The sequence below is a fragment of the Dasypus novemcinctus genome, chromosome 3 (assembly GCF_030445035.2).
Source record: "Dasypus novemcinctus isolate mDasNov1 chromosome 3, mDasNov1.1.hap2, whole genome shotgun sequence".
In the NCBI taxonomy this organism is placed as follows: domain Eukaryota; kingdom Metazoa; phylum Chordata; class Mammalia; order Cingulata; family Dasypodidae; genus Dasypus; species Dasypus novemcinctus.
In genome coordinates, this window is record NC_080675.1 from 75,477,543 (window position 1) to 75,621,721 (window position 144,179).

The 144,179-nt window shown below is 37.0% G+C and overlaps 2 protein-coding genes across 6 annotated transcripts; one reads left to right on the plus strand and one right to left on the minus strand.

Annotated features, from left to right (window-relative positions):
• Nucleotides 1–474: 474 nt before the first annotated feature.
• On the minus strand, nucleotides 475–20,098 carry GEMIN2 (gem nuclear organelle associated protein 2). 5 transcript variants are annotated; one of them, XM_058293533.1, is made up of 10 exons: nucleotides 19,890–20,073; nucleotides 19,424–19,508; nucleotides 14,861–14,950; nucleotides 14,531–14,590; nucleotides 12,353–12,466; nucleotides 12,111–12,155; nucleotides 10,953–11,021; nucleotides 4,043–4,153; nucleotides 3,761–3,819; nucleotides 475–1,163 (listed from the first exon to the last, which is right to left on the minus strand). In XM_058293533.1, the coding sequence occupies exons 1-10, from the start codon at nucleotides 20,024–20,026 to the stop codon at nucleotides 1,124–1,126; spliced, it is 810 nt and encodes a 269-aa protein (XP_058149516.1). In that variant the 5' UTR covers nucleotides 20,027–20,073; the 3' UTR covers nucleotides 475–1,123. The 5 variants fall into 5 exon arrangements, with proteins under 5 accessions (XP_058149516.1, XP_058149517.1, XP_058149518.1 ...); XM_058293534.1 differs by having other exon boundaries at nucleotides 475–1,952; nucleotides 19,890–20,070; XM_058293535.2 differs by lacking the exon at nucleotides 12,111–12,155 and having other exon boundaries at nucleotides 19,890–20,098.
• Nucleotides 20,099–22,477: 2,379 nt separating this feature from the next.
• On the plus strand, nucleotides 22,478–112,868 carry SEC23A (SEC23 homolog A, COPII coat complex component). Its single transcript, XM_058293538.2, is given in 21 exon segments — nucleotides 22,478–22,541; nucleotides 45,141–45,377; nucleotides 46,773–46,830; nucleotides 47,039–47,125; nucleotides 48,069–48,305; nucleotides 51,590–51,669; nucleotides 52,588–52,732; nucleotides 62,641–62,799; nucleotides 63,870–63,985; nucleotides 71,758–71,881; nucleotides 73,609–73,689; nucleotides 80,457–80,546; nucleotides 81,993–82,099; nucleotides 84,570–84,723; nucleotides 91,427–91,504; nucleotides 94,169–94,330; nucleotides 97,165–97,251; nucleotides 99,230–99,385; nucleotides 102,936–103,001; nucleotides 112,645–112,705; nucleotides 112,708–112,868. Coding segments are annotated over 20 exon segments (2,304 nt in total). The 5' UTR covers nucleotides 22,478–22,541; nucleotides 45,141–45,156; the 3' UTR covers nucleotides 112,743–112,868.
• Nucleotides 112,869–144,179: the final 31,311 nt, after the last annotated feature.

Here is a 144,179-nt window from a genome sequence, read left to right on the forward strand (position 1 = left end):
GTGACTCTCCTTGCCGGGCGCACTCCTTGTGCATGCGGGGGCACCCCTGTGTAGCACGGCACTCCTTGTGTGTGGCAGCACTGCACGTGGGCCAGCTCACCGCATAGGTCAGGAGGCCCTTGGGATTGAACCCTGGACCCTCCATATGGTAGATGGACACTCTATCAGTTGAGCCACGTCTGCTTCCCTCTAAAGTTCTTTATACAGATTTACTACACAAGAAACAAAACAAATTTCTAATTTCTTTAACCTTAGTTTGAGTTTTCAAAAGAATCCTAAATGATAAGAGTTTTGTAATTAGTAATCCTATTCTTGAGAATTTCTGAAACTAAGAAAAAGTTTGAAAAAGGAGAAAGTCGTATGATGATATGCATGGTAGCATTTTTTCGTCTATTAGATTAACACTGAAAACAAATTAGAGATCTGAAATTAGGGCAATTTTAAAGTAAATTATAGTTAAAAACCAACTTAGACTGCCTTTTAAAAATGAATTTTATAAAGATGTAGTAACAGAAAAAATTCAAACATAAAATTACATCTGCTCCAATTATAATTTGTGACAAAGCTATTGGTTATTCCCAATCCCCTTTCTCACCTCCCATAAAAAGGCTGGAAAGGTTTTTATAACTTAATTTTGTTGATTTTAGATTATGAACATATATGCCATTTAATCTATGTTATATTAATAATAGCACTAAGGGCATTTATCCATTGTTTTTTGTTTTGCTTAAGAGTCAAACAAAATTTTAGTAACCAAAACAAATTTTCAGTCAAATTTTAAATGCATAAATATAATGAAACAGTACCAACAATCTACTGTAAAACTTCATCATACAGTTACTGTGCAGACTTCACCAATAAATGGCACTCAGTTTGTTCTAAAAGCATGTAGTTGCAGAAAGCTGTTCAAAGTGATAAAAACTTGGATTTTTCATAGATATTTCAGACATTCGAAATGATACACTGCAACTTCTGAATATCAAATTGAGCTGCACAGGTTAAGATGAGGGACTTCACATAGTGTTGAAGATATGAGGAACTCTGTGCTTGAATTGGCATTGCATTTCCTCGTCTGAGGCTGTCTTTATCACAAATATCTTCTATTCTTGGGAGAAGAGCTACATCAAGATGGATCGTCAGCTAAATCACGCTGGTCAAAATACCTATTAAAAAATTTAGTGTATGCTAAAAATAACTGTAGCACTATTTGTAATAGCAAAAGACCACAAACAAACTAAACGTCCATTAATTAGGGGACTGGTTGTATAAACTATAGTATAGCTAAACAATGTAAAACTATATAGTTATAAAAAGGAATGAAGGAGATAGCCACACTGCTACAGTAAGGTTTTCAGGATTTATGAAGTGAAAAAGAAAGGTTCAGAATAGTAAGTTTGGTATATTACCTTCTATGAGTGTGTGTAGGAATAAAATTCATACTTATATTAAAAAAAAAAAATGGGAGCAGATGTAGCTCAGTGGTTAAGCACCTGCTTCCCCCATATGAAGTTCCAGGTTCAATGCCCAGTGGCTCCTAAAAAAAAACCACAGGGAGAGGGAAGAAGGAATGTGATACGGGGGCATTTTCGGGACTTGGAGTTGTCCTAAATGATACTGCAGGGACAGATGCTGGACATTATATATCCTGCCATAACCCACTCAAGTACCAGGGGAGAGTGTAAACTACAGTGTAAACTATAATCCATGCAGTGCAGCAGTGCTCCAAAATGTATTCACCAAATGCAATGAATGTGACACAATGATGAAAGAAGTTGTTGTGGGAGGAGTGGCGGGATGGGATGTGGGGAATATGGGAACCTCTTCTATTTTTTAATGTAACATTTCTGTAATCTATGTATCTTCAAAAAAAAAACAATAAAAAATTTAAAAAATTAAAAATAAAAAACAACAACAATGAATAGGAGAAAAAACAAAAATAACAAAACGGTTACCTATAAGAGAAGGGAGAAAAGAGGGTAGGGATAATAAGCGAAAATACTACAAATGTACTGAATTATGATTTTGACTTTGAAACAATGGAAATATTTTATACAATCATAAAATGAGATTAAATAAAAAAGAAAAGTAGTAACCGAACTCCACCAAATGAATTTTAACATATATCAAGTTGGTGGCTAACCACACAAAAGACAATTATTTCAAGTGGTTTTAAAACATTGTGTTTTGACTATATGTCCCTAGTGAGATATATCTTAGAGACACAAAGAACTACAGAGAATTCTTAAACAAATTTCAATAATTTTACTCTAAGTAACATTATTATTCTAAACAATTATGTGCCTATTGTAGGATAAACCAATAACTATGGTAATATTAGAAACCAGAATTTTTAGCATAGCAGAAATGTAACATGTAATATTATATTAGGCAATCTTAGAATTGAAATAAAATTTGAACTCATCATTTTATTTCTTTCTTTCTAAAAGAAATATAGAAATTTCCCAGCTCTGTTGACTGAAAAGGCCTAATAGCAATGACTAACCTAATAATATTTAGGCCCCCTAGTATCCAAATTGTGGTCTCTAAATACTGTTTCCTACTTTAAAAAGAGAACCAGCATTCCTAGGACAAAAGGCTGATTCCAGATCTGGAACTGGGAATGCCCAAGATTCAACTGAATTATCTTAGCAAATCTGAAAGTAAGGAAACTATACACGATCACTGGGGTTGTGTCAAAAGGATATAGGAGGGGGAAAGCGGATGTGGCTCAAGCAGTTGGGTGCCTGCCTACCACATGGGAGGTCCCAGTTAGGTTCCTCGTGCCTCCTAAAGAAGACATAGACAACAAAGAAGGAAAATAGCGAGCTGACATGACAAGATGATACAACGAGATATCGCAATGAGGAAACACCATGAGAGACATAACAAGCAGGGAGCAGAGGTGTTTTAAGTGATTGGGCCCCTGCCTCCCACATGGGAGGCCCTGGGTTTGGTACCTGGTGCCTCTGAAATAAGAAGACAAGCAGACATAGCACACAATGAACAGAGAGCAGACAGTGCAAACAAGGGTGGGGGAGGGGGGAATAAAAAATAAATCTTAGAAAAGGACATAGGAGGGCAGTGGATGTGGCTTAAGGGGTTGAGAGCCTGCTTCCCACATGGGAGGTCCCAGGTTTGGTTCCTGGTATCACCTAGAAAAAATAAACAGCAGGCAAAACAAATTAAAAAAAAAAAATACAGGAGAACCAATGTGGCTTGGTGGTTGAACACCAGCTTCCCACAAATGAGGTCTTGGGTTCAATCCCTGGCACTCGGTACCTCCAAAAAAAAAGACAAGATCCCACCTGAAGGGCTCCCACCAGCCAAAGATGGGACAATTTGACCATCCAAAAGGAAATACAAATAAAAATAATTTAATTGTATTTTTAAAATGCAATTATTTATATTAACTGAAAATTCCCAGTGCTAGTTAAGAGATAGGCATGTTCATCTTTTGTGGAAACCAGAACAGTATGAGCTTTCTGGAAAGCAAACTGGCAATAAGTATCTCAGTTTTAAAAGAACATAATCTTTGACTAATTTCTGGGTATTTACTCTTAAGAAACAAACAGCTATATGTATAATGCAGCATTATTTACAAAGAAAAACTAGAAACAAAAGGCAATTCATTAAATAATGTGATACATTCAGTATTGTTGCTTAAACCTCAATTTCATGAACTGTAAAATAGAAACAATGCTATCTACCACCAATGATAACACTACCATAAAGTAAGATGCCAAGAATTAGTTAACTGTACCTGCTAACCAAACAGATTAACAGATTTAAAGCAGGAACTCTCTCATCATCTTTGCTGTCCTAAAAAAAAAAAAAGATTTAAATTTAGTGCCCCTCCAAATATTTTCTAAAGAAATTTCCATTTAAGATGCAAAAACATAAACAACTTATTAGATGTCATGTGGCCAAATTCAATCCCAACTAATAAAACATTCTAAGTATTTTCCTATTTCATTGGAATCTTCATTACCACCATAAAAAATGAGTTGGTGATTTCAGCTGGAAATAAAAAATTGCAACTTACCACTAAGAGTCTCACTTCAGAGCACCTTCTTGCAAGCTGACGGATCAGGGAATGAGCCTCAGGTAATAAAGGTTTTTCAAGACAAGCCAACAAAGCATAAAGCCATCTTCCCTAAATATAATTAAAATAAGTAATAAATAGGCAAGCACTGGACCATAAACTTAACTGTATTTTTTTAAAAATTATTCAGTGTTGTTCCTGGTTATCTGAAATGAATAAATTCATAGAACATTTAACTGTATTATGTTTGAATAAAGACAACAAAGGGTCATCTGGATAGCCAAGTGATATATCTTACTTTTTGAATTTTTTAACTATAAAAACAGAACACTGGATACTTCAAAATATTCCTCAAATCCCAAAGAGTTCATTTCAGACTGTTTTGCTAGCATTGAGCTCCTACTTCAGAAGTAGGAAACTATATTAAGATTTGTATAAATCCTTGCAAAAGTAAAGATACATTTTTTCTTTGCTTTCTACAGATATACAAATTATTATTTCATAAATTTGTCCTCTGGGTCCCTACACAAGGACTATACTCTAGATGAAATGATATTTTGAAATGAAATGATATACTCGGAAAGCTCATGGCATGCTGAATTTATAACTCCCTTTTTAAAAAGTGGGTTTTTCTTTTTAATTACAAAAATAAATCTATAATCCCATCATGCAGATAAAATTTCCAACATTAAAAATGTTTGTCTTGGGAAGCGGATTTGGCCCAACAGATAAGGTGCCTGCCTACCACATAAGAGGTCCAGGGTTCAAACCCAAGGCTTCCTGACCCATACGGTGAGCTGGCCCAAGCACAGTGCTGATGGTGTGGAAGGAGTGCCATGCCACACAGGGGTGTCCCCTGCATAGGGGAACCCCATGCGCAAGGACTGCGCCCTGTAAGGAGAGCTGCCCAGCGCATAAAAAGTGCAGCCTGTCCAGGAATGGCACGGCACACACGGGGAGCTGACGCAGCAAGATGATGCAACAAAAAGAGACATGGATTCTGGGTGCCGCTGACAAGAATATTAGCCACAGAAGAACATGCAGTGAATGGTCACGAGAGCAGACAACTGGGGGGCAGGGGAAGGGGAGAGAAATAAATAAAAAATACATCTTAAAAAAAAAAGTTTCTTTTTCTTATGCGTCAAATGTTTTCGATAAAGTTTTTGTCACTGTAATAACTTTTTAGTTGTCTATATTACTTGCAAGCCACATAATGAACATTATCCCACTTTGTTAAATGGAATTAACAAGGGAATGTTATTAAATAGTCTCAACATGACACACACAAATACTTTTATCAAGCATTTATACTTTTCTGTCATTGCTGGTTTTTCTTCCTTCTAAACTCTATGAGATTATGATAGCTACTGTACCCCACCACCCCAGAACCTAGCCTAGAGCCTAGAACCAAACAGAAGCTTAATTATTTGTACAATGAATACAAAAACATGATTTTAAAATGAATCAATGTTTCATTGTAGACACTTAACCAATCTTTTATTGTTGAACACTATGTTTAATTTTTTGCCATTATATAGTATGATAAACATCCTTGAACATACATTTTAGAGCATCTCTGATTTCTTAAACTGAATTCCTATAAATGAAATAGTAGATGTCAAAGGGTATATTCATTCATTAAGGTTTCTGAGATGTAATCACCAGATCATACCCTAGGAAAGTTATATCAATTAGATTTTCATCAGCAGTGTATAAGACTGAGTTTATTCTTTTTTTTAAAAAAAGATTTATTTTTATTTATTTAATTCCCCTCCCCTCCCCCGGTTGTCTGTTTTCTGTGTCCTTTTGCTGCGTCTTGTTTCTTTGTCCGCTTCTGTTGTTGTCAGTGGCATGGGAAGTGTGGGCAGCGCCATTCCTTGGCAGGCTGCTCCCTCCTTCGCGCTGGGCGGCTCTCCTCACGGGCGCACTCCTTGTGCATGGGGCTCCCCCACGCGGGGGACACCCCTGTGTGGCACAGCACTCCTTGCGCGCATCGGCACTGCGCATGGCCAGCTCCACACGGGTCAAGGAGGCCCGGGGCTTGAACCACGGACCTCCCATGTGGTAGACGGACGCCCTAACCACTGGGCCAAAGTCCGTTTCCCAAGATTGAGTTTATTCTGAGTAACTAATCCTCATTTCTTCTGGGGCAGTTTAAGAATATTAGAACAAATAAATTTTAAATAACAATTTATGCAGCACACTGTTTCTTAGTGTGCAACTCCAAGTCAATAATGAGTCTTTTAAAAATTTTTTTTTTAAAGATTTTCTTTCTTTCTTTCCCCATCCCCCCCCCAGTTGTCTGCGTCCATTCGCTGCGTGTTCTTCTGTGACCGCTTCTATCCTTATCAGCGGCACCAGGAATCTGTGTCTCTTTTTGTTGTGTCATCTTGTTGTGTCAGCTCTCCCGTGTGTGCCGCACCATTCCTGGGCAGGCTGCATTTTCTTTCGCGCTGGGTGGCTCTCCTCATGGGGCGCACTCCTTGCATGTGGGGCTCCCCTACGCGGGGGACACCCCTGCGTGGCAGGGCACTCTTTGTGTGCATCAGCACTGCGCATGGGCCAGCTCCACAAGGGTCAAGGAGGCCCAGGGTTTGAACCGCAGACCTCCCATGTGGTAGGCGGACGCCCTAACCACTGGGCCAAGTCTGCTTCCCCAGTCGTTTTTAAAAACAGACTCATTTTCAGGTATAGATTTACTATGTAATGACAACATTCAGGTATCCAAATGTCCTCTACACTTAGACATTGCTCAAAACCTGTACCGATTGTCTATTCAGAAAAGTTCCTTCTATCAGATTCAGTTAGCACACTTTGACAATACTAAAGATAAAAGTAAAATCCAGGCCCAAATAACTGAAAGCCTTCCTTAATAGCGTCACACTTGGATGATAAAATAAGGCTGTATTTTAAAAAAATATATTAATCTCTAATAAAAAAAAAAAACACGCCCCTTTTGACTTTCACTAGATTATGATAAGCACTATAACATAGGTTTTTACTTTGCATAGTCAAATTCCCAGGACTAGAGTTCTGATTAATAATATGATTACTTAGAGGAACTCAATACCATTTGATTTCAGGGACATATTACTCAAAATAAGACTTGAAAGATTAATATAAAAATTAAGGAAGTCAGTGGTTAGAGGTTCAGAAACACTTTAATGGCTCCTCTGGCAAATACAACTATACTTTTTGGTAATACGTCTTCATTAAATAACAGGGAAAGCCAAACATTACCCTTTTGCGTGGATAATCTTTGGAAGTTAAAAAAAAACATTAAAAAAAAAGATGATAAGGAAATCAGGTCAGACAATATTGATAAAATGCTATTGTGAGACACAAATAACTGATATAAAATGTTATACTCAGTATCTAGATTTCAGTGAAGAAGTAGCCTAAGAATATGGATAGTTATTTAAGGTATAGCTCATATACTACTGCATGGGGAAGATATTGTTTCATCAATATGGAAAGAAATGTAAATTAGATTTCTATTAAATTTTATAGTAAATTTACTATAATATTACATTTACACTAAAGAGTCACTAAATTTAAAAAATACATACAAATTATAAAATAATGTTAGAATCAACCATTTGGAATTGCTGATAATCAAACATTTTTAGTCTACACAAATGAATTTCATATAATCCGCCTTAATGTGGGATTGCAGAGAAGAGAAATAAATTTAAGTATCCACTGCTGATAGCTTTATAAACTTGTTCATTTCCTCTGGAAAGCAATCTGGCAAACTTAACAAAAGCTCATAAAACCTTGACTTGATAATTCTAATCTAGAAATAGTCTGAGAAAATAATAATAAAAAAAGAATTTGTTGTGTTTTTAATTTAGTGCAATAGCAAAATATAGGAAAGAACCCAAATGGTCAATAATGAGAGATTCAAAGTAAACTAAGAGACATTAAGACAATGCCAATTAAGTGAATTACATTATCATATATATGAGAGAAATATGGACTAAAAAAACCAGAATGTATGTATTGATTGCAACTATGTAAGACATTACGACCACTGAAAGAATCAGAAGTAGTAGTTTTAAATACGATTGATTCTCCCCCCTATAAGAATATGGTAGATAGCAGAGATTTAAAAAAAAAAAAGAAAATATAAAGTTCTGAAATGAAAGTTTAGTGATAAAAAGATACAGTCATTTTACTTTTAGAGACTTATCTAGGCAATGTAGCTGAACGGTAGGCTAGGAAACATACTGTACTGCAATGTTGGTTATTTGCCTTTCCTAGGAGACTAATAAACTTCTGGCAGACAAAGATTATACTTTTGTTATGCAGTAGCTAATACATAGAATGTACTCAATTAATGTTTGCTAAATGAGTGCACAGTACTCAGGAGTCTTGACAGGGAGCTTGGACCCTCAGACACACACTTGCAAATACTGTCAATTTTGTAAAATATTTGTTTCTAAAAATTAAGTCTATCTCTAAGGATGATAAAATTTCTTAAAATCAAATTACGGGGATTAAGAAAATAATTCATTTATATACTGCCCACCAAATTCACCCAATTTTGAAAATGAAAAAGAGCTGTGAATATAAAGTAATAAAATAGAAGGGCACTGTGCAGTTTTTAAAAGTACAGATTCTAGAACCAGATTGCCTGGCCTTGAATCTTAGTTCTGCCAGTTACTAGTTGTACGACCTTGAGCAAGTTACTTAACCTCTCTGTGCTTCAGTTTCTTTTATCTGTAAAATGGAGATAATAGTTCTTTAGGTTGTTGGGAGGATTCTATGAGTATTGTATATAAAGTTCTTAGAACAATGCTTGGCACATAGTGCTTGCTATTTCTGTTATTTCTCTTTTTTAAGATGGTACTGGGGACTGAACCTTGGACCTTGTACATGTAAAGCAGGCACTAACCCACTAAGTCACACCTGCTCTGCATTTCTCGTATTCTTGGGTGAACTGGATTACTAAGATTTCAAACTTTCTTTAAGCCAGTGCTATGTAAATTGGGGTCTACAAACTGACTGTCAGTTTGTGACATGTTACTAGTCTGCAATGAGATGATAAGCCTGCATTAGGATATAAATCAACTCTTCTGTTCAGGTGACATTTTTTTCCCAAAGCAAGATTTCCTTAATGAAGGAAGTAATACATTGATTTACATTCTGGTGTAAGATCTTTATTTCATTGCAAACCAATATAGTTCTGATTATAAGTATGTTTATTTATAAATATATACAAATACATATGTGGGAGGAAGGGTGCCCGGCTTGCCACAGTAGCAAACAGTGCGGCAAGAGGTGATACCGCCTCTGCCCACTGGGCCTAGATAAGGTGACTACGCCTGACTAGGCCTTTGCTGCTAGCGGCTGGCCGGCGCTGCCCTCCCCCTTTCTATCTCCCGCCTAGCCCAACATCCGGCCAGCTCTCGCTCCCCCTTTCCCCTCCCCTATTCCAAACCTCTCAGCCAGCCCTCGCTATCTTTTCTGCCAGTCCCGCCCATGTTGCCGGCGTACAGTCTGCCCTCTTCCCCGGTGACTGCTTACCTCGGGGCTGTCCATCAGCTTCAGCCTGTCCACTACTGCCCCGTAGCTAGCCCTCCCTATATCTTACTCCTCCCTCTACCCAACCCTATATAACCAAGTGTACTTCCGTAATAAAGCAGACCTGTTCTTGCGCTCAAGCGGTCTCCGTGGTTTTTCCCCAACCGCGCGTCCCCCACGCCTGGAGAACCGGTGCTCCCTCTTGGGGCACCCCCCGCCGGTGGTTTGGCAGGAGCAAGCCGCCCCGACTATTGGGCCTGAGCGAGGACGAGACCCTCACGCTCAGCTACATACATATATATATACATGTTTATATACAAATAGTGTAGAATCATAGCTCATGTTTAAGGAAGTATATATAGTTTTGCCTGCATCATAAAAATAAAAAGATGTAATACTTTCACACCTATTAGATGGGCTGCTCTTAAAAAGTAGGAAAATTGTAAAAGTTGGAGAGGATGTGGAGAGATAGGAAAGCCTATTACTGTTGGTGGGAATGTAGACTGGCACAGCCACTGTGGAGGACTGTTGGCAGTTCCTAAGGAAGTTGAATATAGACTTGCCATGGGACCAAGCAATACCATTGCTAGGTATATACCCAGACGAACTGAGAGCAGTGACATGAACAGTTATCTACACACTGATGTTCATAGTAGCGTTAGCCAAAAGCTGGAAACAACCCAGGTGCCCATCAACTGATGAATGGATAAACAAATTATTGAGTATATACACAATGGAATATTATGCAGCTGTAAGAAGAAATGAAGTTGTGAAATATGTGACAACATGGATAAACCTGGAGGACATTATGCTGCATGAAGCAAGCCAGACACAAATACTTAATGACTGCCCTATTATGAACTAAATATATTATTGAAATATAAATATGGGTATATTTGCATATATGATCATTTTTCTTTAAAGCTGAACAAATACTCCATTTATATAAAATGTAAATATAAATCAATGTATAAAGATGAAAGTAGATTAGTGGTTATGTACATCTGAGTGAGGAATGCTAAGGGGTGTGGAGTCTTTCTTTTTGGGGTAATGAATTTGTTCTCACATTTCTGAAATGATGAATGTACAACACTGTGATTATATTAAAAGCCATTAATTATACATGTTGGATAGAATAGCCAGAAACAACAGCTATGTATAGTGGGGAAAGCACAGAGAGATTGAGAGGTGAGGAATTTTCTTGTTTGTTTGCTTATTATTATTCTTGAAATAATGAAAATGCTCTAATAATGATTGAAGTGATGAATGCACAACCATGTGATGATAGCAAGTACCACTGATTGTACACCCTGAATGAACTGTATGTTTATTAATATGTATCAATAAAATTAATTTGTTAAAAAAAAAAAAGATGTAATACTACCAATTCTGGAGTAAAGTCTCTTTCTCCAAACCAATTACTCAGGTATTCCAAGACACTAGTTACTGTTGCCTGAAAAAAAAAGGGGATGGGGGAAGAAATGTATTAAAAATAAAATGGTGACAAGTTCAACATGAGCTTAAGTTAGAAAGGAAACTCTGATATTTCAAAGGCCACCTTCTTTAGACTTCCAGAGAAATCTGTGGCTCTAGTTAGTAGTTTGATTAGATAGAGGCTTTTCTGACAAATATCTTTATATACTCTCAAGTATCAACTAATGTCTTAATTTAAATCCTAGGATTTAGTCTGTAAGAATAAGCAACTTATTCTCCATGTGCTCTTTTAAAAAATCTGAAAATTAGCTATGGAAGGATCTACTTCAAAGCTATAATGATAAAATTAATTAAACTCTTGAGAATATTCTCTAGCTATTTAAATATAGTTAGATGTTTATAAAAATCACAATGATAGAATCTGGTATAATTGCTAAAGTGTTTTAATGCAAATGACCAAGTGAGAGAAACTGCAGCCAGTATATAATTTTCAAGAGTATGACCCTTTAAAAAAGAAAAAATTTCTCTTCCAAGGGTACTTAAGATGATATGAAGACAAAACAAATTTTTATTTGCTCTGAAAATGGATAACAGAGTTCCCACTCCCAAAACAATGAAGAATCAAAGTTCAAATTTCTCCTCTTTTCATACAAAAAACAGTGTATTTTATTCTTAATAGAATGTGTAGGATATCTAGAATTAGAAATGGCAACCTAACCTTAGTTATGTAATTCAAACCCTGGAATGTAAGGTTTACAAGTGAAATGTGAACAATTGAATAGTTTAGCACCTTCAACAAGAGCATAAGCCTGGGACTTAAGATCGATCTGGGATTAAATCCCAGTACCAACATTTTACTTGCTGAAAAACCTCCTACAAGTTACTGAACCAATTTTGTTTGCTCCTCTAAAAAAAAAAATAGATGATAATAAATCCTCATATAGGGTTGTAGAGAGGATTAAATGAGAACCATTAAAAAGTTTAGCACAAGGTCTTATAAACTTTTAAGTATTCAGTAAATGTATTCAAATACTTTCACTTAGGAACCCCCTTTTAAAAAAATCACACACTAAAGAATATGTGTATCCTATCATTAGATGGATTTTACCTGATTCATTCTGCTAACAATACTAAGCAAGGGAGGAAAACCAATCTGAAAGAAAAAGTGACAATACAATTTACTAAATGGTATTAAAAGCAGTTTCATTTTTTTCAAACTGGTGACTTTCTCACCATTAAAAAAAAGACCACGTGTGACAGCAGCCCAGGCCATAGTTTGCTGACCCCAAACTAAATAATACCCAAAATTAGACCTCCCCTCCTCTTTTTTTTTACCCAGCTATCACCTACCTGTACATAATCTATTCCTGGATTTTCATTTGTAGCTGGTCCAGGAGCCCCTTCAGCACATAATCTTTCACCCAGACAAAATTTTTTCCAGCCTTCTTCATCCTCAGATTTTGGCTGAAAGAAAAAAAAATTTATTTCAATGTATATATTTTTATATTGAACAGCGGAAACATTTCTACTGCCTCAACATATAGACATGTTGCTTAGGTGGTCACATCATATGTGGTACATCCTTGGTTTTGAGGGGCACTGACAAACGAGGATGTGTCCAAAAGAGGGTGATGATGAACATTGGTATGGGGGAAAACATGCACTAAGAATGCTTACAAAAAGGAAGGTTGTTTATCCCATGGAAGGAGACATGATTATATGCTCCACCTACTTGAAGAACTGATTCATGAAATCAGGAATAGATTTATTCTACATTGCCAGATGGAAAAAGTAGAATTAGTAGGAGAAACATTCAGCTTACTATAGACACTGTAACAAATTTTATTTATACAAATCACCACCTTGCACATTACTCTGTATATGTGTAGACCATGGCCCTTCCCCACCCCATAAGAATAAATAACTTTCATTAGATTCTTAGGATGACTGTGAGGCCCCTAAAAGGTTAAAAGCCATTTTCCTAGAATGACGTGTCCACCTTTTCCCATTACTTTATTAGTTCAGAGACTGTTTCAATTTCATTTAGCACTGAATTTTCATCCATTTATACCAATTATTGAATACGGTAGATAATTAATAAACAACTGGATTAATCAATAAGTAAATGTTTATATTTACATAGTTGCCAGAGTGGGCTTTTACATTTTTTTCACTGATTTTTATTTACATAATGTTTTAGGTTTCATGGTGATAAACATTTTTAATCACCACATAAGATTCCATTGTTTTAATGGACCAGAATTTATTAAATCAATTACGTTAGGTCATTTCCATTTTTCAAAAACTCTGTCAGGGAGCAGGTGTAGCTCACTGGTTGAGGCCCTTCTTCCCATGTACAAGGTCCCTGGTTCAATCCCCGGTGCCTTCTTAAAAAACAAAAACACAACAAAAAAACTCTATCAAGTTATATTATTCATATAGCATCTTTTAGAATTAGTGAGCATGTATCAAAAGTCCCAAACAGAATAAAAAAATAAATCACCTACCTACCTACCCACCCTTCGCTCCATCCCCCATTCTAATCTTATTAATAAGGCCCCACTGCATAGTGAAAGGAACATATACTTTAGAGTTAGACAAATTTGGCTTTGAATCCCAGCTATACCTCTTACTAGCTGTTTGATATTAGGTAGTTTCCTTTACACTTTCCCTAGAACAGGTTCCAGTAGTTACACAGAAGCATATAGGCATGTCAAATATTGAATTTCCCAGTTTTCAGTGATAACTGGTTGCCTCAGGAAGACTGAGCAAGCAGTCTCCTCCATTTATCCCAATATGTCACCAAGTAAGAGCATGTTAGGTAGCACTACCTATAAACTCCCCTGGAATTGGATAAAACTGATATACTGATAAAAAAGATGCTTTTCTTTTTCTCAGAGGCTAAATAGCTTTCATTAAATTTTTATAAGGAATGAGACCCCTAAAGATGAAAAACTATTGCCTTGGAACAAGTGTCTACTTCCCCCCGGTTGTTTAATTAGTAGTCCAGATAGATATAACATATCTACTAAAGAGCTTAAAATTACACCTAATCTGATAAAATCTGAGAAAGACCCCTTTTCAGTATGGATGACAAGCTCTCTTAAGTTGTGACAGGAACCAGGAAGCAGAGATGATAGCCTGTAAGCATGAGGATTTGCCTCATGGCACCATTCCCTCATCAGAAAATCCAATAAACCTTTATTGAATCTGTACATACTAAAAATTTATTTCCTTTAAAAAAAGAAAAAAGAAAGAAAAAGTCTACAAGAGCCTTTAAAAACTTGTAGAGGCCTAACAAATATTTATGCAAGTCTCCCAAAATCTGCAGATTATGAGTCAGAAAATAACTTGCTTTACTAATTCTATATTTTTCAATCTACTCATTTAATAGAATTGTTACTATTAATGATACATAGAAGAGAATGAAAGTATTATGGTCTAAGTAAGTGAATCTTTAAATATTGGAAGTACAGATTATTTCAAATAGGAATTCACTGAACACCTTAACTGAAAAAACTTACATACCATGGTCACATTACTATCCAACTGTTGTGATTTCCAGTGACTTCTATGTTTGTTCATACTCTAAAGGAAGAAAAGTTTGACAGCGATCTTTAGGGAATGGATAGCTGAAAAAGAAATCAAGTTCTGCACAAAATGCTAACAACCTTAAAACTTGGAAAATATATTTCAAGCTGTATTATGGCTAAGGATTACACCAATAATTTGAAAACTGGTTCATAAATATTATCTTTCTACTTCAGAATCATGAATCCTATTTTACCAAGTACTGTCTAAGAACTGAAATAAATCTTAGGGAGAGATTTAATTTGAGTAAGATTAAACTACACTCACCTGTCGAACAGTTGAAAACTGTGCTACTTGTTGCTGTTGCCATTGTAGTGTTGGGGAATATCCCTCAGGAGCAGGCTGGCATCCTGAAAGCTAGAAATCAGTTCGGAAATGTTCTATAATCAATATTCAGTGTTATAATTAGGATCTCGTGTCTCTGTTAAATAAAAGTAGAACTAAGGCAAAGAGTAAATAATAAATAATTAAGACTACACAAGTATCTCTTTTGTCTTGGCTGCCAACATGCCATCCAGATAAAGACCCAGAAACTCCAGGGTCATGTGAGCCACGGCCACGGCCATATCGGCAAGCACTGGAAGCATCCAGGAGGCTGGGATGAGGCTGGGATAATGCTGGTGGCATGCATCACCACATGATTAACTTTAAAAAATATCACCCAGGTTACTTCAGGAAGAGTGGTATGAGGCATTATCACCTGAAAACTAACCAGAGCATCTGTGCAACTGTAAACCTTGATAAAATGTGGACTTTGGTCAGTGAGCAGACATGGGTAAATGCTGCCAAAACCAAGATGGAGCTGCTCCCATCACTGATGTGGTGCAATCGGGCTACTATAAAATTCTGGGGAAGGCAAAGCTCTAAAAGCAGCCTGTCATCGTGAAGGCCAAGTTCTTCAGCAGAAGAGCTGAGGAGAATATTACGGGTGTGGGAGGAACCTGTGTCCTGGTAGCTTGAAGCCTTATGGAGGGAGGTTCATTAACTGCTAACATGCTTTTCCCCTGTGGCCTGAGTGTAGCCCCTTTGGCCCCCTACATCCCTAACTGAGCAGCAAATGCTGAGCATGGCCTGCATGAGAAACCCACCAAAACTGGGTTGTAGGACTAAGAATGTAGAGGTCTTGGTCAGTTGGCAAACTTGAATCTTATTTTCATCCATGAGAATAATCTGTTGATAAAACAATTGTTTGCATTGTTTACAGTGGGTGGGACAACATAAGACTCAGTTTCAATGGGTCATGTCTACAGAGGGACAGAGTGATAGGGTTGAGGCAGTTCTAAAGGGCTAAATTCCTAATCCTAAAGGTTTCTTCCTGTGTCCCTTATTTTGGACCAAACCATTTTAGTTTTAAACAGAATCTACAATTAATAGTTTTTACTTCTAATAAAAAATGTATTTACTGGAGAAAATTGGGAAATCCTGAAGGCCAGAAATGAGTCAGGTTTCCTAGGGTTTGTATCTTTTCCTGTTGAAACTAGATCATGATAATGATCAATGCTTGTAAGCAGGTAAGGCCCTCAGAGACCTCAGTGTAAACTATAATCTGGTATGGCTTTTACAGTTCTGGAATTTTAAGACTGTTGACCCAAAGTAAAACTTACAGTCTAAAACCTTGAAAGACTACATAAGAAAGATAAAGTACTGCAGATGCAGAAAAGTAGAAAGTAGGCCATCTCACTTTATTATAAATGGCTGAGTTAAAATTGTTAGGAAAAGATAGTAACATAGTCACTTCGATAAGAGCAATGTGCAATGGTTTATAGTTGAAATATAAGAAAGCTAAATGACATAAGCCCTTGATATTTTTTCTTTATAATAGCAAAATCCCAAATAAAGAATTCTAGTATGGGTTAAAATCTACTCAAACACCTTAAGAAACCCTACTTTAAAATATCTATTTCTGTTTTCTAAAACAGAACACAGTTCACAATTGATCATACATTTCCTTGAAATACAACTTAGCATAGTCACTTTTAAAAGACAATTATATAAAACATCATCTTCCACCAACTAAAAACCTCTGAAAAGGAATTATATGAAACATTATAGTGCCTGAATTACAGTTTCCTGATTTTACAGATCAGATAAAGAAATTACAACATAAAAGGAAAAGGAATTTACCAAAATTTAAAATTGCTGCTCTCCTTGGTTCTTAGGCTAAATACGAATCTCCAGGAAGCAGATTTGGCCCACCAGATAGGGTGTCTGCCTACCATATGGGAGGTCCAAGGTTCAAACCCAGGGCCTCCTGACCGGTGTGATGAGCTGGCCCACGTGCAGTGCTGATGCACGCAAGGAGTGCCATCCCATGCAGGGGTGTCCCCCGAGTAGGGGAGCCCCATGTGCAAGGACTGCGCCCCATAAAGAGAGCCACCCAGTGCGAAAAAGTGCAGCCTGCCCCAGAGTGGCGCCGCACACAAGGAGAGCTGATGAAGCAAGATGACGCAACAAAACGAGACACAGATTCCTGGTGCTGCCGACAAGAATACAAGCAGGCACAGAAGAACACACAGCAAATGGACACAGAGAGCAGACAACTGGGGATGGTGGATGGGGAAGGGGAAATAAATAAATAATACATCTGGGGATAAAAAAAAACCAATCTCCTCCAAGAGACCTTCTATGACTTTATCTAAAGTAGTTCTTTTTTTTTTTGAGGTACCAGGGCTGGGGATTAAACTGGGACCTCCCATGTGGGAAGCAGGCCCTCAACTGCTTGAGCCACATCCACTCCCCTAAAGTAGTTCTTACTGTTACTTATTGCTGACTATGTTTTCTTCATAGCAGTAGTCACAATATGTAAATATTTAGTTTGCTTGTTTACTCTCTGTCTTCCTCTACAAGATAAAGGACCTTTCCTTTCTTTTCCTCTGTTGTATTCAATTGCCTGGCACAATATAGATACTTAAAAGTTAGATGAAGAAACGAATGAAAATGACCACAGCAGGCAAACAGCTAGAAAAACTATATGATATTTGGGTTTCTGTTTTTAAGAAACTAAACCCAGTTAAATTTAGAACATGCAATTACACAGCTCAGAGCATGTATACTACACTGAACAGGATTAAATACCACTGTGATAACAGTTATGAAATATAACTAGAAAAACATTCCTTAAAAAAAGTGTGGCTATCGATTGTGTTCAAAGCAGCCGCTGAACCGCCTCTAGCTCCCAAGCTCCAGCCAAAGGAGAAGTGGGTACAAAAGGGAGTCTACAGCATAGCCTGTACAAAGGAGTCTGCCTGGCAAATTGACCTGCAGCAAAGCACAGAGGAAGCAACTGGCTACAAAACCCGATGGCAAGAGTCTGTCCTCTCTAATGGAGGGGTGAAAGGGTGAAGACGCCTCATCGTCTGTGTACTGTGTACTGTGTACTGGTACTGTGGCACTCCTTGAAATAAGATATTATCAGGAATTAGAAATGATCAGAAGTCCATTGAACTTCTGATTCACAAACTTCCCTTCCAGTGTCTGATGCTAGAAGTTGCTCAGGACTTCTAAACAGGTCTGGCAAGTGAGGCATATCTGTTTGGCCTTTTTGAAGACACCAAACCTGTGTGCTGTCTATGCCAAATGTGTAAAAACTATGTGAAGACATTCAGCTAACACTCGCATAGGTGAAGAATGTGCTTAAGAATCGACTATGGGGAAATGGACTTGGCCCAGTGGTTAGGGTGTCCGTCTACCACATGTGAGGTCCGTGGTTCAAACCCCGGGCCTCCTTGACCCGTGTGGAGCTGGCCCATGCGCAGTGCTGATGCACGCAAGGAGTGCCCTGCCACGCAGGGGTGTCCCCCGTAGGGGAGCCCCACGCGCAAGGAGTGCGCCCGTAAGGAGAGCCGCCCAGCACGAAAGAAAGTGCAGCCTGCCCAAGAATGGCGCCGCCCACACTTCCCGTGCTGCTGATGACAACAGAAGCAGACAAAGAAACAAGACGCAGCAAACAGACACAGAGAACAGACAACCGGCAGGGGAGGGGGGGAATTAAAGAAATAAATAAATCTTAAAAAAAAAAAAAGAACCCACTATGATGGGAAACATTTCATTTCCCCTCCCCAATTTTTGAATTATTATTTTTCTTTTCTTCCTGTTACTGGTCATTCTGAACATTAGATATTTTTTCTTCCCATGGAATCAAAAGATATGTTTTCCATGGGATCAAAACGTGCCTAAGTATATGATTATGAATGGAAAAATTGAGGACAGAAACTAGTTCCTGGCAGTTTTCCATTTTCATTTGTGTGTGAATTTCTAACATAAATGTGGGGACAGAAAGCATTAATGCGGGTGAAAATGTTTAAACAGTCAACTTTACAACACCTGTTAAATTTTTCTGGACAATGCCAGCATTTTAATTTTTTTAAAGCAAGCAAATTTCTTGATAATTAAATGATGTTTGCAGCATTTTTATCATACAGTTGATTTCCTCCATTCACTATTCTTTTCTGAGTTGTCCCACAAGCAAGTACATGTTTTTAATGTTGTCTATCTTCTACACTGTTCCTGTAAGTTTGTTATTAAAATACATTAAATTACAAAAAGTAAAAAATGGAAAAAGAAAAAGTAATGTGGCATAAGTAATCTATTTAAGCACTCCTTCCGGATTGGAAAATGAGCACGTTTCCACAAATACCAAGGATAGTGAAAGCTTCTTTGGAGGCAGTAATTGCCAACTTATCCTTCAAGAAAAAAGTACAAGTAAACGTCTAATTTCTATTGGAAATAGTCAAATCTTACCAACACCATAACCGACACTGTCTGATACAACACGAAGTCTTGAATTTTTAATTTGTGGTAAAATAACTCCAGACAATTAATAAAACTCACAGAAACATTCACAGTTTGCCTCCTTTTCAACTTCTTTGGATCAATCTGAGCTACCACAACATCTGGACATAAGGCTGCTTCGATCCTACAAATAAATAATAAATGCAAGAAATTTAATTACTGTGCTTTACTCATGTGTATTTACGCAAGCGATCCTTTTCTAGAGTTCATTTTGAAATGAGAAAAAATTTTCAGAAATCCAACAGCAGTATTAAAACAACCTATTTCTGAAATTACTCGGATTGAAAACAAGGAACTCTAACAGCACACATCTTAGACGTGGGCAACCAAACCCATCCAAGTTAAGACGTAGTCCATGGTGCTTGATCAGACCCAAGCTCCCGTAAAAGCAGGGGAAGGAACACTAGCGAGGCTTTATCACAAATAGGAGTCGAGCAGGGCACCCAGCGCTGTACCCGGGGCAGAGCGGACGACCAGCCCACCCACACAGAACTAAATCACTCACTGGACGCGCCTCAAGTATTCCTGAGGCGTCCGCGGGAGTTCTGAGGGATCGAAACCTTCTGTCACGTCGCAGGGCTCCACTGGCAAGAGCCGGGGCATCAGTTCTTCTACTGCAGACTCCATCGGTACCCACGCCATTGCTTCCAGGTCGGGCAGAACCGCCCAGCGCACGCGCCCAGCCTAGGTCACCGCGCAGGCGCAGAAGTAAGTGCGTTTTGTGCAGCGCTGCGCAAGAGGCAGGATCTGGAGGGACCTAAATGCGCATGAGCAAGCTTCGTGCTTCCCTCAAAGTTAAGGCTTTGGGTTCTCTCTAAAGGTGAAGGGTGTGTGGCTATTCTCTCTTCTAAGTGTATGGTAAAGACTGAGTTATTAATCTTTATGCATCCTAGTAGTGAGTGAGGGATCCTTAATTATTTTTTGAATTAATGAGCACTATTACTGTAAGTATCATTTATTGAACTCCAAGTTCGTAAACACGTTACTTAAATTTCCTCTCAATTTTTATTACAACTCTGAAATAGGTGGTGTTTTTCCGGTTTTGTAGGGGAGGAAATGCAATAGGAGGGGTTAATTACTACAGCTGTGATTTTCTCCCGAAGGGGAAGATTTATCCAATGCCAAAAGAATGAAAAATTAGTTTCCCAGAGGAATTTCTTGTGTTTTGTCACTTCAAAGATTACTTTATATTGAGCTGAATAGGATGGCTACCCTATTCCCTAGGTATACCCTAGGGAACAGGGTAGCCATCACTTTCTTTTCTTTTTTTCTTTTTTATAGAAAAATTTGCTTAAATACAAAAGGCAAATGTTTAGAAAATAGGTAGATAAATAAAATATATAACAAGTGTGGCAAAATGCTAATAGTTGGTAAATTTGGGTATCTGGATGGGGGGAAGGTTGGAGTTCTATGTGTTATTTTTGCAAATTTCCTGTAAGTTTGAAGTTATTTCAAAATAAAAAGTTAAAAAAAAATACAGGGAAGAGGATGTGGCTCAAGCAGCTGGGCACTTGCTTACTACATGGGAGGTCCTGGGTTTGGTTTCTGGTGCCTCCTAAAGAAGACCAAGCAAAGACTGAGAGGTAATGCCATGCTATTGGAACGTACTGGCACAGCCAGCTGATGCAATGAGATGATGCAACAAAAACACACAATGAGGAAATAGAATGAGAGACACAGCAAGCAGGGAGCGGAGGCTCAAGTGATTTGGGTCCTTCTTACCCACATGGGAGTTCCTGGGTTCAGTTTGAAGTGTCTCCTAAAAAGAAAGATGACCAGCATACAACAAACAGACACAGAGAGCAAACATTGAGTGCAGATAACGAGGGGGGGTGGAGAAATAAATAAAATAAATCTTAAAAAAACAACACACAAACCATGGAAAAAGCTAATGCCAATGCCCAGAAATTACCATTATAATGTTAGATCAATCTTGTGAGGTAAGTGCTAGTATTATCTCCATTTTACTGCTGAGAAGGCGAAATGCATTAAATAACCAGCTCAGCGTAACACAGCCAGCAAATTGCAAGAAACAATGGAGGTATTATAACTAATTATTTTTTAAAAATATCTGAGTGACTACAATTGACCTTTATTTTCTAAAGCCTGTGTTTATTTTTAAGGCGTATTTAAAAAGCACTACTTTTAGTTGGCAAGCAATTGATTTTTAATCCAGGATATTACTTTTCTAATTGAAGATAAAGTAAAGGCAGTCCTTACTTTAAAAGCTAAGGAATTAGTGTTTAGGAACAGTAATTAAACAGTTTGGCGAACTTGGAAAGAAACTGCCTAGCTCCAATCAAACTAGATAATTACTTACTTTAAAAATTTCCACTGATTTTTGGGAGAAGCATAAACTGAAAGAGAAGAAATATGGGAAATTACCACCCCACCCTTGTCCACCACAACATTTGGTAATAAGAACAAATTTGAAAAAGTGAGGCAGTGACTTCATTTCTGGATTGTCTTACTTTCATGCAAGTAATTTTTTTTTGAAACTGAATTATTCCTATCACCTCCCCCCATTTTTCTGGAGAAAAGAACAGGTGACCTAACTGACCAACACCACAATGGAACAATACGTAACGCTGGACTCCATGTGCTAAATATGTGGCAGAAGTACATATGGATCAAGGAAGAAAGGAGAGGAATAACAGAATGGAACTGCTTTAGACCAGCGATATCGACCAGACTCAGACTCTGAATAAAGTTCCAGTTGAGAGCTTTATTAGCTGTGCGGCGACTGCCTCATCCTAGGCAGAGGAGAGAGCAGCCCCGGGTTGTGGGGAAAGTTTGCTTATATAGGCCTTTAGGTTCAGGGCGGGGGGCAATAGCTCAGCAAGCAAGCACGTACAGAAGCAGATGTTTGCAGTTAATTAAGTGCTGGGGATTCTATCAGGGGAAACAAGCGGTTGGGGAGTTCTTGTTATTTACAAGGGTCTGGGTCAGGTAGGTCTTTTGGCAGGGGCTGACGAGACTTTCTACAGGAGGAGGCTTTGAGATAAGGTTTTACAGTCAAGCAAGCTTGTTACAGAAGCGAGATATATGCGGTTAGGGGGCTATGGAATTTTCCTCTCTGGTGGAGGTTGTCACAGGCTCCTACTTCTCTACAGAACAAAGGTTATCCTGGAAAATACATTATTTTCTCAAAGAAAAGGTAAGTCATAAAGTAGAAAAGTGATTCTGAAATACTTCTGAAATTTTATTTACACAGGAAGAAATTCATTCAGAAGAGAGGAAAGTAAATTAAGTAAAAATGTTTAAAGGTTGCTTTCTGCTACTCCAGATCTAATCTGATTTAAAACAATTTGTAATGAGCTTTGGAAGAGATTTTCAATATTATTATAAATTTGAAATTGCACTAAGTGTTTTTGAATGTTTCAGTTGGGACAACCAAGAATAAGCTATATTTAGTTGATGAATTTGCTCTGAAAACAAAGAGCTTAATTTCTAGAAAACGGTGACAACCAATTTAACCTCTTTCCAGTAAGAGTTATGCTTAAGGTACTGACCATTTCTGGTGCCCTATTTTCAAAGATTTCCAATCAGTTTTCAGTGTACAATAGAGATTTTTGTGTTTTAGTGTTTCTCATATTGGAAATTGACCATGGAAGTTACATGAGGGTTTTGAGAACAGAATACCTAAGGGCTGTTTATTAATGATGGTGGTATCTGTTAAGTTACATAGAGCTAAATGCCAGGTTGACCCTGTGTTTTTTTTCCCGTTAAGCAGTTCAGTTATTCTCAAATTTTAGAATGTATAAGAATCATCTGGAAAAATTGTTTGAAATACATGCTCCTGGGTCCCATAATTCTCTCCTACAGAGTGTCTGATTCTGTAGGGTATGGGACTCAGAATTTTACATTGTAGGGAGCATTCCAGATAAGAAACATAGCTCAGCTGATCCATTTTATCCTTTTCTTCCCTTTTTAAGATCTACTACAATAGAATTTCTTCTTTCTTTCTTTTTAAAAATTCTTTTTTCCATGGCCACTATCTAAAACTTCACTTGCTTCTTTGTTTCATTAAATTTAATTAATTCAGTCATCCAGTGAAGATTTTTTTGCACTCAACACTGTGATAGGCTTTGGGAGTTACAGTGCTGAGCTAACACAGGCATGGCTTCTTGCATGACACAGTCTAGGGGACATAATCAAACTTTCGTATAAATAAATGTTAAATGTTAAGTATGATAAATAATAAGGAACAAGGGAGAGAAAGCCTTTCAGATACAGGAAAGAGTTTGTTCAAGGCTTGTTGCTGGAGGAGTTGGTCATGTTGGAGAAATTAGAAGGAAATCCGAAATGTCGGGAGTAGATAGTGCAGGTCAGGATTAGGAGAAAGCTAGCTATACAGTTAATGTTTATGGAACGTTCTGTTATTGTGTGCGAGGGGGCTGTCAGTGCTCTCCAACTTACCACCACCTGGAACATTCCTATGGTTGCCTGTTGGGGAACTGTGGAAGGTCTCAGTAAAAAGGATTAGAACAGACCTCTATATTATAGGATTTGTGTATTGTTAGATGACTCTGTGAAAAGTGAGGCTTTGCTCTGATTGGACGATGTTAGAAAAGGGTATAATTCTATGACTGGGTATCTTGATAATGCTTATCTAGAAGTTAGAAGGAAAAAGGGAGGCTAATGCTATATAATTGGTAAAGAAGTGGCAGTCACTCATATTAGGCCAGGTAGGGGCATATTTGGTCATATTTGTGGTTTGGTCAGTGTTCTTGTTTTTGGCTGAGTTTAGACATGATTGCTTTTGTCTTGATACTTTAGTCTTAGAGTGGTCTTATCTGATGTTGGTTTATTGTGAAATGGCTTATGTTCAACAGAACATAACAGAACAGCCTGGCCTCTTTGATAAACCAAGCCAATTTCCGGCTCTCAGGGGCTGCTCTTCGCTTTCTTAGAGCTAAATGTTTTACGTAGGTTATTTCATTTAATCTTCACAATATTAGTTTATCCTAAGTGGTAGGTACTATTGTTACCTTCATTTTCCCATTAAAAGAAAACAAAACAAAACCGGCTCCGAAGATTACGTGACATGCCCAGATCACACAACTAGGGTATGATGGAGTTGAGATTCTATTCTGGGTGGTCAGACTTTGGAGCCATTGCTCTAAATCACTATGCTTCTCAAGATAGAGCCAGCAAAAATAAATTATAAAAACAAAACAAAAAAATTAGGGAAGGTTCCTGTGAGCCCTTATGACTCACTGGTCATAAATTAGAGAGAAGCAAGGAGAGTAGATGCTGAGAGAAAAGGTTTGCTTCCTAGTTTTAGTACAGACCCTCTGGGCACAAGTAATTGCCTCAACTCTGTATCTGTGTAAGCATGCTGACCTCAGGTGCAGGGGACTAGAGCCAGAAAGAAGATGAGAACTCTGACATGATGTTAGAAAATCAAGGCATGTTCCAATTTAATTATAGAAAGCAAAACAATAAAAACTTTATTCCTCACATAAAGCAAAAATACAAATCTAGCTCATTCCTTTTAAAATAGGATTTCCCCCCTTAGTGGCTTTTAATAATCACATTCTTTATAAATCAAATAAACTTTAGATAAAAGGAATAAAAAATATCAGTGGATAACCATGTTTTTTGTTTTTGTTTTTTTATTAAAATTATTTATTTTTAAAAATTACATTAAAAAAATACGAGGTCCCAAACAACCCCACCGCCCCCACCCCCCACTCCCCCCACAGCAACACTCTCTCCCATCATCGTGAGACATCCATTGCACCCAGTAAGTACATCTCTGAACATCACTGCACCCCGTAGTCAATGGTCCGCATCATAGCCCACACTCTCCCACGTTCCATCCAGTGGGCCCTGGGGGGATCTACAATGTCCTGTAATTGTCCGTGAAGCACCACCCAGTACAACTCCACGTCCCGAAAACGCCTCCACATCTCATCTCTTCCTCCCATTCCCCAAACCCAGCAGCCACCATGGCTACCCTTCCCACACCCATTCCACATTTTCTCTGTGGACATTGGATTGGGATAACCATGTTTTGATTCTTTGTACTACTGCTGATTGCTTAAGAGCAGATCAAAGAATTTTCATTTGTCTGGTTTAATTAAATGAACCCAGTAATAATTCTGGGATTGGCCAGAGTGCCAGAATGAAGAAGTATTTGGAGTATTCTACTTTTGAAACCCTCTGTGGAATGGAAACATTGCACTTTGAACAGGAGCTAGACATTTTAATGTTCAGACTTGTCAGCATTATAAAGAGAAAAAGTCATGAAAAGAAAACTCAGGCATGTAGGTCTTAAATGGGTGTCAGCTGTCTTACCTTGGCTATTTCACTTAATTTCCTTTGTACCCATATTCATTTGTCATGTGCAGGGATGGGCTCAGTGATCACTAAGGTCTATTTTAGTTTAGAATTTTATAATTCTCATGTGTGATTTATTAATTAGCCCTATTTATCATTGTTATATATAATATGATTTTAGTCATTGCATATGCAGACCAGACCACATAAATATTATCCTAGGTATGTAGACTTGACATATTATTGATGCTGAAAGTTCAGAATTAGAATAATCTGAGTATTGCTTTCCCCCCCTTTTTAGAGAAGTTGTGGGCTTACAGAACAATCATGCATAAAATACAGGATTCCCATATACCATCCCACTATCAAAACCTTGCATTGGTCTGGAACATTTGTTACAATTGATAATAGCACATTTTTATAATTAAAGTCCATGATTTAACTATGGGTTCATTGTTTGTGTAGTATAGTTCCATGGATTAAAAAAAAATTTTTTTTAGGAGGCGTTGGGGATTGAACCCGGTACCTTGTATATCAGAAGCAGGCACTCAACCAACTGAGCTACACCCACTCCCCCATGGATTTTTTAAAAAATATTTTATTCTGTTACCAAATATAACATTTCCCCTTGAATCATATTCAGATATATTTATTTCAGTACTTTTCATTGCATTCACAATGTTGTGCTACCATTGCCACCATCCATTACCAAAACATTTTCATCATTCCAGATAGGAACCTTGTACTTTTTTTTTTTTAGGAGGTACTGGGGGTTGAACCCAGGACCTCGTGCATGGGAAGCAGGCACTCAACTGCTGAGCTACATCCACTCCCTAATGAGAGTTGGGTTTTTTTGTTTGTTTTATTTTTATGAGGTCTCAGAGAGTGAATCCTGGACCTCGTACATGGGAAGTAGGTGCTCAACCACTTGAGCTACATCCACTCCCCAACCCTGTACATTTTAAGCCTTAACTTCCCATTCCCTAAACCCACCCTGACCACTGGTAATCTACATTCTAGATTGCAACACATGAGTTTGCTTATTCTGATTATTTCAAAACAGTGTGATCATATATTATTTGTCCTTTTATGTCTGGCTTATTTCACTTAATATGATGTCTTCAAGGTTTGTCCATGTTGTTGCATGTATCAGGACTTCATTCCTTTCAATGACTGAATAATATTCCATTGTATGTATCTACTACATTTTATTTATCCATTTATTGATTGATGGACACTTGGGTTGTTTCCATATTTTGGCAATTGTGAGTAATGCCACTATGAACATTGGTGTACAAATATGTGTTTGAGTTCCTTGATTCTTTTGGGTATATATCTAATAGTGGGGTTGCTAGATCATATGGTAGTTCTACACTTAGCTTTCTGAGGAACCACCAAACCGTCTTCCATAGCAGCTGCACCATTTTACATTGTCACAAGCAATGAATGGATGTTCCTATTTCTTCACGTACTCTGCAACTGTTTTTTCTTTTAAATAGCAGCCATTCTAATGGGTATGAAAAGGTACTTCATTGTGGTTTTGATTTGCATTTCTCTGATGGCTAATGATGTTGAGCATTTTTTCATGTGCTTTCTGGTGATTTGTATATCTTCTTTGGAGAAATGTCTGTTCAAGTCTCTTGCCCATTTTTAAATTGAGTTGTTTGTCTTTTTTGTTAAGTTTGAAAGTTTTAGTTTTTTTGGATATTAATCCTTTATCAGCTATATGGTTTCCAAATATTTTCTCCTATTGTGGAGGCTATTATTTTACTTTCATGATAAAGTCCTTTGAGGAGCAAAGGTCTTTAATTTTAATGAGGTCCCCTTTATCTACTTTTTCTTTTGTTGCTTGTACTTTAAGTGTAAAGTCTAAGAAACCATTGCCTAACACGAAGTCCTGAAGATGTTTTCCTATGTTTTCTTCTAGGAGTTTGATAAGTCTGGCTTATATTAAGATGCATTTTGAGTTCATTTTTTTAGATGGTGTGAGGGCCCTCCTTTTTTTTTTTTTGCAAATGGGTATCCAGTTTTCCTAGCACCAATTGTTGAGGAGACTTTTCTTTCCCAATTGAGTTGTCTTTGCCACCTTGTCAAAAATCAGTTGGCCATTGGCCATAAATATGAGGTTGATTTCTGAGCTCTCAGTTCTATTCCATTGGTTTATATGCCTATCTTTGTGCCAGTACTATCCTTTTTTTTTTTAAATTACTGTGGCTTTGTAATAAATTTTAAGATCAGGAAATGTGAGTTCTTCAAATTCATTCTTCTTTTTGAAGATGGCTTTAGCTATTTGGGACTCCTTACCTTTGTGGCAGTTTGATATTATTTATGAATTCCAAAAAGAGATATAGATTATGTTTAGAAACTGGTGTCTTCCTCAGAGTGTGATACCCATTGATTATATTATTTAAAGGTTTTGAGTTTACTTGATTATGTTAGGATTAGGGCTTTGATTTAACCATGTCATTTGGGCATGGTCAGGGTTGAGTCCCTGCCCCGTTGGTGGGCTATATAAATGGATACTCAGTCAAGGAGAACACAAGACACAGAAGAGGAGAAAACTGAATTTTGATGCTGAAGCCCTGGGGTTTCAGTTTACAGTTGACCTTGTGAAGAGAACAGAGCAGCTGAACCTGGAAAGAAATTGACTCTATGCCAGCCTACACTGAGATTGGAAGAAGCTGGGACCATGGAGCCTTAAGAGGAAGGAGGAAGGCTGAACCCTTGCAGACATCACCCACCATCTTGCTTCGACATGTTGTGAATGACTTTGGGTGAAGAAGTACCTCTTATGGGGTACCTTGAGTTAGACTTTTTAGGGCCTTGTAACGGTGAGCTTTTACCCCAAATAAATACCCTTTATAAAAGCCAGCAGATTTCTGGTACTTTTCATCAGCACCCTTTTGGCTAATATACCCTTCCATATGAATTTTATGATTGGCTTTTCCATTTCTGCAAAGAAGGTTGTTGGAATTTTTATTGGGATTGCACTGAATCTATAAATTGGTTTGGGTAGGATTGACATCTTAACAATATTTAGTCTTCCAATCCATGAACCCATAATATCCTTTTATTTATTTAGATCTTTTAAAATATTTCTTTTAGCAGTTTTTTATAAGTTTCTGTGTATAAATCCTTCACATCCTTCATTAGATTTGTTCTTAGATTTGATTCCTTTAGTTGCTATGGTGGAATGGAATTTTTTTCTTAATTTATTTTCCCCATTTGTTCATTGCTTGTGTATAGAACCACTGCTGATATTTGGGTGTTGACCTTGTACTCTACCACTTTGCTGAATTCATTTATTAGCTTTAGGAGTTTTGTTGTACATTTTTCATGATTTTCTATATACAGGATCATATCACCTGCAAATAGGGAAAGTTTTACTTCTTCCTTTATAATTCTGATGCCTTTTATTTCTTTTTCTTGCCTAATTGCTCTTACAAGAACTTTTCGTACAATGTCGAAAACAGTGGTAACAGTGGGCATCCTTGTATTGTACCTGATCTTAGAAGTCAAGTTTTCAGTCTTTCACCATTAAATAGGATGTTAGCTGTGGGTTTTTCATATATGCCATTTATTGTGTTGAGGAAGTTTCCTTTTATTAGTGTTATAAGTGTTTTTATCTGAGTATTGCCTTTTCTAGTGAGTTCTCCAAAAATAGTTGGCCAGTGCCTTACAATGTCACCACTGAACAAATGGAGGAGAATCCGTGTTAGAAAAATCTTCAAGTGCTTCATTTGTGTTGGAAAGCAGAGTAAACCAAAAAAGGAAAAGTAGAGGTGAAAGCTCCATCTGGTGGTGACCATATAAAATTCTGAGACATTTACATTATCTAAGTTCGTCTGTCTGTATAGTACTGGCATCTCCAGTTTAGAAACATCTGTGAGTTCAGAAATAGGAAGGAAAATACTGGCTCTTACTTCTTAATGGGTATTTAAGATTATTAATGGCAGAAGACTAGGTCTTCCACAGGGTTTTTGTGTTTATTTTTTTTTTTAAGATTTATTTACTCACTCCCCCCACCCTCCGTTGTCTGCTTTTTGTGTCCATTCACTGTGTGTTCTTCTATGTCTGTTTGTATTCTCATTAGGTGGCTCCAGGAGCTGATCCTGGAACCTTCTGGAGTGGGAGAGAGGCGATCATTCTCTTGTGCCTCCTGAGCAACCTGATCTGCTGCATCTCTTATTGTCTCGCCTCTGTGTTTCTTTTTGTTGCGTCACCTTGCTGTACCAGCTCTCCACGTGGGCCAGCACTCCTGCACAGGATAGCTCTCCTGCATGGGGCAGTACTCTGCATAGACCAGCACTCTGCGTGGGCCAGCTTGCCACACGGGCCAGTGTGCCTTCACCAGGAGGCCCTGGGCATCGAACCCTGGACCTCCTATATGGTATTCAGGAGTCCAATTGCTTGAGCCACATCTGCTTCTGCCATAGCATTTTTAGAATGCATGCTCCCAGATCATCCTGGCAAATAATTTCTAAGATCAGATATCTTTGGGAAATGTACTTAATCCCATACTTAAATCCCACCATTCACAATTATATTAAAACCTCTGAACAGTTGAGACCTATTTCACATCATTTAACTTGTGTTTTCCAACTTTATTTAACTATAGAACCTTTTCCTCTCTTTTTAAAATAGCTGGCATTTTGAGAAATGCCAGTTTGTGGAAGAAATGATTTTAGGGGTGTTTGCTTTTTAAAAAGCTTTTTATGGGGGTTTTGTGTCAGATTTTATATTTTTATAATCAATCCCTTAATACATAATAATGATGGTAATAATAATACTAAAATAATTCTTTATAACTGTTCACATGTTCTTGCTCATTCTTGAATATTTGGTGAACACTCACTTTGTGCCAGGACTTGTATAAGGTGTTGTAACTGAAAGCCAACAATTATAATGAGTGGCATGTTGGTAAATGTTTAACTGCAAACATCATTCATATTCACAGATTGATCTCAAACGCGTTCATCCAGGGAGGTCTATAAATTTAATTAGAGAACTAGAGAAAATTTTTTTTTGAAGATTCTCCCCTTTCCCCCAAGTCCTAGTCTGACTTTCCTTTCTCAGGAGCTCAAGAAATTTTCATTCTCTCTTTACCTTTTCTCAGATCAAAACCTCTTGGTAGACCAGAAAAAATAGTTTTCACCATTTTCCATCTATGTCCAATGGACTAATTTTTCTTTTTTGTTTATTTATTTATTTTTGTGAAGGATTATTTATATCCTGGGAAAGTCTGTCTATCACTTTCCACACAAGATATTCAAGTATGTCTAACTTTAGAATTCATTTCATTTTTCAAGCCAAAGAATTCTATTTTTTTACCTCTTATTTTTCTGATGGAAATATATTGAGATTTATTTTCTGTGCATCTCAAAGTTAAGTTTCGTTTCCACTTTACTGTGACACACAGCCTGAAATCACTGTTCAAATTCTCAGAGACCAGAAGGCTAATAAACATAGTGAGGGCCAAGCACCTCAGCAGGATCCTGAGAATCACCCTGTCGATTTTCCTCTTCATCCAGAGGAAAAGAGGATGGGAAAAACTGGCTGTCTTGAAGAAATAGAAGACACTGAGGCAGGTAGCAAAACAGATGTTTAAATGGTTAATGTCAGAAGAAGTCAATAATTTTCATTTATACCAGTAGTATAGCTATCTGGATACAACATTACCTCTTCTTTTTAATACTTTCATACACCTTTTTATTCCCAAAATCTTTATAATATACTAAAAATTTCAAAACAGAATAGCCAAACACTTCCTGACATCGTCATAAGAAATTTGATCTATTTAGATATAAGCATTCTAAAGTTGGATGAATCTCATTTACCCAACAATCTATCAGGGTCTTTAGATTGCCTGTAAAGTGTAAGCTTGCTATTTTTTATGTATTTGAATTGTCTTCTTTAAGCTCATTTGATTCTTGAACCCATATAGCCTCTAATTCCTACAGGATTAGAAATAAGAGATTGGGGTCCAGATATTATTCACTAGAAACTGAATAATATTAAACAGTCAAATTATTGCAAGTAGGTTAAAGATGGAAGTTTCAGACAGTCCCTAAAATCATATTAAAAACAAAAAGCTGTAAACTCAGCCTTTTACTTATGTCAGAAGATCATTTCTGACTCCTCACATTTGCCTCAGATTATGTCTACACAGACAGTAAAGTAGAAAAACCAAAATACCATCTACACTATTTGGGATAAACAAATAGTCTTTTCATTTGAAATCTCCAGATAATTGAAAGAAAAAAATTGTTTGGACTATTTGCTACTTTCCCCTCTACTTTTTTAATTTTAATTTTTATTTCCCCTCCTCCCTTGTAGCTTGCTTTCTGTCTGCTCTCTGTGTCCATTCACTGCACACTCTTCTGTGTTTTTTTTTTTTTTGCTTGTCTCCCTTTTTGTGTGTGTGTGTGTCGCCTTGCTGAGTCAGTGCTCTGCGGTACCTGTGGACCAGGTGGTGTTCTGCGGCATCTGCAGACTGGGCAGCTCTCCGCAGCATGCGGGCAAGCCTGCCTTCACAAGGAGGCCCCAGGGTGCGAACCCAGGGCTTCCCATTTGGTAGACAGGAGCCCAACTAATTGAGCCATAGCTGCTTCCCCTTTACTTTTATTTATTTATTTTTTAAAGATTTATTTATCCCCCCTACCTCGTTGTTTGCACTCACTGTTCGTTTGTGTGCACTCTGTGTGTCTGCTTATCTTCTTTTTAGGAGGCACTCAGAACTGAACCCGGGACCTCCCATGTGGAAGGGAGGCAGCCAATCTCTTGACCCACATTCCTTCCCTGCCTGTTGCATCTCTCGTTCTGTCTCCTTGTTGCATCTCCTCATTGTGTCATCTTGTGTCATCTTGTTGTGTCAGCTCACCATACTAGCCTGTCGTGCCAGCCTTCTGTGTCAGCCCACTGTGTCAGCTTGTCTTGCTTGTTTTCTTTAGGAGATACTGGAAAACCAAACCCAGGACCTCCCAGTTTGGGAGACAGGCACCTAACTGCCTGAGCCATATCTATGGCCCCTTTACTTTGATTTTGTAGGTAAAATGATAAATTTTTGCAACCAGTGAGCTTTCAGATGAGTGGTGCTCAACTTGGGCTTCACTGGACAGTTGGAAACTGTTGTCTTGCTTTTAGTTTAGTTAATTTGCAAATGAATCAAGATATTCTGGTATAGCCCCAATCCTCCTAAAACACATTAAATGTCAATTATGACAAGTATCACCACACTCAGTCATGCTAGATGATGGAACTATGTCGGAGGTGGTGAGGATGAAAGCTTGTCATAACTCCTTCTAGAAGGTTTCCTTTTCCCACTTAGCTAAAATGAGTATCAGGTCCTGATGGATAAGGTCAGCCTCTTAAGCCCAGGGACTCCATGTGCTCATACTCTTTCTCAGGGAGCTGTTCCATGGGTCCTGTCATTGGAGAGGACCAAGTATCCATCCCATGTTCTGGGGAGATGTGGCAAACACAGCAAGCCAAAATAATGTGATTGGACTTCTCCGATGAGTACTGCAGTGACCCCTTGGATTCAACTAGGCAGTGGAATTGGGAGTAGAGGGTTTGGAAAGTCTTTTCAGTCATGCTGTGAGTGGCAGAATGGGCCATTTTCTAGTGATTTTCAGCTGGAGTTTCAGAAACGTTAAGCGGGGTCACAAACCAGGTGCAGAGAAAGAAGGAACTGTCACCAAGCAGCTAGATATCTGTGCATCACAGCTTAAAATGACTACTGAGAGAAGACTGCACTAGCACTAGTCCTGTAGGCTGCCTGGCTAGTTTGTCTCCACAGTCTTTAGTGCTTCTCTGAGGTCACATACCATCAGGCACTTTAATGAATGCAGACTTTGGCGGTTCACGTAGGAGAGGTCTCAAGCATTTGGTGCCTTGATTGTCACATGGATGCTTTCAACCATCCCTATCACTCCTTCATCCCTGCCAACCCATTAGCTAGAAAGTAAAAGAACTGTGAGACTTTTTCCTCGAACGCTTTGGTGACACTGGCAACATAATGACTCATAGAGGCCTGACTGATTCCAATAGCATCTCCCATCTGAGTCTGGAAGGAACCTGAGGTAGAGAAGACCAATGCTGCAAGGATCTGTGTCTTTGAGCTAACAGCCTTTGATCATTGGGTAGGTCTGAAGAGATTTGCCTGCAAGAGCTCCACCAAGTAATAAATGAACTGTCAAGGAAACCCATTAATGTACATCAAGGGTACATCAATCACATCATCCAGCTTAAAGCAGTCCAATGTCTGATGACCTTAGCCATATAGCAGGAGATCACAGTCAAGTTCTGTTACTGGTATAGCCATAGCCATGGTAAAGGTGAATATTGTCTCCTTTTCCTTCTGCTACTTTTTCTGAACTCTCCCCAGTGAAGTTGTTGGTGCAGGAAGGTATTTAAAGAAGTGGCAGAATTCAAGAGGTAATTATCATTTAAATGGTTCTGGCATTTATTATCTGTCTTTCTGCAGCTGACAGATTCTAGACTCTTGTTTTTTTTGGAGGTATTGTGGATTGAACTCAGGACCTCCTACATGGAAAGAGGGCACTCAACCACTTGAGCCACATCTACTCCCCTGGACTCTTTTTTTTTCAAAAAATAAGATTTATTTATTTAATTTATTTTTCTTTATTTATCCACTCCCTCTTCCAGATGGTTCTCTTTTCTGTCTGCTTATTGTTTGCTCACCTTATCCAGGAGATACTGGAATTGAACCTGGGACCTCCCATGTGGTAGATGGGTGCTCAACTGGTTGAGCCACATCCGCTTCCCCGTGGACCCTTTTTTTTAAAAAACTTTATTTTGTACATTTAGTAATTGAAAATATAAATAATTAAAAAAAAAACAAAAAAGAAAACAGTTGAATAAAAGCATACATTTCTTAATTAAATGTATTGAACTCCTATAAATTTTTTTTGAATCATACAATATATTACATAATATATTTGGTTCATAGTAATGCAATCATACAGTATTTTTCCTTTTGTGTCTGGCTTGCTTCGCTCAACATAATGTCCTCCAGGTTCATCCATGTTGTCATATGCTTTATAATTTCATTTCTTATTACAGCTGCATAATATTCCATTGTGTGAAGAAACCACAGTTTGTTTATTCATTCATCTATTGATGGATACCTGGGTTGTTGCCAACTTTTGGCAATCATGAATAATATTGCTGTGAACATTGGTGTGCAGATGTCCCTGGACTCTTTTTAATGTTTATATTTTTAAGTCATTTTACAAATAATTTACACAAATAAGAATAAAGGAATACTCAATAAAGAGTAAAGGGATAGTGGAAAACAACTTTATTAGAAATTTTAATTAAAATTTAAACATAGAAAATCCTAATTTTTATTCTATATTTTCCTTTGTTTTGAAGATATAATACCTGAAGTGGGCAGTGTCCTCTGAATGCAACTAGGTGCTCATTCCCCTGTATTGCATGAACCTGGAACATATTCATTTGGTAAACAGTGATTCTAGATTTCAAGTCCATCACTCCTAGGTCCTCATTTATTGTTATTTCTAATTCTTGCATCATCAAATGCATCATCAAATGCAGGCTTGAAGAACTTTTTGTAACTTATAATTTTTTGAAGAGAGGATGGTCTTTGCTTCCTAATTGCAAAACATTTGCATTTTTAGTTTTATCAACCTAATGCATTTTTAATTTCTAGATCATCTATTTCCTTCCAATCATCTTTGTATACACAATTCTATCAGCATTTGTCCACTTAAGAATCATATCAAGTAAATTTAGGCATACAAACACCATAAAAGATCAAAGAATTCTGTAATATATGCTTTTAGCAAAATAATATCTTCCAGCAACTTGTTGCAAAATATTGTAATAAGATTCTTCTTGTTGAATGAATAACTGGATGAGAATATCATATTTTCTTTCTTACCTTAGAAATGTACTGTTCACGTATTGATGTGTGAATTTGAGAAATTCATCTAGGATATGGTCACCTGAAGACTAAAACTCTGAGATTTATCTTATATGAAAAATTTTACCATCATCATTAGAGTCTAGAGTGCTGCTTTCTGTCTCTGCATTCATCTTTTCAATTCTGAATTCTCAACTATACTTAATGCATGTTAAAAGGGTACTACAAAAATTTTGAAAGATGCTGCAATACTTTGGGCATTGCAAAAAGGAGAAGGTGATGTAATAGTGACATATTTCACTATTGTGTGATCTTATGCATTATTTTCCCATTTCTTTCTTTAGTCTTTTTTCAAGAATCATTTGGAATAATTGATGGGTAATGATAAGATACTCCATGGATTATGAAATAACAAAATGTTTCAAGTTATTGGAAAAATAAGATCACTAAGATCCTGTTGTATGAAAGAAATCTCCTTCTGGAAGAATATAAGGTTTACCCTATTGTGGAGAAGAAAAGAATTTATTCTCAATCTTGTAAGAAGGGGTGCACAACCAGAAAACATGGTTGGCGCCCCAAACAAAGAAAAATGACATAATTTATACCCCTAAGCCCAGCATGCAAGCCCTTCTTCTGTTTCTCCATAGATTGAATACTTCAGAGGTTACAGCCTATCCAAGAAACTTCCCATGCAAGTTTCCCAGTTTTTTATTAACTGATCCCCCATCACATTCCAACTGTTTTAGCTTTTACCTGCTCCTTTTGCCAAATAAAGTATGGAATTTAGTGCTGAATTGGTATTGACTTTGCTCTTTCTTGTGCATCCTTTTTACTGGCTATACGCCTGGTTTAAGCTGATTTCTTTTGTTCCTGCTTAACCCAGGAGTGGGAGACTGAGGCAGTAGGCTGCCAGGTTACATTAATTAATATTTTCTTTCTTTATGTGAAAACTAAACTTATCTCCATTTCTTATAGATCCCATAATGTATACCAGATTTACAAAGGTTGCAAGTAGAATGAGTTTGTCTGTTTTTTTCAAATTTTTCTGTTCTTTGGAAATCCTCTAAGAAAGCATAAAAGTCATGAAATATCAATCCTTACAAAAAGTTAGAACTGTTGCAAAAAGAAACTAACAAAACTAAAATTGGGTCCAGTAGATCCTGATAGTATATTTGGTGATTAAATTCTTAAATGCATTCACTTTAAAGTACATAAATACAGATAAAATGCCATTTGTTACCACTTCTGTATTAGTCACGATTCTCTAGGGAAACAGGATTGACAGGAAATATCTGTAAATAGTATGAGACTTATAAAATTTTCTCACATGACCCTGGGGATGCACAAGTCCAAATTCTGCAGGCACCCTGCAAACCAGGGACTCTGATAAAGCTCCCAGATTAGTTTCCAGGAGAACTTGACTGTCTGAGGTAGAGATGGAAATTCTCTCTGTATGCTGAAATCACTTTCCCTAGCAAGGCATTCATAAATATTTCATTGTGATAGGGAACAAAAGCCTTTGTTCAGCTGAAAACAAAGGGATAATGACTTTTTAGACTTCATTGAACTGGATGGTAGGATGCTAAAGTGCCTTACTGGAGATCTCAAAATGAATGAAATTACTAACGTTGCTATACCTACTTTATTATTCACAGAATTCCAGGATCCCCATGTATCCTCTCATCTGCATCTATTTACCCTACTTATTCTCAATCTTGTTTCTCCTTTGTGTATGTCTCTATTCCATCTTTATGCTGTTGCCCACTGCCGTTTGTTTACTTGCTATGCTTTTAGTCATGAATCTTTGTTAAGGTAGTACCTTGAGCCTACCTTATTTGCAGGCCTATGCTGAATTTTGGCTTTGGACTCTCGTTTACTCTTCTGGGATGTATTAAAATCTCATAAGGGGCGGCCGACTTGGCCCAGTGGTTAGGGCATCCGTCTACCACATGGGAGGTCCGTGGTTCAAATTCCAGGCCCCCTTGACCCGTGTGGAGCTGGCCCGTGCGCAGTGCTGATGCGCACAAGGAGTGCCGTGTTTTGTAGGGGTGCTGTGCTTTGTAGGGGTGTCCCCCGCGTAGGGGTGGCCCCCCGCATAGGGGAGCCCCATGCGCAAGGAGTGTTCCCCGTAAGGAGAACAGCCCAGCACAAAAGAAAGTGCAGCCTGCCCGGGAATGGTGCCGCATACACGGAGAGCTGTCATAGCAAAATGACGCAACAAAAAGAAACACAGATTCCTGTGCGGGGGACAACAGAAGCTGACAAAGAAGACGCAGCAAATAGATACAGAGAACAGACCCCCGGGGTGGGGTGGGGTAAGGGGAGAGAAATAAATAAATCTTAAAAAAAAATCTCATAAGGGGAGCAGGTGTAGCTCAGTGGTTGAGCGCCTGTTTCCCATACTAGGTCCCAGGTTCAACCCCCATACTTCTGCCTCACCCCACCCCCCAATGTCACAACCAAAATCATCCTCTTCACCTTCCAAAATAACTTTATTATACACATTGTATGTTTGGTGCCTTCCTTACTTCTCAAGAATGTAACCTTTGAAAAGTAAGGATTTGATCTTTTTACTTATTTTGTAAAATGCTTACAGGGCTAAACTTTGCAGGATTTTAGGTGTTGCCGTATCTGGAATTGATTCCTGGAGCAACCCCTTCGTGAAAGTGAGGTTGCCTGGGATCACCAATCTCAATTGTTATTCCAGTTGATAGCTGTTTCATTTTGCACAGGAAGCAGCAAATGCATTACGATTAATACCAAAATTGTATTGTTTATGAGGTTGGGGGGAGCTAGAGATGGAATGGCAGAGACAAGATAGGAGGAAAGATGTAGATGAACTGACTAGGAATGCATAAATATTGTCAACTTTTTGAGGCTAGTGATTTTGGCCTATTTTGCTTGTATCACACCTCCAGCATCTCAACTATGCCTGGCACATAGTTAAGTGTTCAGTAAATATTTGTTGTTCTAGGTAAAAATATTTCTCATTGTGGTGGTGTTTTTTTTTCCGGAGAGAGATGTAGTCTGTGGTTCTCCTAATCAACTAAGACCCCGGGGAAGAGGATGCGCTAGAGGACACCTCCACTTTCGGCAAGCTGAGCAGTCTGAATGGCAAGAACAGAACGGTTCCTCACTCTTACTTGCGGCCCATAAGGAGCGGGCTTCTCCGGGCATCCCAAAGAGAGGAAGGTCGCTTCCCCGGCGCCGCCCCAGGGCCCGCTGCATCTCCTCCCGGATCCTGGGAGGGACCCCCTTGAGTCCCAGTTCGAGTTGTTCCGGCCGTTCAAGTTGTTCCGCCCCTCTGGCGCAGTCCTGGCCCCTCTTCCTCCCCTAGTCCGCTCGGGTCCCCTTCAGTCTCCACCCCCCTCGGCCCTTCAGCTATCCCAGTGCCTGGGCCCTCACGCTGCCTCTTCCCCCTCCTCTAGGCCCCGCCCAGCCCGTCTCCCTCCGCCACCCTCCGGTGGCCCGCCAGTCCCGCGCCTCCTCTGCTCTGCCCCTCCCTCGCCCCTTCGCCGTCCTCGCCGCCCCTCTCCGCCCTTCATGTCCCGCCCTCTTCCCTTGACGTGGCCGCGGCGGCACCAGCCATGTTGGCCGGGAGGAGGTCTGCGCGGAGGCCAGGGGTGGGGCGGTGCCTGCGGTAATTTTCTTGCCACGGCTGCTCCAGCTCGGCGGAAGGGACTTATTTTTGTAAGGCGGCGGCTGCGGCAGGCACGGATCTAGTAAGGTGGCAGTGAGGTAAGGCTGGACCTGAGGATCGCGGGGTTGCGGGAGCTTAGCGGAAAGGTAGGGAATGGGGCGGGGTGTGGGCTGAGCGGCGGCAGCTGGCGGGCGGACCTGGGTCTTGCCTTGGGAGGGGCGGGGGGCCGCAGCTCTGCGCTGTTGGTGATCTCGGAGCAGATGAGGTTTGCGGGGGCTGCGGCCTGACTCGGCCCGGGAGCGTTGAACCATGAACCTGACAACTTGCCACTCTGCTTCATTCTCTCGGGCCCTTGGGGCATTGGCCCCCACACCCAGCACCCCTGGATCAGGTGCTTAAGACGAGTGTCGGGTGAAAAACGGCGATTAGGGCAAATACCCTGCACCCACACCTCCTCCTCCCGGGCTACCCCGCCTTTCCCACTCTAACGCTTCTGGACACTTGGACTTCTTGTTTCCTTCCTTACCTGATCTGAAGTGCTGTAGACTTTGACCTGAGGTGACTTCGTCACCAGGAGTTTGGCCTTGGGAGTTAAACGGGAGAAGGAGAAGAGTGCCAGGTAGAGTTAACGCCTCAAACCTTGGTTGCAAGTTGAGTTCATATTTCAGGATGGACCAATCCTATCCAGTTGGGCTTCGATTCTACAGTAGCCTCTGCAGTATCGTTTTCCCATTTTGGTGGGAAAGATGTTAAAGTCAAAAGAAATCCACATGTCGTCACTGGAATGGGGCTGTTTAATTCACCTTTTCACATGAAGTTCCCCAACATTTAACCCCCCATCCCTGCCCCCACTCCGCAAAACCATGGATAACTAGCCAAATTAACTTGGTTGAAAAAATAGTTCTAGATTTAAATGTAGACTAAAATGTAGTGATGTTTTTCTTCTCTACCTTCCCCAGTAGTCTGCTTAACACCATTCCATAAGTTCAACCATTTTTAATTGACTTACAGAATTTTAGAGTTAGAACTTTTCTAGTCCAAACTCCTCATCTTACAGATGAAGAAACTGAGGCTCAAGAATGGTTTTGGAATTTGTCCAAGATCATAAAGTCTAGTCAGCTAAAGCAGTGGAAGATGTTTCATTGAGAATTTTTAAAACTGAAAAACAGGAAAGGCACATTTGCCTAGTAACAAATACATCTAATTAAAAGGATTTCAAATTTTACTTGCGTTGTAGAACCATAGGACTAATTTTCAATTAGGTTGAAAGGGTGAGCGCTTGATATACTACATTGAAGTGGCAAATACTGCCCTTTATATTCTACCAGGAGAAAATATTTAAAATAACTCCTTCTGATTGTAAATTGTGCTGAAAATGGATGTATATTTAGAATGGTCTTTTATGTTTTTAAAAAAAGAAAAAAAATTCATGCCATTTAGGATCTCAACAGCTTTATTGAGTAGTTCATGAATCCTGTAGCATTCCATTCAGAAAGGAGAAAGGAGTTCCACCAGGAGCATGGAAAGGAGACACATCTGAAGCAGGAAGGGAGGCAAGTGAAGGAATGACCTGATTGGCTCCTGGTGTGTTTCCATTTTACTTAGCGGAAGGGTTTTACAAAGTGCAGAGCAGGTGATTGCTTAGGAATGTGGAAGTTAGTTGGCAAAGATCAGGTTGTATTTAAATTTGGTCTTTTGGTGGAGACACCCAGGTCCTAGGTCAAGGCACATGGCTCTGGAGTTAAGTGCCTTCTCAGTGGGCCCTACTTTGGAATTTGTGCTCCTGAGTGTGAAGGAGTTGGACTCAACTGTGTCCTCTATGCATGCTTCATCTGTTACTTTTACTGAACCTGTGGTTGGTGCTGGGGTTAGTGTATGCTCAGGAGACCTGAATCTCTGGACTGTCTATGTGTCAGTTGGGCCCTGAGCCTCAGCAGAGTTGCAGCACCTACTGTCTGGTTTGTTGGACTCACCCAGGTCAGCTAACAGGGAGGTGATGATGATTAACCACCCTACCATCGAACCGAGAGAGTCTACAGCTGCTAGCAGGAGAATTCCATCCATGAACCTTGTGGGGTCTAAACACCCCCCCTCAGTTTTTAGAGGTGGAGTGGACATCTCCATCCCACGGTTCTCAGGATGTAGGAATAAAACATGGATTAGGGTAGACTTACTGGTATTCTACTATAGAATTATTGTGACTCTAGCAATGGAAGAAATTATATCATTGGTGTGGAGACAGTGGCCCTGGGAGTTGCTGAAGACAGGGAGAGGGAGAAAGAGTTATTGTATTGGGGCATTTTCTGGACTTGGAGTTGTCCTCACTAATATTATAGGGACAGATGCAGGATATTATATATCCCGTCATAATGCACTGAATGGACTGGGAGAGAGTGTAAACTACAACATAAACTATAATGCATGCTGTGTAGCAGTGCTCCAAAATGTTCTCATCAAATGCAATGAATGTACACACTAATGAAAGAAGTTGTCAATGTGGGAGGATTAGGGGAGTGTAGGAAGTGGGGTGTATGGGAACCTCTTATATTTTTTAATGTAACATTTTGTGCGATCTATGTATCTTTAAAAAAAAGATAATAAAAACTGGAAAAAAAAGTAAGGAATTGGCAAAGGAAAAAAAATTGTTTTTTTGGGTGAGTTGGGCATTACAGGTAATAGAAACTTGTCATGGAGTTTAGCTCAGTTGCCTCCATGTTCGGCCTGCTAGATTTTATTTATCATTTTCTACTCCTTTTTATTTTTCTAAGAATTACTATAATGTTAAGCCTATATCATGAAGTACATGAATAATATTTACTTGGATTTATACCTTTATGCAAATATATGTTAATATTGGGGAAGAGAGTGCTTGTTACAAAATGCTTTATTATGAGAAGCTAGTTTGTGAAAGGGCTTTATTTCAGATATGCCATTGTTGGACAGGAGACCAAGCCTGGCAAATTTTGTACAAGAGTTAAGTGATTTTAAAATTGAATAGTTCCTGTCTTGGAAAGGTGGTCAGAGAGGTGTGTGCATGGCGATGTAATTGGATCAATGAATAAGAAACAGGTGGGACTTTTAAAAATCCTGTGGAAAAGTGAAAATATAAAACATAAAAAATATAAAACATAAAATTAGAGCAGCATGGTTGAGAAGACAAAGAGGGGGCAAGGAGGGGAATAGTGCTCAAATATCACTCAGGTTATATTTAGTATGTCTTAAAAAGTAAGGATGGGGAGTTACAGTCCAGCTTGTTAACCAGTTATAAAGCCTGAAACCTGGCCATAACCTGTATGTAAATATTTTCTCGCTAAGTCTCATGCTGCCTTTTCCAAGTACTTTCCCTGAGATAATTAAACCCTGATTGTCCCAAGGGAGCAGTTCTCAGGACCACTTTGGACTCTTAAACATCTTTGAGGACCCAGGGAGCTTATGTTTAAGTGAGTTATATTAGAAATTTGCCATATTAGAAATTAAAACTGAGATTTTTAAAAAATATTTACTAATTTGTTAAAAACATGAATTTATTGTTTTTTTTAAAAAAATATTTGTCTATCCTTCTACACCTTCATTGTTTATACTTGCTGTGTCTGTTTGTCTTCTTTGTTTCGAACACAGGACCTCTGATGTGGGAGGGAGGTGCCTAATTGTTTAAGCCACCTCTGTTCCCTTATTTGTTGTGTCTCTTGTTATGTTTTTCTTCTTGTGTCTCTCCTTGTGTCATCTTGTCGTGCCACCTCGCCGTCCTGCTTGTTCTCTTTAGGAGGTACCGGGAACCTCTGCGCCCTGCTTTGTTGTGTCTCTCATTGTGTTTTTCTTCTTGTGTCTCTTGTTGCGTCATCTTATTATGTCAACTTGCTGTGCCTGCCCATCACACCAGCTCACTGTCTTCTTTAGGAGGCACTGGGAACTGAACCATGGACCTCCCATGTGGTAAGCGGGAGCCCAGTCACTTGAACCACATCCGCTTCCCAAATATATTGTTTTAAAAGAGATGCATTTTAAATTATAGATGGAATTACAGAAAATAATAAACAGAAACTTCATTTGCTTTATATTCTGTGGACGTAATGGGAGGGATGACAGTACTAGAATTTATATTCATTTCTGTAGCATGGACTGAATTTCTCTTCCAAAGTATGTTGTTTCTCCTCTTAATTGCCTCCTGGGTTAGATCCGAGGTTGGCATTTTCTAACTCCTCTCTGACTATTCTAAACCCTTGTTTTATCATTATTTCTCAATAGCCACTTCTTGAAAGCTCATACCATCCTCCTCAAAGTTGTCTCCTATTTTATCTTCAGGATAGGGTTTTCTTAAAAAGTTTAGTCCTATATTTGGTTCTTTTTTCATTCTTTATCAGCTTTTTGAAAACCTGTTATCTCTTTTGATTAGTGTAAATTCTCTTGTTTCGAAGATTATAGTATGATAGGAAGAAATATTGTTTTTTCCTTTAATTTTTATCATTTCTTTTAAAGATGAGAAAGTCCTTCTTAGCTACCTGAGATTCTTAGATTTGCTAAGCTTCACTTTTTATAATTTATATCAAAATATATTTTCAAATTTTTTCTAAAATTATTTTTGTATCTTGTCCCCTTTATATTTTATTCTCAGTCCCTCGACATAACATCAACCGCAACATCTATATAGGTCCTTTTGGCACCCTAGCTTCATAATTCTTTAGTTCTCTTAACTTGATGTTCTTCATCTCTCTGCTTTCAGTTACAAATCTTTTGGCCAGCCACATGACACTTGAAACTCCTTCAAGACCTTTAAATTCTGCAATTTCCTTCCATGCCTTGCAGTTTAAGTGCATGAGATAGCACTGTTGACTAGGAAGGAAAGCTGACATCCCATTCAGGTAGTTAGAGAGAAATAAGATAATTGTTTTAGTACTGGTTCCTTCTCACAACAATATCCTCCTCCCCCAGTAGTGAACTTAAATTATTACACTGAAATGATAGATCTCAAATTAGAGTTTAAAATGCTCTCATAAATTGGAATGTTATAAATATTGTGAATTAAGTTTCTGTAAGAGGTTGATTTGCAAGTCATAGGAAATACCATTTATCTAGCATCTTATTTATTGTGTCACAATTATCGTGTCTTTTGGATAACAAAATAATTATTTCTTAACCAGAAGTACCCAGCATTAGGAAAAATCTTTTTGTTACGTACCATTAAACATTCTCTTCTGGAAATTTTTGTGGAAACTTGGCATTTTCTGGATAGAAAACCATATGGGTTCCAGATTTTTTAAAAAAATTATTTTTATGTCAATGTTGCATGTTACTCAGTTGACACAAGACAAGAACTACAATAACAGTAAATCTGTTTTAGTCAGCAGTTACGCTCTCCCCTATTTTTGTTCATTTCTCAATCTTACGGGATTTGGAAAGATGTCCACTTTGACTACTTCAGGTTGAGAAGGGACGTTGACGTTGATATTATGAGGAAGAGAAATGGAATTGTTTTGTTTGCAGTTGAGGCTCATCCCTGGGAGTTATGTCCCACATTGGGGGAAAGTAGAATTTTGCATTTTTGATAAGTTGTTTATTAGAATGATATAACTCATAAGGCTGACTTGGAAAACGTAGGCTCTAGATTTTTCTCCTGTTTTTCCTTTTGTTTCCTATAGGTCCTTAAGAAAAAACAGCATTTACTTTTTTTTTACCATAGTTTTCAGGAGTGAATAGCAAGGATAAAATATCTCTTACTTGGCTTAACAGATACTGAGTTCTTAAGAGTTTTAATTATTAATTCATTAATATTGTTAGGGTTATTGTTGCTAATTTTTTCTGAGATAAATATTTATTTTTGGTTAGGATTTTTAATGGCTTAATATTGCTGGAAGTGGGAAAGTTTACTTATTTTGAATCTTAAGAGACTCCTGGATTTTTTGTTAATATCTTTTATTTAATTGCAGAAATAAAACGTCTACAATGACAACCTATTTGGAATTCATCCAACAAAATGAAGAACGAGATGGAGTCCGATTTAGTTGGAATGTTTGGCCATCAAGTAGACTAGAAGCTACAAGAATGGTTGTTCCAGTGGCAGCCCTATTTACACCACTAAAGGAGCGACCTGATTTGCCTCCTATTCAATATGAACCTGTTCTGTGTAGTAGGACAACTTGCCGTGCAGTTTTGAACCCTTTATGGTAACTAAAACTGTGGAAAAACTCATGTGGCAATATGAGCTAAAATATGTAATTTCTTTGCTTGTTTATATAAAAATACTTTTGTTGTTGTTTAGGTTATTTTTCCAAATTAGGAAAGTCAGAGAAACCTGAAGAGCTGTAAACTTTAGGAGCTTTCTAGTTGTAGTGAGTTGATAATGAATATAAGGGAGCCAAATGTAAAAATGCTACTATAAAAATCACTAGATCCAACCAGTATTCTTTGGTGCTGGCTGTGTAGCAACCTAGCTTACGTCATTAGAAAAGCCAAAATGGAGTTCCCTGGGAATTTGGAAAATGTTGATTTCTTGTTGCTTAAGCCCAAATCTCAGCAATCATCTTTTATTCCTCTTCCTGTTGCCTCTCCCTGCATCTGATCCACTGGCAAATCTCATCATTTCCACTGGTAGAATATTATGGATTTTGTCTCCTTCACTCAATCTTTGCTACTATCACCCTACTTCAAGAGATCATTTTTGTTTTCCTCCTAATTGGTCTCCCATTCTTGTCTTTTAGCAGTCCATTCACCCAGTAGCTAGAGTTTTAGACTAGAAATCAGATTATTAAGGTCCTCTAGTAGCATTGTATTATACCTGGAATGAAAAATCCAAGACCCTTATCAAGAGCTATAAAGCCTGAGATGATGTAGCATCTGTCTGTATTTCAGTCTTCATCTTGAGTCATCCACTTATTTGTTCTTTTCTATGTTATACCTTAAGCATATTACCTCTTTCTGATCCTTGAACATACTAAACTTAGGCATTCTGCCTTGATTGCTCTTCCCGCAGATTTTTCTGTGACTGGATCCTGCTTTCATTCAGGTCATACTTCAAATATCTAAGGAGGCATTCTTTTAAAGTAGTCCTTCCAAACACATTATCATGTCCTGCTGTGTTTTCTTTAATCTTTATTATCACTATCTAAAATTATCTTGTGTATTTTATTCACTTAATTGTCTATTGTCTGTCTTTCCCTTCTAGAATGGTAGCTCTTTGAGAGCAGACACCTTTTTTGTTTTGTTCACTGCTGTATCTAGAATAACGTTTGGTACACATTAGGCAATTGAATAAATATCTTTTTGAAATGAATGATCGGAGTGCAGATGTTACTAAAGGAAAATAATAGAAATATCTTAGTTTTATTGTTGATATTTGCTATATAGTAAAAGTTATAGTATATTCACCATTTGGGTAAACTTGTATGTACTGAAAGTATGAGTTAAATATTGGCAACATTTAAAAATAATGACTTTTAAAGATTACATTGACTGACAGTTTGTATTCATATTTTAGAAAAATTAATTTTATTGAACAGTATTCTTATAAATATTGTTGAATTGAAACATGAACTAATACATTTTTACTTTTCTTAAAACAGTCAAGTAGATTATCGAGCAAAACTCTGGGCTTGCAATTTTTGTTATCAAAGGAATCAGGTAAGAAAACCCCCATTTAAGCTGTTAATACTATCATACTATTTGATCACACAGAAAAGTGTATACTTAAAAATAAAATGATTTAATAAAATTACCTATTTTTAAAATAATTAAATGATCAGCAAATGATTCTTTTCAGTTTAAAATTTCATTACACTTTCTGACAATTAATTTGCTACAAATTTTTGTGTTTGTTTTTTCTATCTAGTTTCCACCTACTTATGCTGGTATATCTGAACTGAATCAACCTGCTGAACTTTTACCTCAGTTTTCTAGCATTGAATATGTAGTTCTGGTAAGAATATGAGAGCAAATCTTTAAATTTTTAAAATTTTAAATATCTAGTAGTATACTTCACAAAAAAGTAATTGTTAAATTGAGATGACTTAAAAGCTATCATCCTTGATTCTCACTTTGAATTGTTTGAGCATTTCAAACGTAATAACTGTCAAGATCAATTTGAACAAGATAATTTCTCTTTTATACCTATATATGGGTGACCAGATGGATACTGGGCATGGTGTGATGATCTGTTATACTGTGTAGATCAATTAAGTATTAATCTTGCTTGTGGTTGGAAGGTGAGTTCACAGATACTTAGTTAATATGGAACCTATTGATGTATCTCAAATCTAGTTAAATCATTTTAGCATTGGTCCTTGTTAGGAACATCATTTTTCTTCCCTTTCTGAACACCGTCACGTAGGTGTCTATATATTTTAGGGGAGAAAGTGAAAAGATATTTTGATAGCTTTTATGAAAATTATGGTTCTCTTGAGCCAGTCAATTATTTGTCCAGCATGACAAGTTTCTAGTTCTGAAAATTTGAGTTTAGATAATTATTTTATAAAAATTACCTCACTTTATTTTTAAGCTACGTATTTGCAATTTTAGTATTTTAAAAGTAGAAAATCCTTGTTATAAGAAATGAAAGCTTATGGATTTAAATAAAATGGTAGATGACAAATCTCTCCATAACTATAAATAATATTTTAAAACCTGATTTTTCATTTAATGATGATATGTCTTAGATATCTTTCCATGACAGGGTATATAACCTAAAAACATTTCTGAAATGGCTATATTTGGATTTCATTATATGGGTGTACTGTAAATTATTTTATTAGTTCTCTATTGTCTATCCTCTTATATTGTGCAGAAGTGTTACTACCTTTAAAACAACAAAACAAAAACAAAAGCTTATATTTTCTTATTTTTACACTTACTTTTTTAAAAAGCGTGGTCCTCAGATGCCTTTGATATTCCTCTATGTGGTTGATACTTGCATGGATGATGAAGATTTACAAGCTCTCAAAGAGTCTATGCAGATGTCATTAAGTCTTTTACCACCTACAGCTTTGGTTGGACTTATTACTTTTGGGAGAATGGTGCAGGTTCATGAGCTTGGATGTGAGGGCATTTCAAAAAGCTATGTCTTCAGAGGAACAAAAGATCTGTCTGCCAAACAACTGCAGGTAAATAACAAAAAGCAGTTCATCTCTCTGTCAGCATCACTCTACATATGTTATCATCAGTTTTCTTATATTTTCCTTAAATAGTTATCATATAGATGGAAAACCCTTCACTTAAAATGGGGTCTTTATGATTTAGAATGAAATTGAAGGAATTTTACTAACAATTTGAAGGACTTATAGAAAAGGGATGCTGAAGGCTGAGAAAAAGCAGCCACAGAATTATGGCTTTTGTTTCTTGCCATCTCACTTAAGGACTTAACACTTTTATTGTTTGCCAATGGGAGATATTTTGAGGATTTGGGATTTATTAATATATGAACCTATGGATATATATATTTTTCATAAGCTGGGACAATATTTTTATCATTGGGACAAATCATACTTTATTTTTGTAGGCAAGTGAGTTATGTGTAGGGTACTGGAGTCATCTGGGGAGATTTTTAAAAATCTTTGGTCTGCCAAGAGATTTTGATAGACTGTGAGAGAGAACATGAGTGAATGTATGTTTGTACTGGGAGGTGGTAGAAGGGTAGGATTGTTATGTAATTATTTTGAAAAATCTTTGAGTGATTCTCAAAGATTTAGCATCTCCGTTATCCTAGGAGATGCGAGATAAGTTTGCCATGGAATAGACATTATCAGACTTTCAGGGCATTGGGTGTTCAAAATGAAAAAGAAAAGAAGAGGAGATCTTGAGGATGACTCTAATTTGAAGCTTAGAGACTGAGAGTGGTGCTACAGTTAAATGAGATAGAACATAATAGAGGAATTTGCAGACTTGGATAGAGAGGGTATGAATTCAATTTTATAAAATTTAAGGTGCTTTTGGGTTATCTAGGAGGAGATAACTGGTAGATGATTAGAGTTAACAGTTCTAGCTTAGAGGTTTAGCAATTATTGGTATATAGGCATGACTTGATATTCTGAGATTGAATGAGATTTTTCAGAAGGAAGAGAAGACCAAGGATAGACTTTGCTTTACACATATTGTGTGAGGCATTTGAGAAAGAATCTGGAGACTGCCAGAGAATGAGACAGAAAACTAGATGGAAAGAGAGAACAGAGTGGCCAAGAGAGAAGAAATTTAAAGAAGATGGTGGTGTTAACACAGTGAACTTTTGAAGAGTGAAGGAGAGTTGAGCCTTTGAATCTACTATTATACTTGACTAATTGGTCTAGAGAAGGAAAAGTCATCAGGTTTAGAAGTATTTTAATGGAGATACAGGGCAGATTGTACATTTGAACAGTGAGTAAGATTTGAAGAAGTAGAGAAAATTAGTCTGTTCTTTGATGAAATTTGTTGTTGAAGATGAGGAGGTATGAGATAGTGGGGGAATTTGAGAAAGAGTACAAAGTTAAAAAGGTTTACTTTCAGAGGAGGTAGATGAGTGTGCTTCTACACACTAAAGAGAGAGAGTGAAAGTAAGATGAGTGAGGTTTCAGAAGACATAGTAGGGAATTCCTTCAGGAGCATAGGAAGCAAAGTACATTGGAGAGAAGTAGTATAGATTTCCTTGAGACAGGAGAGAAGGTGAGCAAGTTTTAACCTTTCTGTGCCTTTGGTTTTTCATCTGTAAAACAGGGATAATGATAGTGTGTACCTTACAAGGTGGTCAAGAGAATTAAATCAATTGTGTATATAAGTGTTTGCTATTATTAGTGTCATTATTAAATTAACTATTTAAAGTAGTTTAATGTTAGTTCTGATTGTAGAGTACTTTTTATTTAAGTTGTGTACTGCATATGTAATGCATAAGGCATCTTTCTTTTTGTAGTAGGCAAATTAAGTGTATGCCAACAGACTAAATTTTGTTCCATTAAGAAGTTTTTATCTTTCTTCTCTAGCCATCTGGTTGGAAAGAGTCCTAGGTTTTAAATCTTAGACTCTTCTAGTTGTGTGTTCTTGGATTGATCTCTTTGCTTGTTTTTTCATCCTTCATGCAAAGGGATAACTAGTATCTATTTTGCAAGGTTATCATTGGTACGAAATGAAGTAATGTGAGAATACTCAGTATAGCGTAAACCCTTACAGGACTTTGTAGCAAAACCTGAATTAAAATCTTGCTTTGCCACTTACTAGTTGTATAACCATAGGCAAGTTACTTAGACTTTATGAGTGTTAATTTTCATTTATATAGCAGGTATAAAAATTCTTCTTTATTGTTTCTTTGTGGTTTGTTTTTTTTTGGGGGGAGGGACTGGGGCCAGAGATTGAACCTGGGCCCTTGTTAAGTGGGAACCTGGTGCTCAACCACTGAGCCACATTGACTCCCCTGGGTTGATTTTTTTCGTTTGTTTGCTTGTTGTCTGTTTTTTTGTTTGTTTTTTAGGAGGCACCAGGAACCAAATCCAGGACCTCCCATGTGGGAAGCAGGCGCTCAACTGTTTGAGCCACATGCGCTCCCTCATTATTGTTTTGTGAGGAAATAAGGCATATAAAGAGTTCAGTACAAAATCTGGCATATATTAAGTCCTCTGTAAAGGTTGCTGTTCCTACTAGTAGTATAAGTAACACCACACTATGAATTCATTAAATTTTTTCTTGGCAAATTGTTAGACTTTCTGGTTTTCTGTTATATACTTTTATTCTCTTATATCACTGAGCATTTCTAGGTTCAAGTAAACTTCAGTAAAATAACATTTTTATGAGTCTATAGAGGAATTCTGTACATATCTGAAATTCAAAGCAAACCTGTCAGTTCAGTTAGGTATTACATCAGAAAATTAAGAGGTATATACATATGAGTATGGGGATCCCTAGCAATCCCCTTTTATATAATTCCACATACTTATCCTTTATAACATTTATCACAATTGCGATTTTACACTTATCTGGTGATTTGATTAATTCCTGTCCATTTCATTAAGATTTTAATTTCCAGGAGAGCAGGGATGATATTTTTTTCATCACTGTATGCCTGGCAAATAGCAGGTGCTTAAGAAATAGTTGCTGAAAGGGACAAATGAATATGAGTTAAGAAGGTTCAAGTTACATAATAACTAATTTTGACTGTTGTTTAGAAATAAGGCATTTCTGAGCTAGTATCCCTCCTCTTAGTTCACATAATACTTTGCACTTTGCTCTCTCATCATGACTATTTCATTATGTTACTATTATGGTTTACTTGACGGTCTCCCTCACTAGACTGTTTGCTTTCTCATGAAAGAGACCTTTTTTTAATGTGTGTTCCTAATGCTTAACACAGCACTTTGCACATGGTAAACAGTTAATAAAGCTTTGTAGAAGTAATTACATGGATTTCACACAAAGAATCTCTTTACAGGAAATGCTGGGACTTTCTAAAGTACCAGTTACTCAAGCAACACGTGGTCCTCAGGTACAGCAGCCACCTCCTTCCAATAGGTAATAATGAAATAGTATTAATAATTGGTAATCAAATAATTATTAAATTATTTGATAATTAAATAATTATTACCTCATTAACAAGTAATTAAATTTCCAATAGGAAATAAATTCTTATTGCAATAAGAATTTTGCAGTTCATGCAGCTATTTTAAGCAGACATTCAGCAATAACATATTGTTAAAATAACTTGAATGTAGACATTCAGCAATGACATTGTTAAAATATTTTTAGGAATATATATAGATTGCATTAGTATCACTTTAAAAGGCGTGAAGCAGAAATATATCACTGAAATGGTTGATTTCTCATATTACAATATGAGGAATTACTTTATATTCTGATATGTTCCTGATTTTCTACTTTTAACTTCAGAAAAACTTAATTTTTGTGGCTTGAGGGCAGCCAAGCAAAAAATGGTCTTCAAAAACTTTTCATCTTTTCTTCTTAGCCTCAGAGGTAGCTTTTCCTCTTAGACCTCCTAAATAGCGGTGGTATTACTAAAACTGTTACTGTATCTTCTCATAATTATTTCTAGTAACTTCAAAACTTAGTAGATTATTAAATGCAAGATTAAGTCCTGAAGTAATATTTGGTTTGTGTGTTTTGCTTATAGCAGTTGTTCTCAAAATATGGATCCTGGATCAGTAGCAAAGCATCATTTCAACTTGTTTGAAATGCATATTCTTGGGCCCTACCTCAGACCTACTGAAACAAAACTTGTGGAGAGGGAGCCCAGCAATCTGTTTTTAAACAAGCCCCTCCAACAGATTCTGATGCACACACACGTTTGGAAACCATTGGTCAACAAGTGTATTCAAAGTATTTTTCTTTATTTTCAAGGAGGTGAATAATTTGTTTCTGAAACCCTCATCCAGAAACATTTATAAATAGCTTTTATTTAATTTTCTTTTGCAGATTCTTACAGCCAGTACAGAAAATAGACATGAATCTCACAGATCTTTTGGGAGAACTTCAGCGAGACCCTTGGCCTGTACCTCAGGGGAAGAGACCTCTGCGTTCTTCTGGGGTGGCACTTTCCATTGCTGTAGGACTACTTGAGGTAGTGGAGATGTCTGTTTTTGGGACTGTAAATGTATGCATGCATGTGTATGTGCAGAATATGTACAAGATAATGTTGCATGAAAAAAATCAGATCATAAAACAGTGAATATGTGATTTCATTTACGTAAAGTTATCTACAGTATCCTGTTGTGCATAGCGAGGATTCTGGAGGGATATTTACCTAATCCTTATTAACAGTGGTGAGATTTGGGGAATTTTCTTTTTAAGTAGAATTGGAATTTTTGCATTATACATATCTTTATAATTAGATAGAAAAGAAAGTTTAAAAATAGTTGTTAAAAAATTTGTAACAGTATTAAACTTACAGAAAAGTTGAAAGTACTGTGCAAAGAACATTTTTTTTCCCTGAACTATTTGAGATTTAGTTACCAGTGTGATATTCTTCTGTTTCTTACCAACCAGGACATTCTCCTACATAGTCACAATAAAGCTATTAAAATCAGAGTCTTAACACTATAGATTATTGCTGTTAAATACTCCATTCAAGTTTTGCCATTTGTCTCAATAATATCTTTTACTAAAAGGATTTAGTTCAGAGTTCTGCATTAACATTCCCTGGTTACCTCTGTTTAGTCTTCTATCTGAAACAATTCCTCAGTCTTGCTTGACTTTCATAGAAAACCTTGCAAAGATTCAGGTCAGTTATTTTGTAGACTGCCCCTCAATTTGGGTTTGTCTGATGTATCCTCGTGATTAGATTCAGGTCTTAATCGCTAACAGGAATATCACAAGTAATACTGTTCCTCTTATTCTATCTGGTGGCATGTGATTTTCATTTGTCTCATTACTGATAATTTCCATTCTGATCACTTTATTAAGGTTGTGTTTGTCCGTGTTTCCATTGTAATGTTACTCTTCCCTCTGTGTAGTTTATAAGTAAGCATCATATGGTGAGGGTCTGTGAAACTATGTGAATATCCCATTTTTTCTCAGACTTTCAATTTATTCATATATTAATTGGTTCACTATGGACTCATGATTTCCTGCTTTATCCAGTGAGTATCATCTACTACTATCATTATTTTTTTTCTTTTAGCTTTTTACTTTGACATAATTCCAAACTTAATGACAAAAATATAAGAATGGTTTAAAGAATTCCCTTATAACTTTCACCCACCTTCCTCAAATGCTTAAATATTAACTTTTTAAAAATTTATTTTATCCTTTTCTCTGTCTCTCTCTCTGTGTATACAGTGATATATATAAATATATATAAACACATACATATAAATCTTTTTTTTCTTTTTTTTGAGGTACCAGGGCCAGGAATTAAACCTCGGATCTAGTATGCGGGAAGCCAGTGCTCATCACTGAGCCACATTAGCTCCCCTGAGTTGATTTTTTAGTTTGTTTGCTTGTTTGTTTTTAGGTGGCATCAGGGACTGAACCTTGGGACCTTGCATGTAGGAAGCAGGTGCTCAACTGCTTGAGCCACATCTGCTCCCCACACATAAATCTTTCTTTAAATATTATTATTTATTTATTTATTCCCCCTCTCCTGCTGTTTGTGCTTACTGTCTGCTCTCTGTGCCCATTTGCTTTGTGCTTGTCTTCTCTTTACGAAGCATCAGGAACTGAATCTGGGACCTCCCATGTGGTAGAGAGGTACTCAGTTGCTTGAACTACCTCAGCTCCCTGCTTAGTTGTGTCTCTCATTGTCTTTCTTCTTTGTATCTCCATGTTGCGTCATCTTCTTGCATCAGCTCTCCGTACCTGCCCATCATGCCGGCTCACTGTCTTGCTTCATCTTCTCCAAGAGGCACCAGGAACTGAACCCAGGACCTCCCATGTGGTAGGCCACATCTGCCTCCTTGTAAATCTTTAAAAGCCATTTGAAAGTCAGTTACATTGTGTCTTTTTTTTTTTTTTTAAAGATTTATTTATTCTCCTTCCCCAATGTTGTGTGCTCACCCTGTGCTTTCTGTGTCCATCCACTTTAGGTAGCACTGGGAACTGATCATGGAACCTTCCAGAATGGGAGAGAGACACTCAATATCTTGCGCTGCCTCAGCTCCCTGTTCTGCTGTGTCTCTTATTATCTTTTCTCTGTGTCTCTATTTATTGCATCATCTTGCTGTGCCAGCTTTTCTGCATGGGCCAGCACTCCGTGTGGGCCAGCTCTCCACTCAGGCTAGCTCACCTTTACCAGGAGGCCCCAGGAATCAAACCCTGGACCTCCTATATGGTAGATGGGAGCTTGAGCTGCATTTGATTCCCTAAACATTATGTCTTTACTTTTAAATACTTCAGTGTGCATTTCTGAAAAACAAGAACATTGTTTTGCGGGAAGCGGATTTGGCTCAGTGTGTAAAGCTTCCACCTACCACATGCAAGGTCCAAGGTTCAAACACAGGGCCTCCTGACCTATGTGGTGAAATTGGCCCACGCGCAGTGCTGATGCGTGCAAAGAGTGCCCTGCCATACAGGGGTGTCCCCGCGTAGGGGAGCCCCATGTACAAGGAGTGCGCCCCATAAAGAGAGCTGCCCTGTGCGAAAAAAGTGCAGCCTGCCTAGGAATGGGGCTGCACACACGGAGAGTTGACGCAGCAAGATGACACAACAAAGAAAGACAGATTGCTGGTGCTGCTGACAAGAATACAAGTGAATACAGAAGAACACATAGCGAATGGACACAGAAAGCAGACAACTGGGGGGTGAGGGGAGAGAAATAAATTAAAAAAATAAATCTTTAAAAAAAAAAAGAACATTGTCTTGCATGAATGCAGAAGTTAAAATCAGTTAAAATTGATGTAATACTATTTTCTAATCTGCAGACTTTATTCCAGTTTAACCAATCACCCCAATAATATCCTTTTTTTTTTTTTTTTTTTTAATTTTTTTATTTTTATTGACTTTGTAATAATATTACATTAAAAATATATATGTGAGGTCCCATTCAACCCCACCCCCCCACCCCCCCCTCTCCCCCCCCCCCAACAACACTCGTTCCCATCATCATGACACATCCATTGGATTTGGTAAGTACATCTTTGGGCACCTCTGCACCTCATATACATTGGTTCACATCATGGCCCATACTCTCCTCTATTCCATCATGTAGGCCCTGTGAGGATTTACAATGTCCGGTGATTACCTCTGAAGCACCATCCAGGGCAGCTCCATGTCCCGAAGACGCCTTATAGTAAAAGAAAATCCCAGATTATGCATTACATTCGGTTGTCATGTCTCTTTAGTATCCTTTAATCTTGAATAGTTCCTCAGTCTGTTTCATGACTTCGATATTTTTAAAAGTACAGACTAGTTATTTTGTAGACTGATTTTTAATTTGGTTTTGTCTCAGTTTCCTCATGAGTAGGCTTCAGTATTTTGACAGGAATATTACAGAATCAATATTGTTTTCTACTTAATGCAGCATATCAGGAGGACTATGAAGTCTTTGATTTCTTTTGATGTTAGCTTTGATCACTTGGTTAAGGAATTTTTGCTAGGTTTCTCCACTGTAAAGTTACAGTTTGTCTCTTTGCAATAAATATGTATGAGGAGAAACTTTAATGGTAGGTAAATATCCTGTGTATATCTCAGATTTTCACCCACCAAGTTTAGTATCCATTGATGATTCTTCCCTCAATCAGTTCTTACTATAATGGCTGCCAAATAGTGACTTTCTAATTCCATCATTTCTTTACCTTTATTTGTTGGTTTTGTACTTGAGGAAGAACATTCCTTTCTCCACTAGAACATATGTATATGTATTTGTGTGTGTGTATATTCTTGGATTCTTATTGTATACAATGGGTTATAATCATTTGCTGTCATTATTTGTATTGATGCTCAGATTGTCTTGGATTTGGCTAGCGGGAACCCCTTCAAGTTGACTCTTAGGTACTTTACAATCTGTCCTCTTCATTCCTTGAATACCACCTTACTTTCTGGTACAAGTTGTTCACACTTCATCTTAAACTTTCCCTATCCTAGACCGGAAATCAGCCATTTAGAAGCCATGTTTCCTCTTAGCAGAGAATAGCACTTAGAGATCAAGATCTCGGTGCTTGGTTGGGTGTATTGTTACTGGGATGTAATTGCTTCTAGGTCCTAGTGGATAGAGCTAAGAAATAAATGTATGTGCCTATTTATATGTATTTTTTATACATATACACATATGTAAGGGTATGTGTGCATATATACACATATATCTATATATGCCTGCATTCATCTGTATCTCTATTTAAAACCTCAAAACACGCTAGAGATTACAAATGAAGAGTTCTTTCAGTTATATTCAATTCCAATTCAACACCACAGGATTTAGTCTATCCTTCCCACTTTCCATATTTGTAACTCCCTTCTCTGACAGTGAGAAACTGGCTCCATTATTCAAAATACGTTTACTTATTTGCGTAGTCCTAGATACACACAAAATAGTTTCAAAATTTTTTGTTCACTTCTCTGAAAAAGAAATATTAGAGTTAGGGCATAGTATTTGTTTAAAGTGCTGAGGATTCAACAGACTCTAGCACCTACAATCTGATTTATTGGACTTACCACACTCAGCTAAGATGGAGGTGAAGAAGGACAACCACCACACCATGGAGCCTAGAGTGATTACAACTGAAAATGGGAGGATTGCATCCAGCATCCAGGTGGAATCTGAGCCTCCTCTTGACATAAAGGTGCAATGGAAACAACCAATCCAGTGTCCACATAGAAGAGGTGGCATTGGATTGGGAAAAGTGGACATAATGGACAAAGGGTATGGGGAAAGGCAGGAAGAGATGAGAGGTGGAGGCGTCTTCGGGACATGGAGCTGCCCTGGATGGTGCTTCAGAGGTAATCACCGGACATTGTAAATCCTCACAGGGCCTACATGATGGAATAGAGGAGAGTATGGGCCATGATGTGAACCAATGTATATGAGGTGCAGAGGTGCCCAAAGATGTACTTACCAAATCCAATGGATGTGTCATGATGATGGGAACGAGTGTTGTTGGGGGGGGGGGGAGAGGGGGGGTGGGGGGGTGGGGTTGAATGGGACCTCACATATATATTTTTAATGTAATATTATTACAAAGTCAATAAAAAATAAAAAAATTAAAAAAAAAAAAATATGCTAAAAAAAAAAAAAAAAATAAAGTGCTGAGGATATACAGTACAAGCACTGTGTTTAAAAGTTAACTGGGTGGGGTGTGGGGTGAGGAGTGGGGTGTATGGGAACCTCATGTTTTTTAATGTAACTTTTGTGTGATCTATTAACTTTAAAAAATAATTAAAAAATAAAATAAAATTTAAAAAAAAGTTAACTGGATTAGTTATTTTCCCTCTGTTAGTGTGGTTGTGCTATTTATTTGCTGTAGGTTCAGTTTGTTTCTTAATCTCTTCTTTGTTTTATATGTGTATGTGTATGTATATGTAGTGAAACACTAATGTAATTTCAAATCAGAGTTGAACAAAAAGATAAACTCAGAGAAGTAGCATTCCCACCCAGCCCCTGGAGGCAACCAATCTCTGGTTTATCCTTACTATAATTCAGTTTATGCAAATGAATGGATATATGACTATTTTCTTATTTTTCCCTTCTTTCTTCATGAAAGTAGTATATTGTAAATACTATGATGGACTTTGCTTTTTTCTCTTAAGATTATATCCTAGAAATTACTAAACATTATTTCATAGAGATCTTTCTTAATCCTTTATGACTGTACGGTATTCTGTTGTGTGAATATACCACAGTTTTTTAAACCCCTCTCCTATCATGGGCATATAGGTTATCTTCAATATTTAGCTGTTATAAATAGCACTGCAGTGAATAATGTTGAGCATATTTCCATATTGGTAGAGATGTATATAAGGAATAAATACCTAGAAGTGAGATTGCATCAGTCTTTTTGTTGAGTTTTCCCAGTCATCTCTTGATGAAATTCATGTTTTAGTAAATTTCTTAAGGGCTTTGAATAATTTCTTGAGCTTTAAGAAGTATGATACCAGTATAATTCTCTTACCCTTGTAAATGATTTGAACATTTTTCCTGGAGGCCTTGCGGAAATTTTCTTTATCTTTACAATTTAGTAGTGTTAGTAAGATATGTCTTGGATATGATTATTTCTGTGGTATCTGGTGGGCTCTTTACATATATATATATATATGTTTTTTTTTTTCCCTAACATTTTTTGGATTGTACTTTTAAGTATTAGTTTTGTTTCATTACTTTAACTTCTTTTTAAAAAAATCCATTTATAATAAATTGGCTCTTCTCTGCTTGTCTTTTTTTTCTTTTTTAGAAAGTGTTGGGGATTGAACCTAGGACCCCATACATGGGAAGCTCGCACTCAACCACTTGAGCTATATCTGCTCCCCTGTACTTGTCTTTTATTTCACTCACTTTCTCTCTGACTCTTTTTAATTCCTTATTCATTTTCATTCTCTCGGTTATTTTCTTGCTTTTCTTCAATGCCTTTTAAGTTCTCATTTGAATCTGGTAGTTGTTTTAGGCTTGCTGCTGGTTTCTCTGTTTTCCCCCAACTCCCCTTGCTGTATGTAAAGGTTTGATGATATAGCTCACTGGGATTTAGTGTTTATTTTTTCACTTATTGGGAATGTGGAGTTTGGATGATCTTTGAGTTCTAGTTTTATGAAGGTATGTGTTTTGTATACTTTTATTTATTGTTCTTGTTCTTCATTAATGTTTTGGCTTTATGTAAGTCTACCATTACATTAGCTACCCAAAAGGGTAATTTTATTTGTTTATTAAAGTAGTTTAAGAAAATTATAGGGAAGGGGATATGGCTCAACTGATAGAGCGTCTGCCTACTATATGGAAGGTTCAGGGTTCAATACCCAGGGCCTTCTGGCCCATGTGGTGAGTTGGCCCAAGTGCAGTGCTGCCATGCAAGGAGTGCTGTGCCACGCAGGGGTGTCCCCTGCGTAGAGGAGCCCCATGTGCAAGGGGTGTGCCCCATAATGAGAGCTTCCCCACGCAAAAAAGCACAGCCTACCCAGGAGTGGCACTGCACACACAGAGAGCTGATGCAGCAAAATGATTCAACAAAAAGAGACAAAGATTCCTGGTGCCACCTGACAATGCAAGCGGACACAGAAAAAAACAGTGAATGGACACAGCACACATCTTTAAAAGGAAACAACAAAAACTCATTATAAAAAAAAAGGAAGAAAAATTATAGAAGTAAAAACATTCAAACAGTATACAAGGATATATAAAAATACAAAGGAAAATTTAGTTTTTCCTTGTTCTTCCCAAGATTTGTTAATGATAATTTTTTTATCATCAAAGTTTTGTTATTTACATTTTGTTCTAAAACTATAAACTTGAAAAATTCACTCAATTCACAAGTAACTGCTTGTGAAAATTGCAAATCAAATTCTAATATGATTATATAAATAGTTATTATTCATTGTGGAACAATATGGAGTGATTATACACATAGAGAAGGAGGTGTAATCCTTTCATAGTTTGGCACTTGATGGATAATCTTTCATGTAAAAAAGTCCTAGGATACCTTTTACTTTTCCCTCTAGATTCCTTTATTTCCTTTGGATTGCGTTTAGTTGTCCTTTGGTTTCTTGCCAATTTTCCAAGTTCTTCCGAATACAAAAATGTTTTTTATTTTGCCTTCTCACTTGATTGATAATTTGAGTGGGTATGAAATTCTGAGTTCAAAGTAATCTTCACTTGAATCTTTGACCCATTCCTCCCCAGTATCTTAACATACAATTTGTTAATGATAATTATAGTTCGATTTAGTCTCATTTTTGTTCCTTTTAGAAAGCTTATTTTTCCCACTGGGCATTTTAAGAATGTTTTCTAATTTTGGAATCTGAAATTTCATTAGGCTATGTTTAGGCTTAATTCTTTTTCTTTTAATTGTTCTTTTTTTTATGGAACTGTTCTTTCTGAAGATTCCTGTCATTATTTAGCCTAAGGTTTTTTTTTTGTTTGTTTGTTTTTTTAAAGATTTATTTATTTATTTATTTAATTCCCCCTCCCCTCCCCCGGTTGTCTGTTCTTGGTGTCTATTTGCTGCGTCTTGTTTCTTTGTCCGCTTCTGTTGTTGTCAGCGGCACGGGAAGTGTGGGCGGCGCCATTCCTGGGCAGGCTGCTCTTTCCTTTCACGCTGGGCGGCTTTCCTCACGGGCGCACTCCTTGCGCGTGGGGCGCCCCTACGCGGGGGACGCCCTTGCGTGGCACGGCACTCCTTGTGCGCATCAGCGCTGCGCATGGCCAGCTCCACGCGGGTCAAGGAAGCCCGGGGTTTGAACCGCGGACCTCCCATATGGTAGACGGATGCCCTAACCACTGGGCCAAAGTCCGTTTCCCGTAGCTTAAGGTTTTATATGTGTATTTGATTCTGTACTCATTAGATTTATGATTGGACCTCCATGTATCTTTATTCTATTTTTTCCTTGTTATTTTCCTTTTTGTTTTTTTGCTTTTAGCCTATATTTCTGGGAGATTTCCTCACCTTTATTTTTCATGTCTTTAACTTGGTGTACAGCCATGCCTTTCATCTCATTCATTGATTCATTGAGGCTTTTTAGTTTTGCAGTGATAATTTTAATTCCAGAAACTCTTGAGAATTCATGTTTGATTTTTTTTTTATTTGTGGTCTTTCCTTTTTTTTTTTTAACACTTTTTTTTTGTGAAGTTAATAGATCACAAAGAATGTTACATTAAGAAACGTAAGAGGTTCCCATTTAACCCACTCCCCATCCCCCACCCCCATCATTTTTGTAAATTGTATTTTTTTGAAGATATATACATCTCAAAAAATGTTACATTAAAAAACATAAAAGGTTCCTGTATACACCCACCTAACCAGCCCACTCCTCCCACACCAACAACCTCCCCCATCGTTGTGGCATACTCATTGTACTCGGTGAACACATTTTGGAGCACTGCTGCACCACATGGATAGTAGTTTACCCTGTAGTTCACACACTCCCCCAGTACATTCAGTGGGTTATGGCAGGATATATAAAGTCCAGCACCTGACCCTGCAATATCATTTAGAAAACTCAAAGTCCCAAAAATGCCCCCACATCATATCTCTTCTTCCCTCTCCCTGCCCTCAGCAACTACTGTGGCCACTTTCTCCACCTTAATGCTACAATTTCTTCTATTACTTGTTACAGTAGTTTATATTAGAATATCAATAAGTCCATTGTAATCCACATTTTATTCCTCCATTCTGTGGACATGTTTATTTTGATATCCACTGTAACATGCTCTGTTCTGCAACTCTCAGCCCCCAATGTTCATACTAAGAATTCTCTCCAGGCAGATGGCCCATTTTCTACAGAGGGCAGTTCTTAGGAATTGCTGATAGCAAAGTTGTTTTGTCAGTCCAATCCAGTCTGTTTTTGGACTTCTCAAAATTTCTGATCTGTTGAAAGCAGTCTTTCTTGTTTTTTTATTGTTGGTTTTTGGTTATTTATTTTTTTTAACACTACCTTTTCTATCATTTCACTGGGATCTTAGGAGAAAGGTAAAGTAGACTGGAATACTCTGTCCATCACCTTGAGCCAGAAGTATCAGTCATGCCTATGTTTTAAATGTAGGAAACAAAAACAAAACAATAAAAGATATCCTTTTTTTTGGGCTTCCTGTCTCTCCTTTCCCAATCTGGAACTAGTTAAGCTGAAGAAGAAATGTCCTGGTTTATAAGGATCAGTTTTATAGATTATTTTAAAATTAGCAATGTGCTATTTAGAATAGAATTTCAAAAGAAAGGTATTGATTTTATTTCCATTTTTATATTTCATTTTAAGCATTTGATTATTTTAATTTCTTGGGAAATATGTGCATTTATGCATTCCTATTTTCTAGAAAGACTATATCAAAATTCATTGTCAGAAATGTATATCCGTATACTTTGCTTTAATATGTTTTTGATGATTACTTTTTTCCCATAGTGTACTTTTCCCAATACTGGTGCTCGTATAATGATGTTTATTGGTGGTCCAGCGACTCAGGGGCCTGGAATGGTGGTTGGAGATGAACTGAAGATACCTATAAGGTCGTGGCATGACATTGAAAAAGACAATGCCAAATACGTTAAAAAGGGAACTAAGGTAATTTTATTTTATTTTTTAAAAGTCTTTTTGATTTAATAGAAAATAAGTATACATTTAATGGGAGAGGAAGAATATACATATTTTTTTGATAGGAATATGGTAGGAATGAAGTCTGGTAGTATAGCTGCTATTCAAATTTGGAGAAATGGTCTCTTCTTTTTCCTTGATAACTGAAATTAGACTCTTTCTTGCTTTAAACTTTTAAAAAACTTAATAGAAGGTACCAATAGGCATATCCTTGAAGATTACGTCTCAGGAGGTTTTTTAATTTCTATTTCCAAGAGTCTGTTCTTAACATTTCCTCTGTATGTGTTGTTCAGGCTGGAATAGTCTATTAGTTTCTCTTGAGTTGTTTTCTGTTCATGGAACTTCACTTTTATTTGTTTTTTTTTTGGTGCAAATATATTTCACTAATTTTGATTCTTTACTCTTGTATTGATTCTACTTGCTAATGTCTCTGTTAAATTTTTAAACATTCTCTAGGGCTCACAGTTTTAACTTAGTTGTGCTGTATCATCTCATATTTCTTTTTGGTAGTCATTAATAATTATTTAAAGTAATTAAAAACATAATTTCTATCATAATTTTTTTCTTTTCTTTTGAACATGAAATTGTTCTTGGTTAGATGTTTGAAAATTTTAGATTTGCTTATCTTACTGCTTTTGTTTTTGTCTTCATATTTTCAGAAGTTTTTTTATTTGGGTATAGGTTTAATTAGAAAAAGGGGTTCTGTGTTATTCTACCATGTTTATGAAGAGCAGAATGCTCAATATGCTTTTCTTCAAGTTTAGCTTAATTTACAGATTTATCTATAAAAAGTGGCTTATAAAGAAAAGAATGTGAAAATATCAGACGTAAAGAAGTTGTAGGATCATTTTCTGAGATAGAGGTGTTTTTGTATTTTTATTTTTTATGAGATATGAAGAATTAAATAACAAATCATATTTAAATTAAGATGAATTGTTTTTTTCAGTCTTAGATATTTTGGTATGTTAATAGAGAAAGATTTATAGGATAATTAAGTTTGTGCATTATACTTTGATTTAATTAAAAAAATTTTTTTGTAGCATTTTGAAGCATTGGCTAATCGAGCTGCTACTACTGGTCATGTTATTGATATCTATGCATGTGCATTAGATCAGACAGGTCTCCTGGAGATGAAATGCTGTCCCAATCTTACTGGGTATGTATTGAGATTTTTACAGTTGTAAACCATAGAGCAAGAATAATGGCATGTTAGGGAAAAAAATTAAGGCATTATCCTACTATGTCAGGGCAATAGCTGTTACCAGTTTTTTTTTTTTTGTTTTTGTTTTGTTTTTAAATTTTTTAAAAAACTTTTTATTTTGAAATACTTTTAAACTACAGGACAGTTACAAAAATAATACAGGTCCCATACAGAGAACTACAACAAATCCTCATACTACAAGATACCCAGATCCACCAATTTTAATATTTTGCCACATTTGCTATATTATTCTATTTATCTGTCCTTTAGTCTGCAGTCATTTACCTAGTTCAAGAATTATAACACTGATGTATCACTTAGAGTCTATATTCCACTTTTTTTCCTATGACCCAAAAATGACCTTTTGGGTCTTCTCGCCTCCCTTATTAAATTCTAGTCCAGGATCACATATTGCATTTGTAATTGTCTCTTTATTGTTCTTTCTTTCTTTTTAAATTCTAGTGAAAATATACAACATAAACTTTACCATCTCAACCACTTCCAAGCACATCATCCAGTGGGATCACTCATATTTATACTATTGTGGTACCCTCACCACCTTGCATTACCAAAATTTTTCCATCTCCCCAAACAAAACCCTATACCCACAATGCATTATCTCCCCATAATCCCTGTCCCCATTCCCACTCCCACCCCTATCCTTTGCTATCTGTGTTTTGATTTCTATCTCTATGAATTTGCATATTTTCCCATGTTTTCTTTTATGGGGTTTAAATTTAATAACCTAGATCAATAACACTCTTGCTTAAATACTGATTTAATTTCAATAATATATACAGACCTTTCCTTTACTCCTTCATCCCCCCACCTTTATACAGTTTTTGTAACAAACTGCATGTTTATACATTATGAGTCCAAAACAACTGTTTCATCATTACATTTTGTGTATTTGCCTTTAGATCCTGTAGAAAGTAAAAAGTAGAGTTACAAAGCAGGCTAGGTGTCTGTGATCTTTAGGGCTTTGTGTTACATGTCCTCTTCTTTTTCTTCTGGGTTTCAATGATTTTCGGCTTCTAGCTTCTTATGCCTTCTCTTTTCGTGTCCAATTTCTTTTACTTATGAGTTCTACAGCCATATTGGATTAATGCTTGCTGTGATTCAGTTTGGGTATACCTGAACTAATAACATCTTCAAAGGTCCTATTTACAAATGGGTTTACACCCAAGGACCAGGGGTTGAGACCTGAACATGTCTTTTGTGGGGGACATGATTCAGTCCCCAACATAGGGGTAATACTGACCTTATGAGTTGGGAAGTGTTCCTTCTGATTGCCAGTAACTATTTTTGAGATAATTTAATTAGCCTTTAAAAACTTAATTAGCTATATTAGCTCACTTCTCAGGTTTACTTATCTAGTAAATTCTTATTGAACACCTACTATATAATAAACTGTTCAAGGTACTGGGGATATAGTAGTAAATCAAAACGTGAAAATATCTGATCTCATGGAGCTTATGTTCCAGTGCAGCACTATTCATTATAATTTTCTATTGGACATATTCTGTGTCTGCACTGTTCTCTTGAAATGTAATGAGTGTGACCGTGAAACTGAATTCTTAATCACTTAATAATTCTTTATTATGATAACATATATACAATACAAAGGTTCTCATTTTAACCGCTATCTTGTGTACATTTCTATGAAATTAATTATTCTCTACATATTGTGCTACCAAAACCACTGTCTTATTACCAAAAGTTTTGAGTAACCAAACAGAAACTCTGGGCCCTTCAGCAATAAATCTCTATTCACAACTGGCCCCCAAACCCTGGTAACCTATAATTCATTCTCTGTCTCTGTGCCTTTGCTTATTCTGAGTGTTTCATGTAAGTGAAATCATACATTATTTGTCATTTTGTGTCTGGCATATTTCACTCAACTTGATGTCTTCAAGGTTCCTCCATGTTTAACATGTATCAGAAATTCATTCCTTTTTATGGCTAAATAATATTCTATTTTATGTATATTCCACATTTTGTTTACTCATCCTTCTGCTGAAGGATACTTTTGTTGCTATTTGGAAAACACTGGTATGAATACTGGTCAGAAAGCAAGACCTGCCCACTGGAAGCATGGGCAGGATCCACATTGAGCTGGGGAGGGATGGGGAAAGGTCCATAAATATGTCACGAGGTTTTCCTGCCATTTTTAAGTAACTTTTTTCTTGATTTGGTATTTCCCTGTTACTGCAACCCTTTAACTGTTTTACAGAGCTCTAAGAAAGTTGTTCTGCCAGTTTCTTCTGTTTTTTCTGTGTTGTTGTGGGTGGATGGAATGTGGCAGTTTCTTCCTCCATCATTTTGTTGACATCACTATTATTTTACTTAAAGTATTACTTACTTAAATTTACCCAATTCACTTTTTCTAGGTTTACTTAATTTTAATCAAACTAACTTTGTTATTAGCACATGCTGAAAAGTACAGTTCTAGTGAGAGGAAATGAGAGAACAGGTAAAGTAGATAGTATGTTAGTTGGTGATCAGTGTTTGGAAGAAAAATAAGTCAGGAAAGAAGGATAGGGGTGTGCAGTACTAAAGAGAGTGAATGGGAAAGGCCTGATTGAAGAGGATGTATTAGTGAAGGGTTAGGAAGTGAGAGAGTGAATCAGGTTCATATATACATAAGTATAAAGGTAGAGTGTCCTAAGCGGAGGGCCTAGCAAGTACGAAGTTAAGAACATTCCTGGGATGTTTAAAGAATACCAGGGAGGCCAAAGTAGGTGGAGTGGAGTGAGTAAGGAAGGTGAAGTGGAGTGAGTAAGGAAGGTGGAGTTGAGTAAGGAAGGTAGAATACGAGGGTCTTTTTACTATTATAAGGGATTTGGATCTTATTTTGAGATCAGACGTCATTGGAGAGTTTTCAACAGAGGTATGCTGTGATCTCACTTAATATTTTAAAAGGATAACTGACTTCATTTGTCTTCACAAGAGTGTAGTGATGCAAGAATTCCAAGTGGTGGCAGCATAAGTGATGGGAATTGATTGGAGTTTGGATATATTTAGAAGGTAGAGCTGGTAGGATTTGTGGATAGGTTTGATCTGGGTTGTGAGAAAACTGAAGAGAGTCTATTAGAAGGATTGAGTTGTACTTTATTGAAATGGAGACAACTGGGAGGAGGTGTATTTGGGGAGAAGATCAGGAATTCACTTCTGAACACCTTAGGTTTTAGATGCCAGTTATTCATCCATAAGGATATGTTGAGTAGGCAGTTGGATATTAATCCAGAATGAGGGATTGGTTTGGGCTGGAGATACAGATGTGCGAATTGTCAGTGTATTGATGGAATTTTTAAAAAGAAATAAAAATGAATAATATCATTAAGGGAGTGAATGTAGAAAGGAAGAGAAGAAGTTTAAGGACTGAGCCATTGCCACTAATATCCTTGAGGAAATGAGGAAAGACAATAAAGGACACTGAGAACTGGTTCGTGAGGTGTGAAAACTACTGGAAGCCCAATGAAGAAAATGTTTTGAGATGAGGGTATGTGACCAACTGTGTCAAATAATACAAAAATATCAAAAAGATAAGGAGTAAAGATTAACAGGATTTAACACTGTGAAGGTCATAGGTGCCCTTACTAAGAGCAGTGAAAGTTGACTTAGAGTGAATTAGAAAAAGAACAGGAAGAGGGACATCTGATAAAGATCAGAACATCTTAAACTTTAACATGTACAAATCATTTGGGTATCTTGTTAAAATAAAAAGTCTAATTTAGTATGTATAGAGTGGAACTTGAAATTCTGATTTTCAAAAAAGGCTCCCTGGTAATGCTAATGTTGTTGGATCAAGGATCATACTTTGAATAAAGGTATAGACAGCTCTTCCATAGACTGTTGTAAAAAGGAGTGGAGAAATTAGGGTAGTATAAGTTGTCACTAATCTAGAAATGTATTGCCATATTTAGTGATATTTAGTGACATGGTTGTGTAAGTAGAGAATCTGAAAGAATCTAAAGACTATTAGAATTAATATGGATTGTTAGCAGGGCTTCTGGATCAAGGTCATTGTTCAAAATTCAGTTATGTATACCAGCAACAAATAAATAAAAAACCAAAATTCTGTAAGGATATGCTCTATATGATAGTATTAGATAGCATACATCAAAACATGAACAGTCTCAAAGATAAAATGACTCTTAGTTATACCTCATTAGCTTTATTCTTTTGTTTATTTTAACTCTTGATTATATCTTTTTAAAAAATATTAAAAATATAAGTAAATATGTATGTATTATTTATATGCCTTTCTGTGTATTTCCCTAAACTTTTTACATAAACAACAGAATACTCCACACATCTTCCTTAACCTTGCTTTTTTCACTTATATCGTGGAAATTGCTCTATACCAGTATATTTTTCCATTAAGTCAATATACCATATTTTATCCACCATGTCTTTAATAGGTGGTCATTTGGATTGTTTCCAGTCTTTTGTTATCACAAATGTGTAGTGCTACGGTGGCTAGTCTTGTGCATAAAACTTTGTGCTTTTTGGTTTTGTTTTGCTAGAGAATCTTTGGGATAGATTCCTAGTAGTGGAGTGGCTGGGTTAAAGAGAAAATACATATGCAATTTTGTTAGATATTGTCAAGTTCCCCTATGTTGCACCATTTCGTGTTCCCGCTGGCAATGTGTGAGAGTGCCTGCTTTCTTGCAGCCTCACCAACAGACTCTATTGTCAAACTATGATTTTTGCTGCTTTAATAGATGAAAAATGGTATCTTAGAAGTTTAAATTTGCAATTTAATGCTTTTTAAATCTTTTTATAAAATTAAAAAGTAGGTACATGCTTACTGAAAAAAATTTAAACAATACATAAGTGCCTAAAGTGAAAATGCTCCCTCAGTGACCCTCCGTTGTCATTCACTGAGTGTAATACTATTAAGTTTGCTGTGAAACACAGACAAACACAATATATTTATATGTATATACATATCCACTCTTATATTTATTTTAAAAGGATAATATTATATATACTGTTTTTTTCCTTTGCCATTTTTTTTTTACCTTTGCCTAATTTCTTTAGCTATTGGATGAAGATTAAATGAATGGAGAACATGCTCTGACATCTTGAAGTGATTTAATAAAAGTTAGCTATTATATTACAAGATTTCTATAAGTAAAAGTATCTATTAATAAACAAGTGCCACACTTTAAAAATATTGTAATATTATAATTAGTTTTATAATACTTTAATAGTGGAATCAGTTGTTTGTAGTTAAAATGTAGGAACTTTTAAATATCTTGTATGGCTAATCATTCCTCATGATATAACCCTCCAAACTCTCCATCCCCACCAATTTTCTTAAGCATTACTTGTTTATTTTTCCATAGGAACTTTAGAATTATCTTGCCTTTTAAAAAGTTAATATTCATATATTTCAATGTAATCATGTAAAATAGATAGCATTATTATCTTTATATGGAGGTTTCTTTTTTTTAATGGCTGCATAGTACTGATTCTGTGGTAGGGAGATGTCAAAATTTGTTTTCTCATTATTGATTTGCCTCCAGTATTCCTAGGTGTGTAACCCTGGCCAAATTGACTGATTCTGTCTGCCTTAATTCTTATTTTTTAAAGTAGTTGTAGTTATACTATGTGTGTTTTTTTTCCCTTAATTTAATGGCTGAGTTATTACATGAGATTTATTTATTATATCTGTTATTAGAAAAGATTTAATAGGGAAACTGATGTGGCTCAACCAGTTGGCTCCTGTTTACCATATAAGGGGTCCAGGGTTCAAGGCCCAGGGTCTCCTGGTGAGGGCCATCTGGCCCACGAGGAGTGCTGGCCAATGCAGGAATGCTGCCCTGTGCAGGAGTGCCGCCCTGCGTGGGAATGCCGCCCAGCCCTGGAAAGCTGCCCCATGCAGGAATGCTGGCTGATGCAGAGAGCTGGTGCAGCAAGATGACGCAACAAGAGACACAGAGGAGAGAAAATAAGAAGATGTAGCAGAACAGGGAGTTGAGGTGGCGCAAGACAGTACGTCTCTCCCGCTCTGGAAGGTCCCAGGATTGGTTCCTGGAGCCACCTAATGAGAATGCAAGCAGACACAGATGAACACACAGTGAATGGACACAGAGAATGGGGAACAGGAGAAATAAATAAAATATTAAAAAAAAAAGTTTTAATAAATATTAAACACATCGAAAATGCTTAATAAATGCTAGCAGTGTTATTTTTAATTTTCTAAATTAGTTTATCGTTGACTCCACATAACTGAAAATGGATCTGTGTTACCTGAGAGTAGTCTCATCCTTCATTTAATCAATAGTTCATTTATGCATTGAATATATATTTCATGTCTACTATAGGCCAGGCACTGTGTGTTAGGTGCTGGCATTTCTCTTGCATCCCTGTCAATTTGTCATTTTATTCCCAGTCTACTGGGCCTAAAACTCCCTGCATCGTACAGAAGAGCCTTTAGACTTTAAACTGTGAACTCATTAAAAAAATATATTTTTTCTTTTCTCGCATAAACATATATCTGTTAATTTCCATGTTTATAATAGATTGGTTTTGTCATGCCTCCAAACCAGTGTTTCTCAATTATTTTCATTATCATAGTCTTAAGGAGCTATTTTTAGACATTCTTTTTCCTAATTTCCCTACCATGATGTTTTAATACCACAGATACACTGTATGTTTGTTTATGTATTGTTTATCTGTGCTTTAATGTGTGTGTATATATATATATTTTACAGATTTATTTATTCCTCCCCCCCGCCTCCCCCCACCCCCCTTTGTTGTTTGCACTCACTGTCTGTTCACTGTGTGCTTGTCTTCTTTTTAGGAGGCACTGGGAATTGAGCCCAGGACCTCCCATGTGGGAAGGAGGTGCCAGTGACTTGAGCCACTTCTGCTTCCTTTAATGTATATTGTATATATACATTATGTATATATACTTGTCCTGCTTTTTATATTAAAGAGTAAGATTGCTTTTTGCCTTCAAGAACTATTTTTTGCCCACTTGGGGATGATATCCCCATTGAGAATGCATGCTATAAATTGTTGGGTATCTTTACCAGTTTGGGGAGTTGGGGGGTAGTGGTGGGAGCAGCACATTTATTGCCGTATAACCTTCTGTATCTTTTGAATTTTGTAATGTGTAACAGTATTACCTATTTTAAAAATATTTTTAAAATTACTAAGGACAAATGCAAGTGTTAGGAGTCCTTAGGTAACCTCAGGATTGAGATTGTGGATTGTAGATATTCTTATATATATTTGAGCTTTTAAAGTGAATGGTAATACAGTACATTTTAGGAACTGTCTTTAAGATTAGCCATATATAAGGGGGAGAATATGAAAAATTAAATTTTTAGTGTAATTATTCATTGACTACCTGCAATCTGCTACCTAAAATAAATAGTTACTTCGAGATTCAAAAGTGGTTCTGCATTAGGTGTGAGACCATTGTATTAATATAGGTCTGTATTTTATAGTGCCATTAACTCAGTTTTTGTTTTTAAGAGTTTTAATCTTATTTCAAAGAATTCTTTGTTTATAAGATCCTTACATACTTATTTGTTGAGTAGATATTAAAAAACTTTGTTGAGTAAGAATTATATTAGAAAAACAAGCAATTCACGTTCTATTTTATCATACTTAAAATTTGTTGGTGGTTTTGAGAGATAACTTTTACTTTTTTGGTTTTAACATATGGACCCAGTACTTATGTTACATATGTTGTTTTTTCCCTGTAGAGGGTACATGGTAATGGGTGACTCTTTCAACACTTCCTTATTCAAGCAAACTTTTCAAAGAGTCTTTACCAAAGATATGCATGGACAGTTTAAAATGGGCTTTGGTGGTACATTAGAAATAAAGGTAAGAACCACAACTTGACATGTGTGATAGGTTATTAAGAGAGGAATTGAAGGCTTGACTGTAATTTTAAAGCTTGATTAGTCAAAATCAGTATATGTATTAAAAGTAATTGTTATTTTATATTGAAGCCCAGCATTAGAAATTTTGTTCACCAGAAAAAAAATGTGTCATCATTAAATGTGCAGTTAAACTTGACCTGAACATTTCTGAACAATTGTTAGAAAAGAGAACATTATATAGGTTATGTTTCCTTGAATTCTTTTTTTTTCTTTATAGAGGATTTAACTTTTTCAGTCTTTCATCTTTTTTAATGCTAAATTTGTTTATGTTAATGCTGGTTTTTTAAAGGCAGGAATTGAGAACCTTAAAGGAATCTTTTCTGTGTCATTAGGACAATTAACTGTTTTATGGTTGTTCAGTTGTTGACATTATAGAATACTGTCATTCATTTCTAATATAGATTTTAAGAAAAGCTAAAGGTTCAGTGTGCCTTACAAATGTGTTATAATACATTGATTTTAAATTTTCATAAATGTTACGAATCTTGTTTATTTTATTGAGTGTTTGCTGTATGTCCAGTACTATGCTAGGAAACTGTGGGGATTTCAAGGAACATCTGAGGCATGAGTCTTGTTCTAGAGAAATTTAGTCTTGATAGAAAGATAAGATTAATACATTTGATAGACTGAAATAAAAATATAAAAATTTATAGAAGAAAAACGAATATAGGGCTATGATGTGGACCATTGACCATGAGGTGCAGCGATGCCCAGAGATATACTTACCAATTGCAATGGATATGTCATGATGATGGGAGAGAGCATTGCTGGGGGGGGAGTGGTGGGGTTGAATGGGACCTCATATTTTTTGAATGTACTATTTTTACAAAATGAATAAAAAGAAAAAAAAAACCAGAAAGTGAAGGGAATCCACCCCCCCCCCAAGAAAACCACGAATATAAGCAGAAGTAGTAGACAGTTTATCTTAGAGGAAGTGTGATTTATGGTGGACTTTGAAAACTGGCAGAATTTAAGTTGGCTGAGAATGCACTTTAGTGAAGAACCTGGCATGAGCAGAAGCGTCGAGGTGAGAATTAGTGTGGTATTCTTGGAAAGCTGCCCTGTGAGACTAGATGGCTTGTAAGGGAAAAAGGTTTAATTATGTGGGTTAAACGTAGTGTGGAGCTGCATATATAGGTAGAAAAAGCCATTGTAGATTAATGAAGACCAGTGTTCTGGGTAATATTAGTCTGACAGTGGTATTAGGATAGACCAGAGTAATAAGAATTTCAAGTTAGGAAACTGAGGTAGCCTTTCTAACCTTTTTAGATGAAAAGTAATAACCCTTAGATTTTGAAAGCAGTAGAGATTGGAATGAGATCAGTCTAGGTGACAAATTTTCTATAGAAGGAAAAATAGAATATGGCATCTAATCGTTTGGATTATGACTTGTGATTTGGATATTGGTATGAGTTTGAATTGAGGGTGAGTTTCCCCAAGTGGAGATCTTTTACTGGCAATTGGAAAACATTGTTGAAAGTATTAAAGAATTAAAGTTAGGGTAGGGCTAGATTTTAAATTTGGGGAGTTGATTAATTTTATTTACATTAGTATATTTTCATTGGCTTTTGAGTTTTAAATATGGAATAATACCTTAGTGAAGTAGAAAACTTAAAGTGGAATGATATGTGAAGCTTACCTAGAGCATACGATTTTCTGTTTTTGCAGACCTCAAGGGAAATAAAGATTTCAGGAGCTATTGGACCCTGTATATCTCTCAATTCTAAAGGACCCTGCGTATCTGAAAATGTAAGTTGCCTTCATTCTAAATAGAAAATATGGTTATTTTTCAGAGTACCACCCAGAGACCTGGGGTGGAAGTCTATAGCATTCCTTTTTAAATTATTGTATAGGCTAAGTTTTTTTATTAGAATGTGTTTCAGCTTCCATTGGTATACCTATATTTGTGGTTGCTCTTTTGTTGTACCCTTTTCTTATCCACCCCAAATTAAAATTTTTGTATTGTTATTAGTTTTCTATTTTTATGCCTAAGTTATTCCTTGCCCAAGTGTACCTAAGAAAGCCCCATGAGATAGAAATTTGAAAGCTTCTGAAAACAAAATTAAATCCAAGATTATTTCTGTTCCCAGAATTTCCAAAAAAGTAACTAAATCTGCCAGATGTTAGTTTCTTTTTTTTAAAATATATTTTTAATTTATTATTAAACGATACTTAGATTACATATAATATGTTACAAAAAAAAAATAAGGGATTCCCATACGCCCCCCCCCCTCCCCATACGTCCCACCTTTCCCCACATTAACAACTTCTTTCATTAGTGTGGTAAATTGATTGCAATTGATGCACACATTTTGGAGCACTCCCACACAGTGTGGATTATAGTTTAATTGTAGTTTACACCCTCTTCCCACTCTATTCTGTAGGTTATGGCAGGATATATAATGTCCTGTATCTGTCTTTGCAATGTCATTCAGGACAATTCCAAGTCCCAAAAATGCCCCCATATTGCATCTCTTTTTCCCTCCCCTGGCTTCAGCAACTCTAGTGGCCACTGTCTCCACATCAATGATATAATTTCTTCCATTGCTAGAATCACAATAAGTTTATAATTGAATACCAATAAGTGCACTCTAGTCCATATTTTATTCCCCAATCCTGAGGATTCTGGGATGGTGATACCCACTCCCAGATGTTAGTTTCAATTCCTTTCTTTTTCTTTATCACATCTAGTGGAAGTACAATATGCATTAAAATGGTAGAATTAGGCGGCGGATTTGGCCCAGTGGTTAGGGCGTTCGTCTACCACATGGGAGGTCCATGGTTCAAACTCCGGGCCTCCTTGACCCGTGTGGAGCTGGCCCATGTGCAGTGCTGATGCGCGCAAGGAGTGCCGTGCTATGTAGGGGTGTCCCCCGCGTAGGGGAGCCTCACGTGCAAGGAGTGCGCCCTGTAAGGAGAGCCGCCCAGCGTGAAAGAAAGTGCAGCCTGCCCAGGAATGGTGCCGCACACACGGAGAGCTAACACAGCAAAATGACGCAACAAAAAGAAACACAGATTCCTGTGCTGCTGACAATAGAAGTGGACAAAGAAGAAGATGCAGTGAATAGACAACAGAGAACAGACAACCGGGGTGGGGGGTGGAAGGAAGGGAAGAGAAATCAATAAATAAATCTTAAAAAAAAAAAAAAGACGCAGCAAATAAACACAGAGAACAGACAACCGGGGTGGGGGCTGGGGGGGAGGGGAGAGAAATAAATAAATCTTTAAAAAAAAATGATAGAATTATGTCACTGTAGAGAGGGTGATGGGACAATTATACAAGATGGGTAATCAGCATTAAAAATGATAAAGTTAAAGAGTGATGCATATAGCCTAGAGGGTGGTGGAGGTCAGCTTGTGCCTGATTCCCAGCGACCTTTAGCCCCTCTTGCTCGGCTTTCTGTGTGATAACCTGTACTCAGAAATGGCCAATGGGTTTGCCAAGGCGACAGGCACATTACCCAGCAAGATGCCAATTCCTCTTCCCTTTTGGATATCTATAGCTTCTGGCCTAGGTCTGCTAAAGCCCCAAAGTGGAGGTTACATTCCAGGTAAATGGATCAGTGACTAAGAATGCTTAAAAGAAGACTTCATCCAGTGACAGCAATGAACAGATCAGCAAGGAGGAAAAAGCTGTCCAAAGACCTCTAGCTAAGAAGTCTGCTGTATCTGCTAAGTGGGCCACTCTGCTTCCTGGAAAGGTTGTGGCCAAAGCATCAAAAAACAGCAGCAGTGAAGAATCCAGTGATGATGATGAGGAGGAGGACAAAAAGAAAAAGTCTGTCCAAAAGGAGTTAAGCCCCAGGCTAAGGCATCTAGCACTCTTCCCAAGTAGGCCAAGAGCTTCGAGTCTTGATTCTGATTCAAGCTCAGAGGATGAGACACCAAAAAGCCAGAAGCCAAAGATAAAACCTGTGGCAGTTAAAGCTCAGGCAAAGCTCCAGCCAAATCAGTTACATAATCTCAGGCAGCACCTAAAGTAACCAACGGCAAAGCAGCTAACAGCAGCAGTGATGACTCAGAGGAGAAGGCAGCAGCCATTTCAAAGGAGACTGTACCTAAAAAGCAACTTGTGGCCAAGGCCCCAGTGAAAGCAGCTGCTGCCCCTATGCAGAAGAGTTCCAGGAGTGAGAACTCATCCAGTGAGGAGGAAAAGGAACAGAAAAAAAAGCATGAAGAAAAAAACAGGTCCTTACAGTTCAGTGCCCCACCTTCTGCTCCACTGAAGAAGTCCCTGGGGACCCAGCCCCCCAAGAAAGCTGCAGAGAACAAAGAGCCAGAGGAAAGCAGCGAGGACAGTAGTGATGAAACTAATTCAAATTCTGAGGAAGAAAAGGTAAGGAAGTTAAGGTAGTAATCCTTTTCAAAGTAACCACTAATCCAAATCCAGCAAAGAAGGCAGCAGAAAGCTCATCAGACAGCTCAGACTCTGACAGCATTTAGGATGAAGTTCCTGCCAAGCCAGTTAGTACCACCAAGAACCCTTCAAGTAGGGCAACTGTGTCACTACCAAACAGCCTGCAACTTAAACCAGCTGCAACTTCTAAGCCACCTGCAGTTCATTGGTGGAAGCCTCTGGCCAAATGACTGATAGCAGCTCCAATGAGAAGGAGCAGTTCTAGTGAAGAGGAGAAGGAGAAAATGACAGACTGTGGCCACATCTAAGTCCAAGGTTATGACCAAAGTAACAGCATCTCTGCCTGCCAAAGAAACCCCTCACGGTGGTGGGCCAGCAGCTCTGATTCAGACAGCCCCAGTGGTGAAGAAGAGGTAGAGAAAGAAAAAAGACCTTTCAACTACCAATTTAAAAGAAGCCACAAGGGAGCAAATGTGGCTTAAGCAACTGGGTGGCCACCTCCCATATGGGAGGTCCTGGGTTGGGTTCCCAGTGCCTTCTAAAGAAGATGAACAGATGCTACAACCAGAAGCTGCAGGCGCCGCAACAAGCAGATGCCACAACCACCACAACCAGGAGATGCTGCAGATGCTGCAGCTGGCAGATAACACAACCAATAGGGAGTGGAAGTGGCTCTAGTGGATGGGCACTCGCCTTCACATGGGAGGTCCTGGGTTTGGTTCCCGGTACCTCCCAAAGAAGTTGAGCAGACAACGAGCAGAAAAGACAAAGGAACCATCTTGGGGTGTGGAAATTAAAAAACAGAATCCACAGAAGGCAGCAGGAGCTGTAGCTCCTTCCAAGTCAGCCTTCAAAGAAAGTAAAGGCTGAGAGCAGCAGCAGTTCTTCTGATGACTCCAGTGAGGAGGAGGAGAAGCCAAAGGGCAGTGGTACCCCACGGCCACAAGCACCCAGGGCTAATGGCACCTCTGTACTAACTACCCAGAACTGAAAAGCAGTCAGCGATAACAGTGAGGAGGATGAGGAGGAGGAATAAAAGAAAAAGGTGAAAGTGGCAGTTTCCAAGCCAGGTTCAAGAAAGAAGCAGAAGCAGAATGAAGCTGCCAAGGAGGCAGAGACTCCTCAAGTCAAAAAGCTAAAACTCCAGACTCCCAACACATCATTCCCATTCTGAAGGGTCAGGGAAGAAGAAATCAAGGTGGATGAACAAGTGGTAGACAACTCCTACACCAAGCGAGGGAAGTGAACCATTCAGGTTCTGAAGTTCACCAAAGGCAAATCCTTCTGTATGAGAAAGCCAAGAAGAAGCAGGTACTAGGGGACTCCATCTCTGGCCAGGTCATTTCCATTAAGTTTGATAGTGAGTAACCTGGAGCCATCTGTGGTGTAGCAGGGGTGATGATGAGGGAACCACTTACTTTCCCCAGTAGCCTAGGAACTCTCACTGCTCTTAGGGGAGGGTCTGAGCGATGACAACAGTTTAGAGTAGATCTTAAGACTTTGCAACTTAACATCCTCCTTGAACCTTTTCTGTGATCCTCGTTTTGTACAGATTGATTTTTTAAAAATTAATTTATTGAAATATATCACCTACACACAAACATACATAAACAATAACATACATAAACACCTTACATTGTTGTCACTTTTAACTAATGATTAAAGAGCATCGTCAAAATATTACTACTAACCAAAGTATTTTCCCCCAACCGTCCCCATTATTATTATCTTTATGTCATTTATATGTGAACATACATAAACAATTAAGTATATAGTAAAAGTTGTGAACTTAAAAGCAAACATGCATAACGTCATACAGGGGTCCCATATATCAACCCTCCACCAACACCTTGCAATGTTGTGAGATGTTTGCTACAAGTTGCAAAAGAATATTGTCAAAATCTTACTACTAATTATAGGCCTTATCTTACATTTGGTGTGTTTTTCCCCCAGCACAACTTGTTATTATTTTTTAGATATATTTTTTATGACAAATTGTAAACTTACAAAACAATCGTGCACATATGCAGAATTCCCCAACGACACCCCTCTATCAACATACCACTCTGTGGTGGAACATTTATTACAGATAAGATAATACCATCTGATTATTACCATGTCCATAGTATACATTTGGCTCACATTTTCCATAATGCCCTATTAGTGCAGATTGATTTTTGAGTGTTAAGTAGCAGGGCCAAGCTAAGGGAGTGCTATTTTAAAAGAATTGGTTTTAGTTGTCATCCTCTTCTCCCTGTTCTGTGGAAGTCCTCATATTAGAAATTCATACATTTTATATTAAATCCTTTTCTATTGATTTTTTTTGTTGTTGTAGATTTCAGAGGCAGGTTCCCATGATAAACGCTTAGCTGTAGTTCAAGACATAATAAAGGTCACTTGTGTGAATTTTTATAATTGATTTGGAGGTGAATTCTGCCTTTATGAGTACCAGTGGGGTCTGTGTCTTCTCTCTTCAACCCCTCAAAGCCCTGGAGAAGAAAAATTAAAGAATGGTTAACATATACATATATGTCTGTTAAGCACTATGTATTTCTTTCTTCACTTTAGATCTGGGGCTGAAGTTTTCAGCCAGCATAGACTTAGGATAAAATTCACTGTTTTGTTACAGGCAAAATTTAATGTGGTATAAATGCTGTGGGTCAGTCAGAAGTTTTTTCTGTACTTTTATCATTATTACATAGTGTTTGCAATAAATGGCTTATTTTTTTCTTTTAAAGAGGTACTGGGGATTGAACCCAGGACCTAGTACATAGGAAACAGATGCTCAACTACTGAGCTACATTCAGTCCCCAGTGAGAGTTAGGTGTTTCGATTTTTTTTTTTTAGGAGGTATTGGGGATTGAACCTGGAACCTCATGTGGGAAGCAGGTGCTCAACCATTTGAGCTACATCTACTTCCCAAATGACTTTTTAAAAAATGACCAACTGCTGGGTGTGGGGAACGGGAGGAAGAGATGAGATGTGGAGGCGTTTTCGGGACGTGGAGTTGTCCTGGATAGTGCTTCACGGACAATTACGGGACATTGTAGATCCCCCCAGGGCCCACTGGATGGAACGTGAGAGAGTCTGGGCTATGATGTGGACCATTGACTGTGGGGTGCAGTGATGCTCAGAGATGAACTTACCAGGTGCAATGGATGTGTCATGATGATGGGAGAGAGTGTTGTTGTGGGGGGAGTGGGGGGCGGGGGCGGTGGGGTTGAATGGGACCTCATATTTTTTTTAATGTAATTAAAAAAAAATAATAAATAAATAATTAAAAAAAAATGACCAAAAAACCCTGACAAAGTTAACAATTAAAGGCAAAATATAGAGATACTAAAAAGATCAGTGGTTGTTGTGGGTTCAGGTAGGAGGGAGGGAAAAGTGGAGCAAGGGCATTTTTAGGGCATGGTGGAGACATGACATTATGCATTTGTTAAAAACCATATAGCTGCATAGCACAAAGAGGGAATCTTAATATAAGTAATAGACTTGAGTTACTAATAGTTTATCAATATTGATGTATCAGTTGTAACAAATATACCACACTAATAGAAGATATTAATAGTACGGGAAATGTGTGTGGGAGGTGTGTATGGGAACTCACTGTACTGTCTGTGCAATTTTTCTGTAAACCTAAAACTGCTCTAAAAATAAAGTTTATTATAAAAATTTAATGGCAGTTTGTATGATAAAGATATATATCGAAGGAGTTTTCCTGGGGATCAGATTGCTTAAATTAAACAATTCTGATGCAGAGAAATGTGTTCATATGTAAATATATTATGTATTAAATTAGTATCTGTTCACAGAGATCAAATAGTTGGATAGAAGAATATTGTTAGTTGTAATTATTCATTAAATGATGTATACTTTTAAAGACTACAATAGGAAGAACTTGTATCAATATTTTTTAAATTTACTTAACAAGAATTTGAATTATCTTACAACTTTATTATATAAAAACTGCTTAGTTTTATTTCACAATTCAAAAATTTAAGCTTTTAGCATTTGTTGAGTTAGTTAGAATCCTGAAATAGCTTTTCAAATTTTTGTTTCTGCTTTTCTCTTTCTTCCACCCTCTTCAACTTAGGATATGTTATAGTAATAAATTGTGTTCTCTGGTTTTCAAGCTTACTGTATTTTATTCTCACAGGAGATAGGAACAGGTGGCACTTGTCAATGGAAGATATGTGGACTCAGTCCCACTACAACCTTAGCCATATATTTTGAGGTTGTCAATCAGGTATGACTTTCTGTATTTGAATGTAGAGAAACATATTGAACAAGTATTGAATTTAGACCATGAATATTTCATATTTCTTTTTTAGTGGTAAATACGACTCAAAGTTTATCATTCTGTTTTGGACTTTATATTTGTCGTTTTCTGTTTCTCAAGACTAAACTTCTTCATGAGAGGATATATGGTAATAGAAAGAGATGTCAGAGGAACCTGCGAATGCCCAATCTTGGGCAACCCAAATTTCAGCCTCAGTTTTCTTTCTTTTTCTTTCTCCTATGAAATAAAATAATCCTAAATTCCCTTCCAGGTATAATTTTTTTTTTTTTTTAAGAGGTATTAGGGATTGAACCTAGGACCTTGTACACAGGAAACAGGTGCTCAACCACCACTCCCCCAGCTATGCATTTTTGTAATTATATAAATCTAGCTATTCCTAGATGTCTCATGCTACATAATGACTTATGAGTCCTCCTACAAGAAAGTCTAATATATCAAAATCCTTAGAAAAACTGTAAGAAAATCATATTTAGAAAAAAACCTTTTCTGGCACAAGAGGAAATGATCATATTAAAGAATAATAACAGTTTATAAAATACTGTCTTATATACCAATAGTTGTTAAGCATAAAATGAACCACAAAGTATTGTCATTCTTCCTAAGACAGTTACAAGATTTTTTCTTTTTTAAACAGTTGAAGTTTGTGAAGAAGAGAGTGGCTCTTACTGACAAAGAAGCAAAGCAAGAATGTTTATTTTCAGAAGACATGTAGATGGTTTCCCTAGTGATCACTTGCTATTTCTTTCTGAGGATCATTGTCACATATTTTTGTTGTTGTTTTTAAAAGCAGTTTTATTGAGATATAGTCATATACCATAGAGTCTATCCAAAGTGGATAATGCATTGGCTTTTAGTATAATCATAGTATTATGCATTCATCACCACAAAAAATTTCAGAACAATTTCATTACTCTAAATTGTTGTGATATATTATTATTAGTTTCTTCCCATTAATGGTCTTACACTGGTCCTTGTTCATGATGTAATTAACTGCTTTCATCTTCCATAGCTAGGAGAGGAGGACTTAGCTTAGTTTTTCTTTATCCAGTTACTCTTGGGCCTACACTGACTCACTTAGGCGTTTCCTTGTGATTATTTCTTTATTATTCTCTCTTCACTTTGTTCTTCCATGTCCCTCTGTTTGAACTATATATTACTTAAAATTGGTTCTTTAGCTGGACTCACTTCTCTCATCCTTCATCATTTTTCCCCTTTCCCAAATCCACTCCTTTTTTTTTTTGGCAAATCAAAACTGTTTTGTATTTACTAAAACAAACACCTGTCTAGTTGATTTTAGAAAGAGCTTTTATAGTGCTAGGCTGTGTTATTCTATGATTATCTAACAACATGAAATAGATTTTTCTTAATTTTTTTTTCTTTACTTTTACCCAGCATAATGCTCCAATTCCTCAAGGAGGGCGTGGTGCAATCCAGTTTGTGACTCAGTATCAGCATTCAAGTGGGCAGAGACGCATCCGAGTGACCACCATTGCTCGGAAGTAAGTTGTATTTGTTAGAAGTTTGTTAATGATTTAATGTATCTATTAAGCTGTTTTGATTGTCCCAAACTGGGTTCCTGTTTTGGGGGGAATATATGACTAGAAAGTGAGCACATAAAAATAATACTATTTCTTTATTTCTTTCTTAACTAATTTATTTGCTAGAATATTCCTTTTTTAAAGCTGTAAAAGCAGTTTTTAAAATGTATTCCTGAAACAGTCTTCAAATCATTTCTTATTTTTAAAAATCTCATTCCCAAGAGAGGAGTAAAAAACAAACATTAATAAGCAATGATAATATGTCTATGTGATACACTGTATATAAATTATGTAATAATATAACATGCTGATAGAATTAATTTGCAGTTGGTGATAACATTCTTAGTTACTTTTATCACATGTTCTTTTTCAAGTGTTATTAGTCATGTAACACTCTGACCAAGTCTTTGTTCAGGTTTTGTTTTGTGGACTAGGCACTGTTGTAGGAGGGAGTATGTAACTTGAACATATTTGATCTCCTATATAATAGTATGGTATAGATGAGTCCTTAAACTATCTATGGTGAAGGACCAGATACTGCCCGCCCCCCATTCTTTGGGGATGAGTACTTTGATTGGAAATGAATGACTAGGGGGAATACTCACACACACACATAAACACATGTTTTTATTTATTTAAGGAATTGGTTCATATGTTTGTGGAGGCTGGTAAGTCTGAAATTTGTAGGGCACACCAGCAGTCTGGAAACCTGGAGTTGATATTTGTAGCCTTGAAGCAGAATTTTTTTTTTTCTAGAAACTTCAGATTTTGCTCTTGAGGCCTTCAATTAATTGAGTGAGTGTTGATTGTAGATGTTAATCCCATCTACAAAATACCTTTACTGCAACATCTGGGATAGTGTGTGACCAAAAAAATGGACACCATAGCCTAGCCAAATTGACATATAACATTAACCATCAAAATATATATTCAATTTGTTTGCACATAATTTATTAGGCTGTATGTAGTGTTATATTATGATGCCATTTATATAACTCTCTCTTACCAAAGCACCATTTTTTCACATTAATTTATCTTGAATATCAGTAATTTTTAATAATTAATATTTGTTCCCTTTATTTACTAGGAATGGGATTTTAGGGGCCTAAGTAAGTGTATTTGTTAATAGCCATGTGGAAATAAGTAGGACTCAGGTTCCTGAGAAAACATTCAAAATTTACCCTAATTTTCCTATAAAAAATAACTTTGATCTGAAAAATTTGACTTGAAATTAGTAAGAATCATGGTTAAGGGGGTGTTGGAAATGCAAAAGAAAGGCTAAAAAATGTAAGCAAGCCCTTTAAACTTGACTTGAAAAGCAAACCTTTTAGAACATAAATTGTAATTCAGAGCTAAATAGGTAATAGTCACTAAATTTGCGTGTACTTATCTGCTAATGTATTTCTACTACTGAATCATTATATTTTCAGAAGAAAAATGTCTTCATGTTTCAGTTTAAAGCAAGTGAATATCATGGTCATCCATGTTGGGAAAATACTGATTTAAATAATTTTGTTTATAGTTCTGTAATTTTTTTAGTACCTTGATTTTTAAAATTAAATAAAAATATTAGATAGTTAAATAATTAAATTAAGCTATTATAATCACTAACCCTTAAATTGCTTTAAAAATAACTTTCAAAGTTAACTGTTCTCTTTCACCATTCTTATTCAGCCTCTTACTGTTTCATTAGTCTAAGATACTCATACTCAATAAATAACTACAAAATATTAAAAAATTATCTATTGAAAGCAAAGTAAAGGTAGAGAAAGTAGGGAGAAGAATTTTAGTATTACTCTCTGAATTCCCTTGGGATTACTTTTATATCTGAGTGATGTTAAAGTGGTCCAGCATTTATTTTCAAGAAGGCTATAAATATTATCAATCTTGCTTAACGTAAATTACTTTATAACTAGGGTCAGCTGGAGTATTACCAGATATATCTATGAAAAATTAAACGAACAAATGAAAACTCTTGCTTCGTCTAACCAGGACCAGTTTGACTAGATTGAATTTATAGAACATTTGAATTTAAGAAATTAACTCTTTTATACATGGCATCAAATTAATATTTGACAGTAGACTGAAAATTTTCACTTAATGACTTTTGATTACTTTTAGTCAGTGTGATAATAGAAAATACAAGGTAATTTTAATTTATGTAATTTTTATCACAAATGATTAAGTTAAGGATCAATGGGAAAACATTTATTAGATTTGGATATACTTTCCTGAAAAACAATGACTACTATACTGAAGCTGCTATTAATGATTTAAAAAATTTTAATTTTTCTAGGTAATATTGGAATTTTGAAATGCTGGTGGTATTACCGAAATGATCTTTCTTATTTTTAATTTAAATCCATGTGATGGTGTGATATTGTGAATGTAATAATTCAGCAGCATTTCTGTGCTTTTTTCTTGTCTTTAGCTGGGCAGATGCTCAAACTCAAATCCAAAACATCGCTGCTTCTTTTGACCAGGAAGCAGCTGCTATTCTTATGGCCCGGCTGGCAATATATAGAGCAGAAACAGAGGAAGGGCCAGATGTGCTTAGATGGCTAGACAGACAGCTCATTCGACTGGTAAGAAGTAAAAATTGTGCTTTTCTACATCCATATATCATTTTTTAAAATTAAAAAAAAATATTTTAAAAGAAATTTTAGGTTTTATAAATTTTACATAAAAAATATAGGGATTCCCATGTGTTCCAATCCCTTCCCCTCCAGCACTTTCCCACATTAACAGCATCCTTCATTAGTGTGGTATATTTGTTACAATTGATGAATACATATTGAAGCATTGCTACTAACCGTGGACTGTAGTTTACATTATAGTTTATGACATAATATATAATGGCGTGTATCCATCATTGCAGTGTCATGCAGGCAATTCCCTTGTCCCGAAATGCCCATATATTACACCTATTCTTCCCTCTCCCTCCACCTTAGAACCTCTGGTGGCCATTGCCTTTATATCAATGATAAAAGTTCTTCCATTGCTAGAATAATAAGAAGTCTATAATAGAATAATAATAAGTCTACTTTGTTTCTAATTGAGAGGGGGCTTAGATTCATGGGGCAGATGGATGGAATTATCTTCCTTGCAATTGCAGACACTCTTTGTTCCTTGGGATGAATGTTGTCCATTCACCTTCTCCTTGTTAGTTGTCCTGGGTGAGTCCAGTGATTCAGGTCTGTAGTAATGTTTGTGGCAGATAATCTTCATCAAAGTATTTTACAGTCCTAACTGAAATACTGTGTAGGGACTTCTGGTCATATTTTTGAGGAAGGCTTAGTAATGAATAGTAGCATTCAATTATCCCTTCTGTTGAACTAGAAAAAATCCCTCTCTCCCTCCCTCCCTCCTGCCTCTCCTCCCTTCCTCCCTCCTTGCCTCCCTTCCTTTCTCCCTCCTTTCTCCCTTCCTCCCTTCCCTCCCTCCCTTCCTCCATCCCTAGCCTTCCTCTTTCCCTCCCTTCTTTTTATATAATTTTTTTTTTATTTTGGGGGGAGGGTTGTTATGAAATTAGTTCCAAATTTAATCTTCAAATACTCTGTTTTTACTGCCTTTTTTGGAGCATAGTTTTCATTGCTATGGCTTTAATTTTCTATTTTTATTTTAGTGTATTTATTTTATATAATGCCTTTTAAAAGAAAGTAATTGGGGTATAAAATTATGCATATTAACATATAAAAATATAGATAAATCTTGATTATATGGACCTAGATTACCAAAATGTGCTTTAGCAAAATTACAGGTAACGTTTGATTTATTTGCCTTTTTAACTCACATTATGACATGGAGTACTTAATTAAGCTCCTTATTTATTACATATGGGAATAACTTTAAAAAAAACAGTAAACTTGACATCTGACTTGTTCCAGTAAAATTTTAAAGGGACACATTTTGAATTACCTTGAGAGAAGTATATCTTATTTATTTCCAGTTAAAACCAAGGAGGAATATGCAAGGAAAGTTGAAGCCCTAGTTCTTCTAGTACGAATTTTGCGGGGGTTTCATTTAATTTCAGTGAATTTAAACATCAGTAATTATTAATTACCTTCTTTTTTTTTTTAAAGATTGGTTTATTCCACATCCTGCCTCCCCACCCCCCCCAATCTCTTGTGCTTACTGTCGGCTCTCTGTGTCTGTTCACTGCCCATTCTTCTGGGTCTGCTTGTCTTCTCTTCTCATCTTCTCTTTAGGAGGCCCTGGGAACTGATTCGGGGACCTTCCAGTGTGGGAGAGAGTCACTCAGTCCCTTAGCCACCTCAGCTCCCTTGTTTGTTGTGTCTCTCATTGTCTTTCGTTACATTATCTTGTTGCATCATTTCTCTGCATGGGCCAGCTTGCCTTCACTAGGAGTCTCTGGGAATCGAACATGGGACCTCCTATATGGTAGATTGAGCCCAATCGCGTTAGCCATATCTGTTGCCTATTAATTGCCTTCTAATTCAGATAATCTTTGCTCTTGAACTTCAAGATTAGTATAATTTTTCAAGAATTGACAACATATTCTTTTTCTCAGTCCCAGGAAATCAATGAAAATAATAGCATCAATTAAAAAAAGCGGTCACATGTGTATTGATAATAGAACTATTCTGACAGCCATTGCTCAGTGAAAAAAAAGCAAGTTGCAGGACAGCATGCGGTAGCCAGCCTCCAAGATGACTCACAATAATTGTTATTATCCTTTTTTAACATCTTTGCTGAGATAAAATTTAACACATAAAATTTACCTCTTCCACCCCACAAATGAAACAATCTTATGTTCCCTAGTCCCCATCCCCTTGTAGCCTCCAATCTCCTTCCTTTCTGTGCACATTTGCTGTTTCTAGTCATCTCTAGTGGTTTTTTTTTTTTTTAAGATATAGTTATTTTATTTATTTCTCTCCCCTCCCTACCCCCATTGTCTGCTCTCTGTCCATTTGCTGTGTGTGTTCTTTTATGAATGCTTGGATTCTTGTTGGCAGCACCAGGAACCTTTGTCTCTCTTTCTTGTGTCATCTTGCTGCGTCAGCTCTCCTTGTGTGCAGCGCCACTCCTGGGCAGTCTGTGCTTCTTTCTCATGGGGCAACTTTCCTTACGGGGCATACTTGTGCGTGGGGCTCCCCTATGTGGGGGACACCCCTACATGGCATGGCACTCCTTGCCTGCATCAGCACTGTGTGTGGGCCAGCTCACCACACATGTCAGGAGGCCCTGGGTTTGAACCCTGGACCTCCCATGTGGTAGGCGGACGCTCTGTCAGTTGAGCCAAACTCACTTCCCTCTATTGTTATTACACTATATATGTATATGTCCTTATGTGTCTTTCTTATTTCACTGAGCATACTGTTTTCAAGGTTCTTGCATATTGCAGCATGTCTTAGACCTTTATTTCTTAGGGGTGAATAATATTTGACTTTGTATATTAGCACATTTTGTTTATCCATTCATTTGTTGATGGACACTTGGGTTATTTCCACCTTTTAGCTATTGTGAACAATGGTGCTGTAAACATTGGTGTACAAGTATCTATTTGCAATCCTGTTTTCACTCTCTTTGAGTATATGCCTGGAAGGGGAATTGCTGGATCATATAGTAATTCTTTAACTTTTTGAAGAAGTGCCATATTGCTTTCCACAGTGGCAGCACCATTTTACATTGCCACCAACAGTGCACCAGAGTTTCAGTCTCTCCTCGTCCTTGCCAACACTTGTTATTTTTCCATTTTTAAATATTGACAAACTTTGTGAGTTTGAAGTGGTATCTCATTATGGTTTGGATTTGCTTTTCCCAATTGGCTAATGATATTAAGCATCTTTTCATATGCTTATTGTCGGTTGTATATCTTTGGAGAGATGTCTGTTCAAGTCCTTTACCTATTTTTAAATTGGGCTTTTTCTTGTTGCATTGTAAAAGTTATTTATATATTCTGGATCTTAAGCCCTTATCCAATATATGGTTTAAAACTCTCTTCTCCCATTCTACAGGTTGTCTTTTCACTTTCTTGATATTGTCCTTTGCACAAAGATTTTTAATTTTGATGAAGTCAAATTTATATGTTTTTTATTTTGTTGCTCTTGATTTTGGCATCATATCTAAGAATGCATTGCCAAATTCCAGTGATTTTCCTCTGTTTTCTTCTCTTTAGATCATTGATCCAATTTGAATTTACTTCCGCTTCTCATGTGATGTACAGGTTTATTTTAGAAGGTGAAAATTAAGAAGTTTTCCTCTTTAGTGTGAAATCTGAGCTTGTTTACTGTACTAAATTTCAATTGAAATAGCACACAGGGATTTAATTTTTAACTGAAATGTGATGATTTTTGTTCTTCTGAAAATAACTTGCTTACACATGTAAAAGTTGAAAAGTGAACAAAATATTTATTGCTTACCTATGGATGGCAAGATACTCTCCTTTCACTGCAATCCAGAACTTGTCTAGGGGGTTGGTGAGTAAATCTTATCTTGAGTATGTGATCATATTGTAATTCATAAGTTCTTCCTTATATTCTCAAAGTCAAATTCACAGGTCTAAAGAAGATTCAGAGAAAGGGCCCCTCAGTCACACACTGTATTGAAAAGGAGGGAAAATATCGTTCATTTTTGTTATGCAGTTCTTGTAGTTTTCAATTAAAATTGAGACGTGCAGATATCAAGCTTAAGCAGCAGTAGAAACAATTGAAATCACTTATTTACTTCTACAACATGATTTCTGTTTTCAGAGATTCTGTTTTCATTGAAATCCAACAATCTTAGACTTTGAAGTCAGAATATTTCTTCAGGAATCTTGCAGAGAATTGTTCAGCTTGTTCATCTGATGAAAAGTGTTTACTGTTCAGACTGTTTCTGCAGCTTTAAACATTTAGAAAACTCTGGCTTATTTCATTGAAAGTACTTCAGTTTACCTTTTGGCTCATATATCTCCCCCTCCCATTTCTCAAATTATAATATCTTCAATTAATATTGTAAATTTATTACAGTTGGTGAGCCAGTGTTGATACATTATTATTAAAAGTCCATAGTTTATAATAGGGTTTACTCTTTGGGTTGGACAATCCTGTGGGTTTTGAGGAATGTATGTCATATATCTACGATTACAGTATCATACAGAATGATTTTCCTGCCCTATTAATATCCTTTGCTCTATCTTTTCATCTCTCCTGTTCCCTCCTGGAACCTCGGGCAAACACTGATCCTTTTACTGTCCCTATAGTTTTACCTTTTCCAGAATGTTATATAACTGGACTCATACAGTATAGCTTTTTTTTTTTTTTAAGATTTATTTATTTAATCCCCCCCCCCCCTCCCCCGGTTGTCCATTCTCTGTGTCTGTTTGCTGCGTCTTGTTTCTTTGTCTGCTTCTGTGGTCGTCAGCCTCACGGGAAGTGTGGGCGGCGCCATTCCTGGGCAGGCTGCACTCTCTTTTGCGCTGGGTGGCTTTCCCTATGTGGTGCACTCCTTGCGCGTGGGGCTCCCCCACGCGGGGGACACCCCTGTGTGGCAGGGCACTCCTTGCGCACATCAGCACTGCTCATGGGCCAGCTCCACACAGGTCAAGGAGGCCCGGGGTTTGAACCGCGGACCTCCCATGTGGTAGACGGACGCCCCAACCACTGGGCCAAGTCTGCTTCCCCAGTATAGCTTTTTTAGTCTAACTTCTTTCACTTAGCAATGTGCATTTAAGGTTCTTCCATGTCTTTTCACAGCTTGATAGCTCATTTCTTTTTACTGATTCATAATATTTCACTGTATAGATGTACCACAGTTTATTTTGCATTCATCTCTTACACATTCATGCGCAGGATTTTGTGTGCACATATGTTTTCAGTCATGTAGTTTTTAAAAAATGATTCTCAGACTGGTTTTGTTTAGTAAAGTTAGTCATTTTTGTGGCATTTTCCAGCACTTTTTTTTTCATACCAGTACCTCTCTTTGAAGAAAGTGGTGTTGTGACATCAGCATGCCTTTTTTAACAAGAGACAAAAATTCCATAGAGTTAGCCATTGATAGGGCACTGTCAATACAAATGCAACACATTTCCTCCAAGTTAAACTTTTTGTTTCTAGGTAGGAATACAAAACAGTGAATATAACCTGACCTTTGTTTGGAGCAGCAGAAAAGTTTCTCTTTGAAGCAGAAAAGTTTTTTTGAATTTCACTGCATTTACAAATTTCACATGAAATCGGTGACATCTGTGGAATCATCAACCTGAAAGAGAAGTTGTTATTTTTCAGCTTATTGCACAAAATCTCGTCAGGATAATATAATGTCATCAATACTTTGACTTACTGAACTATTTTAAAATGGAACCTTTTTGATTTATCAGACTGCATCTTGTCCTGGCATTTTACTTACTATAATTTTATGTGTTGGCATTATTAGGTTTTTGTTTCAACTGTCTGATTTCCTTTTCTAGATAATAAATTCTGCTCCTGAACAACTTGCTTCCTGGGTCTTTTCAATGAATGGGAGTTGTTTTAATAGACACTTTTTTTGTTTTGAGATTCCAAAAGCTGTTGTAGCACCTTTACTTGTCAAATGGATATGATTTGTAACCTTTTCAGTTTTGCTGAGATTTTGCTCCCTTTGTAGGTTGTCATGTGCAGTGCAAGATTGATTTTATCTTTTGGTGTCTGGTAAAGATTATTAAAAAAAGATTAATTAGTACTTAACCTATGGTGGGGAAAGGTTTATTTCTCTTTTCATTGATGCAGGAGCCACTTTATCTACCACTAAGAGTCCCTGCATTTCACATTAATTCTCACAGCTAACTGTGTTCTTCATTGATACATGAGCTGAGTGATATTTCTCTTTTAAACATGAAACCAATGGCCGGAGCCATTAAAGAAAAATATTAAAAGATTTAATTGCATAAAAGTAGAAACAACAAATCCTGTGGTAAAAATACTATTAGCAGAATTTAATGACAATGTTTGTTATATGTATGACAAGAGTCATACACATATAAGAGCTCAGTAAGATTTGGGCAATTTGCTGAGCAATTTTGGTCATTAAGGGCTGTTTATTTGTAGTCAGAGACAGTTAAAAAAAATTTCAAGCACTTAAAGGTGAGTTGTTATTGCATTGGAGCTGCATATTGTTTGCTTCTGAAATTCAGATGTACTTCTTTGGTTATAATTAATCTGGTAAGTCCATAAATAATATTCCAATTTATCCTATGTCAAACAGTATCTGCCTCCTAAAGAGTAATTACTTTTTGTGAATAGATTATGTATAGGTACCAGTTTTAGCTCTGATATCAGGAAATATATAACTTACACATTTTATTTTATTTAGTGTCAGAAATTTGGAGAGTATCACAAAGATGATCCAAGTTCTTTCAGATTTTCAGAAACTTTCTCTCTATATCCACAGGTAAGTAGATGAAGGTCCATGTTCTTTTCTTAGTTTTGCACATAGCGTTGAGTCTCATTTTTCCTGTTATTTGCCTTTTATTACTCATCTTACAGTACCTGTGGTATTGGGATATTCTTTTGGTTACGTAACTTTTGGGATAGCTGAAAAATTACTATTATGATGTGGGTCAGTAAAAAGTACTTGGTATTTTTACACTGACCATGCAAATAACCATTTATTTGTGGTGAGTAGACATTTACACAGGAATCCTCCTGTGGAGTAGAATTAGTTGTAAGGCAAATTAGCTTTCCATTTGATAGAAGTGGATTTGATTATAGTGGTACAAAAGGACTTCATCTGAGGTATTTTATCAGTCAGCTAGTCTTACAGCATGGTATCATCACCTGAGAATCATTTTATATGTGACATTCCAGATAATTAAAAAAGAAGCTAATTTGATTTCCATTCTAGAACTTTTTCTACTTGTGGCAATAAACTATACCTCCACCTTTCAATTTAAAAGATATTTTTCAAAAACCTAGGTTAAATTATATAATAAGTAGCAGAGATAACATTTAACTGAATACTATGTGCAAGGAATTTTAGGAGAAAAAAGATGGCTGACATGAATCCCACTTTCAAGGAACTTTTCAGTTTGAAGGGTGATACCTGAAATATATGTAAGGAACACAGAACAGAAAGTGAGAAATGCTACAAAAGGTCTACAAAATTTAAAGAAAAAGGAATCTTTCAAAATGAATGGTTTGGTAGATTTTTTTTTTTTTTTTAAAGATTTATTTATTTATTTAATTTCCCCCCCTCCCCTGGTTGTCTGTTCTTGGTGTCTGTTTGCTGCGTCTTGTTTCTTTGTCCGCTTCTCTTGTCGTCAGCGGCACGGGAAGTGTGGGCGGCGCCATTCCTTGGCAGGCTGCACTTTCTTTTCACGCTGGGCGGCTTTCCTCACGCGGGGGACACCCTTGCGTGGCACGGCACTCCTTGCGCGCATCAGCACTGCGCATGGCCAGCTCCACACGGGTCAAGGAGGCCCGGGGTTTGAACCGCGGACCTCCCATATGGTAGACGGACGCCCTAACCACTGGGCCAAAGTCCATTTCCCAGTTTTGGTAGATTTTTATAGAGAAGGTGGCATTTTAGCTTAGCCTGGAAGGATGAGTAATATTGAGACATGTAGAAATTCAAAGTTTTGCCCACAAGAATGTCTGAAGTTTTAATTTTTTTTCAGAGCTCTTCTATTTTTTTTTTTTTTAATCCCTTATTGATCTGTAATGCAGAAACTCCATGCTTATAGGAGACTTTTCCAACCCTCAGATGACATCTTGGAGAATCAGGAAAAAGTAATTACTTTGATATTAGGGTTTCCTTGTCTTAAGGCATCAAAACTCTTTCTCTGTTTTGGGAATTCTAAGATCTTGGTCTCATCTTCATAGCAGAAACCAGAAGTAAAGGGAGTAAGTGTATTAGCCTAAGTATTTGACTAAAATCTCCATACTTGCCTTTTTTCTTTTCTATCCCTGCTGCAAGCCTTTTATTTAGGCTGTTAAATTTTCAGAGAAGTCCAGGCATCCCATCTTTGCCTCTACTGGAAGTAGGAGCAGAGGACCCAGAAATAAGTTTTTCTTTGGGGTTTCAAAGCAAGATGGTCTTCTAAAATGTGGCATTGACTAAATTTAAGGGAAGTTTTCACCACCCACCCCCAAATATTTACCTAAAATTGACCAATTTGACATTCTTGTGAGTAACCTCTTATTGAGTTATAGATCACTGTATGAAATGAAAAGGAATTTTGGTGAGTGTAATGTGTTGGGAGAGAGTTGTTAAGTGAGCCCTAGGCAGGGCAACATGTAAGCACTTGGTTCCTGAGGACTGGGGGAAGTTCAGAGAAGTGCCTGAAAGACACATGGGAGTACCTAGTGTGGGGCTGATCCTGTCATCATTGTATCAAAGAAAAAGTGTAGCTGTCTTTTAATCAGCCTAACTCTACCCTTCTTTTGATCTCTTTCATGTGAGGAATCGGAGGGGGAGGTGAAAGGAGAATAAAGTAGTGAAACAAAGTCTAGGAAGTGTTTCTCAGGGATAGGAAATTAAATAGGGATAGAAATTAAATGTAAAGAAACAAATGGGTGTACATGAGTTCTTTTTTCTTTGTTTCTTTTAAACCAGCACAAACCCTTGCCAGTGTAATTTTTAGGGGAGCTATACAAAAAGTAGAAAACCTCTTAATCTGTTTCTGTGTTCTCTTAAGAGTCTTTTGGTTGTTGGTAATGAGTAGTAATAAAAAAAAGCCCAGAGAAGCAGGCAGACGGATGAGGAATAAAAACAAAGAATTCTGACGAAGCACCACCTGGCATCACCCTCTGAATAACTTAGATATGAGCAAGGGGTTTTTGCAAGCCTGTTTAATAGCTAAGAATCTTTTGCTCCTATTCTGGTTTTCCTTTTCAGTCACTTACTTCAAATTTTTTTCATTGTTAAGTTTATATTTTGAAGAGCATATAAATACCGTGACCATGATTCCTTTCTGAAGAATACAATTTAGAATTTTTAATGTAACTTGCTGTTTTAATGTATTGTTATTCATTATAATCAAATGCTTTTTGTAATGGTAAACTCCTGTTGCTATATTAAAATCAGTAAAATCTGTCCTCATGTTTTATCTTGTAGTTTATGTTTCATTTAAGAAGATCTCCTTTCCTACAAGTTTTTAACAACAGTCCCGATGAGAGTTCATATTATCGTCACCATTTTATGCGTCAAGATTTGACCCAGTCTCTAATCATGATTCAGCCCATTCTCTATGCATATTCTTTTAGTGGACCACCAGAGGTAAGAAGGGAAGGGGAAAAAAAAGTAAATTGTTTTAGTTACTGTGATGTGTGACATTAAACAAGTGAAACTAAGTTTTTTGAGATACTGTTATGAAATATGAAAGACTTTAATTAAAAGAATGGTTATCTTAAACTATTCATGAATTTATTAAAAAATGAATGTATTCATTTAAAAAATGTTTATGAGTGCTAACTATATGCCAGATAACATGCTGGACTGTAATTGGAAGTTATAAAAATAAAAACTATAAAAATAAAATAAAAACAAAAAGTCATAAAAATCCAAAAAAATAAAATAAAAACACGATGGAATTTCATTTGCATTCACATAGGTGGTTGATCAGATACTGTGGAGCTTATGATTAGTCTTTAACAATGATCAGAGATAATGATTCTATAGCCTGTAGTTTATTCTAAGTTTAGTGACTGATAATTAGGACATTTTGTCTAAATAGAATGTCTTGCTTTAATATAATCCCTTTTTTCCTCTGGTCTTTTGCAAACATTAAACACAGTTGATTATATGTCATTATAACATGTTATCAAATAAGATTTTTTTTCCAGTTCCATAGTTAAAACTGACTGTTTTATCACTTAAAAATAGGTAATGACTATATTTGAAAACAATACTTTAGAAAGAGTCAGTCTAAAGGTAATATTTATTATATCTACTGATTAGTAATCCCTTATGATGCCTTTCTTTTTTTTGCCTAACTGGTTGCGTCATTATCTTTTTGGTGCATCAGTTCTCTGTACGGAGGGCCTCCCCTGCACTGTGCAGGTCTGGGACACCTTTTTTCTTTTTTTTACCAGGAGGTCCTGGGAATTGAACCTGGGTTCTACATATGGTAAACAGGAGCTCAACTGCTTGAGCCATAGCCACTTCTGTCATGAAGCCTTTTTTTTCTAATGTTTATTTATTTTATTTCTCTCCGCTCCCCACCCCCCCAATTGTCTGTTCTCTCTATTTGCTGCATGTTCTTCTTTGTCCTCTTCTGTTGTTGTCAGCGGCGTGGGAATCTGTGTTTCTTTTTGTTGTGTCATCTTGTGTCAGCTCTCTGTGTGTGCGGTGCCATTCTTCGGCAGGCTGCACTTTCTTTGGCCCTGGGCGGCTCTCCTTATGGGTGCACTCCTTGCGCGTGGGGCTCCCCCACGCGGGGGACACCCCTGCATGGCAGGGCACTCCTTGCGCGCATCAGCACTGCGCATGGGCCAGCTCCACACAGGTCAGGGGGGCCCGGGGTTTGAACCACAGACCTCCCATGTGATAGACGGATGCTCTAACCACTGGACCAAGTCCGCTTCCCTGTCATGATGCCTTTTAATCACTGTTTTGTAAAATAGTGGGTAAAATGCTTTCTTTTGTTTCTACTGTTTTTTAGCAGGTTTTCTTGTGGTTTCTGTTTTTATTGGAAAATATTTATAAAAAAATACATTGATTTAGCTACATATTTTTCTTAATCTTTGAATCAAGAAAACATTTTAGAAATAACTTTTTTTAAAAATTACAAAGCAATATCTATAAATCGTATCTGGAAAATGTAGAATAGTGTTTAGAAAAAATCTGGAATCCTACCATCCAAAGTGCCTGCTCCTATAAATTTCCATCCTGTCCATTTATTCCTTTAATATTGTTAGCTTTATTTTCTTCGGGCTTTGCTCTTGGAGTTACTCCCTTTGTGTCCTGTATCATTACTTTCTTTCTTTCTGGATCATTCTCATTAACATAGAATAGTCCTTAACAGAGTCATGTTAAAAAAACAAAACTAGAAGCTTGATCCAACATTTTTCTAATTGCCATCCCATTTCTATGTTCCTTGTTAGAATCCAGTTCAGAAAAGTTATTTATCCTTACTTTCTCACCTCAAATTCTCTTAACCTACATCAGACTTGCTACCCTAACATTTTATTAAACAAGTCTTACCAATGTGACTCAAGTGGTTGAGCAACTGCTTCCCACATAAAAGGTCCCAGATTTGGTTCCCCATGCCTCCTAAAAGCAAAAAAAAAAAACAAAAAAAACAAACCCAAGCAACAAGCAAACCAATGAAAACACGAAACAAAAAAACAACGCAGGGGAGCCAGTGTGGCTCAGTGGTTGAGCTTGAGGTTCCTGGTTCAATCACCAGCCTGGTACCTCAAAAAAAAAAAAAAAAAAAAAAGATCACCAATGCTCTACACCTTGCCAGAGCTCTCAACAGCATTTACCTTAGTGATGATTCTGTCCTTGAAAATCTTTTTGCTCTAGGCTTCTATGAAACCTTCTAAACTTTTACCTGTTTTTTCCCCTTTTTTACTGGCTTCTCCTTCCTAGTCTCCTTTTGTTGGCTTCTTTTCTTCAAACCTATGTTGATATGCTGCAGGGCTCAATCTTCTGCCCTCTTCTCTACCTTCCCTCTCCCTAAGAGACACAGTCTAACCCCATAGCTTTAAATACATCTTTATGCACTTTATTCCCAATTTTATGTCTTCAGCCTAGGCTACTCCTGTTCATTTAATATTCAGGATTATTTATATTTCCATCTGCTCCACATTTATTTTATCTCAAATCTTTTCCATCTCAGTCAGTGGTTTCAGTCAAGACATTATCAGGCTTAGGAATCATCCTTAATTTCCTCTTGATTCTATTCTTTATTTTTTAGTTGTTTGTTACCTGACTTCAGAGATTTCTTAGGAAATTAAAACATACTGTGAGAATTCATAATAAAAGATTTTAAGTAATAAAATATAAATTTAAAAACAAAAAGTATTCTGGAAAGATTTATTTTGTATCTTTAAGGTAAGTAATTTATTTTTCCTTCTTCCTCTCTCTCATTTGTTTCTTCTTGTTAGCCTGTTCTTCTTGATAGCAGCAGCATTCTTGCAGATCGTATTCTTCTTATGGACACATTCTTCCAAATTTTGATTTATCATGGTGAGGTAAGATGCCGCAGCATTTATATCATGTACCAGTAAAGTCTTTTTATTCATGGAAGTTTTTCCCTCTACTATATGACTAGTGTTTTGTCTATGATAAACTTCGATTTCCATTTTTATGAAATATGTATAAGATATGATTCTTCCTACTACAGGTTTTTAGGCCTCATTTGAAACTGGCCCACCTTTGTTATTTTGGCCATGTGTCCACACATGATGGACAAATGGATTCCACACAAAGCCTAGTGTTGTAAAAGTAAGAGCATTAAAGTCTTATTTGTGCATTATTTTAGCTCACAGTATCACACTTTTGGATTTTACCTGAAGATATTGAGACTAGAAAAGTCTCTTCCAGTGAGTGGCTTTCCTTTTTATTACTTCATATGATCATTATAAGAAGTTATCTTTAAAAGTATTCTGCATCATCTGGAAAACTCATTTAAAGCATATGGGAATTAAAATTACCAATTTCACTTAGTTGAAAGAGTAAGCATTTGGAAAGAGCAAAATATTTAAGTAGTTATAATACTTTAATCCAGGTATTCAGCAGAACTCTATTCATGCTTGCATGTATTTAGTCAGTCAGTTTTTAAGCTCTTTCCCTGTATAAAAAAAGCACAGTATTCTGCATGCTTTGGCAGATGCAGAGATTCATCTTTTATGGATCTATGCTCAAGCTTATAGTCTAATGTTACAGTGACTTCTACAAATTTATATTTCCAGTTGCTTTGATTGTAAATTATTTTAGATTTCCATTGTAATAGTAAAGAGGCTACTCAAAATACCTTTTAAATATTATCTATGACTTTCAAAAGATGGATTATTTTAAATTTGATATCAATTTTTAATTCCTTTTGCTTTTGAAAGATAGTGTCCATAATATTGTCAGAGGTTTGTTTTTGCTTCTTTTTTTGGTAGCTTCTGCTCCAATTAGCTTGTTAATGAGAAATCAGGAATGTATACGACTGTGCCTCTGTTAGAGATACAAAGGTGTGCAGAATATATGTTGACTGATTCAGTTAAATTGGAAGCCAAGCTAGGTTTAAATTTTTGGTTGATTAATTACATGAATTTTGGAGTAATTTTCCTTATTAAAAGAGTTGATTCAGATGCTCTTCTACAGGGATATTCACTTTATTTATTTTTAATATGTTTTTTATTTATTTTTAAAAGATACTTAGATTATATAAAATGTTACATAAACAAACATAAGGGATTCCCATATGCCCCACTCCCCACACCTCCACTTTTCCCCACATTAACAACAACTTTGATTAGTGTATGGTACATTCATTGCAATTGATGAACACATTTTGGAGCACTGCCATACAGCATGGATTATAGTTTACATAGTAGTGTACACTCTCTCCCATTCCATTCTGTAGGTTATGGCAGGATATATAATGTCCTGTATCTGTCTTTGCAATGTCATTGAGGACAATTCCAAGTCCCAAAAATGCCCCCATATTACATCTCTTTTTCCCTCTCCATACCTTCACCAACTTCAGTGGCCACTGTCTCCACACCAATGATATAATTTTTTCCATTGCTAGAATCACAGTAAGTCTATAGTAGAGATATTCACTTTATAATGTAATTTTTATTATTAAAACTTTTATGTCTATATTTGTAACTCCATTGGTAAAGACTCATAATGGTAGGTCATGAAGTTTGGAGTCTCTCCTTTATCATAAGCTTGGGTGGTAGATAACTTTTAGCTAATATTAATTTGATAAAAATAGTGTTTTTAAGTTTTCCTGGCTAAAAGTAGAAGAAATACCCTAATTTTGCATCTCTTTACTTAAAAATATTTTCCCTATTGAAATTAGTACTTGTAACTTTAAAAATTGAGATAAATGAAATAATGTTCTATAGTTTTCTTATTTCCTGAACGTTACTTCCTTTGATAAAGTCTTCTCTTAAAATTTTTCAATGGACAAGAAATTTAAAATAATAATTCCTTGACTTGTTTTAAAAATAGACCATAGCACAATGGCGCAAGTCAGGATATCAAGACATGCCAGAATATGAAAACTTCCGCCATCTTCTGCAAGCCCCGGTAGATGATGCGCAGGAGATTCTTCACTCCAGATTTCCAGTGCCGAGATACATTGACACTGAACATGGGGGCAGCCAGGTAAGTAGTGTTAGTTTGTTTGTGTGTTTGCTTATTTATTGATGGTTTGCATGAGGTGTTCCTCCTTGCCTTTAAACTGCTTCACAAAACAAAGGGAAGGGGAAGACATCTAATGCTTGCTGGTTTTGTTTTTTAACTTTTTATTGTAGTAACATACATGCAATTCAAAATTTCTCATTTTAACCACTTAGTTCTTGCTTTTTGCATTAGCTTTGAGATCAAAGCAATAAGATTATTGACTAGGTGCCTAAGCCAGCAGTGCCTCCCATCTTCTGCCTCCTGTAGTAACAGAACCAGGCTAGCATTATGGTAGTATGCCAGCTTTAGTTGAGCAAGAAGAGGGAAATGATTTAGTGTGCCTTTCTTAAAGCTGTTTATTTACTGATAAAGTCTATGAATATTAAGTTTGTGATAACATGCTTTTTCCCTTTTTCCTGAGTCTATCATTCTGATTTTTAGAAAAAATTAGATAATAATTTTTGGTATAATACAAAAAGGTAGACTTTGTGGTTTTTAGCATTTTAAGAATTGAATAAGAGAGAGAGAAATACATAAGGCCTTTTGGGCCCTTTAGGCTAGGTTAGGTCCCTTGATACACACTTTTTATTTTTTAATTAAAAAAATTTTTTTTAATAATGAGTTTTTTATTTTTTAAGATTATTTATTTCTTCCCCCTCATCCCCCCCCCCCCCCTTGTTGTCTGCTTTCTGTGTCTATTCACTGTTTGTTCTTCTGTGTCTGCTTGTATTCTCATTAGGCGGCTCTGGGAACTGAGCCTGGGACCTTCTGGAGTGGGAGAGAGGTGATCATTCTCTCACACCACCTCAGCTCCCTAATCTGCTGCATCTCTTATTGTCTCTCCTCAGTGTCCCTTCTTGTTGTGTCATCTTGCTGTGCCAGCTCTCTGCATGGGCTAGCACTCCTGCGCTGGACAGTACTCTGTGCAGGCCAGCACCCTGTGCAGGCCAGCACTCCTCATGGGCCAGCTTGCTACACAGGCCAGCTTACTTTCACCAGGAGGCCCTGGACATCGATCCCTGGGCCTCCCATATGGTAGACAGGATCCCATTTACTTGAGCCATATCCGCTGCTCGCACACTTTTATAATACTCTTTATTTCTTCCTATAATTCTTACCAGAGTTATCATATATTAATTTTAAAGTGTTACAAGTTTGTTTCACCTGCTCCTTGAAGGCAAGGGTCATGCTTTGCTTATCACTGTACCCATGATACTTAGCATAGTATTTAAGTAGTAGGTAGTGATTATCAGTTACTATTATTCAGAAATGATAGCAATTTTTATTATTAGGGTTTTACTCTATTTATGAGCTACCAGTTATTGAGAGTTTGCAAAGTAGGTAGTTAGCACTTTATATGCCTCATCTCATTTGATGCTCATAAAACTCCTTTCATTATGTCAATTTTACATATTATAAAAATGACACTTAGATTAAGGATCTTAGCCAAGAAAACATAGTACATGGAGGATCTGGGATTTGAATCTGGATATTCTGACTTCAGAGCCAGCCAGTGCTCCTGACATTGTGGTAAACTCCTGCCATAGAATGAAAGAAGACTTCTATTTAAAGATATCATACAGAATTTCAAAACACATAACTGCCTTTGTTCTTCCAATATTTGTCACATGGAAGTAGCCTGTAATTTTTAAGAGTTTGAGTGCCATTTGTTTAAAATGAGAATATTCAGTTAGTCTTTATTATTTAGGATTTCATATTTGCAAATTCACCTACTTACTAAAATTTACTTGTAACCTCCAAATCAATACTTGTGACGCTTTCACTGTCATTTATGGACATGTGCAGAAACAATGAAAAATTAAAGTTGCCCAATGGCTCCCAGTCCAATAAGGTGACATTCTACCTTCTTGTTTCAAATCTTGTAAAAAAGTGTCTTTTAATGCTTTTAGTGGTGTATTTAGTATCATGTTTTTTCACATTTTTTTTTTTTTTTTTTTTGCTTTTCTTTTGGAGATTTTGCTGTTTAAAATGGTTCCCAAGTGAATGCTAAAGTGCTGTCTGGTGTTCTTTTTTTTTCCTAAAGATTTATTTCTCTCCCCTCCCCTGAACCCTCCCCTCCCCAGCATCTGCTCTCTATGTCCATTTGCTGTGTGTTCTTCTGTGAACGCTTGTATTCTTCTCAGCAGCACCTGGAATCTGTGCTCGTTTTGTTATGCATTCTTGCTATGTCGGCTCTCTATGTGTGTGGCGCCATTCCTTGGCAGGCTGGACTTTCTTTCGCGCTGGGCGGCTCTCCTTACGGGGCGCACTCCTTGCATGTGGGGCTTCCCTACGCAGGGGACAACCCTGCTTTGCATGGCACTCCTTGAGTGCATCAGCACTGCGCGTGGGCCAGCTCATCACATGGCCCAGGAGGCCCTGGGTTTGAGCCTTGGACCTCCCATGTGGTAGGCAGACGCCCTATCTGTTGGGCCAAATCTGCTTCCCTGTCTAGTGTTTTTAAGTGCAAGAAAATATATATGTTAGCTAGGCTTCATTCAGGCATGAGTTATAGTGTTTTTGATCATGAGTTCAATGTTGATGAATCAGCAATGCATATTAAATATGGTGTCTTTAAACAGAAACACACATAAAACAAGGTTATTTATTGACTTATTGGAAAAAGTAACATGGTCAGAGTTTTGCAGGAATCTAACCCTGTATTTCCCCTAGGATCAATGACTCAGTATTTGCTAATTTAGTTATGGTGTAGACTTTATAGAATATACTATTGGATAATGGAGTTATTATAGTTTTAATTTTTATCATTATTTGGAACTTTGAAATTCTGATGATGTTTCAGACCAAGTATTTAGTAAATTTCATGCTAACTTTGTCATAATGGCTGCACACATAATTTTTATGTGATGAATTTTGGACTCAACGATTTATTATGAATGTATAATTTGTAGAGAAGAAGGTACATATATTATTTATATGAAACATAAAGGTATGTGGCCTACACATTTCAAAATTTAGTTCATATTTTTTAAAGTTACATTTTATTTATTTTATTTTTTACTTGGTTCTCTCCCCCTCACCCATCTCCATTTGTCTGCTCTCTTTGTCCATTTGCTGTGTGTTCTTCTGTGTCCACTTGCATTCTTGTCAGCGGCACTGGGAATCTGTGTCTCTTTTTTTGTGTCATCTTGCTGTGTCAGCTCTCCGTGTGTGTGGTGCCATTCCTGGGCAGGCTGCACTTTTTCTGCATGGGGTGGCTCTCCATATGAGGTGCACTCCTTGCATGTGGGGCTCCCCTACGCGGGGGACACCCCTGCGTGGTACAGCACTCCTTGCGTGCATCAGCACTGCACCTGGGCCAGCTCACCACACAGGTCAGGAGGCCCTGGGTTTGAACCCTGGACCTCCCATGTGGTAGGTGGATGCTCTATCCATTAAGCCAAATCCACTTCCCAAAAGTTACATTTTAATAAAATTATTTTACCAGAACATTTTAAAGAAAATTGATTTTAGATGGGAAAATACTTTCACTCAGCTTACGTTATCTACAAATTGTTTCTTTGCTTTTTAGGCTCGTTTCCTGCTTTCCAAAGTCAACCCTTCACAGACTCATAATAATATGTATGCCTGGGGACAGGTAAGTATAAATACAGATCTTGAATATTATTTCTTTTGTATTAGTAGTTTGTTTTTTAGTGAGAGCTATATTCCCTCCCCCCCCAATATATTTGTTAATTTCTGTTGGAAAAGTAATGAAAAAATAAGAATAATAAAATAGAATTAGTATTTGGTGGCACCATAGAAAATAAAAAAAGTGATCACATCAAATAGAGGTCCCTTCATATTCAAAGTTTAGCACCACATTCTTGAGACAAAAAGCAATGAAGTGGATAGTATAAGAAAGAAAGTGATGATTTAAGCTTAATGCAAAGCCATGAACCCAAAAGGCCACAGTAAGCCAGCAGAGGCCAGGAAATATAGTTGAGCAAGAGATGCTGGAGGCTCAGACATCCTTACTGATATATTTTAATTTGGTAGAAGTTCTGCTTCTTGGTACAAGATACCAACATCTCTTGAGTATCCATTATTTGCAGGAATTGTATTGGCACTTCAGGGTACTCTCTGATCATCTCTGCCTTTGAAGAGCTTGTAGCCTAGTATTAGAGATCAAATACATACATAAGTAATTAAAATACAGGCAGAATGGGACATGTGCTTTTAGAAGGTATCAAGTGTTATGGGGGATTGGAAGAAGAAGAGGGGAAGTAGTCATGTGGTGGCAGAAGATAGAGTGTGATCAGAAAAGAGCTCAGAAAGGAGGGACATTTACTATAAAGGGTGTTTATTATTTCAAAAGCTAGAAATTGCCTGGGGTAAGGAAATTCTAAATGGAGGATAGCATGGGCAAAGGTATAGAGTACATTTGGAATGAAGAGTAGAACATAAAACTGGAAATGTAGTTTGCGGCCAAATTGTGGAGGATAAGTGTCAGGTTGAGGACTGAGAAATTGAGCATTTAATTATTAAGTAATGTGGTGCCATTCAAGGTTTTTGGACTGGGGAATTGAAGCTTAGATAATAGTTGAGTCTTAAGATTAAATAGCAGTTTGTAGGTTGAAACTGAATCTATTGAAATACTTTATTGAGAGGAATTGAAGGCAAGATGGTGAAAAAGAAGGAAAGGATTTGAGGAATATTTCAAAGGTAGATCCATTGGGACTTGATTAGAATTTGGCAGGAAAGTAGAAGGAGGAACCAAAAGTTACTCTAAAGCATGATAGCCAAATGCAGTATCTCAATTTTGATTGGATCCTAGATTGGAGGGAGAGGAACAATTATAAAAGGTATACTTGGGACAAATAATGAAATTTGAATATGAACTATTAGGTAGCTTGTACAACACTGTTAAATTTCTTGAGTGTGATAATGATATTGTGGTTATGTAGGAGATTGTCCTTGATCTTAGAAGATATATCCTGAAATATTTAGGGGTGAAATGTCATATCTTCAACTTGCAGAAATGATTCAACAAAAGAAAAAGGAGAAGAAAAGGAAAAATATTTAGAAAGAGCACTAGAGCAAATGTGACAAAATATTAACAATCAGTGACTCTAGGTGTAAGGTATATGTATGTTTGAATATTCATTGTACTTCCTATTCAACTCTTCCATAAGTTTGAATTTTTTAAAAGTAAATAGTTGGGGGGTGGAACTCAAAGTTTTGAGTCATAGTAACTAGGAGAACACAAACCAGTTAATGAGAGAGTAGAGAGAAAATGTTTTACTGTTGTGGCAGTTTGGTATTATTGATGAATTCTGAAAAAGATACTGTGTAAAGTTCCTTGGGCATGCTACCCCTTTGATTGTATTAAATTCAGAGGTTTCACTTTGCTTGATTAAGTTAAGATTAGGGCTTTGATTCAGTGACACCAGTAGGACATTGAGTCCCTGTCCCCTTGGTGGGTGGACACTCTCACAGAAAACCATAGGGCTGGAGAGAGCTTAGTTGTTTTTGATCCTGGAGCCCCAGAGAGAGAGCCTAGCCATGCCTGATTGTTTACAGCTGGCCTAGTGGAGAGAGCAGAGCAGTTGAGCCTGGAAAGAGATGAGCCCTGGGAAGAGAGAAGAACCTTATGCCAGCCTACAGCTGAGATCAGAAAAAGCTGCAACCATGGAACCCTAAGAAGAAGAGGAAAGCTAAACCCTCACATAGACTGGTAGCCATCTTGCTAAAACAAGTGGCAACAGACTTTGGTGAGGGAAGTAACTTACTCTTTATGGCCTTGTGACTGTAATCTCTACCCCAGATAAATACCCTTTATAAATGCCAACAGATTTCTGGTACTTTACATCAGCACCCCTTTGGCTGACTAATACAATTGTAGTCACATTGAGTTTGAGATACCATCTGATAGACATATTGAACAGGCTACTGGAAATTTGGGTCTGGTGACCGTAAGGTTTGAAAGTTGATTTTAGAAAGGTGATAATTAAAGTCACTGGAGTAGATCCTTGTCTGAGGAAAGGGTTGAAAGGCAAAGGAGGAATGAGACAAAACTTTGAGGAAGTTTAAGTGGTAGGAGTAGTTTAAAAATAATCAGAGAGGTAGAAGTCTGAAAAGAATACCATGTCATAAAAGGTGAGGGATGTTATAGAAGGAAGAAGAAGGAGGTAACAAACACTAAAATACTATAGACACTTGAAGGAGGATGAAGACTAAAGAAGGTGGGTGGGTTTGATGTCTAGGAGGTCATTTGTGGCCTTTGGTATAGGCAGTTAAAATATCCTGGTAGAATGGAATACAGTGAATGGTAAGAATTGGAAGTTGTAAGTATAAGTGATTCTTTTTGCAAATTTAGCCATTTCAATTTAGAGTGAAAGTAGGGTATTAGGATTAGAGCACAGAACTTACTAGTAGGCTGAGTATAAGGCCAATACAGGGGAGAAACAAAAGAACAGTTTATGGACTGTTTAAGATTCTCAGAAAGGAGACATTGTGATCAGCACCACATGGAGTTTAAGCCTTTGGTAAGGAGGCAGAACACTTCTTTCTGTGCAGCAAAGAGTTGAGAGGAAGGGTGAAGAGAGAAAAATTCTGAGGTGGAGTGAATTTGGATAATGGCTTTCTTCTTTTTCTACTTCTTTTCTTCTTCTTTTAGTAATAGAAGAGTGATTATTTGCTAAGAGTAAGAGAGGCTGGGGTTAAGGACTAGAAAATATTAAAAACAGGTATAAGGAATATATAAGAAATCAAGAGAGGATGAATAAAATTCTTTCAGAGCAGTGGTGAGGACCCGTTTTATTTACTAATAATTCCTAGAGTATGTTTGTAGCTCAGGCACAGGATCAAAGATGAAAGACTTTAGGGTAACTTAGGATTGGAGATGAGAAAGATGGAGACATTAGGAAGTGGGTAGAATAATTTAGAGCCATATTGAATTACTGACTGTGTGGTCCAGACTGTGTATGGGATAAATGAAACAATAATTGTAATTAGGGCCCCTTCCTCTTGAATATAGAACTCCCTAAAAATTTTGTCTTCATTTTACTATTTTTCTGGATGATTGCACCCACATCTATGAATGGCTTCAGCTTTCAAATGAGGCTAACTTGAAAATCTCCATGTTTTGTTTGGCTTTACATTGAACTATAGACTTGAATGTCTGTAACTGCCTAGTGCATATTTCAAAAGCAGCATGCCCCAACGTACGCTTAGATCTTTTCACACTATTTTATTCTTCCTCACTTTCCCATGTTTGCAGAGGTCACTACCATTCTCTCAATTCCCAAGACTTGAGAATTTAGTAATTTATATTTTCCCCTTTTGCCCCAAATTATTCACAAATATTTTGATTTGTTTCCCCTGTCCATCCCCTGTTTTTCATATCACTGACCAAGGTCAGGCCCTAATTACTTTTCACATGGACCTGCTAACTAGTTTCTGGGCTTCTGTTTTTTTGTGCCACATTGGCAGTTGCTGGAGTTTTAGGGAGAATAATCACCCTAAAATGGTTCTAAATGTTAAAACACTGCTCAGAAATATTCAATAACTCCCTGTCAAATTACATGTAAACCCTTTATATTACTACTGAGGGCCCTTTAAAGTATGATCCAAATATCTTTTTATTTTTATTTATTTATTTTTAAGATTTATTTAAAAATTTTTTAAATTTCTCTTCCATTTCCCTCTCCCCAGTTATCTGTTCTCTGTGTCCATTTTCTGTGTGTTCTTTGTCCACTTCTGTTGTCAGCAGCATGGGAATCTGTGTCTCTTTTTTTTTGCGTCATCTTGCTGCACTGTCTCCATGTGTGCGGCACCATTCCTGGGCAGGCTGCACTTTCTTTCGCGCTGGGCAGCTCTCCTTATGGGGCGCACTCCTTGCACTTGGGGCTCCCCTATGCGGGGGACACCCCTGTGTGGCACGGCACTCCTTGCGCGCACCTGCACTGCTCATGGGCCAGCTCCACACAGGTCAAGGAGGCCCAGGGTTTGAATCGCAGACCTCCCATGTGGTAGACGGATGCCCTATCCATTGGGCCAAGTCTGCTTCCCCAAATATCTTTATCTAGGTTATGCCTTAATCCGTTTAGACCAACTGGACTTATCACTCTATTTTGAATACACTGAACATGTTCCCATCTCTGTGACTTTGTCCTTATGACCACTTGGACAAATCATAGCTGTATTGGTTTGCCACAGGACTGCTGATGCAAAATACCAGAAATGCGTTGACTTTTGTAAAGGGGATTTATTTGGGCTAAAAGCTTACTTTTCTGAGGCCATGAAATGCTCAAATCAAGGCATTAGCAGAGATGCTTTCTCACCAAAGTCAGCTACTATTGATTCTAGTGTCCTCCTTTGGCAAAGATGGCCACAGATCTCTGCTGAGGTCTCTGCCTTCCCTTCCAGAATCTACCATCTCCCAGAGCTCAGGTGTGGTCAACCAGGCATAGGATTTATCTCTTACCGGACCTATTCTCTCATTCTTGCTGCTCTGCTTTCTTCTCAAGTTCAGCTGTAACCTATCAGGGATATGTCTCATCTCTTCAACCTTGAGCTACTCTGTAGGCCCAGCCTCTAGGGGACCTCTTTCTCTGCCTCTGTGCTGTGCTCTGCTGGTTCCAGAGACTGGAATCTCTCTCAACCCTTGGGGCTTCTGTTTCCCTACAGTGCTCTCTCTCACATGGCATGATCAATGTGATGGCTTCCTTTTCCTCCGTGTGTGTCTGTCTCTCTCTGTGTCTCCATTTATATTGGATTCAGTAGGAGGTTGGATACCCAAGCAGGCTCAAGCCTCACTGAAAGCCCTAAAGCAATTTATCAAGTAATCTAATCAAAGGTCCTTTAACTGAATTTAATGCAATCAAAGGGTACCACACCCAAAGAAAAGACTAGTTTAAGAACATAATCTTCTGCTGGGATTCACAAGAAAACTGCCTCACTAGTGAGCCCTCATGGCTTAATTCAAAGTCCACCAACTCCATTAAATCTTTCCTATGATTGCATGACTAGATGTGTAATATCTCTGCCCTTTAGTCTCCTTTTCTTCCTTTTCCTATGGCATGCATTTCTCCTGTTAGATTATAAATTACTTAAGAGCAAAAATTGTGTCATTTTCATTCTTGACTACCTTTACTGCCCTAAACATAGCATATATTGAATATAATAGACCTGGATAGGAAAGCAGAGAGCACAGGAAGTCTATGGAGGTAGTCAGGAGTTAAAGAGGTTTTGTGATAGAGATGTATAAATAGAATCCAAGGTCTAGAAGTCCTGTAAAGTGGAGAGGATTATAGCAGGGAAAGGAACTTAATCTTCTCATGTGTGGGAAGGTTATCTATCACATATGAGAGAAAAAATGATCATATAAGGCATATATATATATGTTTATATACATCCTCAATAACACACATGCCACCCCTCTACCCCATCCCCCATTCCATTTACCGGCAGTTCAAAAAGCCAAGTATCTGGAAGTTCAGAGTACAGAATGAATCATTAACCAGCCTTTCCATTGTACTTAACTCTAGACAACTAAGTATTGGTTTTAGCTCTATATCCCACAACTTAAGAGGAACTTAGAGGTAGTTAAGAAAAGAAAATTGCAATTGGATAGAAAAGTAGCACCAGTAAATAAAGTTCAAGGAAATGGCGATTGATCATTATGGAGGAGAGATTAAAGGATACTTTAAAATGGTATTTGTCAGGTGTCACATATCAAATGCTTACCAGGACCAGGTGAGTAACAAATGACTGAAACTGGCTGGATATAAGAGAACCTTATGCTGTCAATGTCAGCCGACACTCTTAGTGTCAAAAAGCAGTACCTGAGGGCAGGAAGCTATATAGGGTGAACTCTAGGATTTGTGGGGAGAGTTCACAGATCCTTGTCTAAAGGAGATAGCTGCTCTTCCCTTCCAAATGATTGTTGTCATTCACGTAATTTAGTTAAAAAAAAAAAAAGTATGTGAGCCTGCATAAAATATAACTCACTGTGACTGTATTTCTCCTTTTAGAAAGTGTGGTTTAGTTCCTGGGAAACAGTGGCTAGTTGTTCCTCATTTTTCTGAGTTTAAATTAGAACATGGAGATGTAGTTGTTAGGCTTACAAAGTAGAGAACATGTTGAATTAAACTTGGAAGAGGTATTATTATGGAATAATATTTGAGAATGCATACTCTGGTGCCAAAGGGTCTGATAGAATCTGATTCCTTTACTTGCTGTGTGACACCGAGCAAATTACTTCTCTTTACCTTATCTTCATTGTCTACAAAGTGCTTGATATGCACAGTAATGTCCAGTTAATATTAGCTATTAGTTTTCATCGTCATCAATGAATAAAAAAGCTCTCCCCAAGTGGGAAAGATAAATTTAAAAAAAAAAATTTTTTTATTCATTTTTGAAAAATACTACATTCAAAAAATATGAGGTCCCATTCAACCCCACCGCCTCCACCCCACCACTACCCCCACAGCAACACTCTCTCCCATCATCATGTCACATCCAGATAAATTGTTTTAAACTTGGAAGTGTAATTAGTACTGATTGGATGTTAGGGGCATAAACAAGATTAGCCCTAGTCTTTTTTAACCTATGATTTTGTAAGAAAAATTATATTAATGTTATCATAGATAATAACCAGTAATGTTAACGAATAATTTGAATCCATGCTGTGTTTGAGTCTCTATGCTAAGCTTTTTATGTACTCATTTAATTGGCAAAAAAAATCTATGAGGTAGGTACTGTATTAGTCAGTTAAAGGGGTGCTGATGCCAAGTACCAGGAATCTGTTGACTTTTATAAAGGGTGTTTATTTGGGGTAAAAGTTTACAATTACAAGGCCCTAAAGAGTCCAACTCAAGGTACCGTAAGAGGTACTTTGTCACCAAAGCCTGTTGCCACGTGTTAAAGCAAGATGGCAGGCAATGTCTGCCTGGTGTCTCGGGCCATAGCTGCTCTGTTCTCTTTGACTGCAAACTATCCAGTGAATGGCTTCTCTCTCCCTAGAGCCGCAGGATCAAAGTTCTCTCCTCTTCTGTGTGTATGGAGCTCTTTCTCTTTTTCTCATGTACCTTCTTCTGTGTATGTTCTTCAGTGAGTGCCTGTTTATATAGCCCACCAACGGGGTGGAGACTTAACCTGAGTTACACTCTGCTGACATGGTTAAAATAAAGCCATGATCTTAACATCTTGCCTGAATCTAATATAACATCTAATATAACAATCTAATATAACATCAAGACATCTTGCCTGAATCTAATATAATCAAAGGGTATCACACCAGAGGAACAGACCAGTTTACAAGCATAATCTCTCTTTTTGGAATTATTAAGTAATCTCAATCTGCCTTAGGTACTTTTAACCCTGTTTTTCAGAAGAGGAAATTGGGTTTTATTGAGATTAAGTAATTTACCTAAGATCACATAATTAAACTGTAGCAGGTTGCTGATTTAAACCTAGGCTAATCTGACTCCAGAATCTCAGTTTTTAGTCATTAGCTAATTTGATGATTGCAGTTTAGGGAATTAAGTTGTTAGTCAAGCATTTCACTAAAAATTATTTGGAATCCGATGTCTCAGGTTTTTTTTCTTTTTTGGTCAGAAATCAATATTATCCATCAATGTCCTAATATTATCCATGAATAGCCCAAGGGTACCACTGCAGTCCTGCTTTTGTGACAGGGTATTGGAGACCACTGTCACTGTAGTGCTTCATATACTAAATGATAAAAGGCTTGGGTTTTTCTGCAGAATCCTGTATATGTTTTAAAGAGAAAAAGGGCCCATTTAAAAATATTGAATTCAACCACCTGCTAACTTTTGATAAATTTGAGTTGAACATTAGTATTTATAATTTCAAATAGGATCTCTAAAATCTGGTATCTAATATCTAATATAGATCTAATTTATCTAATAGATAAATCCTTACCTTTTTGTCTTGCCTAGGAGACATAGATATAGAATTGGGTTAGTTGAGGTGGAAAACATATGTATATAAATGAAAAAAAAGCAGGTATAGTTATAGGAAGAAAAATAGCAAGAGCTACCAAGTTATCATTGGTTTAGAACACATTTTTGAGGTCTTTCCTTATCTGCGAAGGTAGAATAAGGATAAGTATTCAGTTTTATAAAATGATAGATTTTTCAAAAGAAATAAAAATAGCTAAAACATGTTGCATGCTTATTGTGCCAATTTGTTCTAAATTGCTTTCACAATTTAACTAACTTAATTATTAAAACAACTGTGTGGGATAGGTCTTGTTATTATCCTTATTTTACAGATGACAGTAATAAAACACAGAGAGGTTATGTAACTTTCTCAAAGTCACATAGATGTAAGTGGCAGAGCCAGGATTTGAGCCCAGTCTGGATCCAGATTTGTGTTATTAGTCCTAGTGCTGTTGCCTCCCATTATGATCAGGTTTTTCAAGCACTTATGAATTAGCATATGAAAACATGATAAAATTGATTTTCCTTCATTCGGGAGAGGTTATGGCATGGCTGTTGCTGTTCTAGACTTAGAACCATAAGAGCTATGAATTCTCATCTCACATTTTCTATTAACTTGCTGATCTCCTCTGAAAATTAATTTCCCTATTTTAGTCTTTTTCATCTTTATTAATAAATTAGAATTTGAGTATCAGATGAAAAATTTAAAAATTTTATCACCATAGGAAATCTAGATAGGAAATATTTTAGAAATACTTTTTCTTGCCACCGTAATATTTGATTATTAATTGATTAGATTTAGCAAAGCCATTCTGTCAACCCATTTTTTTCTTAATTAAAATAGAAATTGGGAATTTTCCTAACTGTTGTCAATTACTCAGAACCTGCAGAAATCAATTAAAATAATTTGAAAACTTGATAAAGCATAATTCATTTAAAAATAAACTTACAAATTCACTTCCTTCCAACTGGCATTTCTGCTAAGATATATACAATTGGCATTTTATATTAGTAAACATTCAGCAATAATCTAACTTCGGGAGATTTATTCCAAAGTAATGATAAAAACACCAATACAAAAAAAACCACAACACAACACAAAACAACAACAGAACCCCCCCGCCCCCCCAAAAACACAAAACTCAATATATTCAGGACAGAATAATCACCTTATTACTTTAAAGATTTAGTTGGGTATAGAATATCATAGACATTCTACTTAAAATGATTTCCTTTTCTATTTTAAACATTTACATTTGCTTATACATTGCTTTACATTCCACAGTATCATCCTATGTTTTAATCATAGCAAATATCTTTCCTATCCTCTAGGAGTCTGGAGCACCAATTCTTACAGATGATGTTAGTTTACAAGTGTTTATGGATCACCTGAAGAAACTTGCTGTGTCAAGTGCTGCTTGAAAGGCTAAACATGTTAAGGCCACTTTAGGAAAATGGAATAATATGACAGTTTTTTTTTTTTTCTTTCCTTTTTTTCAATTCATCTGTGGAAACCATCAGAGATATCTAGACTCGTTTGTATTAGTATGGTTTGAGACGACAACATATGAAAAAATGTTCACGTTTGTAGATTAAGCTTGACCATAATAAGAGCAATAAGAACAAATTTGTTTTGCTTGCCACAGTATTATAACTGGTTTTAGAAGTTTGAAGTCTTTATAACTTAATTACTTTTAAGAGTAAAAATAGAGTCTGCTTGTACTACAGAGACATAACTCGTTTGTATATTGCAGACAAATCCAAAGTGGCACTGAATGTCCTTGCTGACTTTTTGAAAACTTCTTTCTTAATTTTAGCCAGAAAGTAAAATCAATAGTAATGATAAATGTGAACATTTTTGCTTATTCATTGAGTTTTTTTTCTAAGATTTTCAGCACTTATGTGTTTACTTTTCTGTACTTATTCTGTTAAGGCAGATTTATTTTTTATGATGATTTGTTTGGGAATTATTTGACTTTATGATGATTTTCATGAAGATAATTTAATGTTTTTGTTCATTTGGGAAAGTAGAACTAGTTTAGAGATGAAAAGTTTTTTGGGGAGCAGAAACCACACAACTGACAATAAATGTGAAATTTCCACAAAGTATACCCAACATATGAGATTAAACACTAATTTTTTTTTAAAAAGGAAGGTAGAAAATAAACCATTTTGTTGGAATGTATCTTAGAAAGGCATTTGCAGTATATGACTGTTATATACTAAACCAAATATGGTTTTCACTGCATGGTTTGTTTCCCTTTGTTTTTCTGAGGTAAATTTTATATTATGTCCTTCAGTATTTTAACACTATTTTGGGAGTTTACACATTACTTTTTGTTTCTGCTTCCTTCTTTTTGTGAAATTTTATTAAGTTGTGCTTCTTGTTGAAACAGTATTATATAATATTTTGTTTGATTATATCATGTGTGATGCTTAGCTCTATTTTGATTTATTCATTAATATCATTTACTTTTCCCTTTTAAAGTTTACTTGTAGCACATGTTTACATTGCTAAAGCCAGATATGTTTTGACAATGAAATTTACTTCAAGTACTGCAAATAAAAGGTGGTGCTATGTTGTATGTTTGGAAGGACAGTTTTGATGCTTATATTTGCATGAACACTATCATATGATTTTGAAACAGCAGAAACTTTGAAAACTTGCATATATATTATATTCTCTGTGATTAAAAATTGCTCTGTTTCATTTTTACTTCACTTGAACTATACTAGGACTAAAACCAATAAAATATCATCTTTTTTTTCTGCTTTTCTGCTTATTTTGAAATCTAGGAAAGCCTGAGAAGCCAAATGTAAATGTAAAATGTAAAATTAGAGCGTTTAAAATCTGCTATTAGTAGATTAGGCAAGTTATTGTTCTTTATAACAGTTTTAAATGAGATCTCATTCACATACCATATACTTAACCCATTTAACATGTACAATTTGGTGTTTTTAGTATATTCACAGAGTTGTGCAACCATCACCACAAGTAATTTTGGAAAATTTTCATCACCCCCAAAATAGTTATAATTTTGTTGTAAGGAAATTGTACTTTGGAGTTCATATGTTTTGCAATGAGGAAAGTCCCGATGATGATGTTACATATTTAATTGTCTAGCCCCTAAGTTATGTCCTTTAAGAATGCTATTGTCTCTTGTCTTGAGTGATAGTGTAGGCACTTACCCCTAAACTGTCATCTGCTTCTAAATCAGTTGCAGCTGAAAGTGCTAAGTGCCTCTATTTAAGGGATAAGGATGAAGAACTATATAATCATACCCTTTTAGCCTTATCATTTAAAATAAATCAACCGGGATCATTTTGGTCTATAATTTAGAGCCTACTATTTAAATAGACTGTTGAAAGAAACACTTACTCCTTTTAATGAATTTAGGATTGATAAAGAATACTTGTTAAATTATTAGCAGCAGCTGAGAGGTTTAGGTATGTCTAGAAATGTTGTTTTAGAATTCATTCCTGAAACTACCACCTCTAAAGGCCTCATCTCTAAAAATGACCTTAAGCCCCATCAATTATAGTACTATTTTGGGGTAATAGGATACGTTTGTTCTTTATTGGCTGATTCCAAAACAGAGCTGACATCTCTATATCCAGTTCCCCAGTGCATAAACTCTCCCCTCTAGTATTCCCTAGTTTAGGGACTACATCTAATGTATTTACTTCTCCAGGCAGAGCACCAAGGAATCATTTTCAATTTACTTTCCTCAACGTCCTTAGTATATGACTGTAATATCTCTTATTTAATACCTTTCACCATCTTACTGCTTATTCTACTTTTATGGGCTGAATTATGTTTCGCAAAAAAATGTCCACATTCTAACTCTCAGTTCTGTGAATGTGATCTTATTTGGAAATAAGGTCTGTGAGGATGTGAATAGTTAGGACAGGGCTGTTGTGGCTTGGAGTAATGTATCCCAGAAAAAATATATATGAGGTACTGGAGATTGAACCCAGGAGCTCGTACATGGGAAGCAGGCACTCACCAGTGAGCTATATCTGCTACCCAATGAGACTTTCTTTTTTCATTTGTTTTGTTTTAGGTACTGGGCATCGAACCTGGAACGTTGTACATGGGAATCAGGTGCTCAACTATTTGAGCTACATCTGCTCCCCAAAATACATTCTTAATCCATTCCTGTGGATGTAAATAGGACCTTTTGATGAGGTTACTTCAGTTCAGGTGTGGCCCAAATGAATCAGGATGGGTCTTTTTTTTTCTTTCACATTCAGATATATATTTCAGTGCTATTGTGTTCACAATGTTGTACTCCAGTCACCACCATCTATTACCATAACATTTCCCTCATTCCAAATAGGATCTCTGTACTTTTTTTTTTTAGTTAATTTTTTATTTTTAAAGAAGCTTTAGATTACATAAATGTTACATCAAAAATATAGGGGATTCCCATATACGCCACACTTCCCCTCCCACACTGTCCCCTCTTAACATCTTTCATTAGTGTGGTACATTTGTTACAATTGATGAACACGTATTGAAGAATTGCTATTAACCGTGGACTGTATTTTACATTATAGTTTACACTTTGCATTGCATAATTTTATAGGTTTTGACAAAATATATAATAGCCTGTATCCATCTTTGCAATGTTGTACAGTACAATTCCAGTGTCCCCAAAATACCTCATAGTCCACTTATTCTTCCCTCTCCCTCCCCTCAGAACCTCTGGTGACCACTATCTTTTTATCAGTGTTACAAGGTCTTCCATTGCAGGAATAATTGGAAGTTTACTTAAGTCCATAGGTGCATTCTCCACTTATGTTTGTTCATTCCTCGGTCTTCCGGATTTTGGGATGGTGATGCCCACTCTTTCAGATGGAGAGGGAGCTTAGATTCCATGGACCAGATAGATGGAACTGTCTTGTTTATAGTTGTAGACACTCTGTTTTTTGGATGGGTGTTGTCCATCATCATCAGGATGGGTCTTAATCCCATTACCAGAGGTCATATGGAGAGGGCCACAGAGAGAGAAGCCACAGAGTGTAGCCAGAAGCTGGAAGTCAGTGGAATCCAGAAGAGAAAGGAGAAGATGCCACCACATGCATTGCCATGTGTTTGAAAAGCCAAGGAACCTCAAAGATTGCCATCCAGCAGAATATATTGACCCCAGGAAGAAGCAAGTCTTCTAGCCTCTAAAACTGTGAGCTAATTCCTGTTGTTATGCCAACCTATTGTATGGTATTTCTTTTAGCAGTTGGAGACTAAAATGGGCCAAACAGGATTAGGGTCCATCCTAAATCAGTATTATTGATGTCCTTATAAGTGGAGGAAAATTTGGACACAGACAAGAGGGGATGGTGCCATGTGATGATGGAGGCAGATACAAGTGCTGTAGTTTCAAGCCAAGGAATGCCAAGAAATGCCAAAGATTGCCACCAAACCACCAGAAGCCAGGAAGAAGGTAGGAAGAATTCAGCCTCACAGTTTCAGAGGTAACAGTCTTGCCAACGCTTTGAATTTGGACTTTCAGCCTCCAAAACTGTGGGACAATAAATTTCTGTTGTAAGCCACCAAGCTCACTTAATAACAGCCTAGGAAATAAAACATCTGTCTTCATCATCACACATGGTTTGGTGAAACAGCCTCTTAATTGCTTTCCTCAGTCTCCTCTTCTCCATTCTTCCCTTTCTTAGATTCACTTTCCACACTGCATCAAAAGTGTTATTTCTGAAATGCAAAGCTGATGACGTCACTCCCCTTTGCTTTCACAATAAAACTCAAGTGCTTTGGCCTGGTGACATTTTATGCATACATCAAATTGGACCCCCTGCTCTACCCTAGAAAAAATAGTTCAAAGGACATAGTGAAAGATGTTATTGGAGTGAGATCTCCAGTAGTATTACCTAAACATTAATCTTAAGTAATACTATCTTAGTATTACTAAGGTAATACTAAGTACTTAGATAGTACTTAGGTAATACCTAATCTTAGGTGTGCTGGTTGGCATCTAAATAGTGATAAAAACAAATGTACTCATTGACTTAAAAATTAAACACTATAGTTTAAAATGCTTTGTTTTATTTTAAAGAAATTGGTATTTTCTTCAGTTACTTTTCAAACAATACTGACTTAATTTAGGATTACTTGCTTTCTAGCCTCTTTTTGCATTTTTATTTTTGTTTATCATGTCTCTTGAGTATACATATTTTATGTACTCATACTTTGTATTTGGTCTTCAGCATTTTATTAAATAATGCTACGGATTTTTCTGTTACTCTGGTTTGCTTTTTAATAGTTTACCTTATGCAATTAAAACATTTTCTTCTGCCCAATCTTCCTTTCTTTAGTCTGTAAAAACAACTACAGAATAAAAAAACAAGAACAAAAGAACTACAGCTGGTCTAGATTAAATATTTAATCTAGTGATTATCTAGCTGTGCAACAGTGAAGTTACATTACTAAATAAATGCAGACTTTTTTCTTCCCCTCCTATGGATTATAGTGGCATGAAGTCCAATTATTTGGGTTGAAGATGGGACTTATTGGGAAATTTGGGAGACTTTCTTTCCCTAAGGAAACAGAAAAACATAAATAGTAATGCTAAAGCATTTGAAAGATGGATTGAAATAATAACTTTAGGCTTTGTTAGATCAATATAAAACACAGTTTTTAAATGTTAATGATTATGAAAGACCAAAACCAGGATATATAACTTTTAGACCAAGATGTGTAACTTCTAAACCAATAGAAGAAAAAGGATGCAATAAATTGATCAATCAAATAGAAGGTAAGAAAGATGGAAAAAAGCAAAAAAACAAATTGAAACAATAAAAAACTGAAAAACAGGACAAGGGAAAAACTGTATTAATACATTTTAGTGCATGTTTTGATAATAGAAAAACATCTATTTATTGGTCTATTACCAATAAATAAGGAACAATTACATCTCATTTACCGTTTCTGAGCCTTCTGCAAATTTGGCTTCATAAAACAAACTTTTCACACACTCTTGTTCTTACAGTGTAATTAGGTATGTCAGTCTATCTGTTTATAGTAGGTTTAAGAAATACTTTATTAATTTCTAAAAGTTTCACTTGAAGCAACAGATACACAAATAGGAAAAATCTTAAACATAAAGAAAGTGGTAAAGATCCATAATACCATGTCTATGTCTTTGTTTCCTCAGGACTGATTATAACATCTTTCAAATCGATTCTTGGTAAAAAAATTTCCACCAAAATATATAAACCAGAAAATTCAAGATAAATTTCTATTACATTTAGTCAAAACCTTCAAAGTTTTTCTTCTCAAAAAATTAGAGAAAATCCTGAATAATGATGAACATTATTTGATCCATTTATTTAGAACAATGTCCAGTTTTTGGTGAAAGCAATCATGACGTTTTAACATTGCCCTTTTAGAAAGATATGTTTAAAAACAACAAAAAACAAAAACTATGTGCTTTTGATTTCTTTTTATTTCTTTTGTTCAGCATCTTTTGTTTTCCTGGCATTCTTTGAAATTTGATTCTTTTTTCCTACATAAATATCCATTTCCTTATATGTTATTTTTGCATTAATTAATGGCCTGCCTTCTCTGCAGTTTATCTGTGCTGTTTGATTTAACTGTTTGAAACTGTTTTGAAACTGTTTTGGTTCTCATTAACGTCAACTAAAACTTCACTCTAGGAAGAACTTCTAAATTGTACCATTGATGTAATGATTTATTTTCTCAGTTCTTTAGTTTCAAAATGATTATCACTTAGAAAAATAAATTTCAATTAATAATATTCAAATTCAATAGAGCTCATGTATGAACTAATATTTCCACTTACAAAAAAATTACACTTCAAAACTCATACTGTTTTGCTGTTTTTTAAAATATTAAAATCTGGGTTACTTGAGTCTTTTATATGCACAAAAAAAAAAAAAAACAACAGAAATAGAGCAAAAACCAGGGGGAGAGGAGCAGCTGGAAGTTGAAATTCAGCGGGAACCAGAAGAGAGAGGCGAGGATATCGCTACGTGATGGAAAAGTCAAGGGACCCAAGGACTGTTGGCCAGCAAAATGCTAACCCCCAGAGGAAACCAGCCTTCCAGCCTCTGAAACTGTTAGCCAATAAATTCCTGTTGTTTAAACCAACCCATTGTGTGGTATTTATCATACCAGCCTGGTAAACTAAAACCATTTTGTAGTGCCACAGATGTTGAAGGCATAAACTACTCCGCAAGGGAGTTAAAATAATTCCGAAAGTCTTGCTAAGATACCTTCAAAATGCAAGGGTGTAGCAGTGTTCGTGTCCAGGCTGGCTGAATACTGGTTGTTCTCTGAATTAAGTTCCATGTAGAACACAATGTTTATTAAAGGATAAATAATAACAATGTGCTACTTGGAAGATTAAAACTCAGAGATAACCATAGCAATTGTTTAGATCTTAGAACAATGAAAATATTTTTATGAGTTGGAATATTTTATCACTGACATTGTTTAGAATTGCTGGCCCAGGGTGGTGATAAAAAACTCAAACCTACTGCTCTGTTATTGTTACACCACTCTGTTTGGAAACTAAACAATTAGGTTTGATTTATTCATAAATTAAGAAACCTCAATAAAAGTACAAAATATTTGGAATTGAACAATGAAATCACTATATCTCACTGTAGAGTGAGTTACTACAACGATGTGTAGTGGGAATGCAGGTTCAGGGAACACAGAAACTTTCAGCAAATGATTCCTTTACTGTATAGAATAAAGAGTCCAGAAAAGGCACATCACCTTGTCACCTACTAGCACAAAGAATCCAAAAGAGCAGGGAAGATGTACCGTCATGGCTGGGCTCCTGAAGTGGCCAAAAACTGGGTCCTGGTCCATAGACGGCAACTCTGCATGACTGTCTTCACGCAGAAGAGAGACATGTCTATACTGTTTGCAGGTGGTTTTTATCCATGTTGCAGGGAAGAGTGTCACCAAGAATCCTGCTCTGATAAGAATCTGGGACTGCTTGCTAACTTTTCAGGTTTAAACTCCCGCGGGGCTTCCTCCCGCCCCCCTTCCCCCATCCTCCAGATGGCTCCCTTGTCTGTTTGCTTGTTTTTTTTTTTTTTTAAAGGATTACTATTTTTTTTTAAGATTTGTTTATTTATTTCTTTCCCTTCCCCCCCCCAGCCCCCTCCCCAGTTGTCTGTTCTCTGTGTCTGTTTGCTGTGTCCTGTTTCTTTGTCCACTTCTGTTGTGGTCAGCGGCACGGGAATCTGTGTCTCTCTTTGTTGAGTCATCTTGTTGTGTCAGCTCTCCTTGTGGGTGGCGCCATTCTTAGGCAGGCGGCACTTTCTTTTGCACTGGGCAGCTGTCCCTACGGGGTGCACTCCTTGCACATGAGGCTCCCCTACGCAGGGGACACCCATGCGTGGCAGGGCACTCCTTGCGCACATCAGCACTGCACATGGGCCAGCTCCACACGGGTCAAGGAGGCCCGGGGTTTGAACTACGGACCTCCCATGTGGTAGACGGACGCCTTAACCACTGGGCCAAGTCCGTTTCCCTGTTTGCTTGTTATGTTTTTGTTTTTTTAAATATATTTTTTATTTTTAAAAGTTATTTAGATTACATAAGATGTTACATAAAAAAATATAAGAGATTCTCATACGCTACACTCCCCAAACCTGCCACCCTTCCCCACATTAACAACTTCTTTCATTAGTGTGATACGTTCACTGCAGTTGATGCACACATTTTGGAACATTGCCCCCAATCATGGATTATAGTTTACACTCTCTTAAGCTCGATTCTATAGGTTATGGCCATATATATAATGACCTGTATCTGTCATTGCAATGTCACTCAAGACAATTCCAAGCACTGAAATTGCCCCCGTATTATACTTCTTTGTTCTCCGTGACTTCAGCACCTCTAGTGGCCACTGTCTCCACATCAATGATATAATTTCTTCCATTGCTAGAATCACAATAAGTCTATAGTAGAATATAGTAAGCCCACTCTAGTTCATATTTTATTCCCCAATCCTGAGAATTCTGGGATGGTGATGCGTACTCCACCTCTAATTGAGAGGGGGATTCAGTCTCATATGACTGATGGATGGGCCTCTCTTGCTTGCAGTTGTAGACTCTCTCGGTTCCTTGGTGTGGTGGTTATTCATCCTTACCTCCTTGTTAGTTGTCCTGGGTGAGTCCAATTACCTGGAGAGTAGGTGTTGCAACTCTACTGAGGCTCAGTGCCCAGCTGGCACATGGACATCCCAGAGATTCAAGTCTCTTGGATGTATACCTACCAACTCCAGCACCAACTATGGCTTTAAATAAAGTTCTGCTGGGGAAATACTGTGACTAGTAAGGGAAGAAATTGTAGTAGTGATGTGGAGAGGGTGGCCACGGTGGCTGCTGATGGTCGGGAGAGGGAAGAAGAGATACGGCGTGGGGGCATTTTCAGGATTTGGAGTTGTCCTAGGTGGTGCTGCAGGGATGGATACTGGATGTTGTGTGTCCTGTCGTGATTCACTGGGTGGGCTATGGGAGAGTGTGGACTACAATGTGGACCACTGTCCATGTGCTGCAGCAGTTCTCCAGAATGTATTTGCCGGGTGCAGTGGATGTGCCACAATGATGGAAGAGTTTGTTGATGTGGGAGAGGTGGCGTGGGTGGGGTGGGGGGTATATGGGGACCTCTTATTTTTTTAATGTAACATTTAAAAGAAAAGAAAGAAAAAAAAAATAAAGGGGACAGAAGAAGCAGGTGTAGAGAAGTCATATCTGAGTCAACTCTGTCTTACTAGGGAGTATAAACTCCAAAATAGGGCCACTGGTGAGGCACCAACCTCTGGAGCTATCTCTCATGACCATAGGACCTGAGTGTCTCCAGAGCCCTCAGAAGCCCCACTATTTGGGGTAGTATCAACTTTGGCTGTCTATGAGATCCTGCTGAGACATGCATAAGTGTTATTCCTAAGACGACCTCCCAACTAATTTTGAATTCTCTTAGCCATATAAACTCATTTCTCTTTACCTTTCCCTCCTTTTATTCAAGGTCTTTTTCCAGTTGCAATGCTAGTTGGTGTTTGGTAGTAATCCCTCAGTGCCAGGGAGTCTCTTACCCTGGAGTCATGTCCCATGCTGGGGGGAAGGTAGTGCATTTATATGGTGAATTTGGCTCAGAGACAGGCCACATTTGAGCAACAGGGAGACTCTCAGGAGGTACTCTTAGAGACCATACAACACTAGGCTACGTTGCAACTTCAGGAACAAGGCTCATAAGGATAGTCATAAATATCAAGGGCACATCAATGGACACTGGTCATTGCCCCTGTACTTGGTGATTATTGCTGTTCCATTAGAGAATGTGGCAGAACTCCCCAGGATGGGAATTCAGTATTCTTTCAGTTGTTGTGTGGATCTCTACCCACTGTGGCAATGCCCCATGAACACTTGAGCACATTTACATACCTTATAGGTAGGCCCAGGTGAACTTTCTCCTATGTATTCCCCATCAACTGACACCCCACACCAATGATCCTCCCCTGCCATAGTTGTAACCCTTCTGTGATCCAAAACATCTTCAAAAATGAAGCCCAGAATATTGCCAAATGCAATTATTAGGAAAATGAAATAATAATGATAGGTTTAAACATAAGAAATAAAATACATAATAATCTAGAAAAACTGAAAGTAAAATAAGTAAAAAAAATTGGGATATTAAAAAACGAAAAATTAAAAAAAATTTTTTTTATATTTTGCCTTTCATCACTGTAATATCTGTCATGCTGTATGTGCAGTGGGATTTTCTCCATTCTTCCCCCGTGTCTTACTTTTTTTTCCATTTTGTCTTCAAAGAAGTTTTAGGTCATAGTAAAATCACATACAGAATATAGGGGACTCCTATACACCCTACATCCTCTTTACCTTTCACCTCTCTTGTATCAATAACCTTTTTACGTGTGGATTGTACATTTGTCACAACTGGTGTACAAATATTGATACATAGCTACCAACCATTGTCAATGGTTCACATTATGGTTTACACTTCAAACCATACACTTCTTTAAACTTTTTGATGAAATTTAGCATGTCCTGTATCCAACATTACAAGATCATGCAGAACACTTCCATTGCCCTCTAAATACCCTTCTTCCATCTATTCTATTCCTCCCTCCCCCTTCCCCTCCCCTTGGGACCAACGGCAACTACCTGCTTGAAGCACAAGATTCATAGGTACTTGCAACAACACTGAGGGTTTGACACTCTAGTCTGTCCTTCCCTATTAAGAACTGCCCATGCTCTCAAGACAGCCTCCCCTCTATTGAGAAGTATAAGCTTCCCCAGGATGGGAGTCCAACTCCTTCCTGCTCATTTTCTTTTACTTGTTGTCTGCTCATTGTCTGCTGGTTGTCTGTCTGTTTTTTCTTTAGGACGCACTAGGAATTGAACCTAGTACCTCCCATTTGGGGTGGGTTCTCAACTGCTTGAGCTACATTCGCTCCTGGGGCCTTTTCATTAGCCTTAATATCTCCCCCAGATTGTGGGATGGCACACAAGAGATAAAAAGGCCAGAGGATGGCTGCTTAGCTTGTTTGTGATTTCCCCAGAGAAGGAGGTAGGAGTAGGTGAGGTCTGGGTGATGGCTGCTTAACAGATGTCTGTGACTTCCCTAATAGTCAATACTTGTGGTATGGGCTAAAGGGTAATTAGAGGAAAATATATATTCTTTTTAAATGCATGTGGGGAGAGAGCATGGAAGATTCAACTCCAAATGGACAACGAATAATTCTAAAGAAAGTAGGTGAAAGTAAATAACTATACAATCATAATTTTAATAAAATATAAAACAAATCAATGGATAAAACAGTAATCATTGGAAAGTCTTAATAAAATAAACTCACTTTTAAAGCTAAGAAAGAAATTGAGTATCAGCTCTTCTTCTGATTCTATTAAAATGATTTTTAAAGGATGTCTTAGATTAAATAAATAATATTCAAAATTAATTGTTCTGCCAATTAAGAATCATAATTGTTTAGTTATTTAATGACCAAGGAATCTAAAATTTTTTCCCTAATGAATATCAGGGAAGATCTAATATATTACAATCATAAATTTTCCATTCATGAATGTAGAACTAGTTACAAAGTTGAGAAATTATGGAATTTTGTAATTACAAAGGTTATTGAGATCATGAAGTCCTATCTCCTTACCCAGTTCAAGAATTTCCCCCAAAACATAACTTAATGTGGTCATCAATAGCTATTAGAATACTTTCAGTGACAAGTAAAGCATAGTGAATGCTGTGAATGACTTATGCCTTTAGAGAAATGATAATGTTAATGAATTTGGAAGGATTAATATGTGACATACAAAGTAAGCTTTGACCAGAATTTGATAGAGAAACATTTAAATTTGTTTTACACAAAAACACATTGAGCGACTATCACCATTAACCTACAAAATCCTCTGGCTCTCCGATATTGTCATCAAAAGAGGGTGAGGCAGCCCATAATGTAGGAGATGTTTGCCAACTAGAAAAATGCATCCAAGCATGACATTGTGCACCCAATTTCCAGTAAAGAACTGAACACATTCCCCAACTGCAATAGCCAGAATATTTAGGTAGAGAAAAGTACATTGTATAGCTTGGTGTTTGAATCTGTTTCCTATGGGACAGTGTCCTGCTCTGCAGGGAAAAATGCTGTGTCAATATCTCACTTGGTTGCTTTAACAGGGCAAAACATCCATGGAAAAATCCTATGTATACATTTAACCTCTTCAGGGGACTGCTTTGTTTGTTTTGGCAAAATAAGGAAATCCATAATATAAAAAATTTTCAGGGGAACAGATATAGCACAAGTGGTTGAGCACCTGCTTCCATGTACAAGGTCCTGGGTTCAATCTCTGGTACCTCCTAACAAACAAACAAACAAACAAACAAAACCCAACTCTTATTGGGGAATAGATGTAGCTCAGTGGTTGAGTGCCTGCTTCCCACACATGAAGTCTGTGTCTAATCTCTGGTATCTCCTACAAAAAAAAGTATTGAAATTAGAAAATTTTTACAGAATAACAAATCTGGAAATTACTTATGAGCAGCAGTAAAAATGTTATTTTGAATTGATAAGTATACTGATTAAAGAACTTCCAAAAGGAAGGATCACATTTTGCTTTATTTACAGCTTAGAGTAGATGGTTCATTTCTTCATGGTAATTTAAAAATAACAATCTTCAGAGCTTTAACAGTGAATGTAAATACAATTCTCATGAGATGCTGATAGATCAGGTATTTTGCATGTTTGCAAACCTTTGTGCAGAAGTAAAATTCAACAGAGATGAGACAACTGTAGTGCAGTGCTTCTCAAACTTAACATAGGAATCACTTGGGGATAATAACATGCAGATTTTGATTTAGTACCGCTGGGCCTGGGCCTGAGATGCTGCATTTCTAACAAGCCCCTAGGTGATACCAGTGCTGCTGCTATGGACAAAAATTTAAATAGCAAGGTCAGCTAAAAGCAGTATTTTCATGATGTTTTGAGACTTTCATTGTAAGAAGTCCAGCAGCCAGTTGGAAGTATGCTTTCTGGAATCAGGAGACTCAGATGTGGGAACCATAAGCCATAACCATAATTGATAGCTGAAGCTATAGGACTAGATGAGATTGCTCTGCTTTAATTATTTACTGAGTACTAATAAGGTTGGTAGGGAGCACAGGGTCAGACAGCTTTTCTCCATTGAGCATGGATTATGACGTTTTGTATAGTGTCCTGGAATGTTAAATCTAAAATTCTATTTTTAATAAGAACATTAAGCCAACTGATTTATCAAATAAAACTTTTTCATTTCAGCAAGAAAGTATTTCTATTAAAAGGGCTATCAAGTTACTGAAATATTAATGGGAGTGCAATATCATGTAACTGAAGAACATGTTTTCATTGAATTCTGGGTTTTGATAATATCAAGAATTAAGTTCTGTATTTTAATAGGGGTGTTGAGAAAGTGAGATCCTGAGTAATAAATCATGAAATGGCTTAATTTATAAATTGCTTTTAATTATTTTAAGTAAGCTATTTCCCATTTCTTTTAGGACCATAAATTATATTGCCAAGGCATCTTATGAAAAGTTCGTCATTAGGTATGTTTATTGACAGGTTAGATAACCATTATGGGCTAGACCTGGCTCTGCATGGAGTTAAAGAAGTAAATTTGACAGTCTCTGAGGAGATTTTGGACCAACAGACTCCAGTTTTGTGTGTATGCTGTGCAGTGGCTTATCTTATCTTATATATTTACAGTGGGCCTTTTCAATTACATACTGAATGCCATACACACTTCCAACATGACTTGTTGTAAATGCTCTGATGATTAGTTTCCATCTGGAGTCTAAAGTCCGGTAAGGTTTCAGGGAACTAATGTTTTATTATTGCAGGTTGTCCGGCAAGAACATTCACCGTGCCCACTGTGCTTACTCAGCCTATACAGTGGTAAGTGCATCTGCTTCTCCATATGCACATTTTGGTTTTAAGTTGATGTCATTAGCTGTCTGTTACATTTAAGAATCTGCCTGTATGTATCGAAGGAAACTAACTGAGTGAAAAGTCTCCACCTTTCTGCACAGTCTTCCACAAAAACTACTTCTGTGGAGTGATGTGAGGAGTTCTTATGATTGAATCAATTATTGAAGCTGTGATTGTCACATAGAGATATGTTTAAACATTCAGAGCTTATTTTTATTTGTTAAAAAGAATACAACTACGACATGGGTAAGTTGTAGTTAAGCTATTTGTTACTAATGACTCTGTATCTGTTATAGATAAAACCTACTTACAAATTAAATGTGAAGTTATCTCAATGTAGTAAAAAAGTCCTTAACATAATATATTGATAAAGTCAGTCATCATGTTTGCTGTACTCAGCATGTCCTTTTCACTTGCAGCCCTCTGCTGAGATAAGCAGCCAGCCCCAGGCTCTTCCTTAAGCAAATGGATGGAATCACATTTCCTAGAATCAGACTTGCCACTGATGGATGAAATGATGTGGCTAGAAAAAGTTTCCCCAGTAAGGATAATGGTAATTAACTAGACTTATTGTATTCTCCCCCTCTGGAAGTTGAATAGGAAAATACAGAGAGTACCAGTCATTCTGTGATGAGAGGAAAGATGATGAACAAAAGAAGTAAATAGTGAAAGAGCTGCATTGATGGTAGAACATTAGGGTGAACAGTCATAAACTGCTTCTGCCAGGGGATGGTTCCCAGATTGCCTTGAATCTGGAAGCATGGCTATTTCTGGGATTCTATGAAATTCCTTTCTCCTTTACTGCTGAATATATCCTTATAATAAATCTCCATTATTTGAGATAAGTTAAATTTACTCTCAAAACAAAGATCTAGTGAATTTGATATGTTTTGACCTGTTTGTATCACAAAGAACAAGGATTCAATATTCAGAAAATGCATCAGAGGCAGTTCAGAGTTCCAGGAGATGCACTGTTTTTTACTTTGTCTACCCACTCAGGACAGTTCACCTGGTCTAGATGTCTTTCTAACAAAATGCAGTAGGATTCCTAACTTACGGCTTTTCTGAAGACGACAAAAGGCCTTGATATCAATAAGTATTGTGCTTGTATATGGTCCACTCCATGCCTTAGAAATTGGCGCTTTGAATGTGCAGGAATCATGGGATGCAACTGTGAAAGCTACTGTATTTTTGCCTTCCACTATCCCATTACACTTGCTCAGACTATGCAGTCTCCTACCTGCCCCCTTCTCCCGCCCCCCCCCCCCACTTAATGAAGACACTAAAGCAGGCTGATGATTTTGGGGTTACTCCCTAAGTCCTAATTAATAGTGGCCAGGTGTTGTGCTAGGTAGGGAACATTCATCATCTAATTTCCATTTCCATATGATAGTCTATCTCACAGCTCACTTTGCAGTCTGCTAGCTGAGTTATCTTGACATCTTAGTCCAAGCCACTTGTTATATGTTTATTTATAAGAAGAGTATAAAAGACAAGGAGAATTCTGTTGTCAGAGGCTGGTTCTTCTCTAGGGGATACTTCTTAATCAATATGTCTTGGCAGTAGTTCTGTTTCCAGGACCTGGAGATTTTCTCTTGGGTCCCACCCACAGCACTCTTGCCCAACACTATCTGCTTAGGAACATACAGTTCTTACTACAGGTCCTTATCCCTAGTCACAGGATTTGTTTACAGAGTAAAAGCTGAAAGAACAAAGTAAAGAGTAAGGGACAAAACTTCATCAACTAATTCTAATGAAAGGCTATATACTAGCCTCCAAAGTGCTGGACAAAGCCATCTGTCTGCTTTTCTTGTTAATGAAAATGGTGACTCGATATTTTACCTCTCTGCTTCCCTAATTAGAATGTCATGAGTATTCTTCTCTGCCTGCCGAGTTTCCTCTTCAGGGTAGGGATTCTTTGGTGCTGTAAACATGGCAAAGATGTTTTGGTGAAGAGAATATCTCTCCGCTTGGAGTCTCAGCTAATGGACAGTCCTTGTACAACTCCATGACACCACGAGTATCATCAATAAGTTTTTCTTGGCAGTTGTAGCTGAAAAACAGCTCAGGAATTTTACCATTCATTCTATATGCATGAGTATGTAGGTTACATCAGTGCTGATAGACTAGAAATAAAAATGATTTATAGAGCAGTGCCTTGTGCTAAAAATACCATTGCCGATGATTCTAGAAAGTTCAGAATAGAACTAACCTAACAGACATCTGTAGGAGGGACGAACACAGTATTTAAGCACTTATTCTCCAAAAAATCCCCTAGTTAAAAAAATTATAATTTTATTTCAAATAATCAGTGGAGGATTTTCCATTTGTTTGGTAGCACATACGAGTATATTTGTCCTTTATTTTACAATTCTGTGATTTAACGAAATTAATATTACAATTTTACTTCTAGCCAAATCTTCTTTACTATTAAATTTTAGAAGGATTGTGAAACAAAACCTTCAAGACAAGCAAATTGCTCTGTGCTCTTTAATTCTCTTGGGAGAAGTGCCAGTACATGTCTCCATATTATTTTCACTGTCTGCTTATTGTAGAATTAGTTCCTGAATTGAGTGAGCTAGTTAATTCACTTTTTAAATTATTAAGTCTTCAGTGAATAAAGGAGAGAATGACAAGAGGAAGAAAATAATGATATAATAAAAATAAAGAGGAAAGCATGTCAGAATAGCATGTTAGAAAATGCTGAAGATTTAAATCTCAGACTAATGTATTAATAATTTGAAGGCACTATCACTTTGTCACCTCAGGGGGGCAGTAGTTACTGTTTAACAAGAAACTCAAGTCACACCTTTCTCCTCTGCTTTAAATTCTGAACTTTTCTAATTCTTCATGTGATTTTTTTCTATCAACACCCATACTATAGTCCTTGATTTTAGAAAGCTAATCCTTACTCCTGTCTGAAATAATTGGACCCCCAACAGTAAAAATAATTTGTTGAAAGTGTACAGCATTTTTAGCTCTACATCTTGCATGAAAACTTTCAAAAGCTGAGTTCCCGGAAGAAAGTTATGAATACATGAAATTTTTTATTTGCTCTGTAAGACAATTCTTCTTTTAAAAGCAGCAACTGTGAACTTTATATATCACAAGAATAGAGGCTGCAGTGGCATTTTGAAGTCACCTAGTTTATTCTAGCCTCTCCAGATATGTTACACTTTTGAACTATAATTCTTTTAGAATTTGTATATATTGGCTACACTTTCATTTTGGTATGGTGCTATTCTTTATTTAGCAAAACGCAAGAACCATACCCAGGGGAATTTGTAGGAAAATTACACTTTTGTGAAAGAGTCTAAAATGTTAAAAATTCTCTCAATCTTGTTCAGTTTCCATGCTTGAATTAATTATTTATCATATGAGTGGAGATCTTCTTTGGGAACAAACAGCTTTGGGAAATATTATAAGTAGTGGGTATTCTAGCTCTTTCCAAGCATCAAGATGTATTTCCTATTTCAAGTAGGGGAAATACACCACAGTTTAGATTCAGAGGACTTTTTTTCACTATAATAAAATATATTTTCACCTAGCAAGAAAGAAAAAATACATAGTCATATACATATTTTTAAGATTTATTTTGTTTATTTTATTTCTACCCCTTCCCCCCCCCCCCCCCTTGTTTGCGCTTGCTGTGTCTGTTTGTTGTGTGCTCTCTGCATCTGCTCATCTTTGTTTTTTCTGGAGGCACTGGGAACCAAACCCTGGACCTCCCAGGGAAGGAGGTGCCCAATTGCTTGTCTCTCATTGTGTTTCTTTATTGTTTATCCTCTTTGCATCATCTTATTACATCATCTTGTTGTGTCAACTCACCATGCCAACTTGTTACTTCAGCTAGCTGTCTTGCTCATCTTCTTTAGGAGGCACCAGGAACCGAACCAGGGACCTCCCTTTTGGTATATGGGCACCTAACTTCTTGAGCCACATCCACTTCTCCATATATCTTTTTTAGTAATTTTTAATTTATTTATGCATACTCCATATCCACTAAACAAACAAAATCTCATTACTTTCCTCTCCCCTCATTTCCCTGGTAGCCTTTAATCTATTTTCTCTCTCTGAAGATTTGCTATTTCCAGACATCTTTTATAACTGACATTACACAATATTTGTCCTTGTGCAACCTTCTTATTTCACTGAGCATAATGTTTTCTAGGTCCTTCCATGTTACAGCATATCTCAGAGTTTCATTCTTTCTTATGGCTGAATAATATTTGATTTTGTATATGTAACACATTTTGTTTATCAATTCATTTGTTGATGGACACTTGAGTTGTTTCATTTCCACATTTTGCCTATTGTGAAAAATGCTCCTGTAAACATAGATTTACAATGATCAATTTGAGACCTTATTTTTGCTTTCTTTGGATATATACCTAGAGGTGGATTTTCTGGTTCATTTGGTAATTTTATATTTAATTTTTTTGAGGAAGTGCCATATTGTTTTCCACAATGGCTGCACCATTTTACACTCCCACCAATAATGCACTGAAATTCCAATTTCTTCTCATCTCTTCAATACTTGTTATTTTCCTTTTTTTTTTTAAAAACAGTCATTCTTGTGGGCATGAAGTGGTGTCTTGTGGTTTTGATTTGCATTTCTCTTATGCTAATGGCAGTGAGCATCTTTTCATATGCTTATTGGCCATTTGTATATCTTCTTTGGAAAAATATTTATAATTCCAGTCCATATCTTTGAAGGAAAATAAATCCACTGATGTCAACTTTATCTAAATACAAACGGAACGAGTAAAGGAGTAGCAGAATGTGGCAGTTAGGTACGCAAACTCTGGGGGCACTGAAAGTGTTCAAGTCCCAGCTTTGACACTCTCAGCAGATTCACTTTGAGCATGATTCCTAACCTCCTTGGGGCTGCTTCCTTAGCGGGAAGTGGGGACAGTCACAATACCTGTCTAATAGGGTTGCCCAAAAGTGAAATGTTCAAGGACCTGTAATAAATTACAACACTACCTGACACTTAGTAAATGCCGTAAGTGTTGACATCATCATTACCATGGGAAGCTGCCCTCCTCTCTGATTCTTAATTGCTCTTTTAGACAGCCAATATTATTATCCATCCTTTACAGATGAGGAAAGTAAGACTTAAAGACCTCATAAAAGGTTATAAAGCTGGTAAGTAATAAAGCCCACAGATTATATTGTATAGAGTCTATGCAAATAGTCTTCATCATGAAGTGCAAACTAATCATGTATTTAATAGCAATTGACAACATGAATTGAGTACTTGTTCTGTGCCAGGTGTGAGTCTATGTGCGCTAAGTATAACCTTTGAGATAGGTAAACTGCTATTATCCCCTTTTTGTCAATGGGAAAACTAAGGCACAGAGCAGTTAAGTAATTTGTTCAAGATCACATAATTACTAAGTGACAGACTTGTGGCATAGGCCTGGGGATTTTATCCAGAATCCATGTCCCTTTACTGTTCTTTTCCCTGAGGTAATCAAGATTCTTTTGGAGTTTCCACAGGATCCTGAGATTAGGAAAGGGTCATTTGTACATCACTGGTTTCTGGTTGGGGTGGTTTATTCGATTTAGTCCTTGGCTATCAGAATCTCACTGTCAGTCTTTCCTGTAACTTGCAGGCTGTTTCTCAGGGTGATGCTGCAGGAAAGCCCAGCCATGACTCCCTGCTGGCCAGCCTCCCATTTCTGCTCACACTGACCCTGCAGATCCTCCAAAACTCAGTTGGTCCACCTCTGGTCACTAGCTGTGAGATGTCCATCACTGCCCTAAGCTCCGGTGACCTCTTGCTTGGTATGCTGACTCATAGTTTTCAGATACTTAATGTACACTTCCTGAAGAGTTTTGAAACTTCTTGTGGTTTCTCCAGGGATTCTAAGTGGGGGTGAGGAGCTGTTCTTTTAGGTCTTCTCTGCATAACTATGTACTTTACAGGGGCTGCTTGTTGGTGGATTAGAATTTCAGGCAGGAAGAAGGACCCAAGTTCTTTTCTTTCTTTTTTTAGATTTATTTTTTATTCCCCCCACCCCTGCATCCCCGTTGTTTGCACTTGCTGTCTGCTGTCTGTGTCCATTTGCTGTGTGCTTTCTGTGTCTGCTCATCTTCTCTTTATAAGGTACCAGGAACAGATCCTGGGACTTCCCGTGTGAGGAGAGAGACATTCAATTGCTTGAATCACCTCAGCTCTCAGCTTTGTTGTGCCTCTCATTGTCTTTTCTGATTGTGTCTTCTTGTTGTCTTAGCTTACCACGCCTGCCCATTGCGCCAGCTTGCTGTCTTGCTCATCTTCTCCAGAAGGCACCAGGAACCAAAACTGGGACCTCCCATGTGGTAGGTGGGAGCTCAAATGCTTGAGCCATATCCACTTCCCCCAAGTTCCTTTTGATTTAGGCTTTTCACACTTAATAGACATCTTTACCATTTATCTCCTTTTCAAGCATTTGATACTGGGTTGAGGCTTAAAGCCCCACACTCATGTCTCAAATATCCCTCTTTTACTATTCCCCATGCCCTACTTACTTTTTCCTCTCTTTCCAGCATCCTGATTTCTTTATTTTTAATGGAGATATAGTCTATTTTTGGCACCATCATAACCATCATCACCATCACTGAAAGTTTACAGCATATTCCCAGGCCCTGCACAGTATCAGGCACTGTGTTGCACCGAAAATGCAGGAAACTGCAAGAAAATCTAACAAGTATTTTCTTGCAAGAATCTAGGAGATCATCTCAACTGAGTGATTTCCAATTCTCACAGTTAATATACTAGGAAAATGCAATAAATGAAACTGGAGAGCTAAGTATGGGCCAGACTCTGAAAGGGCTATGTAAGCCATGTTAAGAAGTTTAGACTTTAGGGTGAAGGGAGTGAGGATCCCATGGCAGATTTTCTGCAGGGAAATACATGATCTGACTGGAAAAGTCTGAAGGGTGGTGCAATAGTTTGAAGCTATACGGACCCTAGAAAAATCATGTTTTAAAGCATATCCATTTCTATGGGTATAAATCTTTTGTAAATAGGACCTTTTGATTAGGTTACTTCAGTTAAGGGTCTTTTGACTGGGTTACTATAGTAAGGTGTGGCCCGGGATGGGTCTTAATCCTCTTACTGGAAGTCTTTAGAGATGGAATGGATATATAGAGAAAGACACAGAAGCAGAATGAAAAGCCTTGGAAGCCAGAAGCTCAAAGCCATGAAACTTGCAAGAGAATGGAGAGACCAGCAGACTCTGCCATGTGCTTTGCAATATGTAGCATTTTGATATTATTAATGAATTCCAGACAGAGATATTGATTATGTTTGTAAACTGGTCTGTTCCTCTGGGCATAATGCCTTTTGATTGATTTAAAGTAAAAGGTTTTGTGTCTAACTGATTAAATGAAGATTAGGGCTTTGATTCGACCACATCAATAGAGTGTGCAAGATTAAGTCCCTGCACCCTTTGTACGTTATAGAAATGGACACTCAATCAAGAACACAGAAGTAGATACACAGAGAAGATACACAGAAGAACAATTCCATAGATATGGCAGAGGCCCCGGGAAGAGAGATGAGCCATTCACCTGATAGTTTACAGCTGACCTTGTGAAGAGAACTGAGCTGTGGGAAGAGAGATGAGCCCTATGCCAGCCTACTGCTGAGATCAGAAGAAACTGGACCCATAGAACCTTAAGAGGGAAGAAGAAGGCTGAATCCTCACAGACGTCACCTGCCATCTTGCTTCAAAATGTGGTAACAGTGTTTGGGAAGGAAGTAACCTTGAGTTGGACTCTTTAGGGCCTTGTAAATTGTAAGCTTTTACCCCAAATAAATACCCTTTTATAAAAGCCAACAGATTTCTGATACTTTGTATCAGCACCCCTTTGGCTGACTAATACACTGTATGACAGAGGAGTCCAGAACTGCTGGCAGCCAGTCTATGGGGAAAAAGCATTGCCTAATAATGCCTTGATCTGGCCTTAGAACTGTAAGCTTGTAAGCCAATAAATCCCCATTGCAAAAGCCATCCTCTTTCTGGTATGTTGCATTTCATCTACCTGGAAGACTAAAATAGGTGGTAAGGCTGAATGTAATCAAGGAGAGCAATTGGGAAACAACTGTGGTCATCTATGCAGGGGGGATGTTGGCTTGGTAGAACCAGTGGAAGTGATAGGACCTGGAAATTAGTTGTGAAAGGGTGACGAGAGTTGAGTCTCTGCTTAGAATCATCTAATTTTATCCAGAAAACTCAAACTCATCCTTAAAAATACCTTCCTATTGAAGCCTTCCCAGACTTTCCATTGGCTTATACCCTTAACTACCTGAATCACTCAATGTTATATATATATATAATATATATATTAACTGTTTCTATCTTTTCTACTAGAATATGTGGTTCCTTTTGAGGGCAGTGATTTTTGCCCAAAGTTTTGTATTCCCAGGGCTTATTACATTGCTTGGCACATAAAAACTGTCAAATACTTATTGAATTAATGAATGGATTAGTAAACAAATGAATAGACTATCAGAATAGTGGGCATTATCCTGTGAAAGATATTTAAGCCTTCACATTGACATCTCCTAAATGGATATAAATGGAAAATTCCTAGATCATGTAGTGCAGAAAAGGGGCTTTGCTCTGGAGCTGGCACAACAAGAATGTTAAGTACTGGAATCTGAACATCAAGCACAGGCAACTTGGTTTCTTGAGGAGCAAAATTTGTCTCTGGGAGTATAAACAATCAGGGAGCCCTCCGTTCTTCTCTGACCTGGTTGGTTGAAATTCCAGTGTGTCACCATGAAGTACAAGGGAAGCACTAGGGAGCCATGGTCACTCTCCTGCACTACCTATTTGCTGCTTTGGGAGTAGACCAAAGTAAAAGCAACTCGGAACTAATTGGAATCATCAGTCTTGCCTGTCCTCAAATCAAACCAGTTCTCTGTGCTCTAGCCTAGTGAATCCACCACATATGTGCAGCACTTGATACTGTTTTAATAATTTCTTGCTAGACTAAATTAGACTGTATTTCATTGTTTGATTCAGATTTTCAGAAGTTTTAATCTTTTATTTAAAAAAGTGTTCTCATATCTGGCTTCCTGGTCCTCTATGAGCGCTTTCTGTTTTAATTCCTGGTCAGATTCAACAGAAATTAGTCTATTTTATTGGTTCTTTTGAAGAACCATCTTTTGGGGTTATTTATGAATTCTAATTTTATTCTATTTTCTTATTCATTGCTTTCTTCTTTGATTAATTCTTTCCTTGTGCTTACCCTTGACTTGCTTCAATGCTTTCTTATAAGTGCTCAGTTCATTTATCTTCACACTTTCTTGTTTAATATTTAAAATATTTATGACTGTTTTTCTCTGAATGTCTTATTGGAGATATATTCTTTTTATATAGAGTTCTCACTTTGGTTATTTCTAACTTCATTTTAATGGTAGTTTGGATTTTTCCTTTACTTGGGTTTTTAGGATTTTGGTTTGTATGATTTGATATAAATGATTAAATATATCTTATTATGCATTTCTTAAAAGTTGTCTTTGTTTATTTTTTCCCCTTTCGATTTATCAAGAGAGAGAATGTCAAAGGCTCCTACCATTGTTGAGGTCCTGAAAATGTATCCTTTTTAATTCTGGGAAAATATTTCCTTTATGTCGTTTAGTACAATTATAGTCAGCATATAAAGAGTTGATCATTATTGTGGTACTAAGAACTAATATCACTTATTAATATAAAATTATCTGATTTGCTCTATGTAAGTTTTTGGTAACTTAATTTGATATTAGTATTTTAATCTCTGCATCTATTGTTTGCCTTTGTTCTTCGTGTATTTCCTTTCCTTTTACTTTTATTCTGTTTATATCATTTTATTTTAGAAGGTTCTCTTAAAAAACAGCAGTTTTGGATTCAGTCTGCAACTCTTCACCTTTAATAAATTTTGTCTTGTCATCTATTTTCATGTTTTGTTTTCATATTTCTTTATATTTCCATTATTTTGAAATATGGATCTCATTTTCTTTGCTTTTATCTTTTGATATAAACACACACATACATACATTTAAATTCTGCTAGTGGTATTGAGTTTCAAAGTTTTTCAAATGCATTCTTTTTTTTGTCTTTGTTTTTTTAATGTTACATTCAAAAATTCAAATGCATTCTTTTTTTTTTTTTTAAAGATTTATTTATTTTTATTTATTTTTCTCCCCTCCCTCCCACCCTGGTTGTCTGTTCTCTGTGTCTATTTGCTGCGTCTTTGTCTGCTTCTGTTGTTGTCAGTGGCACAGGAATCTGTGTTTCTTTTTGTTGTGTCATCTTGTGTGTCAGCTCTCTGTGTGTGCGGCACCATTCCTGGGCAGGCTGCACTTTCTTTCACACTGGCCGGCTCTCCTTACGGGACACACTCCTTGCATGTGGGGCTCCCCTACGCAGGGGACACCCCTGCGTGGCAGGGCTCTCCTTGCGTGCATCAGCACTGTGCATGGGCCAGCTCCACACGGGTCAAGGAGGCCCGGGGTTTGAACCGCGGACCTCCCATGTGGTAGATGGACGCCCTAACCACTGGGCCAAGTCCACCGCCTTCAAATGCATTCTTTAGCTTACATTTCTCTAATCTTTAAAGAATAACACAGGCACTCACAGAAGTTGAGTGCCTCCTTCCCACATGAGAGGTCCTGGGTTCCGTTCCCAGTGCCTCCTGAAGAAAAAACAGACAATTAGCAAAAACCAGTGAGTAGACATCCAGCAAACAACAAGCAAAACAATGAGTAAACAGATGAGGGAACCAACTCTGGGGAGGGAAAAAAAAGATAACACAATATCTTTCATTACCACATTAAAAAAAATATGTATTATTTATTAATTTCTTCCAACCCACTCATTGTTTGCACTTGCTATGTCCTTTTGTCTTGTTAATCGCTTGATCCACTTCTGCTCCCTGCTTTGTTGTGTCTCTCATTGAGTTTTCCTTCTGTCTCTTGTTGTATCAGCTTGCTGTGCCTGCCCATCGTGCCAGCTTGCTGTCTTCTTTAGGAGGCACCGGAAACTGAACCAGGGACTCCCACATGGTAGATGGGAGACCAATCACTTGAGCCACGTCTGTTTCCCTGATTACCATATTTGAGCCAGCAATGTAGCCTACATTTTACCTTCTCATTGCTCATTGTCCTTCTCCCACTCAATTTTTATTAATGTAATATACAAATGTAAAATGTCTTCAAACTTTTTTATTTATGATTGGTACATGTGGGGGCATATCTTCTGAAATATCTGTTTTTTCATAGTTTTCACAAATATGAGACAAATTGCCTATAAAATTCTTGCACCAAAATGTTTTTCTCTTTAAATATTTAGTTTTTTTTCATGGTCCTTTGGCTTTAAATGTTGTTGTACATTATATTATAAGCCAGATCATGAAAAAGTAAGGGGCAGTGTATGTAGTGGTGCTGAAGACTGACTTTTGAACCACACAGACAGGGGTACAAGCCTTCCATCTACCACTTACCAGCCTACTATTTACCAGCCGTTAGACCTTGTAAAAGTTAGGCCACTGTTTCCCCACTAGTATAATGGACCTAATGATGCCACTTGACCTGAGAGGGTTATTGTAAGGATTCAGTGAATTAATTTATATAAAGTACCTAGCCCTGTACCTGTTATCCAATAATTATTTACTCAATTTTCCCTTCTGCTTCATTTTGGGCTGTTTTCTGAGATTACTTGTTGTCTAAATTTTATCCATCTTTTTTCCTCATGACCATCTTCATCTTCACTCTATGTTTTTATGTAGTCTTTTCCTCTGTATTTTGGAAGGGTATCCAAGTTTATCCTCATTTTTTCCTTTTTATCAAATCTGCCCTTTCCTTCAACCTAGATGTTAATTGTGCTATATTTATACAACTTTTTAAAAATTGTGAAATGTAAGGTACATACAGAAAAGTGTTTATTTCCTAAATGTACAGTGTGAGAAATTAGAAGAGGGTAATCCAGATTAAGAAAGTGGACACTGCAGCATCCCAGTGTACCCCCACATGCCTCGTCCCAATTACCAACCATTTGCCCTCTCACTCTGACTTTGACAGTAATCACTACCTTACTTTTTTCTTTTTTGAATAGTTGAACCCTAAATACTGTAGGTTAATTTGAAATTTTCTATGTAGGAAATCAACTAATACAACTCTTTTGTCTGGCTTCTTTTACAAATCATTGTTTGTGACATTCATTTACACTGTTGTCAGTAATTGTAGTTTGTTCATTTCATTTCTGTATAGTGTTCCATTGTTTGTGTATACCACCATCTTATTCCACCTACAGACGGACATTACATTTTTATAGTTTTTTGCTACTACAAACAATCTACTATGAACATTCTTGAAATTTGATTCCCCATGCACTTATGAAATTTCTTAGGATAAGTGTTGTTGCACCTATGGGAAGATTTGTTGGGTAATACAGCATAACTATAGTTTGCTTTAGTAGATATTGACAAACCATTCACTAAGGCCGTGATGTGTGCTATACAATGTTTTAAATTTCCTTAAAACCATTAATTATTTTACCAACTCATTTTAGTCTGCTTCTTCCTTGCCCTGATTCTCCTTGTTAAGAGTTGTATCTTTTTATACTGTACTTAAAAGGCTAATAAGTGTCCCCCAGTTTTCTTCTGGAATATAAAAATAGTTTTTTTTCATAAGTTACTTTTCTTGGTCTCTTAAATATTTTTCTCTTTTATTTATCCCGTAATTTTTTTCATAGACTGATTGTTTTTTTCTCCTTTCTTTCCCTTGAACAGGGTGCAATCTATCCAGACTCTGGGTTTGTCATCAGACAGGATGAGTAGACTTTTTCTTATACCTCCCTCATCCATGTCTTTCACAAACATGTGTTGATTTATTGATATGACCTAAAGATATATTGACATGGTCTCTTTTTCAGAGGAGAGATGAAGGTCAGGTTGAGGCATTGAGCTTTCAATCCAATTTCCAATTTCTAAGAAGGCATTTGTTCAACTGACATGGCACTTTCCAACTGTAATGCTTTGTTCTGTGATATGCCAACCACACTAATCCTTCTTTTTCTTGATGCAAACCAGGGTATGCCATGTGTTGAACAACAAATAGGTTTTTCTCAGTGAATCTCCAAATGCCTTGGGTTTTGTATTGAGTCCACTGAGTTCTGGTATTAGGTTATTAATCACTTAGTTATATATGTGGTGGGTTTCATCTTTTTCTATGTTTGCATGGATACTTTAGTAAAAACATAGAAGCAGCTTTATGGGAGGATGTCAGCCAGATTCCACTTTGACCTGGAAGTCTTAACACATTACATTTAACTAACAAAGTAGAGAAACATGAAAGCAAAGTATATATTATTAAATCTATGGAATTATATCACCTGGGAACATTACAGTAACAATGCTTAAGTATCCATCCAAAGAACTATTATAAATCTAAATCTACATTGTCATTTTATGGGGTAATGGTAACCAGGATTAGGGTGACTATAGTGATTAAACTCTGCTTTTGAGACATTAAACTGGTTTTATACAAGTTAGCTTTACAGAAGTTAGTTGGTGATATCTACTGAATTGAATATGTCAAGATATACAATCCATATAATTAAAAATGTATCATCTTTTCCATAAGATCAGTGACATATATTCTAAGGAGTCAAAAACTAAACATTTCCTGAATTATTTATATTCTTAAATGGACTAGAACAATGGTTTCCACACCTGGCTGTGCATCAGAATCACTTGGGGAGCTTGTTAAAATAATTCCTTATTCCCTGTCACACCTTAGATTTGTTGAATCAACGTATCCATGGGTAATGCCAAGAACGTGCATTTTAAAGAAGTGCCATCAGACTAGAGGCATATCTTTCCCTTTTGCTTTTCTAAGCAGTGGAATACTACAGGCACAAGTATATATGGACAAAAGGGATCATTGACTCTGATCTCTGGTCTGGTTCCCTAGTCCCAAGATCTTCTTGCTTCCAGATTGTCTTGTAGGGAAAAGCACCTGTCATTCAAGGAGGAATAGTTGGAATTTTGTAAACATTCCAGGAGTTGTGATGGATTTTATGGAAGAGGTGGCAAAATCAGCTTAATAGTATCATGAGTAGGGGACTGAAACCTGGGTATATGGCATCATGGCAGATGCTTAAAATCCCCTGGAGGGCGGCGGAGTTGGCCCAGTGGTTAGGGTGTCTGTCTATCACATGGGACGTCCGCGGTTCAAACCCCGGGCTTCCTTGACCCATGTGAAGCTGGCCCATGTGCAGTGCTGATGCGTGCAAGGAGTGCCCTGCCAAGCAGGGGTGACCCCGCGTAGGGGAGCCCCACGCACAAGGAGTGTGCCCCTTGCGAAAGAAAGCATAGCCTGCCTAAGAATGGCGCCACCCACATGGAGAGCTGACCCAACAACAACAAGATGACGCAACAAAAAGAGACACAGATTCCCATGCCACTGACAACAACAGAAGCGGACAAAGAAACAAGATGCAGCAAAATAGACACAGAGAACAGACAACCGGGTTTGGGCGGGAGGGAAGAGAAATAGATAAATAAATCTTTAAAAAAAATCCCATGGAAAACTAATGTTTTTCATAAGCTAGGACTTTTGGTTATATCTTACTGGCTATGAGGGACTGTGAGGGTAGTGTGATAGAACAGAAACAGCATGGTCATTATAAATAAAAAATTTGAATCCAAATTTTTATATTCCATAACTGTTTGACCTTGATCAAGTTAATTTACTTGTTAGGGCTTCAGTTTTCTTAGCAATAAAAAAATGTAGGAAAACAATATCTACCCACTGGGTTGTTGTTGAGAAAATGAAGTGTGAATGTGAAAATGCCTGGCATAGTGTCTAGAATATAGCAGTTTCTCTATAAATGTTATTTTTTTTCACATATTATCCTTTTGTCAATCCACTCTATGAATGTTTACTGTCATATTTAGTGCTATTTTGTAGTTTTGTAGCCAAAGGCAATAAAAATCAAGAGCTCCATTAGTTCATTCAACAACTTTTTCCATGTATTTGTTTCCGTTGCCCAGTGTTGCATAACTAACCTTAAAACTTAAAACCATGAAACTTTATTTTCTTAGGATTCTGCAATATGGGTTTAACTTGATGGTTCTTCTGAAGATCTTACTGATAGTCACTTCTGTGGCTCCTTTCAGCTTATGGGTCAGCTGGGAACTAGACTAAGTTGGGACACTAAGATGGCCTGGCCTCTCTCTCTCTGACCTCTCTCTCTCCGGCTCAACTTCCTATATAGCAATTTAGAACTCCCAAAGGTGCAAAAGCAGAAGCTACCAGGCCTTCTCAAGGGTTAGTCCAAGAAGTAGCATAGCATTACTTTCATTGCATTCTATGATTAAATCTAGTCACCTGGAGCACCCCAATTAAATGGGAGGGAAGCATACAAGTGCATGAATCCTGGGAGTTGTGGTGCATTAGGGGTCACTGATGTAATGGATGATCACAATGCTTACTGCTGTGATTGACAATAGGGAGGGGGTAAAAGGAAGTGAAAGAGATTTCCAAATGTTATCTACACTTAGTTGGGGATATGGTGAATATACATATCCCCACTGAGTTATGGCTATAAGGCCTCATACTAATGTCACATTTATATTAAGAGAAGAGCTCTATATGGGGATGGAGCACTGAGGAAAGTTGACAGATGCCTGTTGAATGAGGCTGAGCCTAGGGAGATAGGAATTTTTCTAGGAGGAGAGCAATGGGCTGAGTGTCCCAAGGTTCTTTAAGCCCTGTAATAGTTCATGTCCCAACCTGGGCTGGTTACTATTCCTTCTGAACAGCTGCTTTGTTTGAGCATCTTGCTAGGCCACCGCCAGTCCTCAGATGCCTTTTGATTAGTTGGGCAGAGGTTAGCTCAGGAAGGAAAAAAATGTGGAAAGAGAATAAAGTTTGGCAAAGTGGGGTCAGGGACGAGACCAACTGTTATGTTGGGTGGTTCACCTTTAGGGAAAGCAGACCATAGTACAATGTGTTTGTATCTTCTGTAGGAATGTCATCTGCACATCTGCTTGGGTGTTCCAAATAGAGATACCTTCTGTCCTTGAAATTGTTTGCCTCAAAAGTTAAGATTTTCAATTTAAATTTCTGCTACTATAAAGAGACTAACAGTCTCACTATTCTATATCTGTCTCCATGTTTGGATTTTAAAATTTCAGGCATACTATTGATATTTGATGTTCACAAAGGGCCTGATTTTACACACCAAGTCTCTATCTTTGAGCAAGTATCATAGGGAACAAAAGCTTTAGAACAGGGGCTCTTAACAAGGGATATGTGAGCTTGAATTGAAATAAAAAAAACTACTATCCTTGTGGGGACATGTTGGTACAGGTGTGACGTATTTATTAAATAATACACAGTATAGTGTGGACTTAGAAAGGGATCTGTGGTTTTGACCTGACTGGCAAAGGGGTCCATGAAACAAAAAAACTTAAGAACCCCTGCTTTAGAGCCATGGTACCTAGGTTCAAGTTCTTATTCTTCAAGTCCCTTAAATTCTCTGACTTTCTCTTTACTTATAGCAAAATATGTTTACTTAATAATATAGCGTTTCCCAACTAACTCACCAATTTGGTAGGAGAATTAAATGGCATAATGACACATATATGACACAATTTGAATGGCACATAAATGACACAGAACAAATGAAAATTTTAGAATGCCACTGTATCAGTCAGGCTTTCCCAGATAAACAGAAGCAATAGGATATATGTATATAATATATATGTGCATGTATACATGTATATAAATATATATATATTTATATATATATATATAATTTATAGGACAGACTGGCAGGCTGGAAACTCAGAACAGGAATTGCTGTTATAGTCTTGAAGCAGAATTTCTTGGATGAGGCCTACTCACAGGATCAAGGTTAATACCCATTACTTAAAGTCAACTAATTACATATGCTAAGAACATCTACAAAATACCTTCACAACATCTAGACTAGTGTTTGACCAAAAAGCTGGGTAGCAGATCCTAACCAAATTGATATATAAAAATTACCTATCACAACTATATACAGTACATGTTAGCCACATCAGGTTCTTTGTGGAATAAATAAAATACTCATTGCTATTGTTTTCCAATGTCTGAAACACAGCAGCCATTTAGTAAATGTTGTTTGAATCAATACCTGAATTTATAAAAGCCCCATCTGCATTAACTGGCTATTTTGATCAATTTGGGACTGAATAAATGAAATATAATTGTTAGCTAAATTAATCTTGTGTTCACTGGTAACCTAATATCCAATATGACTTTTACATCTGCAGTTTTTTTTCTGGTGTCATGTGTCTACTGCTTCAATTCTAAAGAATTCCAATGAATGTGGTTAAATGGTCTATGTA

Bases quoted from the DNA above. Each gene is read 5' to 3' on its own strand.
- GEMIN2 (XM_058293533.1), bottom strand. From the start codon at position 20,026: ATGGCGTGGGTACCGATGGAGTCTGCAGTAGAAGAACTGATGCCCCGG. The intron at 11,022-12,110 runs GTAAAATCCATC...TTTTTTTTTCAG, and splicing joins TTGTTAGCAGAATGAATCAG to GCAACAGTAACTAGTGTCTT. The intron at 4,154-10,952 runs GTAGTATTACAT...AATTATATTTAG, and splicing joins GAGACTTTACTCCAGAATTG to GGAAGATGGCTTTATGCTTT.